Source organism: Syngnathoides biaculeatus, chromosome 4, assembly GCF_019802595.1.
Source record: "Syngnathoides biaculeatus isolate LvHL_M chromosome 4, ASM1980259v1, whole genome shotgun sequence".
Taxonomy (NCBI): Eukaryota; Metazoa; Chordata; class Actinopteri; order Syngnathiformes; family Syngnathidae; genus Syngnathoides; species Syngnathoides biaculeatus.
Genome location: NC_084643.1, coordinates 22,033,738 through 22,149,090, shown reverse-complemented (window position 1 = coordinate 22,149,090; position 115,353 = coordinate 22,033,738). Strand labels below are relative to the sequence as shown.

The 115,353-nt window shown below is 42.3% G+C and overlaps 1 protein-coding gene across 2 annotated transcripts; it reads right to left on the bottom strand.

Annotated features, from left to right (window-relative positions):
* Positions 1-19,580: 19,580 nt before the first annotated feature.
* tacr1a (tachykinin receptor 1a) lies at positions 19,581-90,969 on the bottom strand. Of its 2 annotated transcripts, XM_061818136.1 has the most exons (5): positions 90,265-90,969; positions 56,413-56,607; positions 34,312-34,462; positions 32,045-32,241; positions 19,581-23,220 (listed from the first exon to the last, which is right to left on the bottom strand). In XM_061818136.1, exons 1-5 carry the CDS (start codon positions 90,666-90,668, stop codon positions 22,839-22,841), a joined length of 1,329 nt encoding a protein of 442 aa, XP_061674120.1. In that variant the 5' UTR covers positions 90,669-90,969; the 3' UTR covers positions 19,581-22,838. The 2 variants fall into 2 exon arrangements, with proteins under 2 accessions (XP_061674120.1, XP_061674121.1); XM_061818137.1 differs by lacking the exon at positions 56,413-56,607.
* Between the last annotated feature and the right edge of the window lie 24,384 nt (positions 90,970-115,353).

Here is a 115,353-nt window from a genome sequence, read left to right as displayed (position 1 = left end):
TCTTCTTGGTTTTTGTGGTCTAGTCTTTGGAACCCCCTCCTGTTCACAGAGAACCTGTCTTACCTCTACTTGAGAAGATGCAAAACACTCATCCTATCTGAGCTTCCACCCATGAATCTCTGCTCTTTCTTTGTCTTCTTGATTTTCCTCCCCACCACCAGTTGCAGAATTGACATTCTTAACACACTTATTTGTAGAGATTTTACATCTTGCAAATATTATAAGGAATAGTCCCTATAAGCAGAAATGTCTCTTGTTCTTTGTTATCGTTGATATGTTGTTCCTTGTTCTGTATGTCGTACCAGGGCAGCACTGACTGCTGGAGAAAAAATTTCTTCTGTCTTTTTACACACTTGGCCATTAAATCTGATTCTGATTATACACTATGAGCCACACTCTGCCCGAACACTAATTTAAAGTCAGGAGCCTCCTTTATGATGACAACATCTGCACAAAATGTATTCTAAGTGCGTTGCTTGCTTCTGCCTCCACTCTTCTATGCCAACTTATGTTCCGACCTCATCTGGAAGAAAGTGTTCACTACAGGCATTTAAATTATTTTTGAGAAGTCTACCACAATCTGTCCCATCCCTTCTTCATCACCCCTGTTTCTTTCACCAACATGTCCACTACACCAATCACGACTCTCTTTGTCTGGGATGGTCAGAACTACTTTGCCTTGGTCCTTTCAGACTTTTTCACCTCTTGGTTACGTTCAACCTGCAGGGCACAGCCACTAATTAAATTATACATAACAGCCTCAATTTCAAGTTTCAGCCTCATCATTCAATTTGACACTTCTTTCACCTCCAGGACTTTCTTGGCTAACTCTTCCTTTAAAATAACTCTTATTCAATTTCTCTTCCCATCTACACCACGGTAAAATAATTTGAACCCTGTCCTTAAACTTATGGCCTTACTGTCTTTCCAGCTTCTCTCTCTCATATATATATATAGACATGCGTGTGTGTGTGCACACACAGTATATCTTTGTATCTATATATCGATATATGGGCGTTTTCTAAACAGTTTCATCACCCATCACTGAATCTTAGTGAGAAATGATTCCTGTACAAAATAGGGAAGAGCTCACTGAAATGGAAGGTTTCAGCATTGTTGGCCGGATCATTTTCGTACAACAGGTGGTCCAACAAATTTTGTTAAGCACAATATATTGGAAATAGTAATAATCAGCCATGGTGTACTGTCACCATAAAACAGTAACCGTAAAATCTATTTTGTTAGTAAAAATGAACCATTCTTAACAGTCACCCAAGTCTAAAAATAATGTATACATTCATTTTGTGTAACATTTATACACACCGGAGTAATAGCAGGGCTCCAAAAATAATGTAACTTCAGCTATTTGTAAAATAGAAACACATTTAAACATTCAAGTCATAATGTTAATGACAAATGATGAAGGCAGCTGGAAAGCACATAAGTGAATTTTACTGGATAGAATAAGTGTCAAACAAGTGTGAAATTCATCACATTTAAACCCCAGATCCTACCCTGGTAACACATTATGCCAAAAATGCACTGCAGAATTCCAGAGATGTTAGTGGTGATGGGGAAAAGGTGCATATGGTATGGAAAAAAAATCCCCAAAACATTCCATCCAATCAACCAGCCTCAAACCCTTGCAAAGTTCTGTATAGGGCTGTCCAATATTTCGTTTGAGCATTGTCAGTGCAATGTACGTCTGGTATGGTCACGTTGCGGGATCCTGCACAATGTTGATCTGTTGCTATCAGTCAATAATATGTAATATTATTAAGTGATGAGCAGAGGCTTACGGCTATGCTGCCCCGAGAAAGCCGATCTCATCAGATCTCAAAAGCTAAGCAGGTTTGGCCCTGGTTAGTACTTGGATAGGAGACCGCCTAGGAATACCGGGGAAGCATCTTTCCCCGGCTAAAATGCAGAGGGGTTGTGTCAGGAAGGGCATCCGCTGTAAAAACTGTGCCAAACAAATGTGCGTTTATCTGAGATGACACGCTGTAGCCCTAATGGGACAAGCCAAAAGGAAAAGAAGATGATTAAATGATGAGCAGTGGGACCTGGCTGGACATGTTGATAAGATTATCACCAATGTTACAGTAAATTATAACACATTATACAACCCACACGGAGCTGTCTGGAGTTGTATTTATTTATTTGTTTGTTTGTTTATTTAGTTATTTTTTTATAACTATTCATGAGGACACAGGAAAAAATTACACGCCTGCATTTACTGTATTTCTCTTCAGAATGGGATTAAGGAATGCACGTTCCAACAAGTTCCACTTAGTGGGACGGGCAAAGCCGCAGCATTATTGAAAGGACAAAGTTCAGGTGTATCCGGTACAATGTGTTTTGCGCAAAGTGTTACACAAAATAAAGAAAAAAAAAAGAAATTAAACTTAAAAACTATCATCAAATATTTGAAACAAAAAACTAACTAACTAACGAAACTAAAATGATAAAAAACTGTGTTGGAAAAAACATTTAAAATGAGAATGTTTTAAAAATTATGGGAAGAAAGAAGAAAGAAAGAAGTCCTAATGAATACATAATAACTGGATAGAAAAATAAATAATTTTAACTTGATGTCTGGCTGGTCTATTTTACAATACCATAGGACATTTAAATATAGCTAGACTTTATCCAAATAACTACACTTTTCAGCTCAAAGAAGCAGTTTTTCTAGGGGGAAACGAGATATATATGCGAGTATTGTAGTCATTTTATGTGTATATTAGCCTGCATTTTTTAACTCGGCAATATATATATATGTATAGAGCTTGCATTTTTTAACTTGGCAATATACACACACACACACACACACATGCATACATACACACAAACAGTATATATACCAGGGTTAAAGGCAATCATGGTTTTATTTTTTTCCAATATTGTGCAGTCCTAGTTCTGTACGTGTACTGTATTTTGTTGCTTGAATTCTGATAATCTAACACATTTTGTAGACACAGTGCATTGAATTTGTAATAAGTCCCCCCAAAAAAGCCAGAAAAAGCAAAAGCTGGCTGAACTGAGGTCTCTTGTGGTCTTGTGTGTTACAGTATGCTGATGTTTAATGTGAGGTCATACATAATTGTTTGAATTCTGACACGAGTGAGCCTTTTCAGAGGCATCGAATCAGAAAAATTTCCAATAGTCTCACTTCATGTTGTTCAAATTTAGAGGTTCACTGGTTTAGTCATTTAATAAGTAATTTAAGTCATTATCAACTTTGCTGATGACACCACCATGATCGGGCTCATCTCAGAACGAGATGAGTCTGCCTACAGAGACGAGATTGGTGAATTGTCAAAGTGGTGTTCTGCAAACAACCTTACACTGAACACCACAAAGACGAAGGAAATCATCCTGGACTTCCGGAAGTGCGGCATCGACCTGGTCCCACTATTCATCAATGGTGAGTGCGTGGATAGGGTCCACTCCTTCAAATTTCTGAAAGTCTACATCAAGGACAAACTCACTTGGACTGTAAATACCACTCCGGTGGTGAAAAAGGCCCAGCAGCGACTCCACTTCCTGAGAGTGCTCAGGAAGAACAATCTGGAAGCTAAGATGCTGCAGGCCTTCCACAGAACCACCGTGGAGAGCACCCTCACTTACTGCATCACAGTGTGGAATGCTGGATGCACAGTAGTGGACAGGAAAGCTCTGTAATGAGTGATCAACAGCGCCCAGGAACTCCTTGGCTGCTCTCCGCCCTCCCTAGAGGACATTGCCAACTCCTGCTATCACTGCAGAGCAACTAATATTGTAAAGGACTCTTCACATCATGGTCATCACCTGTTTAACGTGTTGCCCTCTGGCAGGCGGTACAGGTCCCACAAAACACGGACAACTAGATTCAAGGACAGCTTTTTCCCCAGAGCCATCAACTTTTTGAACTCAAAGCACTGAACATAACAACAATGTAATGTAATATTTTGCAACTGCACCTTTTTGCATTTATTTATTTATTTTAACAACAACTGTGCCTTGATGTTTTATATATTGTTATTTTTTTAACCAAAGATGTTCTTTGATTTTTATTCTATTTGATTGCACCTTGTGGAGTAGCGCTCATCATTTCATTGTATGCACAGCATATAAATATATAAAGGCTTTTGATTGATTTGAACCCCTTCCTACCGAGTAGTTTAATGATGCTTTAATAATCATGATAAAATCCCACTTACCCATAAATACATTTCTGCCCATTGAGAATAATGAAGTGAGAATACAAGTTTCTTCTAATTGCTATGTTTGGCATCTCGTAATAGACTATGTAGAGTAACTCATTCAACCCCCCCCCCCCAACCCACTTCCAGGTGCAATGTCAATATTGTTTGTGACTCTTAATGTGACGAGGAATCAAGGGGAGGCTACTGCCTAGTATGTAATTATACCCTGCCTACACAACGTCTGATCATAGTGCAGTGAAATAATAGCCATTAAGCTTGTGTGAGACAACATGAAGGATTCAGAGACCTTCCCCCCTCTCCTATTACCATCATTATTCTTTTTCCTTTCTCACTTATGCAAGTCACTTCTCTCCAGCTCCCAAATTCAGTTCCCCTTTAGTTCCTTTTCAATGGCCATTCCTCACTTATTTTCCAGGCAATTTGACCACCTACTATGGTCCCCAACAACAACAAAAAAGCAGAAGACAGAAAAGATCCACTAAGAACGTAAATAGGGAATGGTTGCTGGGTAGATGTCTGTTTGGATTTTGAAACCTTTTGTGTAGCCCCAAACCGCTGACATCTCTAGCCTTCTAAATACTTGGGTACCTTTAAGAATCACAATTTAGAGTTCAACCAACATTTTTGCAATGAAAATTCCTTCAATGCTGTACAAATTTTGGATGTACAGGTGTCATACAATGCATCATGTCTGCACCTCATTACAGGCCGCCAAAACTCACTATAATAGAATGGTATTGTGGAGGAGCAAGAGGATCTATGTATCCCAGCATGCATCGCAGCATCAGTAAAAGGGGACAACATGAGAATATTACATAACATATCCCCCCCCCTTTTTTTTAGGAGACCTGTAATAAAGCAAACATTTTGATTACACATTGTTGAAATGTAATGTCTTTGCCAACCTACAAAAACAATAAATTTTGGTTGTCATGTCAGCCAAATTTTGAGAGACGGTAGACTACCTCAATCTGGACTGAATCCAGGGAATTATTCTGACCCAAATGGTATGGGTTAGTCACTAGACCACAAGGTCAGTCTGTCAGGAGGCCCCCGGATTCTCCTGCGATAAGTGCGACTTACAGCCAAGTCAGTCAACAACTCTTTTGAGGGGGATTTACTGAATCCTGAGTTGGGAGTGGTGTCTGTGATTGGCCCCTGAGTAGGTTTAGGTGTGCCTTGGGCACTTTTCATTCACAGAGGTCTCTCCTAGTGTTCCTTAAGGAATGAACATTACTCCCGATGGACCTCCAGCACCGAAATGATGGCTGATACATGAGGAGTGTCCCCTGATGGTTCTGAAATGGGGTGTAATTAATCAGTGCTTCCTCAAAATTAACTGATCACCAGTTTCTCCAGTGTATTGTTTTTGTGTGGCCACCACTTAACACCCCTAGTGTAGTTTCTGGGAGGGACCTTATCGCCAGCTGGGAATGATCATAGCTTTGCCCTGGCATGGTTTTCAACTTGAGCTTTTTGTTGAAGATGCACAATGTCTTTGTTTTTTTTTTTTTTTTTGTTTGTTTGTTTTTTTGGGGGTCCGAGCAGATCACGTTGAGTGCGGAGTGTTTTCTTGAACACAGACAAAGCAGGAGAAACCTTTGTGGTAGTATGTTGGGTGTTCCTGTAAGAAAACAGGAAAGCATTGAGCCGTGGGTTGAGGGACTGTGAGCTTGGTGAAGATTTGAGTCCTTGCTCGATTGTACAAATCTTTCTGCAAGCTCATTTGTAGCAGGATGATAAGGCACAGATTTCATGTGCTGAATGCCATTTTCTTCCATGAATGTTCTGAACTCCTCTGACACTAGGATCGGGCCATTATCACTAACAACTTCCTGAGGTAGACCAAATCGGCTGCAGATAGACTTGAGCTTTTCAATGGTCCTCTCTGCAGAGGTACTCTTCGATACTACTACTTCTGGCCATTTTCTATGAGCATCAACTAGGACTAAGAACAATCTGGTTTTCCAATGGTCCAACAAATTTGATGTAAACTCTTTGCCACGGTTCCTCAAGCTAGGTCCATGGTTGTAAGGGAGCCAGCTCTGGAAGTTTTCTCATTTTTAGGCAGTCAGTGCTATTCTGACTTTCTGTAATTGATGACATACTGATGGGCAGCAGAGCCCATCGCTGCATCCGGCTGACTGCCAAAGATGGAATGCCCCTATAAAACCTAAAAATAGAGGTAAGTGGTTGATGGTCTGCCAGTCCTGTGATTCCCCCTTACTCAGTGTTCTCGATGCAAGGTGATTGGTCTCCCTTCTCCACATGGCGTGGTGTGTGACACAACTACTCCCACTCCATAAGGTGAGGGATCCCATGCTTGCTATTGTGGGAGTTTTGGGTAAAGTGGGCCAGGGCCACCGAGTTGACGAGAGCTGTCTTACGTCTTTGAATGCAGCATCACATTTCCATATATTTTTTTTTGAGCAGTATATGTAACGTTTTTAACCTGTCAGCCAGGTTTGGCATAAATCTTGCATAATATGTCAACAATCCAAGGAAGGACCTCATCTGACTCACAAATTTGGATCTGGGACCTTCACCTGAGACGGTGCCTTGTGGAGACCTTTGCTGTCCATCACATATCAACAGTATTCAACAGCAGGCTGGAAAAACTCACATTTGTCTCGTTGGGCCTTCCACCCATTTTCTCCCAGTGTCAGGGGCCTGGTCATGCCACTGCCTCGTGCGCGTCTGCCCCTGGGAAGAGCTTCCTCACCTGCGCCTCGTTTGTCCTAATTATGTCGTGTGTCGTGTGGTTTGTTGCCAGTTCATTGCGTGGGTAAATGGGCTTCTTGTGAGTGTATATGCCTTGTTTGCATGTTCCAGTTATCTGTGGCCCATGGTCTTGTCTTGTTTTTTCCATATTCTATGTTTTTATGTTTTGCCTTGACATTTTCCAATCTTGATTCATGTCTTTTGGATCTTGTTTTTTTGGCCTTTTTTGGACTGCTTACCTGTGTACCGACCTCTGCCTGGATTAAACCTTTCGTCTCAACCACATCCTTATCTGCGAGGCTTGCATTTGGGATCTACCCGTTGTCCTTGCTCGTGACACCCGAGTTGTTGTAGTGTCGTCCTAAATGGGACTGCTAAAGTGGCCGTGTAACGAGCAAGTCATCCAGGTAACACTGAACTCCAGAAAGCCCACTTAGGATCTGGTGCATTACCCAATGCAATAGTGCTGGAGCAGAGGTAATCCCCAAAAGGAGTCGCTTGTTTTTATAGTCCTTTGTAAGTCACAATAGGAAGCAATTCCTGTGAATCCTGTTCTACATGTACTTAAAGGTCAAGTGTCATCCCTATAAACATTCTAAAATAGATAGTGAAATGAAAAATACATATAACATTATTGACTTCAATGTCAATGTCTATGGCTATGAACAACCCTGCCTGCAATGGCGCACTCAGCTGCGTGCGATGCCAACACCGTAAAATGGCCCGGCTCGGCACCGTGATAAGGTACCTCGGCGCTGCAGATGAGCCACCCCAGCCGAAGCCGTGAACGGCAGACATGGCGCCGAAGCCATGACCGGCGGACGCGGTGCCGAAGCCATGACCGGTAGACGCGGTGCCGAAGCCGTGACTGGCGGACGCAGCCCCAAAGCCGGCGAAGGCAGCGGCGTCGTGCCTTGTGGACGAGCACAGCTTCGGCCAGGCAGGCTCATCCGCTATCCATGATGCGGCAGCCTTCGCAGGCGAGCCGACACGGCAGCCTTTGCGGGCGAGCCCGACGCAGAAGCCGTTTGACATGCACATCAACACATTTAGCACCCCTGTCATACATACGCGGTTCTTTTGTTACATTATGAGAGAGGGATTACGTGGTCCGCCCCAAACTATTATTTTTTTTAGTAGCTGTATACACACCTACCTATCATTTGGAACCCACAAAGCTCTCGTCCTTTGCACCCGTGCAATCAATTTTTCACGACGAACCGGGTCTCTTGCAAACTTACGAAGGGTAAATCCATCCACCCGAGTGTTCAATCAATGTCCAGCAATGCAACGAGCCAGCATTTTGGCTAACACGAAGGAACAAAGAGTTACTCTCCCGTGGGTAAAACTAATAGAAACAAACAAGTCCACTTGAGGGCAGTCCTGGCATGTACGTCACTTCCTGCTTCTTCTCGAAAACACATCCATCGAGAGGATTTCATGGCAGGAGTTACAAAAAGCTGTAGACGTCAAAATCCTGTTTTGTGGTGAAAAAACGCATGGGTCCATGTCAGCTGCCGTTTTTTCATGAATAACATACTAAAAATCATGCATTTCATTACAATGGCACTTTAAAGATATGCTTGCGATAAATCTATCTTGCTCAGCTTTCACCGCCAGCCAAGGTTGAGAAAATGTGAAAGATGAGGAGTAATGGTTACTTCTCATCTTTCAGGATTGTATTCAGAGTAACTTTAACATTACCACAAATTCTTTATGTTGCATTTTTCATTACAGAAACAATGTGTCTGGCCCATTTACTAGTCCTTGCAGGCTTAAAACCCACTTTTCACTAATTTGTCCAATTGTGCCTCAAAGTTTGGTTTGGTGCCATATGGAACAGGTGTCGCCTTTAAACACTTTGATGTGCTCCCTTGTTTTACATTCAGCTCGAGAGTAATGTCTTTCATGCGGCCATTGAAAACTTTGGAATACTTCTTCAACATCTCCTGCAAGGGCCTTCCATAACCCTCTCTAATCATAAACACTTCAGGCTTGATCTTCAGCCACCGATGACCCGTCAGAGTGGGATAATTCCCCAAAACAATGTCTTTTTCTGTTTGCTATTGTCCACTGCCACATACACAACCCCCAACACTGGAATGGATTCACCAGTGTTTGTCTTCAACTTCAAATTAGTCCTTCAGAGAGCAAGGTGCTGTAGTTTATTATTATTATACACAACCTTGGATAGCATGGATACACGTGTACCAGTGTCCACTTGCATCAGGACTGGATGGTTCTCTGGTAATGGTGTGACCCAGTATCCCTCCTCATTGTCATTGATAATCGATCAGATATGAATAAGATATCTTCCTCTGACTCACAATCACTCTTGTCATCATCCTCATGTTTCTTCTTATTCACATTTTTTTTCATTTTCTCCACTTCCGTCTCCTGTAATATGGTTTGTCTGAGTTTTCTTACTTCCACAAACACATTCAATGTGGTCCTTAACACATTTTTTACTGTCAAAGTCTTGATACCAACATTCTAATGCCTCATGTCCTGCTTTTCCACAACGGTAACATCATTTGCCAGTACTTATTTTCTTTGTGGACTCCATAAACAACTTTTGCACGTGAATTGACACACTTAGCTGCTACGTATCTTCCCATCCTGCAACAGCGACGGCCTCCTTCAAATGCAACACAACGCCTCGATAGCCATGATGTTGCATAATCCACCCATCGACGGAACACACTGAAGATGGACTTTTAATTAGAAGGACAAAACAACAAACATGAGGTCCAACCTCATCGACAGTTTATTATATAGAGGGTCAGGCAAAATGATCTGACGTATTTGTAGGTTAAATAAAAGGCAAATAAAGTAAGGAAACAAAAAGGGGGTTTTATTTTTGAAAAGTACATATAATGCCATTTTTTTCATATAATGACATTGTTTTTGGGTTCTTTCTCAGTTGCTGCCATGAATTGGACTGGTGAGCATCGCGCTTTCATTGTGGAAACGTTTATCAAAACACACGGATCTGTAACTGCAACACAACGAGCGTTCCGTTTGCACGTCAATCTTGGTAGACATGATCTTGTTATGGGTTACCAACAATGAAAGTGTGATGCTCACCAGTCCAATTCATGGCTCAGCTAAAAAAAAAAAAAAAAAAAGCAATGGCATTATAAAAAAACAAAGCAAAATGGCATTACATGAAAACAAAAATGGCATTATATGTACTTTTCAAAAATAAAAACACTTTTTTCTTTCTTTACTTTATTTGCCCATTATTTAACCTACAAATGTGTCAGGTCATTTTGCATGACCCTGCACTTGTCTGTGAGAGTATATAAATCAATGAAGACACCACAGACTGCAACCCATAGCACTAGAGAATGTATTCTCTCTTTTTACTCAACGTGTTACCGCATAATGATGTCACCATTTACATATCCCAGCGGGAATTGGATCATCCGTAAAACGGGACAACACGAGAATAATACATAACATTTTCACTGAAGAGTCAGTCGTTAAGAGTGTCACGCTTCATTCAAATGAAATCGGTTCTGTGTGGGTTGTGTTGTCACTCGTGGATGGTGTCTATGTTTTGTTTTTTGTGTCTAATGGTCCGGTCCAGCTGGGTTATACCATGCTGTGCAGTGCACGGTGGACTCAAAGCAGCTTTTGTTCTGTGGTCGACTGAGGAAGCATTTTTGTCCATATTGGCAGAAGATGAAACACAGCGATAAGAAGCAAGCGGCTCACTTTCTTCTTGATCCCGCTTTAATCCCTCCCCACTTTAAATTGGTGCCTGTTGAAATGGAAAAGCAACAGAGAATCTGCTTCCATATATTCCAAATTTCACAACAACATTTTCTCCCTTATTTTGTGTGTAAACAGTATTTGGTTTTGTCAGACTTGGAAGCACCAATTAAGTATCAAATAAGCATCCATTCACTTTTCCAAATATTTCCCAACACCCTGCCAATCTTTATCTACCTTTTGATCTGCACTAAAGGGAACACCAGTGATATAACCTATACCCCTTTGAGTTGAAAGCAATTTTCACATTCATACTGATGTTGTGAAAACAACCTCAAAATGTGGACAGCTCTTTGGATGGCAAGAGGTTTTGTCTAATAAAAGACAGGCTAATAATCCTGACTAAAATGCTACTGTTTTGTCTCTGATTCACCACAGGAAGCAATAGGGAGTTTGTTTTGTTAATACCTTCATTGTATCAACTGAAGGAGATGGAAACATAATAGCACCCACACGTGTCACACAGCAAGGCATTTTTTTTAAATTTCAGGTTGACACGCAACTTGTTTGTAGTAAAATATGTGATGTGGGCTCCACCTGTGAAATGACAACACACACATTCAGTCTCCCGGTTAGTTTCCACCATGTTATATTCTCTCTCTCTCTCTCTCTCTCTCTCTCTCTCTCTCTCACACACACACACACACACACACACACACACACACACACCACACACACACACACACAATAGCTCTTAGCGCTGTGCACCTGTGGAGGTCAGGATTGAAAAGACCAAGTTTGAACCACTGTGAAGTGCAACAAGAAAGTAACATCTTTTTTACTCTGGTCTGAACGCAATAGAAGCTTTTCAGCTTTAGAACCTTCTTATAACTGATGTTGTCGAGTCAGACACACACACATTGTAAAATAAAACAATGCAAACACAATTCAGAGTTGTGAATGAAAATTGTAGTCACTTATTCGTAATAGTTGATATTTTGGGACACAGCACGTAAAAACGCCACTGTACAGTCAACAGCAGATAACACTGAAAGCAGTAATAGATACAGAGCACATTTCAAAACATTGATAATCATACAGAAGATATACTGTACATAGTATTTCAATTTCAAACAACAACAAAAGATGGTCAGCCACTACAGTACAAGTACAAAAGAATCATAACAGTTACTTGCTAGATTGCATTGATGACAAAAAGCATGACAGTAACTAGTAATACAAACACACAATGCATACTTACAGAGTCTGAGTGAGTAACTCAACATGCTTGGCTGCGTCTGATCAGTATGTGACGCCTCACAATCTCTTCTCAGCCAAGTTTCAGATTTACTGCACAGACACACGTACAGTACGGTACATTCTATTTAATGTGGTCACCGCAAAAGGCATGGTTTGGTCAAAATGTGTGAACTTGCATCTTTAAGGATATGTCAAAGTTTTCAAAACAATACAGGACAGCTTGTAAGCCTTGTGCGGAACACATTAATTCCCAAATGCACCCTACATGCTGGCTCACTTTTGAGGGTAACACCTACTCATAAACACACATGCACACCTAAAATGAATGCAGTGTTTACCACAAAAAAGGCTCTGCCAGCAATCAAGACCTGTCTCCCATTGAAAATGTGTGGCACATTTTGAAGCACATAATACTACAATGGAGACTGGGAGTGTTGAGCAAATGTAGTTGTACATCAAGCAAGAATGGGAAAGAATTCCACATACAAAGCTTTAACAATGATGTCATCACTACCCAAACACTTATTGAGTTTTGCTAAAAGGCAAGGTGATGGACCACAGTGGTAAACATGCCACTGTCCCAACTTTTTTGAGAGAGTGTTGCACGCATCAAATTTAAAATAAGTGAATATGTCCAAACAACGTACCGTATATATTTTGATTTGATTTCACACATCTCAACTACATTGAAAATGGGATTTGGTGTCAATTAATTGCACTTGTAATTTTGGATAGATCGAGGATGGAAAATATGTATTCCCAAATCATTATATAGAAACAATATGAAGAATTTTTGCTTTTCCTGTCAGGAATCATTTAATCATTTATTTGTCCCACACGCCATAGATTAACTGTCAATATGCAATAGAAATATTTCTATTTCAAAAATCAAACTTACTTCTCTTTTGTGAACATGAGCAACTTTTCACATTCAAAGTAGCTTGAGAATGCTGGAACGGTTTAATTTCGACAAACTGGAGCAATAAGTGAAGCGTTTTCACATGACATTTTAGTATTACCCAGTTGTATTATTGCAATTATTATACTTATTTACAATTGCATACTATTATATATGCAATTAATCTTATTTCCAATCAATAAAATTAGAAATGAGGTCATCAGAGAGATTGGCAAGGTTCGATGTTTTGGAGGCAAAGTTAGAGAGAGCAGACATGGCCCTGTGACTGACAGGCGACCAGTTCAGGGTGTAGTCTGCTTTTCGCCTGAAGCTAGCTGGGATTGGCTTCAGCTCTCCTGTGACCCTTGTGAGGATAAGCAGCTTGGATACTGGATTGATGTATGAATCATATGATAATTACTTATTAATGTTCACTCCTCATTCGACTTTCATTCTGTGTTGTTTCAGCTGTTGTAACACTGTAATGGTTGGACTTTCAGTACAGTACTGTACATCAAATTATGCTAAATGTGCCCCTGAAATTGAATTTCTTTGGCCATATTAGGATTCAAATGCAGCTTTATTTAACCTTGTACTGAATGAAATCGGATTAAGATCGTTGTATAACAATCCTTACTGAGACAGTGATGAGAAACACTAAGCCTTTTTGCTCTGTATAAAATGAGGATGGGGAGTTTAGGAACGGAATATGAGAATAGGCACGGTCAGTACTAATCAAAGAGTGGGTGTCATGAACATGAAGAGAATCTGTTGACGGCGAGGAAACAATTCCCACTTTGAACAATGGCCCTCAATTTAGTCAGTGAGAAGCCACTTGGTCCCACCATCTGCATCACACTCAAGAAGCTAATCAACTCATATTCAAGAGCTCATTAAAATGCAGAAAGACACGCAGGGAGAACAGGGCCTAACTAACTCCAAATCTTCACCAAAAAAAAAGGCATCAAAGAGCAGGTTGCATCCAGAGTCTAATCAGATAGCTCTAATTAAATCAACCACTGCTCTCTTTTCTCCCAGATTCTTCTGTTTGGACTTGGTGCTGCCAATCCAGTCATGCAAATGATGGCTAAATATTGTCCTGCAGCCTGATGGGCTTCTTCCAACTCCATTAAATCTGGACTTAATAAATTCATGGGTAGAGTCATGCTTAAACAGGTTCGAGGGGCACAATTATGCTCGAGTGAGTAAAGACATGTTTAAAAGTATGCAGTGCCAAAATTCAAAGGTCTGTAAATATGGTCTGTGCATTTTTATATTTTTATTTCAATTTCTGCTTGGCATACACAAGTGGAAACTGTGACTGTATTAAATTTGAACATGACGGAGCAGGAGAAAGACACATTTGGCAGTTTTAAGGCTCTCACAAATGCAAGTACACTATACATGATGGCTAAGGGATATTTGTTTCTTGGGTGAAATTTCTTGATGAAACTACAATGCAAAATGAACCTTACTGCTAAACTTAATTTAACTTTCTCTAAAATTCATAACTCACAATTACAGTCTTTCAAAGATGATGTTCTCAGAGGGAAGTGGATTCTGAGCTGAGAGAGTCAGAGTGTATCAGCAGGTTGCAACAGAGATAAAGAGAATGGAAGAGTCACAGAAAAGTCACAGACGTGAACATACTGGGAAATGTTTTAGTTGATTCATGGATCACACATCTGTCTAGATTCTGGCTTCTTGCACAGTTGGATGTGTGCATCCATGAATAAAAGTGTTTAACATGCCATATCCCATAATATGCTCACACATGTTCAAGCACATGTAGACTTATAATTGATGGGAACTATAGGGCGATAGCATGCTCTGCAGTACAAAGGTGTACTTTATGCTGCAAAGTCCTTTTTAATGATAACCTTTTGGTCTGTGGGTAGAAATTTATGGACAATCCATCACATGGGAACTGGTACAGTATTTCCAACCTAAGAGTGCTGTCACATTGCCAGCTCACAATTATCCACCTGTGAACGAGGCCTGATTTTGATCAGAGGATATGCAATGACAGGCATATCTAATCACAATGCTGAGATTATACTGAGCTGCTGCCAACTGCAGACAAAATTATGTTGTTGGTAGCAAGAGCTATTTAATGGTAAAGCCCAAAAAATAATTTCTTGGCAAAAGGACAGTTTACCCGTACAACAACACGCAACTAACTAATCCTATTCTTTTAAATGGTATACAGTGGTATACAGTAAAGGCCTTTAGAGCCTTCTGTGTTGGCCTAAACACTATTCAAACTACAGACCTGGATTTAAAACGTAATTACATTATTAATGAATTTAATCAGTCACTAATGGTGTAGTGGCGCGGCCAGCGTGGGATCGATTCCCGCTCAGTGATGGTGTTGATATCCTACGACTGCCTGGAGTCCATTTCAGGGTGTAGTCCGCTTTTTGTCTAGCTGGAATAAGCCCCATATTTTCCGTGACCCTAGTGAGGATTGGGTAATGGATGGATGGATTTATTTAATTCGTATTTATTATAATGGTGGCACGGTGGGGCAACTGATTAGAGGGTTGGCCTCACAGTTCTGAGGACTGAGGTTCAAATCCCCCACCTGTGTGTTGTCCCCGTGCCTATGTAGGTTTTCTCCAGGTCCTCCGTTTTCCTCCCACATCCCAAAGACAGGCAACATTAATTGGGCACTCTAAATTGCCCTTAGTTGTGATTGTGAGTGCGACTGTTGTCTGTCTCCATGTGACCAGGCAACCAGTTCAGGGTGTATCCTGCCTCCTGCCCAATGACAGTTGGGATTGACTCCAGCCCTCCCCCGACCCTTGTGAGGATAAGTGGCTCAGAAAATGGATGGATTAATGCATGTTTTTGGGATCTGCCTAAAAAAAAAAACCCAAACAGGCACAGGGAAAGCATGCACACACAGGCAGGGCTGGCATTTGAACCCTGGTGAATGGGTGGGGATGTCACAGTGACCGGAGGAGTCAAACTTGCATTGCAATTGGTGGAAGGGTTAGGTTGTAGTTATTATTTCATTTGACATTAAGCAGTGAAAGATGCCATGCAGCAATTGGTGAGTTAACTTGCCAAACAACGAATGTTCATTCATCCATCCTTTCATACATTTTCTGAGCCACTTATCCACACAAGGGTCGCTGGAATGGTGCAGCCCATCCCAGCTAACCCAACAATAAGATCAAATATCCCTTTTTCTCTCTGTCTTTCTGTAATGCCAGACATTGTTATATCTGTATCGTGTTTTTTATATTTTGTCAAGTTGGGATGTGATAGTGGTGGTATTTTGGGATGGATTGGGAATCGCAGACAATAATCATTAGTTGTACTACTCACTCAAACTGAGTGTCTTTGCAAAATATTCAGAACAAAAAAAAAGGTTATGACTATATAAATACCAACATAAATATAATTGATGAATTGTAAAGGATTGGAAAGTGACCAGAAGCATGTGGAGCACGTCTGTATTAAGTGCTAATTATAATCATTCTAATATACTTAATTTCCTGTAAATTACTGGAAGCATGACTAAATTCATATTTTAAAACAATTTAAGTTTGTAATTAAAGTTTTCTGTAAATGTCCAGCTGAAGCTACATTCACATTAACTTTAGAGCGTCCAAAGACAATGTGAGAAAGCTAAGATGTTTATGTCCACAACAGTGCATTATTAGAGGACAGCACCACGATTGTTATATAACACTGATGAAAAAAATGGTCTCCTAACAAGAGGTTTAGAAAAACAACATGTTTAACATATTGAAATGTATCTTTGCACTGAATGTGAATGCCTATTGTTATTGTCCCATTACACGCCACCAACACAAGCTTACTCAATAAAGCAACACCACAACGATTGTCATTCAAGAGTTGTCCTGATTCCAATCTGCTCCTCGGTTTCACATCAGTTGACAATGGAATTTAAAATAGCAGCTTTTGTCTGCTGAGAATAGATCAGGCGCTAGGAGATGGACTCGAGGCAGAGTGGGGGTATGATGCATTTAGACAGGTGATAGTTGTGCGTGTGTCTAATGTCAAACATGTGAGCAAGCAACATGTTGCAAACCCGACCATGCTGCAACTTTCGTGAGATAAATAGAACAAGGTTTATCCAGTGACAATTGGTGTTCACAGCTGGTGGATGTGTGGAAACATCAGATTTGTAAAACTGAAATCCAATCCAATCTGCTGACTTCCATGAATCCTCCTTTGTATAAATCATCAAGAAATCTTCCATTGATTAACTTGACTTCTTCTTAGAAAACAAATGTAACAATATTTTAGTCCCACTTCTGGCAATCAATTAGCACAATAATTTTGCATGACAAACCTACATCGCTCATCACTTCACACGTGTTTTACTGTTTAATGTAGTGTGTATGCATGAGTGAATCCAAGCCTGCAGGATGCTGAATTAGCCTGGTGGGCTTCTGTAGTTCACGTTGGCTGGCTGTCTTTTTTCCTGAACGTGGCGCATTGCTATACATTAGCGCCTCAATTAGAGAAGGATGCAAGTGCAAATGTTCATAATGATGTGTCAACAAAGCCAGGCCTAGCCCGTTACTTTCGACAGTGGATTACATCTTGACTCAGCAGAAGAACGCTAGATGCAAATACAATAGAGAAGCAAACATCAATAAGGACCTAATAGTACTTCTTAAGACAGGTAACAAAATGTATATTTAAATCTACAATATTATGAAATTTCTTCACAAATGAAAACTGTTCCCGAATATCTTGATCAATAACATCTCTGATATACTTTTGTCAAAACTCCCAAGAATAAAAGATACTGAACTGGTTGACTTGAAGTAAATACATACGCGATCTTCAGTGCTGCTACCATCATCTGTGTCACCTTTAATGAAGATTTTTGCGCCCTGCCAAGAAGAAGTCAGGCAAGCCCAAACCATGTCATGATCTCCACAGAGTTCTAAAGGTGAGCTTTTGGGTTCGGGAACATGTGCAGATCCAGTCTCTCTCCAAACCTTTGGTGTCTCACCTTGTCGTACAACTTCACTTTCAGTCTTTCTTTATAGTTCTCAGAATGTTTTTGTTTTCAACTGCTGTTGTTTTTTTCATTTGAATTCTGTTGCACCAAGTGTTTCTTTTTTTCTTCTGGACATTGCAAATGTTCGTAATGGTCATGAGCAATGGTTTTGAAATGACTCTCATACATCGATATACAGTATCGTCTCCAGATATGCTTGTTTTCCACTTATATAAAGCTCCCTTGTTTATGTTGGTTATACCACTCATGAGAAATGTAGTGTATACCAGCAAAATCCAAATTTGAAACTGAGCCCTTCAGTGCTAATTGTTGTTTGAAATATCTATGTATTCCAACACAAAACAATGAAAAATATTCCAAATTGTTTGCTTGCATGAAAAATTTCCTCCCACATCCCAAAGACAGGCAACATTAATTGGGCACTCTAAATTGCCCCTAGTTGTGATTGTGAGTGCGACTGTTGTCTGTCTCCATGTGACCAGGCAACCAGTTCAGGGTGTATCCTGCCTCCTGCCCAATGACAGCTGGGATTGGCTCCAGCCCTCCCCCGACCCTTGTGAGGATAAGTGGCTCAGAAAATGGATGGATTGATGCATGTTTTTGGGATCTGCCTAGAAAAAAACCCAAACAGGCACAGGGAAAGCACGCACACACTGGCAGGGCTGGCATTTGAACCCTGGTGAATGGGTGGGGATGTCACAGTGAATGGAGGAGTCAAACTTGCATTGCAATTGGTGGAAGGGTTAGGTTGTAGTTATTATTTCATTCGACATTAAGCAGTGAAAGATGCCGTGGAGCAATTGCTGAGTTAACGGCCAAACAAAGAATGTTCATTCATCCATCCATTCATGCATTTTCCGAGCCACTTATCCACATAAGGGTCGCTGGAATGGCGGAGCCCATCCCAGCTAACTCAACAATAAGATCAAATATCCCTTTTTCTCTCTGTCTTTCTGTAATGCTAGGCATTGCTATACCTGTATCGTGTTTTTTATATTTCGTCAAATTATGATGTGATAGTGGTGGTATATTGGGATGGATTGGGAATCGCAGACAATAATCATTAGTTGTACTACGCACTCAAACTGAGTGTCTTTGCAAAATATTCAGAGCAAAGAAACGGTTATGACCATATAAATACCAACATAAATATAATTGATAAATTGTAAAGTAATAAGTGGTAATTATAATCATTCTAATATAGTTAATTTCCTGTAAATTACTAGAAGCATGACTAAATTCATATATTAAAACAATTTAAGTTTGTTATTAAAGTTTTCTGTAAATGTCCATATTCTAACACAAAACAACAAAAAATATTCCAAATTGTTTGCTTGCATGAAAAATGGGGGACTCAAAAAGTTATCTTCCAAGTGGTGTAGTACCTGGAAATAAAGGCTGATTTCTGTTTAATTCCTATATAATTGTAATTTTCAGTCAAAAACTTTAAAACAAAAAAAAAAAATCTCAGTCTATAACAAAAATAGAGGCATTGGGCTTTGGGTCCGAGGCTACAAAATTTTTCTGAAAAAGTTGAAAAGTTTGGGCAACATTGCCTCAACTAGGGGTGTCCAAACATTCGTGTGCATTTAGTTATTGTTTGTCATTGATAGTAGAGATAAACAAAAACAAGTTGAAATGTATATGTACAACACAGAATATAAAGGATTTTATTTTGATAAGAGTAACATTTTTATAGTATTATTTCAAATTATTTTATTCGCAGGTAAATAATTATTTTAATGACCAAGTTTTTAAACTAATGCAACATTTATCTCAGGATTTGTGATAATGAGGGCCAGATCAACGAATGTCATGGCCTGCATCCGGTCCGTGCGTCACAGTTTGCGCACCCGTGGTTTAGACTGACTTTGATAAGCACCATGGACATATCTTTTTACAATTACTAAACAAGACTCAACAAACAACCCTGAGGAATACAGTTGGCCCTCATACCTTAAACACTCGTGTGGTTCACTTCTGCACATGTATGAAAACTGCACAGTCCATAGTAGCCTTTAAATGTATATCATTGCTAGAATTTTGTTACATCATTCATTCAATTTCCGTACACCTTATTCTCAGTAAGGTTGGAGGTGCGCGAGAGCCTGTCCCAGCCATCTTCGGGCGAGAGGTTGAGTACACGCTTAACTCGTCGCCATCCAATTGCAGGCACATAGAAACAAACAACCATTTGCACTCACATTCACACGTACGGGCAATTTCAAATCCCCACTTAACCTACTATGCATGTTTTGGTGATATGCGAAGAACCCATGACAGGCAGGGTGAGAACGTACAAACTCTACACAGGCGAGGCTAGATTTGGACCCAGGTCCTCCGAACTGTGAAGTAGATGTGCTAACCAGTCAACCAGCGTGCCGACTTATTACATCATATCCATCCATATTTCTACAGGGCTGTCCCTCATCAGTTGAGTTGAGTGAGCTGGAGCCCATCACGGGTAACTTGGGGTGAGAGGTGGCCTATACCATAGAATGTTTGCCAGTCAATTGCAACCAACAACCAACAACCAACCAACCATTACAGCCTCACTCATGTTCACACTTAGGGCATTTTAAAGTTTTCAATTGACCTAACAGGGTTGCTTTTCAAATGTGTGAGGAGGCATCAATAATGAAGAACTGCTTGAAACGGGGCTGAACGATTCATTTCTCCCAGAATTGAAAAAAATGTGTTCCCAGTTTTGATATCTACAATCCAATGACCTTAAAGAAGAGTGTTGAAAACCAATGGAGAAAAACGTGCACAAAGATAAGCTCGAGCCCGACGGCCGAGGCCAACAAAAGTGCCCCTTAATTTAGTTAACATAAATGACTAGTCGTCTTACCCCAACACTTGGAATAAGAAAAGGACGCTTGCACAATGTATCAAGGTCTGACATGGTCCCGCCCTCTATGAACTTCAGCTTACATTGTGCAGCACTTCAGCGAAGTCAATACAATAAAATATGTCTATGCCAACATTGAGGCTGCTAACAAGTTATACCATGAGTTGCACTTTTGCATGGTTTTTAGCATTAATTTTAGTCTTCAAACGAACATAAGAACTGATGACAGAAAATAAGATTAGCATTGAGCTAAACCTCTAATGTCAAACTAGCAACCTTACATCACAAGAAATGGGGACAAAATTTACATAAACATCTCATAGTAACACAAACATTAACCTTGTGCCTTATCGGTCGCTATGCTTTATAAAACTTTATAGCATTGGTTCCATTCATTCCTCCCTTTCTTGCCATCTAGGTTTACTCTGTTTTGAAATTCACCACTGTTGTGTGACGTTACTTTTTGTCCCAAAACACTGACTTCCTGTGTGTACCCTTTAAAATAAAAGGTTACAAGCTGAAAACAGGAAGTCAAGCTAAAACTTGCATATCTAAAACATTTCACATGCTAAAAGAATTACAAATAACTATTTCAACATTGCTATATTTAAAATGTATGTGAAACAAAAATTAATGAATATCAAGTCAATTTCATTAGTTCCACACACTGACTTTTTTTTAATAGGTTTTTATATTGATATTACTTATAAAGAACCCCGAGTAAAATGTTAATTTTAGTCTATGCTGGGGGCTGCTTATAAAAATGGATGTTCATAACTTGGACACCCCTTATTTAAACCATGCAAACTATTTTGACCCAGCCCACCTCAAAGGATTGGAATCGAGAATCGTTTGGAACAAGAATCGGGACCGGAATCGCTCAAATTCAAACGATGCCCAACTTAGATTACGCAAAGAAAACCCACACAAGCCACTCCACACTATAGCCAGAGACGGTGTCTAACAGTCATCAAGGCGCAGTAAGCATCTCTTTGATTTTTGGTCTAATGATAAAACTGATTACAAAATCAAAACTGTGAACACAGGATTTTCATCTTTTATCATTACTGATACTCTAAGGAAAAGTGTACAAGTGTATACAAATATGAAAAAGTCAGTTTGATCCTTTGTCGCCCCATTTTCTTCAACTTTGAGATTCTTGCTTTTTAGAATTTTAGATCATATTTTTCTCAAGATTAGAATTCTATTCCTGAGCTCTACAACAGGCACACTGTTATAGTTCCAAGGGTCGACTGTAATAATAGGTGAGAAATGGGATGCGGTACACCCAGCATGCTACAGCAAAGAGGAAAAGATTGCGTGTATCAAGGTGGTGTTGAGTACACAGAAGATCAGTCAGAAAATTGTGGGGAAATACACAATTTCTGTTACTTTAGTCAGAAACATAAATCAATGTGGAGCTTCCCTTCAGTGTCTGGGCTGCACTGCACAGTTTCAAAACAGAAATTCATCTTTTGTGTTTGTTTTTACCATTCAAGGTTTGCCTCGGCCCATAAATAGTCTCGGGAGCATCTCAATGATGCAAAGAAGAAGGAAGCAACTAGTCCAAGTCAGGGTTTTGCCTGGTAAAAGATGAGTCATGACTGTGCAGAACATTCAGCAGCACCTGTTGGTGCTTCCATGATCTTAAGACATGTGCTCATTCTTGACATGTGAGCGTTGAGAAAATCCTGCTTGGGCAGATTTTGGCCATCTGATGAGAAAGTTCAAATGAGAACAATGCACTTTCCTCTCCAAAGAACCTGAGTTCTTCCAGCTTTGTTGCTTTGCAGACAACGGTGTGTATTTTCGGCGTGCTGATTTCTAACTCAATTCCAAAATAGACTGTGTGAAGTCGTAAAGCTTGTGGGATTGAAAATGTGGGAACTTTCCATGTGCAATCAGAGAAGGCTGTTGTTACAAGCAGAACCTGTGAAAGACCGAAGCACCGTGTCTGCTCCAGTGCTCAACTTTCAAAGTGGATTCCAGTCATGTCGTTCGGTCCTGCCAAGTAGCCCAACTCCTCTGTACCAGAGAATTCTGGGTTAAGAAGGACCATGCGCAGTGGATAAGATTTCTCACATGCAAATGATGTTCCAGTGTAAATCAAATCGTTCACAGTCGCTCGTACATTCGTGCTATCTTTTTTTACGTGTACAAGTTTCATCAGTTAGTGACTCAAATTATCTCCTGACTGTCTGACAGAAAGCTCCCAGTGTTTAACATCTGCTCTTGGAGGTTGCTGTGCGAGAAAAAAATAGATGTTTCCGACATGGTTTTGGAGAGGCGCCGGGACGAAGAACCATTCGATGTGAGATCCACTGAAAAGGTTTGTTGGCCCTCCCCAACAGGTTCTGGATCGACCGTAGCTTTGGTCTTCGACTGCTCCATTTCATCCCCTGTCTGGACTACACTTGACACGGTGGTCTCCAGCCGGCTTGTCTTGTAAACGCTCGTCTGAGTTTGAACGTAGCGAGTAGACTTGAGTTCGAGGCCTTCGTATGAGTTTTGAGGGACACAAGGGCAGCAGCGGAAAGCTCGTTTAAAACCTGCACGGAACCTGTAGAGGTAGAACACATTTTATTTGGTTATGCACACACACACAGCCACAACCGTAATAGACGATAGCTGGAGTGACAGACCAAAGGTACGACTGTTGATGTTTAACAAAACATAACATTTGTTTTTTTTCTTCCCTTTTCATTTCCTTTTTACAGCCCTGACAAACTGTGAATAACTTCCCTCTCTGCTTATTGCTGACTGACAGTTACTGGAATCCCTTTTTTCTCTTTTAAAATTTTCAAGCAACGATATACAAGACATCTCTAACACAAGTGTTTGCCTTTATCTGAGGAAAAACATACGAAAGAAACTGGCTATGTTATAAGAAAAAAGTTGCAAAATGATTCTCTTTTTTATAGACCCACTTTGGAGTAATCAGGTAATATGACTTAGTGTTTATTCTATACTTGGAATTACTGGAGATGATTGAATATTTTAAAAAAAGGCGCTTTAAGTGTGAAAGAGCCACAACACACTTATATTGATTATACTATTTTTGTGATTATTTTAATGTTGGTGAAAATTACACTATGTTGAACTATTTCTTTGTACAACTCTCAAATGATCTAAAGCTTTAAAGATCCAATATGGACAACCACCCTCTCCCATATCCCTTCAGTATTATTATTTGTATTTTTACATTTTTGTCATTGGGATCTCATAATGAACGACAAAATCAGATGAGGAGTCAGACAGGCTTCATTTTTAGACAGCATTGAACTGTGGGCTTTGCCTTTTCTTTCTTTCTTTCTTTCTTTCTTTCTTTCATTTTAGAGAATATTCGGGTTTCCCACTCCCACAAATCCTAAAAAAGATTTTCAGACATGCGAGATAAATATGCAAGATCAGTTGTATATGCTACGCATGCATAACATTGTTTAAGATTTCTAAGTGTATTTAGCTAATTATTGAAACTTTGTCGTATGTCTCCGATTCTCTTTCAGGAACATATTATCTGCATATACTGTGTTCCAGAATTAGAATACACACAATCATATGCCATAGGTCAGTCATACAAAAATGGCAGTATTTTCCACACTAGCAACCATTTTAATATGTCCACTTCCTCAACAGAATTGTACTGCGATAGCTTGAGCGACAGATGCCTTGGTTTAACTAAACTGTATCTGAAGTAAACATTTGTGGAAGTGAACTTCATTGAGATTGTATTTTTGGAACACTTAATGAGGATAACAGGTGTTAATTTACATGCCATTTAAATTGATTGGAGAGTGAAAATGAGAGTGGTGATGACGGAAAGGACTGTGCACTGAAGTTGAATATATTTAGTGCGGCGGTGTGAAATCACAAGTGGAGGAGAGAGAAGTGAATGTAGAGAAAAGGAAAATGTTCATTGATTACAAATGAGAGAAGAGTACAGATGGAAGATGGAAGTAGCAAATCACCATTGGTCACATTTGTTTTAATTATCAGAGCCCGCAGAGACAAAAGTCAGCCAGTGCCTTACAAAAATGACTAAACCACTGGTGACAAACTCACGGCCCGGGGGCCTGATCTAGCCCACCACATGATTTTTCTGTGGCCTGCGAAGGCAAAGCTAGTGTGTCAACTTCCATGATTCGTGTGATAATCTGGACCAAAATTTAAAATTGTCATCTATCATGAATGATAAGGTTGCTATATTACAAGTATTTTTGTGTTACAAAATGAAGTTTTAAAAGTCAGTCCCTCGATTTCTGATTCTAAAGCTGGCTCATCCATCCATCCATTTTTTAGGAGGGTTGTGGAAGTGGGCAGGGTACACCCTAAACTGGTTGCCAGCCAATCAATCGCCGGGCCCACCGACACAAAGAGCCTCACTCAGAATCACACTTAGGGGCAATTTAGAGTGTCCAATTAATGTTGCATGTTTTTGAGATGTGGGAAGAAACTGGAGTGCCCCGAGAAAACCCACGAAGGCATGGGGAGAACATGCCAACTCCACAAAGGCGGGTCCGGGATTGAACCCAGGACCTCAGAACTGTGAGGCCAACGCTTTCCAGCTGGCTCATAAATGTTGTGTCTAATATGATGAGGCGATGAAACGGTTTTATGGTTTCACAGTCATAACGGCCCCCTGAGGGAAGCCAGAAGTACAATGTGGCTCGTGGCAAAGACCAGTTTGACATACCTGGACTAAACCTTTGCTTACACATATAGACGCACATGTTTTCAAATGATTTCATATTAATTTTCGATGCAAAAACAACGAAGTGTGAAATAACATTTTCTCACAACACAGACACGATTAACAGGTGGAAGACAATGTTAGAAAATTGATTTAATCCAGCATGCACCATCCGTCTCTTTTTGTCACAAAATCCCAGTGACAGGCATCAAGCTATAACCACGCTTAACTATAATCATTCTTCAAAGTAGTAGGGAAGTTGTTTAGAACGAATGATGAACGCATTATTATTATTATTCTTTAACTGCAATGCAGTTCGCGCGGGCTTTGCAGTTAACCGATTAAGGTCTACATTGCCAGGTCCAAGTGCACAATCCCTATTCAATTTCAATATTTGTTCCTTTCCAGTGTTTACATCTGAAGTGGCACAAATCTGGTATAACTCCTGAACACATGAAACAGGAAGCTTGATGTGGACACGCGCAAACTACAACACTTAGAAATATATTACATAAATATGAAAGTCAGTTGCATCGCAATATACTTTCTCTTTATCTGAACAGCTTTCAGTCAATCAATGTCAACAGAAAACCGAGCAAGGAAGGACTATGTCAACCGAAAAGGCGTAGGGTGAAAACACATATTAAGCCTACGCACAATAGGCCCATTTTGTTTGTTCATGCCTGAGACAAATATTTTTTAAGTTTTAAACCTACTTTTAAAAAGTACAAGTGAACCACAGTTTTTCAAGTCACTGTCATAGTCACTACACACAGGCATATCTTTTTTTATATTGGTTTTTGTTGTATTTTTTTTTTTTTTTATATTGGTCTTTGAAACCCCCTCCTCCCCCCGCCCCCAGATCATAACAACTTGCTCTTTCAAACAGCTTTTGTATACCAATACTAGGTAAATTATTGTGTAAAGCGTAGAAGTCAAGAGTATTTAAATGGAAAAAAATGCATGTTGTTTCTACAGTATATACTTAGATCAATTCACGATTCTTCTAGTTTTTTCTGTAACTTAAAAATAGTGTGTAAGTATTGGTTTCATATGTATTGCCCCATATCTAACACTGTAAATCATGTATGGATGTAATAATGAGTAGTAAAGTGTATTCTGTATACTATATTGTCCAAAGTATTTATTCAATTGTCTTGACTCATACGAATTTAAGTGAGAACCCATTCTTAATCCAGAAAGTTGAATATGACATTAGTGTATTCTGTAATTATAAAATCTTAAACTCTCCTAGAAAGGCTTTCCACAAAGATTGGGAGTGTGTTCATGGGAATTTTTGACCATTTTTCCAGAAGCGCATTCGTTAGGTTAGAGAGTTAGTCTCTTTCTCTCTCTCTCTCTCTCTCTCTCTCTCTCTCTCTCTCTCTCTCTCTCTACTCTAATACATCCCAAAGCGTTCTACAGGGTTGAAGTAAAGATTGTGCAGGCCATTCAAATTCATCCACATCAAATATCTTTTCTGAGTGTTTATGAAGGTTGATTGTACTGATGCACAGTTAGGTTGGAACAGGAAGGAGGCATCTCCAATTTGTTCCCAGAATGTTGGAAATGTCCAAAATATTCGCCCCTGAGCTCCAGTGAAAGGAACTCTGACTGCTTCAGCATACTAAGTGATTTTAGACAGTCAAAATGTTTTGGGGATTACCCAATCCTATTCCAACATGTCTGTGAAGTAGTCCACAAGGCAAGGTCCATAAAGACATGGATGAGAGAATTTGGGGTGGACGAACTTATTTGGCCTGCACAGAATCCTACTCACAACCCGATAGAACACGTTTGGGTTGATTTCGAGTGGACATCGAGCCAGACTTCTCGTCCAATATCAGTGTCTGACCTCACATATATGCTCCTGGAAGAATGGGCAAAAATTCCCCACAAACTCACTTCAAAAGTTTGTTGAAAGTCTTCCCATAAGAGTTCAAGCTATTACTGCCTGAATACTTTTGGAAATATAGTGTAAAATGATTTCATATACAGAACACCTTTGATTTATTGACGTCGTGATGGCTTTTGATGTTTTATTTTACATGATCTATATGAGCGGCATTTTCACTACCATCTCAGGCATCGGCGGTCCACAGTAGGGGTGCTGCCCTAACCCAACGTGATGCATCTGGTCTAGATGCTCTTTACAATGCAGTCATAGAATTTGCGTCAATGTATAGGATGAACTCCCCCTGCAAACATGAACATGAACATCCTCTTCCTCAAATCCACCGTCGTCACATTTTTCTTGTCTGTATTAAGGGTGACGTTATAAGAACATGAGACCAGACTGGCCACCTCCATCCAGTAGGCCACTTCATCCCCATCAGTAATGAATCCCATTACTGTGGAGCCATCCAAAAACTCCAGGTTGATGTTGTCCTTGTGGGAGGAGGTTAGGGTGCTCATATTTCTCATGATGTTGGCTCAAGTCCTGTTACCAATTATGACAGACTCCGGCTGGACAAAGACGAAGTCGAGGAGCCACCCACAGACAATTTATGAGTGACTGTGGTTTTTCGTTAACGGGTGACTTTGTAGGAGATGACAGTACGTAAAGCAGAGCTGTAGTAAACGAAGAACATCCTGATGTATGAGAATGTGTTTTCCAGGTGGGAGAGGACATACTGGAGTGCGACAGTAATGATGAATGATCAAGGTGTACTGCAGAGTGTTCAGTGTATCTGGTGCAGAGGTGGGTGCTACATGCAACTCTGTTACATTTACTCAAGTAGTAATCCATCCATTTCCAACACCGCTTATCCTGGTTAGGGTCGCGGGGCGCTGGAACCTATCCCAGCTGACTTTGGGTGAAAGGACAACTACACCCTGAACTGGTCACCAATCTACTTTTATTTATCAATTACTGTGTGCGTGATCTATTTTAAGACTGTCTGACATTCCGCATTCGGTTGCGCCAATCCAACATAACAACAAGGCACATTTGACTCCAGTTCAGCAATTAAACAGCACAATACAGTCACATGACCACACATAAAGCTTTGTATTGCACTTTGTCTGTCACTGTCTCTCTCTCTCCCTCTCTCTCTCTCTCTCTCTCACTCTCACTCTCTCATGTTACCATCTGGTCAGATAACATCTTCATTCAGTTATATCAGCGAATAAATCAAATTCTGTAAGGCCCCCTGTGTTATAGATTTCTGGCCAATGAAAAATTTAACTGGTGCCAGCCAGGTGTGTGTGTGTGGAGTCCCATTTTAACATGAGTTTCAATGTGATTCCTGAACAAAACCCCATAACAGATATAAGATGGAGTGCGTCCTTGTGCAATGAGATTTGAGAAAGAATATCTTTTTTCCAAAGGAGACATGGCTGAGAAGGCAGGATGTTAAACAAGTCCAATTCAGTCACGTGCAATGTTCTCTAAAAGATTGTAATAAATAAATCCATAAAAAGATGTGCATATTTTAGGTCACATTAATGCTGGAAAAAGTATGAAAGATTATTTATCTTTGTGTATATTCTCCTACATTACAAAAATCCACTCCAGCTTTGTTCCCTTTTTGTAATTTGCCTGGTGAGCCTATTGTGCTGTATTGTGCAGAATAGAAAGACCATTTCTTGGAGCTGAATTTACATTCAATTGTTATTTTATTTAAAAAAAAAAATTATCATTTGTTATTTTGTAGATGAAATGATATTGTTCAGCAGTACCTCAATTTGCAAATTCATCTTCAATGTGGTTGTTTTTATATTGTATTGTTTTGTTTAAAAAAAAAATCTGAAGTTACTCAGAGTAGCAACACTTTTTTTCTTACTTGAAAAATTAGTTGGAGGACTACTTTTTCGGGAGTCATAGTATTCGGTGGAATGGTGATGAGGCTGGTTAATACATCTGGCTCACAGTTCTGAGGACCCCCGTTGAAAATGCGGCCTTGTTTGTTTTTGAGTTTGGAGCTTGTGTGGAGTTTCATCTTCTACCTATGCCTGCATGGGTTTTTGCTGGTTTTATGCCACATCCCAAAAACATGCACGGTAGGTTAATTGTAGACTAAATTTGCCTTACATGTGAATGTAAGTTGTTTGAATGGTTGTTTATTTATATGTGGCCTGCAATGGGGTGGCGACCAGTTCAGGGTACCCCACCTCTCGCCCAGAGTCAGATGGAGTATCCATCAGCACATTCGCGACCCGAGTGAGGATGAGTGGTATGGAAAACGGACTAATATTTTTCTAAAGTAGCAGTACTCCTACTTGAGTACAGTATGTGGCTACTCTACCCACCTCTAGTCTTGCATGCTGCTCCAGATGTTGGTGAACAACACTTTCCCAAACCCCTTCATTATGATTTTAGTAGTAGTAGTCTGTTGCTCGGCGTGGAGGCTCTTCATGGTAAGATGTTGGATGGTGTTTGAACTCGGGGAAGATTGGTTTGATGCAGGGAGAAGGTTAAGATGGATGTGTAAACATCAGCTAGTTCACTAGAACATGCTCTTAGGACCCCTCCAAGTAAGCTGTTTGGGGTTGATTTTCCTCACTGCTTTGTGTTCCTACGCTGAAGAGATTGTTACAGGGATTTTGGGTCATCTGCATGAGTGTTTGTCCTCTCCACGCTCCAACTGGAGGTCTCAAAGCAGGTGTAGATTTCATTTTTGAGTTCATATGGCAGATTGTCCTTGGAGCTGATGGTGATGGTGTTGGTCTTGCAGTCTGGGATGTGTGGCAGACATTGCCAATTCTGCAATCCACAATAGAGTAGATGTTATTCAGATTCTCTGTGTACTAAAGTCCAAGTCTGTGGTTACCAGCGTTATTCTCCAACTCTTTTCCTGATGCAAATGATGTATGCTTTGTCCAGGATCCACAACCTTAGCACAGAGAAGGTAATGCCTTTGACCATTGTAACAGAGGACAGAATTGTTGGGGCTCTCCAGTAGGAGGTGGACAGCAGAGTGGCTGGGATGGGAGAGTCAGAGGATGTGGACAGACTCTGTCTAGACCCTGTGGATAGACTGTTTGTTCCTGTTCCCACACAACCTAAAGTTCTCCGGTGTTCAAATTGGCTTGCCACCCAGGCATCCACACGACTCTCTTTCTCAATGTCCAAAGGTTCTGGTTCCAGTGTGGACCAATTTTCCAAGATGGTCCACTTTGTGGCAGTCCCTAAATTGGCTTATGCCTTTGGGACAGCTAATTTACTGGTCAGAGAAGACGTAGCGTGCGAGAGGGGTCTTTTTTCCCAGGTGTGGAAATCATTCTACAAGGCAATGGGTGCCATGGAGTCTTTCACTTCTGGACTCCATCCGAAGTCCAATGGCCAGACAGAGGAGGCAGACTAGGCCTTGAAAGCATCACTTTTGCTGAGTGTGCCTACACCCTTCTGGCTACCCTCAGTGGAGTATGCTGACAACTCCCTCATCAGCTAAGCTACTGAGATGTCACCATTTAATATTGTGTAAAACCCTGTGTTTTAGGGTTAGGGTTATGAGGAGTCCATTCCCTCTGTCTAATTTCATCTTTGGAGGGCCTGTCCATCTGGAGGGATGCACATGCTGCCTTGTTCCGTACTGTTGTCAATCCTATGACTGTCACACTCTTACTATCACTATACCTCAGGTTCCATCCAGTGTTCCACATATCGCTTCTCAAACCTGTCAGCTGCAGTCCGCTCTGACCTCCATCGGTGCCTCCTCCTCTTCCATGCATGGTCGATGGTCAGCCAGTTTGCACAGTGAGGTGGGTGCAGTGCTTGGTCTACTGGGGGATGGTGGGGAGGTTATGGTCGTCAGGAGGGTTCCTGGATCACTTGCTCAGGCATCCATCCCTTGTCCATGACTTCCAGTCCCTCCATCCTTTGAATCCAGGTTACCCATGTGTTCTGTTAATCCCATTATGATTTACCAGGGTCTGGGTCTGCTGACTCTCAGCATTTTTCCATTGCCTGGTCATGGGAGATGGGCGGAGCCTTTGTTGCAGAGCTACCAAGATTAGTTAGGTTCTTATGCACTAGTAAGATGGAATATTGTTGCTCGTAGTTATTACCTGTTCAATCGTGTGTATGGTGTCCACATTTCATCTCACAATTGTTTTCCCTTGTATATGTGGTTTTCAGTAGTCCTGTTTTTTTTTTGTAATTTAATTTCCTATCAGCCATTTGCCATGTCGTTTTCATTTTTTAATTATCCTTGCTCACGTCCATCATACACGCTTGGTTGGAGAAAAATATTGGTTATTGGCTCCTGTTACTGTCTTTGCTCTGCTTTGGGGTTAAAAATTCTGTCCACGCAATCGTGACAGGCTTACTTCGGCTGAAACATTTTAACCATCGAAATGTCAGTGCCTCACTAGTCAGTCCGACTGTGTTTTCTTACTCAGCCTTGTGTTGGCTTTTGAGCTTGTTTTTCCTCTCATACTGCAGCTTCTTCATGTGGCACTTCGTTCACCACCTCTTTTAGTTTGTTCAGGTTAAGTTAGTTTTCTGACATCAACATTTTTTCACAGCACTTTTTGTTGTTTATGTTATGACAATGGTGTTTGGTAACTCAAGCAATATATCCTTTTTGATTTGCCCAAAAGTAGTGATTTTGGAAATGCAACAAAATGTGGTAATCCATATACTGTACTGTACATGTAGTACATCTTGCTTACTAATCCACCTATCTGAGCTCTTCCAACAATTTACAAACCCTCTAAATGTGGTATATCACTTTAGAATGGACATGCTTACCTGTCATTGAGGCAGCAGTAGATGAACGGGTTGTACATGGTGGAACTCATGGCCAACCACATGATGCCCAAATACACTTGCTGGATAAAAGTTTCCTCAAACATATCAGGAAAAAACTGATGCAGGAGGAAGTATACATGGTAGGGTAGCCAGCAGATAGCAAAAGTACACACCACCACAATCATCATCTTCACCACCTGCAACACAGATCAGGGCTCACATAGTCTCCACACCAAAATTCACCAAAAATGACTTAAATAGACCTCGCAATGATTTATGTTCCTGGGAACAGTCATACCGGACCAGAAAAGGATTTTCCCCAGATGGCTGCATCAAAATGGGAAGCAAAATATCGAAGTGTATCTGTGAATAAAGTGGTGCCATGCTCGTAACTCAAAATACTTGAATCTCAAATCATCATTCCCTATATCACAATAGTCATGCAGACGCAAAAAAAGAATCGTAATTCTAAGACTATTGTAAGTGCCTCAGTGAGGTGCTGTTATATTGGTATTTTTGCAGAGGATAAAGCATATGTGTGTGTATATCTGTGAATCTTGTTACAGAAGATTAGCCGAAGTAAAACAGAATATAAGTGCGTGAATGAGAGGGGTGGAGGAGGAAGATTGAAGCTACAGGCAGAAGAGATAGCGAAGGTGGACGACTTCAAATACTTGGGGTCAACAATAGAGAGCAATGGAGAGTGTGGTAAGGAAGTAAGAAGCGGGTCCAAGCGGGGTGGAACAGTTGGCGGAAGGTGTCTGGTGTTCTATGTGACAGAAGAGTATTTCCTAGGATGAAAGGCAAAGTTTATAAAACAGTGGTGAGGCCATGATATACGGATTAGAGACGGTGGCACTGAAGAAATAACAGGAAGCAGAACGTGAGGGAGCAGAAATGAAAATGTTGAGGTTCTCGCTTGGTGTGAAAAGGTTGGATAGGATTAGAAATGAGCTCATTAGAGGGACAGCCCAAGTTGGATGTTTTGGAGACGAGGTTAGAGAGAGCAGACTTCGACGGTTTGGACACATTCAGGGGCGAGAGAGTGAGTATGTTGGTAGAAGAGTGCTGAAGATGGAGCTGCCAGGCAAAAGAGCGAGAGGAAGACCAAAGAAAAGGTTGATGGATGTTTTAAGGGAGGACATGAGGACAGTTGGTGTTAGGGAGGAGGATGCATGAGATAGGCTGAAATGGAAAAAGATGACACTCTGTGGCGAGTCCTAACAGGACAAGCTGAAACAAAAAGAAGAATCCGCTTTCCTGTGTTGTTCCACCTATTTGTGTTCAAACAGCCATTGGTTAAAAGTTTCTAAAACTGCAACTACTGATACTGTTTGTATCACGTATTTTACATTACAGTATATGCTAACATTAAGCTAGTTTTAAACACACAATGTGTAATTCCCTTTAGGTTTAGTTTGACAATAAACTTCAACTTTGAGTGGCATTAAACAGCTTGAAGCCTCCTTTCTGATTAATTGTTCAGTATTATTCAACTGTTGCTGATTGTGAAGTGAGTGTAATTAAAGTGTAGTGTAACTGCCACCGAATAGTGCTCGTATCGTAAAGGAAAAAAAAATCAGGTGAATGTTGCCTTTATCTTGTAAGTTGAGTCACTCGTACCTCAAGGTATCACTGCACACATACACTCTGTTTATTTGTGTGCATATTTGGGTTTTTGAAATACAACCAAATGTTTTGGTAGCTAATTCATCCAACTGGTTGGTTACATCAACCGACTTATTGACTGCATATTTATTGTTTATCGTGGAAAATATGTAACAGCGGCTGTACGTTATCTATAGATTGTGCTTCCACACTATTGCTTGATTTGACATTATTGACATGAATTTAAAAGCACAATCGATGTACACAGCTCTCATGTACCTCAATTTTACATGGAGAGTTTAACTCCCCATATATGAATAAATTCACAGATACAATTAATTAAATATGTCAGCCCTTTAGATTTCACAGAGCTGCAGAAAGAAAATAATCATCAACTTAATTTAAACATCACATGAACAATAAGTATTGATAGGCAACAAAAATAGAAATGAATAGTTCATTATATGGTGTTGTGTACTGTTCTGCACATTACGTGAAGTGTTTCACTTGAACATTGAATGTCCTATTCTTGGCTCCGCCTATGTCTATCAGTATAGTTTATTGTTGGATGAAGCCATTATTTATGACGTGAAATGAAGACATGAGAATCTTTAATTGGAGATTGTCACATAAAATAGAATAAACGGTTGAGAACGTACCTTGCGTTTGGCAGTCAGTTGCTCCTTATAGCGATCAGAAGAGTCTCCTGGGATTTCACTGGCCCAGAGAGTGAGTCCCACCACGAGATAAGCACAGCCCATCACCAACAAAGGGAGGAAGTAGATCAGGAAGGCAACACACACATAATACCTATGAAACACAGTAAGTCCTCATCAATCAAGGATCCCTCAAATAGAAAATTCATCATCATTGCAGCACAGTGTCCCAATGAATGACATTAAATGCTGCAGAGGGGAAGATCATCCTTTGAACATCAAAGGACACCAGTTTGCAGCAGCTTTAAGGGGAAGTAGTAAAAAGGGTAAATCAATAAGCTTGGCCTTTAGTGACAGGCAAAACTTACATCATAAAACCCATTGAGTGACAATGGATATAATTGAAGGATGCACGCGGAGCTGTAGAAGCTCAAGAATTTTTTCAAGACTTGCAGGCTTGAGACCCACCTCAGAAGGATCTACTGTGGAAAATAAATTGGACCACTTTTTGGGGTGATACAAACTTTATTTTTTTGCATCAGTGTTTGTAGTGGGAAGCACTGTGAAGCAACTGGTCAAAGCGTTAACATCACAGTTCTGAGGACCGGGGTTAAAATCCCGCCCCCACCTGTGTGGAGTTTGCATGTTCTCCCCGTGCCTGCGACAATTTTCCCTGGGCACTCTAATTTCCTCCCACGTCCCAAAATCAGACAACATTGATTGGACACTCTAAATTGCCTCCAAGTGTGATTATGAGTTGGACTGTTTGTCTCCATGTGCCCTGTGATTGGCTGGCAACGAGTTCAGGGTGTCCCCTGCCTCCATCCTGTTGACAACTGAGATAGGCTCTCGCACTCCCCGAAACCCTTGTGAGGATAAGCGGCAAAGAAAATGAATGGATGGATACTAATACTGCATATTGTTTGTGTCAAGGCTGGCTAAAATCCAACATGTATTATTTGTCTTACTGCATACAACATTTGTTACTGTGCATGTGTATGACGACCTATGTAACATAGCTTTTCTATTTCTTTATTATTGGATGGATCGGGATGATTCACCATATGTTATGTGAAGTAAGTGTGACAAAGACAGGCAGAAACATAAGGGAGAGAATTTGAGGATTCAACAGATTTGTACAACAAATCCATCCATCCATCCATCCATCCATCCATCCATCCATCCATTTTCTGGGCCACTCATCCTCACAAGAAATCGATTTTTTTATATTGTGGCCCTTCCTCAAAATGCCTTGGGAGACTTGTTCTCAGAGAGAACAAATGAGCCCTGGCCCTGCAAAAACATTTCGGTGAATGGAAACTAAACTTCACGGACCGGTATACCACCAGACTGTGTCATGGTCACGATATCAAATTACACCAGAATTCGAATAACATCATTTCTTCCATTAACTAGGAATTAACCTCCAAACTTACAAATACAACAACAACACAAATATTTTTTTGTGTGACATTTTTGTCATGATCTTTATACAATTGAAAAACACTGAAATTTTCATCGAAGGTGCATGTCCACTGTGAGAGAGATCATCTCAAAAGAAAAATCCAGAAATCGCAATGTATGATTTTTTTTAACGATTTATTTGTGTGATACAGCTGCAAATAAGTATTTGAACACCTGTCTATCAGCTATAATTCTGACCCTCGAAGACCTGTTAGTCCACCTTTAAATATCCACTTCCACTCCGTGTATTATCCTGAATCAGAGGTACCTGTGTGAGGTTGTTAACTGCATAAAGACATCTCTCCACCCCATACAATCAGTAAGACTCAAACTTGTGACATGGCCAAGACCAAAGAACTGTCCAAAGACACCAGAGACAAAATTGTACAACTCCACACGGCTGGAAAGGGCTACGGAGAAATTGCCAAGCAGCTTGGTGAAAAAAGGTCCACTGTTGGCGCAATCATTAGAAAATGGAAGAAGCTAAACACGACGGTCAGTCTCAATCGGAGTGGAGCCCCATGCAAGAGATCACCTCGTGGGGTCTCAATGATCCTTAGAAAGATGAGGAATCCACCTAGAACTACACGACAGGACTGCCAATGACTGAGCATTGAAGATGGGTCGTGGTTGGGTTTTTCAACATGACAAAGACTTGAAACACAGCCAGGAAAACCAAGGAGTGGCTCCCTAAGAAGCATATCAAGGTTCTGGCGTGGCCTAGCCAGTCTCCAGACTTAAACCCAATAGAAAATCTTTGGAGGGAGCTGAAACTCCGTGTTTCTCAGGGACAGCCCAGAAACCTGTCTGACCTAGAGAAGATCTGTGTGGAGGAGTGGACCAAAATCCCCCCTGCAGTGTGTGCAAACCGGGTGAACATCTACAGGAAACATTTGACCTTTGTAATTGCAAACAAATATTACATTGGTTTTCTCAGGTGTCCAAATACTTATTTACAGCTTTATCACACTAATAAATTGTTTAAAAAAAATCATACATTGTCATTTCTGGATTTTTCTATTTAGATTATCTCTCTCAGCAGGGTGTTCAAATACTTATTTTCTTCACTGTAAAGTTACAATGCAAGCGGTAATTTTACCAAATCAAGGGAGAACAATTAGTGAGAACATCAAATATGGAGCTCAGTGGACGTACTCTGAGTGCACAACCCACCAAAATGTTTACGGCAACAGCATACAAGGCAGTAGCTATTTGCATTAGTATTTCATGTTTATGGAATAAATACTGTTTGATAAATCCAAAGTGGGGCGGGGGTCAACATTTTTTAAAAAGACACAACAGATCAGTCATAAATTTTCTTCTAGGAAAATGATACAGGCTTTTTATTGATTCTCTGAGGTGCGGGATATAATTCTTGTGATACTTGTTTGACGTGTCTAGACTTCTATTATGCATACCTTTTTCATCAAAATTATTTAGTTGAATGACTACAAAAACAACCCACCCCTCAATTTTTAATACTGATTGTTCTCATGCAGGTCAGGAGTGAGTTTGAGCCTCATCCCAGCTAACTTTGGGCAAGAGGGTTCAACAGTTCAATCTCAGGGCACATACAAACTGTTTTCATCTCCACCTCTGACTGAAAAGACAGACCTAGTTTTATTTTTTTCATTTCATTAAGGTCAAAAAGGCTTGCAAAGCAGATTTGCTCCCTGTTATAAAACATCTCCAACAACACCGAGTGACGTCAGGTACAAGTGGGGGGGACTTTGAATCAAACATCGCCAACGCATCTGAGCCAAAATCTAAATTGACGCTGTTTGGTTCAATTTTCCTTCCAAGATTTCACTCAGTGGATGGTGTCACTGTAATCAATGCAGAAATGCTGAAGATGACTCACTTAGAAGCTTGGCATGTAATTTTGGAATCGATTTATACGTACATGACTTTCTGAAGAGCACAATCCTTCTAACTCCTCCGCTAAACTGTGAAATTCAAATCCCTGGATGATTTGCATATTTGCAAATATTCACAACTGCAAACAAGTATTTCATTTTGAGAGAGAGTGAGAAAGAGAGCGGGAGAGAGAGAGAGAGAGAGAGAGAGAGAGAGAGAGATAGTAACCCCCAAAATGGGTATTTCAATCTCGGTTCTGGCAGAACAAGTACAATAATACTGTTTTACACAACACTTTTTCATCTGTGGTGGCACAGTGGAGAAACTGGTTAGAACGTTGACCTCACAGTTCTGAGGTAGGTAGGTTCATGGTTATACGTTCAAATAGGGTGCTGTCTGTATATGGGGTATTATCAAGAGGAAAACGAGGAGCATCAGGCCCCAAAATAAAGAAGAACTGACAGCAAGAATTAAGGAAATCTTGTGGTCTAAATGCTGTGGCGCATCCAACCAGTGATTAAAGAAAAGGGATACCCTGTCACGACCCATCGAGACGGAGTGAGTACCCAAATGCAGGAATCTGGAGACGCAAAGGTAGTTCGGGAAAAGTGTTTATTCGTTACAAGGTCAGGGATCAGGCAGACAGTCAAGTGCAGCAGCAGTAGTCAGGACACCGGGTGTAGAGAGCAGGTCCGCGGGCAGGCAGGGGTCGGTACACGGGAGATCGATTAGAAATAGCAGGAGTGTCAAAGACGTCAGGCTTACGGGGTCGGTGGGAGAACAGGCGGAGGTCGGTACACAAGGGTTTACGATCAGAGATACGGGAGTGCAGGAATGGGGCATGAGTTGCGACTATCTGGCAAAGCCGGACCGTCCACTGGGTTCTATATATACACCGGGGTAATCACTGCCAATGAGGCGCAGGTGTGCGCCTCCTAATCAGAGCAGCTGTATGGGGAACCGTACAGTCAGGGCTGGACCGACCGGACCATAACCTTCCCAACCAATTACTGAAGATTAGTATATCACTTTGAAAGCGCCATATTTTATTTTAGATATTTATTTTCTCAACAAAACAAAGATTTAAGCAGGGATTTCTTCACTGCATTCTTTTATTTAAATCTTGACTTTGAGGGTTTCATGAGCTGGAAAAATGTGAACATGCCTTGAAATGACGATTGACAGCACTTTGATGTACTTATGTTGCCGTCTCCATAGCAATTTGGTCAAACATTTTACATTTCTAAATAACAACCTTCAATTGAATGTTGCTAATACAAAAAAAAGAATAATATGAACAGTGGCCGTTAGAAAACATTTGATAGATTTCTGTGTGTCCCTTTCACATAGTATGCCATACATACTGTACACTCTACGATAAATTTGAGGGTTTCTCCACTCAGTGTGCATAACTGGTGGAAAGGTGGACAAATGATTGAATTAAGTGGATGGAAAAATGAGAATGAATTCGTACACTCACAAATATTAGCAGCTGTTCACATTTTATTACATTAGAGGTTAATCCATCCATCCATCTATCCATCCATTTTCTACCGCTTTTCTGAGTCAGGTCGCGGGGGAAGTGGCTTCAGCAGGGATACCCAGACTTCCCTTTCCCCAACCACTCCTTCCAACTCTTCCAGAGGGATCCCGAGCCGTTCCCAAGCCAGCCGAGAGATATAGTCTCTCAAGCGTGTCCTGGGACGTCCCCAGGGTCTCTTTCTGGTGCAACATACCCAGAACAAGACCCCAAAATACTTGAACTCCTCCACTTGGGGAAGGATCTCATCCCCGACCCGGAGAGGGCATGCCACCCTTTTCCGACTGATGATGATGGTCTCTGATTTGGAGGTGCTGATTCTCTTCCCAGCCACTTCACACTCTGTGAACCGCTCCAGTGAGAGTTGGAGATCACAGCTTAATGAATCCAACAGAACCACATCATCTGGAAAGAACAGAAATACGATGCTGAGGCTCCCAAACACGACACACTCTACGCCCCGGCTGCACCTAGAGATTCTGTCCATAAAAGTTATAAACAAAATTGGTGACAAGGGGCGGCCTTGGCGGAGTCCAACTCTCACTGGAAATGAATCCGCATTGGTCCGCATTATTCCCAGTAATGCGGACCAAACTCTGACAAGGATCGTACAGGGTTCGAACAGCTTGTATCAGGAGGTTCGGTACCCCATACTCCCTATGAACCCCCTACAGGACTACCTGAGGGACACGGTTGAACGCCTTCTCCAAGTCCACCAAACACATGTAGACTGGTTGGGTGAACTACCATGCACCCTCGAGGATCCTGGCAAGGGTGTAAATCGCCACGGCCAGGACAAAAACCACATTACTCCTCCTGAATCCGAGATTCAACTTCCAGACATACCCTCCTCTCCAGTACTCCTGAATAGACCTTACCAGGGAGGCTGAGAAGTGTGATCCCGCTATAGTTAGAACACACCCTCCGGTCACCCTCCTTAAAGAGGGGGACCACCACCCCAGTCTGCCAATCCAGAGGCACTGTCCCTTATGTCCATGTGGTGTTGCAGAGGCGTGTCAACCAGGACAGCTCCACAACATTCAGAGCCTTTAGGAACTCCTCATCCCACCTGGGGCCCTGCCACCAAGGAGGTTTTTAACCACCTTGGTGACCTCAACCTCAAAGATAAAAGAGCCTGCCTCAGAGCACCCAGATTCAGCTTCCTCATGGGAAGGCATGTTTGTGGAATAGAGGAGGTCTTATAAGTATGCTCCCCACTGACTCACAACATCCCGAGTTCAGGTCAGCAGTGCCCCATCCCGGCTATACACAGTGTTGATGATGTACTGCTTCCCCCTCCTGAGACGCCGGACAGTTGACCAGAATTTCCTTGAAGTCGCCTTGAATTCGTTCTCCATAGCCTCACCGAACTCCTCCCATGCCCGGATTTTTGCGTCAGCGACCACCGAAGCTGCATTCCACTTGGCTAGCCAGTATCTATCAGCTGCCCCAGGAGTCCCACAGGGTAAAAATGCCCGATAGGACTCCTTCTTCACCTTGACAGCATCCCTCACTGTTGGTGTCCACCAACGTGTTCGCAGGTTGCTACCACGACAGGCACCAACCACCTTACGGTCACAGCTCCGATCGGCTGCCTCATCAATGGAGGTGCGGAACATCGTCCACAGAGGTTAATATGCCCCTAAATTACCTTATGTGATGTTCGTCTCAGATCCCATACTCCAGAACAGAAAAGCACAATTTCTTTGGAACCAACATTGGTTGAAGTATGACCCCAACAAAGAAAATGACAGAGTCATCTCCTTCGGGTGGGACAGGGAACGAGGGGGGCACATTCCCTACTTTGAGTGATGGATGAGGCTTTATGGCAGAAAAGATGCACTCTGTTGCTGTACTGTCACACAACCTCAAAATCAATAAAAGCTTGGTCAGCGCATACAGCCACTGAAACATTAAACACAGTGGGGGGGGGGGGGGGCTCCTGCTTTGTCTCTCGTCCCAACAGGAAAGGATTCTTTAAATGTTGGCAACAAGTGCACTGTATTTTGGAATATGGACAAATATGCTCAGGGAATTATTTTGCGGTCAACTTTACATTGTTTCTTGTCGACTTACTAGTCCAGGTCTTGCATGGACCATAAATGAAAATTGATCTGCATGGATGTCTACTTAAACATACATGTGAGTGTATCTGTTGGCATAATTAATGAGCATGTGAATTGGAAGGAGAGGCAGCAGCTCAAAAATAGAAGGGACAAAGAAAACAGGACACCCCCCTTCTGCTGAATTCCTGATGTTGCACAAAGCCCAATTTAATGGGGATAAATTACAGAGAATGAGGTGCTGAAGCTAGGATTGCATCGGCGTGTCTATTTACTGCACGGTATACAGTTTACACATTTGCTGCTCACACGCAACGTGACGCTGATTCATTTTGTTAGGTGTTTTTTCGTTTTTCTGTTGACATTATGGAGATTCCCAGCAGGTATAATGGCGATCAGTCGCCAGTAAGGACATGACCATTTTGGAGCAAGTCAAGGCAACAAGTCAACAAGGGACCATGATGTGTTGTGCTAAAGTGCACAAGCATGCTCTTTGGTCCCTCCAGACTTGTGTCTGAGTTCATTCAAAGGGGTCATTCACTACCTGAATATTGGAAGAAAGTAAAAAGACATCCCACACTGGTAATGGCCACACATATGCCGAAGGAGCTAATTTCCCATGATAAACTCATTTTCGAATGAGATGCACATTTAAATTCAGTATGGTAATCCCTTTTTTACATTCCATAGTAAAATTGTCGGAGAACCAAAATAAGTTGACGTTGAGGTGCCAATCTGTGCATAAAAATCCATAAATTGATTATTTCAGAAAAAAATAAGGTGAAATTTTGTAGATATAGCAAATTGTTGTGTTTTAATGAGTAAATTACTCAGCTAAAACCATTGCTCTTAAATCAATTGTACCACATTTACCAGCTAAAGAAGTCATTTTTGCAATTACAATTAAAGTTTGTTGCACCCAGCTACCAATAACAATGTTGTTAAATGTTGTGTCGGCTTTACTTCTCAAGAAGGATTATTAAATATTACATTGGCATCAAAGCCTGGGTCAGCCCTACCCTGTGTGGCTGTGTGGTTCTGAGGACCACGGATCGGGTCTGGTCTCGCGTGTGTGGAACTTGCATGTACTCCGTGTGTCTGTGTGGGTTTTCTCTGGGTATTCCAGTTTGCTCCCCTGTCCCCCAAAAAATGCATGGCAGGTTGATTGAAGACTCTAAATTGTCATTGAATGTCAGTGCAAATGGTTGGTTTTTTTTATATGTGCTCTGCGATTTGCCGCCCTCCACTTCAGGGTGTAACCCTGTTCTTCGTCCTTGTGAAATTTGTCCCCACAGTTATGGAATAGTTGGGGTGGAATTACAGAAGGTCTCGTTGACAAACACATTTTCAGAAATCGGCAGATTACAAGAGAATTCCATTGTTGTTTAATTTCACACTTGGATGAGCGTTACAGAGAACCAAATATTTGTCTACAAGCAAATAAAACCTTTTTTTTCCCGTCTATGTCCCCTTGAGTTTAGACTAACTGATAGCACAATCAACACAGGGTACTTACTTTCAAGGCGCCATAAGGTGTATCCTCTAAAAAGGACCATGTGAAACCACCACTGTTGTCAGTCCTAATCAGCTACACAGCTACAGCAGATGATCTACACAGCTGTTGTATTCTCACTTATATTCTATGCAGCATTAAAGGAATTTCATGAAAAACACATGGGAGAAATACGATCATGATTAATACAACTCCTGTCACACAATCTATTACAAACTATATTTCTGAGGGGAAATGTCACAGTCTGTGGAAAAGGCAGGCAATGGCTGGCTGGCTGCAGAGCAAGTGAAACGCCAAGATGAGAAGTTGCTATGAGCACAGCTATGATGAGATTAACGCTGCTTTGCTCATCACTGCATGAAAGTGTGTGTTCTCTAATTTTGCTATTTGTGTGAAAGTGCCCATACTGATACAACTTCCTGTGTATATTGGCTGGTGAGACCAGCGGGATTCGAGAAATACAAAACAAAGAAATGGAAAGGTTACAGAGGTGGCACAACCTGTGAAGGAAAATCTCTTCCAAGTTTGCTGCATTTATCCCATTTTTCCATAACAACCGACAGATGTTCGTCAATCACACCTTGATTAGAGTGGGTGCAGCCATGATTAGCACCAACATTTGGACATTTCCCCAAACTTCCCTTTGAACGCTGATTATGGTGACAAGGGAAGATGGAATTAATGCAGTTCTGGTTGTTAGTTTACATGTCCCCTACGATTGACTGGCAACCAGTTCAGGGTGTACCCCATCTCCTTCCCGAAGAAAGCTGGGATAGGTTTCGCCACTCTCCTGAACCTTGTGAGGATAAGTGGCTCAGCACTTATGACTTGCTGAATATAAGCCTGCCTGACCTTGGGGTCCGGTGTCAGAGTATTCACACTCATTTGTCATACACCAGCCGACTCCCTTGATGTCTACTACTCATTTAAATTTATTACCTAGCTTCTTGTATTTGTACTCATCCTCGTGTGTTCTCCTTCGCTTCCAGTGTTCCTCCCGTGTATCTTGCAATGTTCAAAAGTAAAAAGTACTGGGTGTGTAACGATTTTTTGCATCAATTCAATTTGTATCTCAACTCATGGTTGCCTATTCAATTCAAGGATGATATTGGTTCATTTAGAACAATATGATCTGAAATGATTCAGTGGAATGAAATAGATTCAGTATCTTTTTGGGCAAGAATTGGTTCAGTGTGAATGTGGAATAAATATCCACATACTGGACAGTGCAGATGAAATTTCTTAGATTGTTTGTTTTTTTGTAAGTTAGTTGGCTTCACACTTCTGAGTTCCCGGGTTCGATCCCGGACCTGCCTGTGTGGACTTTGCATGTTCTCCCCGTGTTTGCGTGGGTTTCCTCCGGGCACTCCGGTTTCCTTCCACATCCCAAAAACATGCAACATTAATTGGACACTCTAAATTGCCTCTAGTAGTGATTGTGAGTGCGGCTGTTTGTCTCGATGTGCTTTGCGATTGGCTGGCAACCAGTTTAGGGTGTACCCTGCCTCCTGCACGTTGACATCTGGGATAGGCTCCAGCATTCCCGCAACCCTTTTGAGGATAAGCGGCTAAGAAAATGGATGGATGGATGGATGGATGGATGGAGTTGGGTAAAAACTAATTATGCTGATTAAATATAAAAATCTTTCTGATATACTTTCCTTTTGTCTCTTCATGTGTACTGCCCTATAAGTGTTTTCTACTGGACTATGAGTCTACTTAATGAAAATTGACTATTTTGCTTTGCATAAAGCTAAGAGGAAAATAAAATTTATTAGTTATTATTTACTTTAACTTTGATTTCATTTGTTGGACCAGTTTTTAAGAAAAGAGGATGTTTAATTATTGTTGGAATTATGAGGTGCCCTTGAGGAAATGCCTCCACTTTAAAGTGTCTCTAGCTGGACCCAAAATTTGAGAATCCTTGTTTGTTCTCACCAGTTAAATAGTAATAGCTACAAAAGAAGCACTGTGAGGTTTTTCAGAAGGAAAACATTTCAGGAATAGTATTAATAAGACATGGAGCTAACTAACTTGAACAAACCTGCTCTTTGGACCACAAACATTCTCCTCTTGTTTGCCCGAATTCCCCCTCGAGGGTACTCTGCTGTTGTTAGAGGCAAGCGAATTAAGCTGAGCTAACTAGTTTGAAATATTTCAAAGGGTTCAGTGATTTGCCACAAGACACGGATGCATCCTTAAAGAAAAGTAAGGCAAATTTATTTATATCGTGCCATTTTGACACAAAATGAGTCGTTAATGGTCTAGTGTTAGATACGCCTGCATTTGAGAGTATATGAGATTCATGAGATCAAATGAAGTGCCTGAAGAGCTCAGAGACAGAATTGTGGTAAGGAACAGATCTGGCAAAGGTTCCAAAAATGAAAATCTCCTCTAAGTAAGGTTCCTTAATCCTTAAATGGAAGACTGTGGCGGAGCTCCTGAGATGCAGTTGGGAGATGCAGAATGTTTTAGAAAGTCAACCATCACTCCAGCCCTCCAACAGTCGGCTTTATGGCAGAGTGGCCTGAAGGAAGCCTCTACTCAGTTCAAGACACATGAAAGCCTACATGGAATTTGCAAAAAAAAAAAAAAAAAAACTCATAGAGGACTCCAAGATAGTAAGAAATAAAATTACTCAGGTCTATGGGTTCAATTCTAAATGTATGTGTGAAGAAAACCCAGCGCTGATAATCACATGTTCAATATAGTCCCAACAGTGAAGCATGGTGGTGGACCTAGACTTAAATCCAATTAAGCATCTCTGGAAAGACTTGAAACGGCTGTCCATTAACAGTCACCATTCAACCTGACAGAATTGGAGTGGATCTGCAAGCAGTAATGGCAGCTGATCCCCAAATCCATGTGTGAAAATCTTGTTGCATCATTCCCAAAAAGACTCTGAAAAGGCTGTATTAGCTCAAAAGGGTCCTTCTACTAAAAAGTGAAACTAGGGTCTGTATACTTATGGCTGTGTGATATTCTTCTCCTGGTCTGCTTGACACATCCAAGCCTTCACTCTAGATATGCTCTTCAGATGGTGGGAGGCAGTTTTTGTGACTGATTTGATGTGACTCTTGAAAGTCACATCGGAATCTATCAGAACATAAAGGTTTCGGACTCGGTCTTTGGTTTTTATAGAGTGATTTCAGGTATTTACTAACAGCAATACTCTTTTCTTTATTGGCAAAACAATTATCTCATATTTTGTTGTGGTTTAATTGAAGAAAATGTTATCTCGTCCAGTAATGTATTTATTTTAGACAGTGACACTAAACCTCAGTTGAACTCAAGTCATCATACAACTGTCAAATGCATACCAAAAGTAAAGTTTTGATGAATTTAACCCAAGGGTAGCATATACCTGTGGAGGCTAAACAGGAGAGGGCCAAGAAGTGACCTCATAAGTCATTTCTATTGAATGAGACTGAACACTTCTAATAGTTACAAAATAACTCCTTTCCTCCCAGTAGGCCTTCGACCATTTAAGGACTGTTCCATTTAGTCATATCCATGTTTCTAAGATGTTAAGCAGTTTATGATCGTCTACCATATAAAATGCCTAACTTAGAGCCAACAAGACCAGAATTGACGCATTTCCCAGGTCATTAATCAACTTTATATCTTTTAGCATTTTGATAGGAGCAGATTCTGAACTGTGATGAGTTTGGAAAATTGATTGAAACTTGTCAAAAATTCTATCCATGGTCAACAAATTGCTGTGATGGTTAAAAATTAATTAATTGTCTTGGCTATGAATTGGAGATTTGAGATGGGTCTATAGTTTGCTAACATGGAAGCATCCAGTGTTCTATATTTGTTTTTAGAAGACGCTTAATAGCTACTAATTTAAGAGCCTTAAGCTAGTTGCTAAACTGAAGTGAGCAATTGATAATTTGCTGTAAATCAGCAAGCACAGACTTTGCAATAGCTTTGAAAAAGTCAGATAGTATTGAGTCAAGACAGCTCCTTGATGGTTGGAGCTGCTGAATTGATTCTTTTTTTTTTCGTCAACTGTATCAAATTCTGACGTACAATAGATTTTTTCCTGTGTGGCTTCAGATGTAGTATCATTTTAATTTAATTTCAATTTGCTGATTTGTGTTGATACTTAGCCTTATGGGTTGTATTTTTTTCACTAAAATAAGCAAATTCCTTTCCCTGTGTTGTTATTGGTTATTTATCTAGTGTTGGGTGTTGTGGAGCTATCTGATTCAGGGGGTTTGCAGGATTGTCGACCACGGCAGAGTGGGAGTATTGTTGCACAGCAAACAGAGTACGAGTATTCCATCCATCCATTTTCTTAGCTGCTTATCGTCACAAGGGTCACGGGAGTGCTGGAGCCTATCCCAGCTGCCAACGGGCAGGACACCGGACACTGGTTGCCAGCCAATCGCAGGGCACATGGAGACAGACAACAGTTTCACTCACAATCACATCCTTGGGACAATTTAGAGTGTCCAATTTATTTTAATATTAATCTTGCATGTTTTTGGGATGTGGGAGGAAACCAGAGTGCCTGGAGAAAACCCATACATGCACGGGGAGAATATGCAAACTCCACACAGGCAGGGCTGGGATTGAACCCTAGACCTTAGAGATGTGTGGCCAACGGTTTACAGCTGTCTCACCGTGCCAGCAGTACGAGTATTGTTGAAGTTATTAGTGATGATTTCAGAAAGTGTTGCTGTCTAGCCCTGATGAACTCTTGGTTAAAATTACAAAGACTTTGTCGCGGCTATAGTCAACTTGTAGTTTAGTTCCCCCCACTTACCATCATGATGCTCCTCCATGATGTTCAAGGTCAGAATTAACGTCACTTGATAGAATTTCAATATACTTATTCTATGTACCCACCGGACGCGTTTTGGGCATTTCATGCAGCATGATCATATAGAAAGTCAATGCAGTTCGCGTGGTTATATGCAAATCTATGCGGGGCAGAGCGAATGGTGTGGGCAGTTGGAAATTTGCCTCTTTTGCCCGAACGCCTGATGAGAGGCAAAGCGATCTTTCGCATCTGCTGAGTACATAGTATCACAGATGACCAGGTCTAAGATGTCACCTTGAGTGTCACCTGGACTCTTAATAAGAGAGGTCAAATATGTTTTGTATAGCGGAGAGTTCTTTTGATTTTTTTTCCATGTTATTGTCAATTTGAATGTTAAAGTCTTTCAATAGTCTTTCAAGTCCTTAATGATCAGTTCTCACTAGCCTGTATCTCATCTGCCAGCTGCCAGATAGCTGGACATCTGAGCTGTCAATGAAAGTGCTTTAAAAAAACTAAACACAAACATACTGTGGTGTCTTCTCCAACCTCAAGGGGTACGGTGGAAAGGAGTGAGAAGATGAACAAATCAAGCCAATTAGAAGTAATTACAAGCGTTTTTCTTAGAAGTACAACACAAGAAAACCTCGATATAAAGCCTGTCATGCTTAAAGGAGAAATCCAGTGCTTTGCAAAAACAGTGTATCCAATAGTTCATGTACTATGTACCCTATTTTGACAATGTGATGCTAAATTGTCTCTCATTTAATAGTGTTTTGAGAAGAGTTTTGTCGACGATTACGAATTTTCAGGGGTGCTGCCATTTTCGCAAGTCACCTGATGTACGTGGGCGTATGTGCCGTGTACTGTGTCGTTCCAAACGCTCCATTACACTCAGTGCTGATTTCTTGGATTTAACCTCATCTGATGAAGAAATGGCAGTATCGGTTGATCGGGAAGACGGAGGAATACTTTCATACAGCTTTGAACCTAATGTTGAATATTCAGATGGTTCTTTGAGTGTGACTATTCAGAGGCCTATAAACAACATAAGTGCGTAAACAAAAGCCCCCTGAAGGATGTTTTCTTCGGAGCGGAATGACGCGGAGTCTGTCGAGTGAGCTCCGGCGGTGGGCCTTTAGCCGGGCTTCGGTGGCGTAGGAGGCCTTTAGCCAAGCTTCGGTGGTGGCGGAGGCCTTTCGCCTAGCTTTGGCGTCCGGGGCTAACAGCCTCCACCGCCGCCCACTTCCTTAGCCCCGGACGCCGAAGCTAGACTAAAGGCCTCCTACGCCACCGAAGCTCGGCTAAAGGCCTCGCCGGACGTTGAAGCTCTGCTTGCGGCCTGCCGCCGGAGCTCGTGGCCTGCCTTCAGTGGCGGCAGAGGCCTTTAGCCTAGCTTCGGCGTCCAGGGCTAACTGTTAATGCAAGCACTTTATTATTCTTTATTTCCTAGTGTTATTATTATCATTGTTATATAGTATTCAATTTATCACATTTTAAATTACTTAAATTGATATGTCAGGGAGGCTAACTCGGATCATAGAAACAAAAAATGATAGCATGAATGAATCATTATAACACTAAAATAAACCAATCACATATTATACAGTAAATTATTATCAATGTAACCAGACAATAGTTACATTAATCAAATGATGCATGTATTCCATGCTTAAGCAATTGATTTAATATATCTGATTATGTTTGCTGTGTTTAACTACTAGCGTTATTAATATACAACAACAAATACAACCAATCCTCTATAACAGACAGCATTAGGCCTCTCTGTTGCGTTTTTTTGGGGGTGGGGTGCATTAAACATTTCATGTGTCAGCTTGTGTTTTGCTGTTAACACAGGCAGATCATAACTGTCCGTTTGCAGTCAGACCTTGAGGCTTCTTTTAACAGCTTTCTGAGAGCGAGATTTGAAGAAAGGCTCACATGATGAGTAACATTGGTGTGAAAAGCAGAACTTGTTGCCGGAGGAGAATTGATTGATGAAAAGCCAGACTGACGGACAAAACAAATGAGAATAGCAATTTTTTTTCTTAATTCAGTTTTCCATGTTTCTCCTTTCAAGATAGTGCAGGTGGGCAGCATTAGGCAGAAAATGGGCAGAAACCTCGGCTTTCCTGTGCAGCGTTAGCACATTTTTTCTTTACATGTGTAGGTTTTGTGCTGATACTCCAGCTGCCTTTCACATCCAAAAACATGGACATTAGACTAGTTGAAGACTAAAGCGTAATTGTGAATTTGAGCATGAAAGGATGTTTGTCTACGCTGTTTGTAAATTAAGCATATGATGTTTTTGATCAATTTACTAATAGTTAATGTATTTTACAGTGATTTTTATTTTATTTCATCATGAACTATTTTCCATCTATCCATTTTCTGAGCCGCTTATTTTCACAATGGTCACTGGAGTGCTGGAGCCTAGACGAGCTGTCTTCAAGTAGGAGGCGGGGTAAACCCTGAACTGGTTACCATCCAATAGTAGTCAATCATTAAGTCATGTCATTATGTCAAGATACTTATCCTCACAAGGGTTACAGGAACGCTGGAGCATATCCCAGCCAGCTTCGGTCGGAAGGCAGACTACACCCTGAACTGGTCGCCAGTTAGTCACAGGGCAGACATCAACACCATCATTGAGCGGGAATCGATCCCCCGCTGCCCACACCCTTGGCAGGCATGTGTACCACTACACCATCAGTGACTCCTGTCAATCATTATATCAGTCTGTAATAGTTGGGATAATAAGAGCCTAAACTCCCACCTTTGGCAGAACTGTGCCCACATCTGGGAAGCAAGAGATATTGAGCCCCAGTGGCCCATGTTCCACACCTCCATTGTTGTGGCCATAAATTGGTCAATCCCCGAGTGTTGGTGGACACCAACAGTTGGGAAGGCTATCAAGAAAAGGGGGAGTCCTATTGAGCCTCTTTGGTCCGTGAGACTCACAGAGACATCTGATGGATACCAACAGGCCAAGCGGAATGCAGCTTTGGTTGTTGCTGATGCAAAAACTATGGAGTGGAAAGAGTTTGGAGAGTTTGGTGAGATTTACAGACTGTCTTGAGGAAATTCTGGTTCACCATGCAGCGTCTAAGGAGGGGAAAACAGTGGACCATCACCACTGTGTATAATGGCGCCGGGGTGCTGCTGACCTTGAAAAAGAGTCAGTGGGTGGAACACTTAAAAGACCTCCTCACTTCGACTGACATAACTTCTCAAGAGAACGTGGAGTCTGGAGACTCTGAGGCAGATGCTCCTAAATCTGGGGTTGAGGTAACTGAGGTGATTAATAAGATCTTCGGTGGCAGGCTTCCAGGGATGAATGAGATCCACCCAGAGTATCTAAAGGCTCTGGATGTTGTGGAGCTGACCAAGTTGACCCATCTCTGCAACATCACATGGAATTTGGAGACAGAATTTAGGACAGTGCTTGTGGATCGGCTGACCGGGATGGTGGTCCCTTTTTTACAGAAGTGGGTGCAGAAGGTGTATTCCCACAACAAGGGATCACATGTATCAGCTTCCGGAGTAAAGTCTATTCAGGGTTTCTGAAGGGGAAAATTGGGAAAATGAATATCAGTTTCAGAGGTAGCATTGTGATTTTTGTCTTTCCTGTGGAAGACTGGACCAGCTCCATAACCTCAGCAAGGTCCTTGAGGGTGGTTGGGAGTTTGTCCAACAAGTGTATATGCATTTTGTAGATTTGGGGAAGACATTCAACTGTGTTGCTCAGGTGTTCTTGTGGAGGGGGTGTGCAAATATTTGGTACCGATATGAACAGTGTCAGCAATTGGTCTGCTTTGCCAGCATTACATTGGTCCCAGTTTCAGGTGTGGGTTGGACTCTGTCAAAGCTTTGTCCCCGATTATGTTTTACTTTAATGGAAAGAACTTCTAAGTGGAGCTGGGGTGTTGAGAGGGTCCGCTTCGGTGACATCAGTATTACATCAGATCATGTACCCTTTCCGGGTGGATAAAGAGAACCTGTCCCAAGTGGAGAAGTTTAATTAGTGTATCTCGGGGTCTTGTTCATGAATGAGGAAAGAATGGAGTGGGAGATTGACAGGCGGATCATTCTAGAAACATTCAGTGACTGAACTGCATTGGTATGTCATGATAAAGAAGAGTTCAGCCAAATGGTAAACCTGTTGATTTACTGGTCGATTATGTTTCTACCTCACCTATGGTCATGAGTTGTGAGTCGTGACCAAAAGAACAAGATGGCAGATAAGAGGTAGCTGAAATGGATTTTTGCCAGAGGGTATTTCGGCTCTTAGAGAAGGGGTGAGAAGGTTGGTTATATTTGAAGGGCTCAGAGTCGAGCCACTGCTCCTTCGCATTGAGAGGAACCAGATGAGGGTACATCTGGTTAGGATGCCCTTGGATGACCTAGGACATGCTGGAGAGACGATGTCCCCCCTGCTGGCCTGGGAACATCTTGGAATCATCCGGAAGAGCTGGGGAGAAGGAAGTGTGGGCTTACCAGTTTAAGAAGCTGGTCCCACAAGCCGACCTTCGGTAAGTGGATGATAATGGATGGTTCGTGAGTGGGATTGTGTGTTTCTTTTGTTTGAACAAAACTTCTTCACCAACAATATTTTGTTCTAAATTACTCAAAACACCGTTTTTTAAACTATTCACAAAATCTTGAAAAAAAACTAAAACGTAACAACTGAAAAACACTGAAAAACGTGTTGTATTAATAGCATAAAGCAGAAAACAGATCAAATTACACGTTAACCCAGGAGCCACCGACAACTGTCATTCATTGAAGAATTTCTGCCTTTATCTTATTTAAGTATGTAAGAATTGCCTCCCAGAACAGTTTTTTTTTTTTTTGGTACCACAGTATACGATGGGTGGACAGTTCCCTTTATGGATGGTCAGTGGATTTTGATCAGCTTCTCAGTTAATACGATGCAATTGCCTGACAGAAACTCCTCGATACATTTTTATCTCTCCTCTCTTTGAGTCACACTAATTATTTAATCCTGCAATGACATTCTGAGAAATGGTTTTCATTCCTTTTGCAAAGGCATTGGACTTTTCAATGCTTTTCATCATCAAAATGAGCCTTATTTTTCCACATTATGCATAAAAACTGGAAATTGCCTCAGGCTAGCAAATTATCAAAACTTTTTGAGATTTATATGAGTGATCATATAGATGTGAAAAAACAGTAGCGTTTACACAATGAGGATTTCTGGGGCCATTCATTTATCAGCAAGTTTAAAAATGTGTCGCATACAGTTTCCAAGGTTAGTGTGCGTAATACACTAAGACCTCGTGGTTTAAAATCATGCAGTGCACGAAAAGTTCCGCTGCTTGAATCAGCACACATCCAGGACCGTTTTAAAGGAATCCACCGGTCATTGCTTACCTCGACAAAATGCAGATTATTTTGTTAATCCATTATAAATATAAGCATATCCAGAAAAAATTGACAAAAAAAATTGCAAATAATAACGTTAATGCGCTCTTTTATCCAAGTAATCACATTTTTTGTATGGTTGGCCCCATTTTGAGATTTTTACAAGTTCACATTACTTACAAAACAGGAAGTGACGTATCATGTGCATAAACAAATGCTTGGTTACAGATCAATTCCTACACAATCACAGCGCTGATTTCTCGGATTTATCCTCATCTGATAAAGAAATAGCAGTATCGGTTGATCGGGAAAACGGAGGAATACGGCTGGGCTCCAAGCGATAATGAAGTGAACTTTGGCTTGGTGGAAATCGGGAGTGTTGACATGATGATGGTGAAGGCATAAAAAAATTCTGTATTGAGCAACTTATTTACGTGTGACATGTTGAACCACTTCTAGCTGGATATCTTGCCCTGCGTTGCTTTGTACTTGAACTACTACTATTACATGCACAACTGGCATCGCTGACTGGTGTGCTTCCCGGCAGTAGTGGCTGTTGTGTCCCTTTGTCCTGCTCAGCAAATCGATCACTACTTTTAAGTTGTTATGACGTGGTTCCTTTGTGATGTGGAATTCTATAATGTTCCGAGGAGTGCCTATGTAAGGATGAGAAAGACTGTCAATGGGGCTTATTCACACCGCACCGCTGCTATGGGACAAAGTACAATGGTTGGGACAAACTATACAGACGCCTGCTGTCTTTCGTCTTTGAACATTTGGACATTTCTGGAACATTTGCTAACTTGGAATATTCGCTGGAAAAAACATTTGCTTGTGTGGGAACATTCGTTCAACATTGGTGACTATTCCCCGTTTTGGCTCGACTACTCTGTCTTTGAACTTCTATTTTGTGTTCGTTATTTTATCGTGTTTGTGCTGTATGGTTGTGTGTGTGATTAAATTGTCTTAAACACAATACAACTGCCTTGTTGCATTTTGCTGGTTTGAGCAAAGGAGACGTTAGTCTAAATTCACACGTAACAGTGCACAAAATTTTTACTGCATCCCCGGGCCTGTTTGTCGTACGGCTCAGGGCGACCACACTTCGCTAGCCACTGGGTTCTTAAATTTTTCTTTTTTTTACTGGGCAGAATATGCCACCGAGCCTTCCTGCCATGGCTGATGTGTGGAAGGACATATCAGATTTTGAGTTTCTCACTGCAGTTTGACGAATCCACTGACGTGAGTGACACAGCCCAGGTGTGCATTTTCATTCGTATGGTGTTTAGTCATCATCAACATGAACTCAGATAGTTACAAAGAGAGATAGTAAAAAGTTAATTATGTTGTGAAATATTGGCTCATGAGGCTATGCAAGGCACACAAACATACATTTACACATAAAGAATCCTCAATATACTTTAAAATAAATATGTTTTGCATTTTTGTAGTGGCTATATCTTTTTGGTCATTCTACTTCATTATTGGTCGTTCAAAAAAAAAAAAAAAGACGTCAGCTTCCCCCCCAGCCCATCAATCGCAAGAGGCTGGATGCTTGAGAAGTAAATCTTGGGGTAAAAAAGTCTGGGCACCCCTGCATTAGGGCATTTTCACGTGTCACGTGTAAATGGTGGTGGTAATGCAAGTGATGACCCTACAAATCGCCCATGATTTCTTTGTTTACGCATAGAATACGTCACATCTGCGCAAGTAGGTCGTGTGACTTGCCGAAATGGCAGTGCCCACTAAAATTCATAATTGCCGATAAAAATCTTCTTGAAACACCATTAAATGATATCAGATTAACCTCAAAGTACAATACATTTTTTCAAAGTACAATACATATGAAATGACATCGGATTAAGGTTTTTCATTTTTCAGTGAATGACCATGACCATTTGGATGATCCAGAGGAGTCATGGGAGAAAGTTATGTGGTCATATGAGACTAAAATAGAACTTTTTGGTCTTAAGTCCACTCGCTGTGTTTGGAGGAGGAACAATGAGGAATACCATCCCAAAAACATCATCCCTACTGTGAAGCATGGGAGTGGAAACATCATGCTTTGGGGGTGTTTTTCTGCACATGGGACAGGACACTTACACTGTATTAAGGAGAAGATGACCATGTATTGCAAGATTTTGGGGAACCAGCTCCTTCCCTCAGTTACAGGATTGAAGATGGGTTGTGGCTGTGTCTTCCAATATGACACTGACCCGAAGCATACAGTCAGGATAACGTTTGAGCCCTGTGACGCAAGAGTCTGGGCAATGCTGGTTTAGTGGTAATGCCATTTATTGTCATCATACAAATTGGGTAATGAAACTGGAGAGCCTCTGTGGCTTCTGTACATACATAAAAGCAAAATAAATGAAAATCGATAAAAATAATAATACAAATAAAAATACATATGTAAGATGGAATGCATAAAAAGTATTGCTCAAGATCGTTTGCATCCAAAAACCAAAACTAAATTCTGTGTCGGCAATGAGGTTTCAGTTCGTTCACACTCAGTGATGATGTAAATACGAGTGTGAATGGTTGTCTGTCTCTAAATTTACCTTGTCATTGACAGGGGATCAGTTCGTTTTTTTTTTTTTTTTGCTGATCTGAAAAATGATTCAATCTGTTAATCATTTTACCAAACCAACTTTTTGTAGTATTTGGGATGTAATATTGGCTCGATGGTGGCTCAGCAAATATGAAATATAAATCCAAATCCTCCATGCAATTCTGAGTCCCAGACGTTCTTCTACCGAAAAGCGTGAAATAAGGCCATTCAAATTTATCAAGGTTATCTATGTCACCAGCGAAGACTCCCCGCCTACCTTTCCACTCCCAACCCAACGCTGTCAACATAAATACGTACTTTCAAGTATGTCTTCTACACAGGGGGCAGTGTAATTTTTTGTTTTTAATGAAATCAACACTTATACTAAGCTCATTATGTAGAGTCACTCTTTTGGGGTCTAAAACAAAAAAAAAAACCTAACAATTTTAACTATATAAATTTGTGCACCTTTCCACCAAATGCCTTTGTTTTGTTTTGTCAGCTTTTAAGTGGGGTTTGGTGACTTGTCCAGGCTTGACCAGTAACTAGGATAGGCACATCCCATTTGTGTAACAGTTGAAAAATGAGATGTTTGCGACACGACTTAATTTTGAAACTTTGTTGATCTTTGTGGCTTATTCTGGTGGATGGTTCCCCCCCCCCCCCTGTTGTTAGGTTTAATAATGGCAGACAAAATATTTTTGTCTGTCGGTTTGATTTAGTTCTTTGGCACTGGAAATTACATTTGGATCAGAGAATTTGATGCTCCACCATGCATCCAATAAAAAAGCACCACGGGTTGCACTGACAAATGGAAACTGAATGTTGAAAGCTTTATCATATCTAATCGTTGCTCTCTGGCAAACTATTTTGTTCCCGTGCACACCACACCTGTGCTTTTACTCCCATGTCACTTTATCTGTGCATGTTAACTATTTTAATAGTTGTTTCATTTGTACTCACATTTTTCTGAAGTCACATATTGTGTATTCAGGCCAGTCAATGTAGCACACCACCCGGCCAGGGAGCTGGTCAATGTTGGAGTAATAATACTGAGGAAAGGCCAACAGCAGAGCCAGGACCCAGATCACACCCACAACTATCTTGGTCTCTGTGGATGACATGCGCTGCTGGAGAGGGTGGATGATAGCCATGTACCTGCAATGGGAACATAAAGTAAACACATTTTAGATTCCATTAAGTTCCATAGTCTTTCTACATTTGGGTTTAAAGTTCATGATGCCAACTTTTCTTGAGTTTACCTGACCTAATTGTTTGATATCTTGCACTGCTCTCTTCTTCTTCTTTTCCTTTCGGCTTGTCCTGTTAGGGGTCGCCACAGTGTGTCATCTTTTGCCATCTTAGCCTATCTCCTGCATCTTCCTCTCTAACCCCAACTGCCCTTATGTCTTCCCTCACCCCATCCATAAACCTTCTTTTTGGTCTTCCTCTCGCTCTTTTGCCTGGCAGCTCCATCCTCAGCACCCTTCCACCAATATACTCACTCTCTCGCCTCTGAACATGTCCAAACCATTGAAGTCTGCTCTCTCGAACCTTGTCTCCAAAACATCCAACTTTGGCTGTCCCTCGAATGAGCTCATTTCTAATTTTATCCAACCTGGTCACTCCGAGCGAGAACCTCAACATCTTCATTTCTGCCACCTCCATTTCTCTAATCCGTACATCATGGCCGGCCTCACCACTGTTTTGTAAACTTTGCCCTTCATCCTAGCAGAGACACTTCTGTCACATAACACACCAGACACCTTTCGCCAGCTGTTCCAACCTGCTTGGACCCGTTTCTTCACTTCCTTACCACACTCACCATTGCTCTGGATTGTTGACCCTAAATATGTGAAGTCCTCCACTCTCGCTATCTTTTCTCCCTGTAGCCTCATTCTTCCCCCTCCACCTTTCTCATTCACCCACATATATTCTGTTTTACTTCGGCTAATCTTCATTCCTCTCCTTTCCAGTGCATGTCTCCATCTTTCTAATTGTTCCTCTGCATGCTCCCTACTTTCACTGCACATCACAAAAACATCTGAAAACATCATGGTCCAAGGGGATTCCAGTCTAACCTCATCTGTCAGCCTATCCATTACTACTGCAAACAGGAAGGGGCTCAGAGCTGATCCCTGATGCAGTCCCACCTCCACCTTAAATTCCTCTGTCACACCTAAGGCACACCTCACCATTGTTCTGGTGCCATAATACATGTCCTGTACTATTTTAACATACTTCTCTGCCACACCAGACCTACGCATGCAGTACCACAGTTCCTCTCTTGGTACTCTGTCATAGGCTTTCTCTAGATCCACAAAGACACAATGTAGCTCCTTCTGACCTTCTCTGTACTTTTCCACAAGCATCCTCAAGGTAAATAATGCATCTGTGGTACTCTTTCTAGGCATGAAACCATACTGTTGCTCGCAGATACTTACTTCTGTCCTGAGTCGAGCCTCCACTACTTTTTCCCATAACTTCATTGTGTGGCTCATCAACTTTATTCCGCTATAATTCCCACAGCTCTGAACATCGCCTTTGTTCTTAAAAATGGGAACTAGAACACTTTTCCTCCATTCTTCAGGCATCTTTTCGCCCGCGAGTATTCTGTTGAATAAGTTGGTCAAAAACTCCACAGCCATCTCTCCAAATTGCTTCCATACCTCTACCGGTATGTCATCAGGACCAACTGCCTTTCCATTTTTCATCCTTTGCAGTGCCTTTCTGACTTCCCCTTTAGTAATCATTGCCACTTCCTGGTCCTTTAGACTTCACTCTACAACCTCTCCCTTCTCTCTCATTTTCTTCATTCATCAACTTCTCAAAGTATTCTTTCCATCTATTGAGCACACTACTGGCACCAGTCAACACATTTCCATCTCTATCCTTAATCACCCTTACCTGCTGCACATCCTTCCCATCTCTAGCCTTCTGTCTGGCCAACCTGTAGAGATACTTTTCTCCTTCTTTCGTGTCCAACCTGGTGTACATGTCTTCATATGCCTCTTGTTTAGCCTTTGCCACCTCTACCCTACGTCGCATGTCGATGTACTCCTTTCGCCTCTCCTCAGTCCTCTCAGTATCCCACTTCTTCGCTAATCTCTTTCCTTGTATCTACTCTGTGGTAGAATAATTTAAACCGTGCTCCTAAACTTCTTGCCTTACTATCTTTCCACCTGCTCTCTTGGATGCACAGAATATCAACCTTTCTCCTAATCATCATGTCAACCAACTCCTGGGCTTTTCCTGTCATAGTCCCAACATTCAAAGTCCCTACACTCAGTTGTAGGCTCTGTGCATTTCTCTTTTTCTTCTGACGATGGATTCGGTTTCCTCCTCTTCTTTGTCTTCGACCCACAGTAGCTGAATTTCCACCGACGCCCTGCAGGTTAGCGTTGTTAACCCGGGCCACGACCGATCCGGTATTGGATTCTTTAGATGAACACTTATATTTGTTTGGCACAGTTTTTACGCCGGATGCCCTTCCTGACGCAACCCTCTGCATTTATCCGGGCTTGGGACCGGCCTACAGATTGCACTGGTTTGTGCCCCCATAGGGCTGCATTTCTTGCACTGCTCTCTAACATATTTTTTCCCTTCCCTGGAAAAGGACAAGTAAAAATATTTAGTTGAGCCCCACAATTCCCAGAACTGTAAATTTAATGTTTTTTTTTTTTTTTTTTGTAAAAAAGGTTGCACTTGAATAAAAATCTATGGTTGAAAAATTTCCTTTCCAAATATTTTGAAGTGCACAACATTCTGTACAAAGTTCCTTTGCATTTTTGTCTTGATTTTTTTTTTGTACGATAAAAAATAGGATGCAAAGAGAGCAAGTAAAGAGCAAACCTAATTGTTGCGAGATGAGCTGAAAGTTTCAGCTACACTACAAACTATATAATTAGTTATAATAATGAATAATAAAAGAGCAGTGTCATGAATAAGTTACAGCTAGGTGAGGCAGAAATACACAACAATGATTGTGAGTGATGAGTTTTTACATTTAAGTGTTAATGGATAGTCTTACAGATATGCTGCTTATTACAGGTATTACATTACATAGTAATAGTAACTACCACAGCAGTTGTAACCAGTGACGCAACCAGAAAATAATCATTGGGGTGGTCAATATTTTGGTGATACCCCTTAACAAAAATCGCACTGATCACAACTACGAGAAATGCTAAATTTAGTACAATGTCCTCTCCATGCAGCGTGGCCACATGTGTTTCAGAAAAACTCTTGAGAAAGACAGCGTGCATAGGATGCTTGTTTGAGTCAATGAAGCTAGCAAATCTACCAAAATATTGCCTCAACAGAAGTATTATGGTAATGACAAAATACTGCTCCTTTGGCATCTGACTCAAGTGACTTGATCATCTGAACATTTTTTCTTTCATTCTCTATCGTTAACCTGGAAGGAAGCCCAAGAAATGTGAATGTTGGATACAAGCTAGGTATGCTTCTTTGCTCATTTCAGAATGGAATGAAAAATAAAAATCAACAACACAACATAAATCGCAAACACACCTGACACTACAACACAATTCATCCAGACCATGAGTTAATCCCATCATTATGAGTTAACCTGATTTAAGGGCCTCACTGGCCCCTAAATAAGTGTCAAAAGAGTCAACCGATACTTTGTGCAAATCTTACTTGAGTACTGTGAGTGTTGAGTATCTGTTAGAACATAAAAGTCTGAATTATGTGATGGTATTAACAAAAGGAGGGGTGGGATTTTTTTTCCTGTTCTTCCTTGGTGCCTTGTGCGAAAGTCTTGTACATAGAGCTGTCTTTCATGCAGATGGTGCGCTTTGGAATCGCGGTCACTGCTGCAAAACCCAGCCACTGCTGCTCCCAAGCCCGGCTAAAGATGAGTGGCTAATGTCAAGAAGGGCGTCCGGCGTAAAAAAAAATGGGCCAAAGAAGTCATGCGATTGACTCGCTGTAGCAAAACCTGACAGTGAAAAGCTGAAAGCCACACCACCACCTTCATGCTGTTTTGTGGGAAAAATAAATAAATAAAAAAATCACATTCATGATGACAAAAACACACGTGGGGAGGCTGGCCATCAGGTGGCTGAGTTTCTGTTTACAGTGGCAGGGGCCAGCCATGAATTCGCCTTTGGCTCAACTCAGTGACATAGCTTCATAAATAGCATTACAAAGCAATTACAACTAAGAGAAAGAAAATCATGTTTTCCGTTTTTTGTCCGTGCATCATCAGGAATGACATTGAGCACGTGTTTCAGAATGCTCACCTCCACCACGTTCAGGCTAATTAGACCGTGTATTTCAGCTTTGTGTGCGTGTGTGCCTAAGTTTGCAAGATTGTTGTACTTTGATGTCACGTTCCCGCAGTTCCTCGTTCATGTCTATGATTGCTTGTGTACTGAACCCTGCCTTATTGACGACCTTTCCTCTTCACCTTGTGATTCTGACACTGTTGCCTGTTTGGAATGCCCTCATGTGAGACCACCTTTTTTAAAGTTATTAGATACAATATTTGGAGTCAATATATGTCTACTTCTTGAGCTGATAAACCATTATTGAATGATACAGACAGCATTTGGACAACGTTCTTATTTCGAAGTGCCTGCCCTTATCCAAACACTTTTAATAGTCTCTTTACCAGAACAGATTTATGAAGGAAACATTTATCTTTCTCATAAAAACAATCCATATGGTGTGTCTGGTTAGTGATTCAAGAACTCAAAGATCACACTGAAGAATTAATCACTTTCTCCTCATAAATATGTCTTTGATGTACCTCTCAAATTGGACAACCTGAACAGAGAACATAAGAGTTATGAAATAGAACATAGCCTTCTTTTTAGAAAGTATCAAACAATGTCACGTAAAGCCTGACTTAATTACATGTGGCTACATACTGTATCCTAGAATAATTGCAACAACAAAAAAAGTCAGCATTGACTTTGATAATGCCTAAAAATTAACATGTGTAACATGTTGAATTAACATTGACGCAAAAGTGCCTATTGATTTTTATGTCAAGTTCATTGTTATCATTCACTGGCACTCTTTATGTTATCACTTTCTATTATTATTTTTCTATAACAAGTCACCTTTCCTTAGCTGCAAGCACACATTAGCTCCTGTGTAGGGTAGATGTCACGGACGAGACTCGGGGGTGGACCCAAATGCACGACTCAGGTGAGAGGTAAGCAGTGCGGAATAAGCCTTTATTCGTTCCATTGTCGGTTACCAGGGAGTCAGTCCAAACAAGCAGCAAGATCAGTAATGGCAGGCTTACAGGGTAGGTTGGGAGACAGGCGTTGGTCGGTACACGGGAGGTAGACGTCAGGAGTACGGTAGTGCGGGAACGAGGCATGAGAGGCAACGATCTAGCAGAGTATAGTCGTCCCCCGGGTCCTATATGTACTGGGTCTTAATCAAAGGTCATGAGGCGCAGGTGTGCACCTTCAGACTAGCTGGCCACGCCCAGCCCTGGCTGGAATCCAGGAGCATGACAGAACCCCCCCTCAACGGCCGGCTCTGGACGGCCCAGGAGCATCAGGGTGAGCCGCGTGAAAGTCCCTGATGAGGGAGCGGTCCACGACGAAGCGGGAGGGGATCCAAGAGCGCTCCTCCGGGCCATATCCCTCCCAGTCCACCAGGTACTGGACCCCCCTTCCTCTGCGACGGGAAGACAGCAACCGGCGCACAGTGTACACCAACCCACCGTCGACCATGCGGGGGGGGCGGGGGGGATTTGAGCGGAGGAGCCAGCGACGATGTGCGATCCGGGCGAAGTCTGCTGACGTGGAACGTAGGGTGCACCCTCATCGACCTGGGCAGTTTCAACGAGACGGCGACCGGGTTAATAACTTTGGAAACCGGGAACGGGCCAACGAACCTGGGAGCAAGTTTGCGGGATTCCATCCGCAGCGGGAGATCTTTGGTGGAGAGCCACACTCGCTGTCCCACTCTGAGCTCTGGTGCGGCCCTCCTCTTGCGGTCTGCTGCGGCCTTGTAGGCGCTGCTCATGCGCAGCAGTGTCCTCCGAGCTGCTTCCCAGGTCCGTTTGCAGCGTCGCACCACGGCCAGGGCCGACGGAACTGTGGATTCTGTGACCAGTGGAGGAAACAGGGACGGAGGATACCCATGCACGACATGGAGTGGAGCCATACCTGTTGAAGCGGAGGGTAGAGAATTGTGGGCATACTCCACCCACTTGATGTGCTGGCTCCACGTGCTCTGGTCCCTGGATGCCAGACATCGAAGACCGGTCTCTAATTCCTGGTTAATCCTCTCAGTCTGGCCGTTAGACTCTGGGTGATGACCCGATGTCCGACTTGCTGAAGCGCCGATGAGGTTGCAGAACTCCTTCCAGAAACGGGCGCAGAATTGCGGACCCCTGTCCAAAATGATGTCCTGGGGTAGGCCGTGGTAACGGACGACCTCGTCTAATACCAACTGGGCTGTCTGCTTGGCCGACGGGATCTTCGGAAGCGGCACGAAGTGGACCATTTTGGAAAAACGGTCCACTATGGACAGCACCACTGTGTTCCCTTGAGAAGGCGGCAGGCCGGTGACGAAGTCCAGCGCGATGTGTGACCACGGACGAAAGGGGATGGACAGGGGTTGCAACTCACCCACAGGCCGTAGGCGGGAAGTCTTATTGGCAGCACACACCGGGCAGGCGTTGACGAACTCCCTTACGTCCTTGCTGAGGTTAGGCCACCAGAACCTTTGTTCGACCACTGAACGTGTCTTCGCCATACCCGGGTGGCAGACCGTCTTGTTGGTATGGGCCCAGTTGATGACGTCTCCCCGCAGAGATGGGATGACGAACAGGCGGCCCGACGGACACTCCGCGGGTGACGGTGTCTCTCCCAGAGCCTCCTTCACCCGCGACTCGATCGCCCAGGTGAAACCGGCCACGAAGCACCCCGCTGGCAGGATAGTAGCGGCGTCTGAATCCGTGCGCCCTCCCTCGTGGATCCGCGAGAGTGCATCCGGCTTGCCGTTTTTGGAGCCTGGGCGGAAACACACCTTAAAGTGGAAGCGGGTGAAAAATAGGGCCCGCCTGGCCTGACGGGCGTTCAACCTCTTCGCCGACTTCAGGTATTCAAGGTTCTTATGGTCCGTGAAGACAACAAACGGTACTTGCGAGCCCTCCAGCCAGTGCCGCCACTCCTCCAACGCGCTCTTGACCGCCAGCAGTTCCCTATCTCCCACGTCGTAGTTCCTCTCTGCCGGGGTCAACTTTCTAGACAGGAACGCGCACGGGTGGATCCTTCCATCCCTGGGACTCCTCTGCGACAAGACTGCCCCGATTCCTGAATTCGATGCATCCACCTCCACCACAAACTGGTTATCTGGATCCGGAATAATGAGAACGGGCGCAATAGTGAAACTTGCCTTGAGCCTGCTGAAGGCCTCCTGGCAGGTCCCGGACCAGTCGAAGAGGGTATGTGGCGAGGTGAGCGAATGCAGAGGAGCGGCCACGGAGCTGAAGTTCCTTATGAATTTCCTATAGAAATTGGCAAATCCCAGAAACCTCTGTATGTCCCTCCTGTTGGTGGGGGTAGGCCACCGCAGCACCGCGTCGACCTTCCCGGGATCCATCCGTATCTCTCCCTCAGCCAGGACGAAGCCCAGGAAGGACACGGATGCCCGATGGAACTCACACTTCTCCATATTCACGTATAATTGGTGCTGCTGCAGACGCCGGAGCACCTCTCTGACTTGTTGAATGTGAGAGGTTAGGTCTGCTGAAAAGATGAGAATATCATCCAGATAAACAAAGACAGATCTGTTCAGGAACTCCCGAAGCACGTCGTTAATGAAGTTCTGAAAGACGGCCGGAGCGTTAGTCAGTCCGAAGGGCATCACCAGATACTCATAGTGCCCTGTGGGGGTGTTGAACGCTGTCTTCCACTCATCCCCTTCGCGAATCCGCACCAGGTGGTAAGCGCTGCGCAAGTCGAGCTTGGTGAAGATCCGGGCTCCCTGGAGGAGTTCGAATGCTGTAGAGATAAGCGGCAAAGGGTACCTGTTCTTGACTGTGATGTCGTTCAGGCCTCAGTAGTCGATGCAGGGTCGCAGCGTGGAGTCCTTCTTCTTGAAAAAAAAAAAACCCCGCACCGGCTGGTGAGGATGAGGGGCGAATGAGTCCGGCTGCCAGCGAGTCCTCGATGTAGTCCCTCATGGCTTGATGCTCTGGTCCGGTTAAAGAGAACAGTTTCCCTCTGGGAGGAGAGGTGCCTGGCAAGAGTTCAATCGCGCAGTCGTATGACCGATGTGGCGGCAGAGACTTTGCTTTAGATTCAGAGAAGACCTCCCGTAGGTCATGGTAGCAGGAGGGCACTGCGGTCAGGTCCAGGGCGGTACTCGGTTCTGTTAGCCGAACCGGCGCAACTTGAATACCCCTGTCTCTCCGGACAGCGACACAGCGACTGAGACAGTCCTCTCCCCAAGTCTTGATCTGACCCGTGGCCCAATCTAAGTGCGGATTATGTTCTTTGAGCCACGGGCTGCCCAAGATGATGTCGCTACTACGTGCGTCGAAGACATGAAAGCTAATACGCTCCGAGTGAGTGTTCGGAAAGCTCATACGTAGCGTCTGAGTGCGATGTGTAACCCGACAAAGGAACTTGCCGTTGGCGGCATAGGCGTGACGAAAACGTTGCGTGGGAAAGGTTGCTGCCCCCAGCTCCTCGACCACGCGGGGATTTATCAGATTTGCTTCCGACCCAGAATCAATGAAAGCCGTCACAGAGCATGAACGGGAGTCCGTTCCCAAGGTGAGGTGAAGAAGGGACCTCCCTGACCCCGTCGCGGTGTACCGCACACTCACCGGAGTAGCGATCCTGATGTCAGAATGCCCTGGTCGAGTCGGGCAACGGGCGATCAAGTGTCCCAAACGCCCGCAGTAAAAACAGCGTCCCTCTTGTCGCCGACGTAAGCGCTCCTCCGCTGAGCTGCCAAGCCCCTCCACTTGCATGGCTTCCGGTGAAGCTGACAACACGGGTGGCCGGGAAGCGGAAACAACCGGACTGCGACTCTCCCTCTCCTCCTCCCTCAAGACCTCCATCTGTCTCTGCACAGTGAGGCGCTGGTCCACCTTGAGGGCCAATGCGATGAGGGAGTTAAGCGAAGGCGGAAGATCCATGGCCACGAGGTGGCCACGGATCTGTGGGGACAGTCCCTCGTAAAACGCGTCATGGAGGGCTTCCTCATTCCAGCGGCTCTCGGCAGCCCGAATCCGGAACTCAATGGCGTAGTCGGACACGCGGCGACGCCCCTGGCGAATTGTCATGAGTGACGACGCCGCCTGGCGTTCCGGAGCCGCATACTGGAACACCTGGGTGAGCGCGCAGACGAAGCTCGCCCATGAGCGGCAGGTCTCCGAGTTACGGCCCCACTCGGCGGTGGCCCATGCCTCCGCCCTCCCTGTCATGTGGGAAATGACGAAGGCGATCCGGGAGCGGTCCGTGGGAAAAGCGGAAGCTTGCAGCTCAAAGTGGAGCTCGCACTGCACCAGGAAGGGCTTGACGTTACCGGAGTCGCCTGAGAACCGCTCTGGTCGAGAGAGCGGAGTGATGGTGGCACGGGGAGGCACAGGAGCGGCCGCGCTAGCTTGGGAGGCTAGCCACAGTTGCAGCTGGGTGCAGAGCTCCTGGATCTGGTGAGTCATACCCTGGAGAGCAGCCTCTTGCTCACCCAGGCGTTTGCCCTGCACTTGCACTGCACGGCGAATGGCTTCAGAGTCGGCTGGGTCCATGTTCTTGGCTAGATCGTTCTGTCACGGACGAGACTCGGGGGTGGACCCAAATGCACGACTCAGGTGAGAGGTAAGCAGTGCGGAATAAGCCTTTATTCGTTCCAATGTCGGTTACCAGGGAGTCAGTCCAAACAAGCAGCAAGATCAGTAACGGCAGGCTTACGGGGTAGGTCAGGAGACAGGCGTTGGTCGGTACACGGGAGGTAGACGTCAGGAGTACGGTAGTGCGGGAACGAGGCATGAGAGGCAACGATCTAGCAGAGTAATAGTCGTCCCCTGGGTCCTATATGTACTGGGTCTTAATCAAAGGTCATGAGGCGCAGGTGTGCACCTTCAGACTAGCTGGCCACGCCCAGCCCTGGCTGGAATCCAGGAGCATGACAGTAGAAATATAATTGCGCACCTATCATGCTGACAAATTACAGGATAGAACTGAATGAATTGTGTGTTTAATCACTATGCAAAAACAGTCATACATTTAAAATGCATGTCTATGTGGAAACAATTTTAAGATAAGATATGGAGGTACTGATTCTCATCCCAGCTGCTTCACACTCGGCTCTGAAGCACTCGAGTGAGAGTTGGAGATCATGGCTTGATGACATCAGCAGAACCACATCATCTGCAAAAAGCAAAGATGCAATACTGAGGCCACTAAACTGGACCCCTTTTACGACTTGGCTGCATCTAGAAATTCTGTCCATAAAAGTTATGAACAGAATAGTTGACAAAGGGCAGCCTTGGCAGAGTCTAACCCTCACTGGAAAAAAGTCCCACATACTGTTGGCAAAGCAGACCAAACTCTGAGACTGGTCATACAGGGACCGAACAGCCTGTATCAGGTAATAATTAGTTAATAATGTCACGTCCCATCGAAACGGGAGTAGGACCCAAATGCAGGAACTCGGAAGACGCAAGGTAGTTCAAGAAAAGACAGGTTTATTGTATGCAGAGGTAGGGGATCGAGCAGGCAGTCCGGTGCAGCAGCGGTAGTTGTGACGTCGGGCGAAGAGAACAGATGAGCGGACAGGCAGGAGTCGGTACACGGGGAAACAATCAACGCAGGCAGAAGTATCAAGGAGTCAGGCTTACAAGGTTGGTCAGAGAACGGAAGGAGGTCGGTACACACAGGTTCAGTCAGGAATACGAGAGTGCTAGAACGGGACATAAAGCGCAACGAACTGGCGGAGGACCAGTCGTCACCGGGTCCCATCTATACAGGGGATGATCAGCCCGCATGAGGCGCAGGTGTGTGCCTCCCAATTAGCGCAGCTGCGTGGACACCCGCACAGCTCGTGCTGAAGCGGCAGGATCATGACAAATAAATTCTTGAGACCTCTTCAAATCCCACAATTTGATTTTCTGGATTTTTATTCTCATTGGAGAGGTATACATATGATGAAAATGATCAGTCTCTCATCTCATGGGAAAACTTACATTCATTCGTGGCTTACTCTATATTTACTCTACATTTTTTTGCACCACTGTATTAAAAATGACAAGACATTACGAAGAGAATATAACTCCAGAGAAGCAATATAATTATGGTGACTATAGGAATCAGGTGAGAAAATTTGAAGGCAGATAATTTACCTGATCAATTGACAATTGTGCGGCTTAATGCTTCCTGGTTAGATGACAACTGCTTCAAAAGAGCTTGTACATTATTAGCGCCTCATCAGTATAATAAATAAGTTTGAAATGCTTTTGTTGACACAATCAGTTGCCCTTTGGTGTAACCAAAATAAACGAGGCTGTCTGGAGCATATGATTCACAGCATCTCACAAGGCTATTTTTATTTAATAACAGATTTACTATCCCCACTGACAGCATTGCTGTTGTGTTAAAATTAGGTATAACTCGAGAAACATGATCATTTGGAAAATGTGTGCAAAAAGTTTATCTGAATATTATGAATTGCATTTATATGCATCAATGTGTTTTTTTTGAGGCATTTTGGATAACTGAACGGGTCTAATTAAAGGCTTACTCCCAATAATAACTCAAATGAATTTGCAAATAGACTTTTCACGCTAATTAGTTCAAACACAGTAGGACTTTGAAATCTCTCACTTTGTCCTGGCTTCAAATTGCTCTGGAAGACCTGTGGCTTTTGTTTGTATCACAGTTAGGGTTACGGATGTCAGAATCAAACACACCTCGCAGAGGACAGACCTCTGCTTGCAGCAACCATTTTCAATATCTTTCAGCTACCATCTCAGTCGGGCATATCCAAGTGCAGCCCAGCTCCATTTTGACTGGTTTTAAAACTGATGAGCATTAAACTTGTGCTCGCTTGGGTTGTAGTTATGACTCACGACTCATCAAACATGGTGGTACTGCTCGAACAAGACTGTAGCAATCATTGGAGGAAGAGTAGTGGGTATGTGAAAGATAATAAGCCGGGATTAAATGGTTTGGTCTTCCAGGCACAGTCAAGAGAGGTCAGGACTAATGCTGCAGAAATTATAGACAATACTGTAATTAATGTTCAAAAACACAAAGCGAAAAGTGAAATGGGAGGGGATGTCCTTTAGACAGCAAAAGGTTTACCAAAAAAAAAAAAAAAGACTGCTACCTTGCCTCTATTTTTGCTGTGCCAAAAACAACAACCATAAACTTAAAACCTCTTAATTATGTTGTCTGACTTATAGGTTGTGGGCCTACCTGTCCATTCCTCTGATGATGTCCCATCATCGAAGTCACTGGAATATGCATTGCAAAGTCATCACGAAAGCGCAGATGACAGACGCGACATGCCGATGATATATTTTGTAACAAGAAAAAGTTGCTTAACTATTAAGCAAGATTGCAAACAATTAAGAGACATACAAGTACCGTGAAAATGATCTAGAAGACAGCTGGACAGGGTTAGTTATCTTGTAATGAAAAGACATCTGTCGACCAAAGATAATACCAAGGTTCTAAGCAGTGTTATGTTTATGTGAAAGCAACCACCAGACTGAACAAGCAAAGCTCTTTCATTTTTGAACCGCTGAGCATGTGCAGAGTCAGAGAAGCAGCTAAACAATCAGGGAGTGATTTGAATTGCTCATTCAGGTGATTGGTTTCTGGAAAATGTAACTGAATAACGTCAATGGCAAGAGTGATATGACAAGTCAGGAAATTCACTAAACAAGTGATCAAAGGGGGTAGGAAGAGCATTGTTCTGAGATCCAACCCTTGAGTGTCAGTGTACAATCTCGAAGACAAAGTCTCTGTGAATGTTATCAGTCTACAGTAGCGCTGAACCAGAAAGGTTATGTGGTCTGCCTTAAAGAGCAGCTTCCATGTCAACTTAAAATGAAAATTAAGGGCCTGATAAACTAAAGGTTTACATGTACAAAAACAAGTGCAAACGTGACGAACGAGGATGAAGTTGATCTACGAACTGGGCACACTCAGGATTTTGTCTCCTAAATGCTTTAATTTGAAGCACATTACATGATGTGCACTCTGGGTGGAGTGTATTCAAAAAGACTCATTTGGCACACACAATGTGATTGCTCAAACCTGAGTTGAATTGCGTTGGCTGATTTTGCATCTTTAAATACCACTACTGAATGGCAGGTGCAAACCGGCACACTCTCCACTGCCAGAGTAGCATAGGCAAATGAAATAAGAGAAAGGGTGCTGGCCTCTCTCAGAGCAGTTTCCAGGTTGTATTGTTCCAAGTTTATATCCACTTTCCATGCACTTGGGGAGATTTAAATCAAACAAAATCTGGCCTCTGTGCGATTATTAGCTTCTCTAAAATTGTTAGAGCTCTAAATTTGTACAACTGTAATAGCATATATTTGTCTGCCGCTGCCACAAGGATTTCAAACTTCAAATTTCATTAAGTGCTTGCAGTGCTGTTGCAAATTTTCCATAGTGAAAATGATCGCAGCTACCTGAAATGCAAAAGCCTCTTTTAAATACTTCAATCTCCACCACTTTTACACCGGTTGCCAACAAGAGGAGCAATCAGAGTGAATGAAAAAGATATTTAGCGCCTGCTTTTTGGTATCTTGGTAAACAACATGCACACAATCTTCTGTGAACATGCCAATTAGTGGCCAATATTTAGGATCTTGGGAAATCAGTCCCTAAGTCTTTTTATTCTCTGCATTGATAAAAAGTTACTTAAAGTTACATTTTCCCATACAGTACATCATGGAGAAGTAATGGAAACTACATTCATTGTCGGTTTTTACCATACATCTATAGAAATTGTGACCTTTCAGTAAAATTCAAACATGCTCATTATGACTGGAGGTGTTACAGGCCAAGGTATTTTTCATTTGTATTGCCTCCATGCTTCTCTATGTATGCAAATATCTGCTTGCTTGTTTGTTTGAGGTGACACCCAATCCGAATCCAATCCATCCCGTCTCTGACTGGCAGTTCTCGTCCCCAAATCAACCCACCATTCAGTGATAGGTAAGATGGCCTGGAACTCAATTAGATGATTGGGAACTTTCTTCATCAATCAGGTGGATCCGTTTTTTTTTATTATTCAACCTTGTGCAATTATTTAGAAATGATTGTTCCATCTTTCACTCAGTCATCGTTTATTATGAGCAGTCGCTGCACTCAAATTGTCTGAGCCAATCGCACACAATTTGCAAGATTTTGCTTTCTTGAATATTTAAATTGTTTGTGTTGTTGATGATGGCAGATTGTAGTGGTATGTGTATGCTTATTCCATTGAGGTTCGAATAGTTTTGTAGTTGTCGACACACACCTACCTAAGACACAAACACACATCTATGCTTTTTACTTCCAACTCTTCATCGTCTACATCAATTTCCCATGTTGCTCTTGCACCTGTGTTGAAAGAAGCTGAACTATATTGTCAGGTTTAAACAGCCTAGGACATTTAAAGTAAAATTATCAAGGAAGGAAGACAAGAAGAACTACTGGCTCGCAAGGAGAACGTGGGATGTGTCTCTTTCACAATCTCCAACCCGTTCTAATCACTTCTCCACGTCTCCACTTTTTTATTCCTTAGCGTGGTCCACATCACACAAAGCAAATTGTGACAAACAAAGCAATCGTGACAAAAATAGTCCATGTGAGTTTCTGTGATGTCTTCACCATCCTCTGGATATCGTCAGTCTTTGTTGTCTTCTGCATCACTGTCTGGTGTTTCCACGGCACCCAATGTAAATTGATTGCATCACATTGTTAAAGTACATCACAGCAAAGTTTCCATGGCACCTAATGTGGCTCGCGATTGCATTGCATCACGTAAGCATTAAAAACCCAAGAAAGCAAATATGAGATAATTCTTTTGTTTACTCATAAAGCAGCTCAGGGAAGTATTTGTGTAGAATGGCTGGTAAAAAAAGAAAAACCTTTTGTGTTCCTTTCGTTCAAATCTCAGAAACAACACCTGTGAGACTTTGGATTTAAAATAATGGGTAATATGTGGTTCTTTCTCACAAGGTGGTAAATATGGTCAAGTGTGGTCATCTTATGTTAGATGTTGAGGGTGATATATACATTCAATTATCAACGGATTGCGCTTAAACAGCAATGGCAAGCCAGTAGTTCAATACAAACATCATGAGGCTGTTGTGTTGCTTTCTGCCAAAGTGATGTGTGATGCGTTCAGAGATTAAAAAGCAATCCTGCAAAGAAAGCAACTGCTGAAATTGGCTTCATGCCTCACCGTATTTGTTTCTATTTACTTTTTTCCAAATTATGCTTGAACATACCGTTGCAGTAATCTGATCAAGGATTTCTTTCCACTGGTTTATTGGCCTTTTAGGCATGTTTTGTGTGTTTTCCAGAACCAGAAGAAAGGCGGGGATTGAGCCTAAAGTGTGTGAGTGTCATAGCACATGTTACGCATACAGTATAGTGTTCCCTCGTAGGGGTTACCTTCCAAAAAAAGATCAGCATTAAATTAAATCCATGTAGAAGTTGATTTTTTTCTCGTTTTTTTGTTCATTTCATGTATTTTTTTCATTTGTTTTTCGATTGACGTTTTTCCATTAACTGTTATTTTTTGTTTACATTTTTTTTTTTTTACGATTTCTTATGTTTTCAGGCTGTTAAACCCCCAACCAAATAATTTATAAACATTTCACAGACAGGTATTAACATTTTCTCTCATTTCTTTCGTTTAACCGCTCTCAAAGTTCAAACATTTGTAGATTATAAAACTAGTACACTAGTGTATTCTAGAATGAAAACAAAGATCAAAAACTGTTTGATGCCAAAGCAATTATTTTAGAAATATGTCCCTTCATCCATTTTCTTCCGCTTTATCCAGGACCGGGTATTAGCGTTTTCGTATAAAAAGAAAATATTATACTTTTTAGAAAAAAATCATTTAATTTTAATGATCAATCTTTGAGGTACAACACATAAGAAATGATTAAGAGCGACTCAGGCGTATTTTACAGTGCCTCTGGCCGGGTGGTGCAGTTCTGCTGTAACGTCAATTTCCACTGGTGCAGGTGTGTTTTTGCAATTGAAAAACATAGCTATGGGTCTTTGTCGGTGCTCTTTTTTTTCTTCTGGATGAGAATATTCTTATGAATAGACATGCCACCTTCAATTATGTTTGGGAACTGAAGCCTCGATGTGTTGTCCGGGTGCGCCAAAATGCCACAGGGCCTATCGATCGCACCTGCAGCGGGGGTTAGGGTCCTTAGGGCAGTTTATAATTGTCTGTAGTACCTCAGCCGATCGGGACGAAGAACACGATGCTTGTTTTCCCTGAGCAAATCAGGATACAGAAAACAATGCGCATTCAAAACTAAAAAACAAAACAAAACTGCTCAACTGTTTAAAATTATCCAAATAGCGAAACCGCCTTAAGTGAACTGCGTTGTAGTGAGGGAACACCCTACTTATGTATATGACCCTTTCATGCACTCAGCTCATCAATCTCTCCTCTCCTTCTATAACTATAATAATAATTAATATGACTAGAAATCAATGGTGCAGACAATGATCATGCATAAAAACAGGCATCCTCCACTTGTTCAGCAATGTGAATCCCCACCGAGTTGAGGTTTGCCATCCATCCATCCATCCATCCATCCATCCATCCATCATCCATCCATCCATCCATCCATCCATCCATCCGTCCGTCCGTCCATCCATCCATCATCCATCCATCCATCCATCCATCCATCCATTTTCTTAGCCAATTTAGAGTGTCCATTAATGATGCATGTTTTTGGATGTGGGAGGAAACCGGAGTGCCCGGAGAAAACCGACGCAGGCACGGGGAGAACATGCAAACTCCACACAGAGAGGGCTGGGATTGAACAGAACTGTGAGGCCAACGCTTTCCATCTGCGGCACCGTGCCACCTTCACGTATTCATGTTTTTTAAAAAAAAACTTTTAGTGCTCTTTCTGAAATGTCCTACGACACGACATTGGCTCTTTTATCCTTCTGTGGCTGTCTAGTGAAATACATATTGTGATATTAACTCGCACAAGTAAACAGTGAGTGTTTTGACTCCCAGAAGTAGAATGGGTGACCGTGCTTTTACAGAATTTGTCCCCTGTCCCTGTGTTATTTAAGTCAATTGCAAAGGAGGTTCAAAATATTTGACCACCCAAGGGTAACCGTCAAGGGTAGAGAAGCCAGTTTGCACCTCCTCGACTTCACCTCAGGTTCAGGTTCAGGGGATCATACGTGCTAAAGGTAGAGTTTTGGGGGGCTTTAGATGAATCAGTGAAGGATGAATTGGCATCTGGGGATGAGCAAAGGTCCCTAGATCAGCTGATTGATCATCAGACTAGATTGTCGTCTCTGTGAGCACCAAAGGAAAAAAGGGCATAAACTCTGCCTACCCCACTTCTTTCTCTGCAGCACCCCATTCCCAAATCCTCCTTTGAGTCGCAGACTTTGCCAGCAGCCCCCGTGCCTTTGGTCAGTGAACCCGTGCAACTTGGCCAAACCAAACTCAGATTTGGAAACACACATTGCCAGCTGCCCCACAGGCCCTTCAAACTGGTAGACTTACCTAAAAAGGAGGAGTTTTTGAATAAAAATGCAAGTTTGTCCTCTCCTATCCTGTTTATAGGTCTCTGCTACCATCTGCTCGTAAATTCCGGAGTTGATGAGAATCTTATTGACAAACCGCCTAGTCAAACAAATGGGGATGCATCTACAACCTCCGAGCACTCTCAAAAATGCCAGTGCCTTTGATGTGTCTCTGATCACGCGCATCCAGCAAGAGAGACTGCTCTCATTTCCCTCAAACTCCAAAATCCATTATGTACTTCTCCAATTAGCTGGCAACCAGTTCAGGTTGTACCCCGTCACTTACCCAGAGTCAGCTGGGATAGGTGCCATCCTAGTGAGGATAAGCGGAATGGAAAATGGAAAATGGATTGATGAATTAATCAATTGATGAATGGACAACATCTGAACGTCATAGTAATTGAGGTTTACAATGCCCTTACGCACTACCCACTACTTCCACCTATAATTCAAATAAAACTCAATTTTTCACTGCATAAAATCATTTTATAACTTCATGTTGAGATCTAAGTTGTGTTTCAAACTTAAATCAATTCTTAAACAATTAAGAATTGGCCAACTTTGCCTGGCATGATTAAGCTCACTTAAAGGTCCACTGTCAGGAAATGCCTGATTTTTAGTATGTTATTAATGAAAAAATGGCAGCCAGTATGGACCCATCCGTTTTTTCACCACAAAACATGATTTTAACAAATATGGCTTTTTGTAACGCCTGCCATGAAAATCCTCTCGATGGATTTTTTTTTTTTTTTAAGAAGAAGCAGGAAGTGACGTACAGGGCAGTAGCGCACTCAAGCGGTCTTGTATGTTCATACTAGTTTTACCTGCATTATCTAAATATATCTCAAAACGATAGGGTAATATTGCCCCGGTAACTTCACCCGGTTGTGAGCTGTTCTCTTCTTCGAAAAGAGTTTCCGTCTCAGAAGGGGTGCGTTCGTCTCCCGTAGTACGTGGAACAGCGTGTTTTCAATGGCAAATGTCCCAGTATGACGTCACGGACAGAAGATGCAGACAATATGGTAACCACTTGAATGTCGAATGAGACTTCCCCAAGTTTGCACATGGATGACGCACTCTCCGCTCATATTTATTTTTTCGTATAGACATTGAAATGAATAATTTTATATGTATTTTTCATTACAATATCTATTTTAGAATGTTTATAGGCATGACACTTGGGCTTTAATTTTCTAATAATAATTATGCATTGTGCAATTGAGGGATGGGACTCTAATTGTGAAACTTTCCTGTTGCATGTCATTGTCATATGTATCACCAGACTATAAATTACAATACATAATTTTGAACAGACTTGACTCCACAGAATCAATAGTGCCACTTAAAGTTGCAGCCACATTGTGCATCCTTCAGTTTCAGTTAATCAAAAATTATAATCTCAATCATCAATGTTCAATGAATCAACTACTGGAAATGATTACTGTGCTCTGATTGAGAGAAAAGGCGGTAATTTACAAATAAAAAAAAAGCTTCCTACAGGACAACAAAATTTTTTTTGTGAAGGTAAATATGTTGTTTATTAAAAAAAATTATTTTCGATTATAGAGTTGAATTTGTTTAGAAGGATCTGCCTTACAAGCTGACCTTCAGCAAACCATGACCGGCCTCAATGCTATTTATCAACATCCAATCCGGTGTAATTTTTCCAATGATTAAAGTGGGCTGGTGTTGATTGGTCTGTTGCTCATTCATTTGGAGGTGACATGGCTCCAAGGCAGCTGTTTAAACGTATCAATGTGTGTGACTGACTCTCATTTGGACTCATACACCAAGGCTCTTTTTTTAAACAAGGGAAAGACTGAGAGTGAAGGGAACTAAAATTACTTCTCTCAGCCAGACAAAGTAGGGCTGCATGATTTTGGCCAAAATGACAATCATGACTATTTTGATCAATTTTGTAATCATAATTATTAATCACACGTATTCCTTGTTTGGACAAAAATCTTTATTTAACTACTTAAGTTTTTTTTAAAAAAACTTTTAACTACAGTACTTCTTGACAAAACATGTAACAGTTTGCCGTTCAAAATAAATTGTAGATAATCATTTAAAAATAAATAGACCACCAAAATTTCTACTAAAGCAATGTCCAGCCAACCATTCCCAATACCGCTTATCCTTTACAGGGTGATGGGGCTGAATAAATGGAGTATTACAATGTACAATCACAAACTGCAAATGGGATAAATGCGCACAAGACAATAACATGAATATAAAAGCACAGACTTTAATTTGAAAATATAGTAAAATGTCAAGGACAGTATGTCTCCGATGTATTCTTTGGTTATTGGTCAGTCGTGCAAGTCACAAACTGCAAAGAATTCTATAGTTGTAATTTCCCTCTCTATTCACTCACGGTCAGGGCAGCCCAAACGTTGAAGTCACGGCAGCCACTACGATCGTTAATAGTGCGTTACCGGGAGACATCGAGAGGTCAGACTTCAAAATAAAAGATTCATATTTTACTACATTGGAGATCAATCCCATTAAAAGCTTCTATTTGGAAGTTGGCACCAGGCCACAACACCAGCAATTTATCATACGTTCTGCCCCTGGTGGCTGGCCGATTAGGTTGCAGGTACCGCTCCAAATACGTAATGTGCTTTTCCTTAAACAGCTGTGCTCACTTTTTAAATGTTAAAAAAAAAATTAAAAATTGCTGACGGTCAGGCTCGTTTCATTTTGGCAGGCAAAATCACAATCATGATCAAAATTCAAATAACTGTGTAGCCCAAAGTCAAAACTACAGAATTTGTCCAGAGTCCAGTATACAACTAGAAGAGACTAAATAATATCGTATCAAATGTCCTGTTCAATCCTGTCATCCTAGGAAATAAACATATCCTCTCTGACACTATAAGAAATGCTGGGATTGATTATTTGGCGAATAGTATAAGCATAGTAACATAAAACTGCCTCCGTTGCATTCAGCCTGTTGTAATGTTACCTCCTGCAAAGTATCTATCTAATGTTCCTATTAATGCCTTTTCGGTTATTCCTGTGGAATAATTTCCACTACTGATATACCAGCCCACAAATCCTGGAACTATGATGTGAAGGGATGTCGGGCGCCAGCATATCATTTCATGATAATGCATCATGATCCCTCAGGAAAAAACACAGGATAAAGACCAAGAATGTATGGAAAATAAAGAAAGAAAGCCTGGGAGGCGAAAACGGTATGGTTTTCATTGATATACTCCACAGGTGGTTATCTGTTCCTATGCTATTCTCAAAAAAAAAAAATATTAAAAAAAGAGCCTTCTCATTTAGGTACAGCAGGTGGAGAAATGCTCCAACAAGTTCCAATTTTTCTGTCTATTTAAAGTGTGCATTCACATAGAAGTGAGAGAAACAGCGACAAATTTTCACCAATGATTTTATTACCTCTGGCAAATAAGTGAAGTTCTTTATCTTCCACAGCCAATGTCGCACTCTCAGAGGTAGAATTTAACCCTGAGTTATTGTACCTATATAGAGAATACACGGTATACAGTCAGTGCTCCGGACACAGATAACAGTATAATGTAACACTGCAGAGATTGTGAAAGCTGCTGGGAATAGATTTGATGACTTCTTTGCAATGACCATAAAGAATTACACCGCAACCCTCATCTCTAGTTATGGAAATGCTGTATACAATGGATAAAATGAGCATTTGTTTGAAAGAGCAACTTGGCGATTATTTCACTATACATTAAAAGATGGTGCAGCTGGAGAGGAACAATAAGTGGAGAAACACAGGCTGTGTATACTATTTAAATTTACCGCAAGACCAGAAATGGTAAATCATTTGAAGTTGGTTGGTAAAAAGCCTTGTATTTTAACAGTTTGGTTAATTTTTGGGGCAACCTTTTGTCAGAGATGTCAAAAGTACTAGTAGTCAGTACTGTCTTAATACTTAGTAATTTCTAATTTACGTAATTTTTCGTCTATTATGTGCAATTCTTCTCCCCAAAATTGTCAAAAGTGCGCATTATACATAACTATAGGGAAAATGAAGGAAAAAAACAAATCACATTACAAATGTATGCTGCCAACCAGAGGTTATGAAAAAGCTGTGAGCATTAATTCCAACATGCCAATGTCACCTCGAGGTTATGAAAAATGTGTAGCCTACACTTTCATTCTAATATCCCTTGGGTACGTATGACTGCATATCAGAATCAGAAACATCTTTATTCTCTAGTATGACATACATGACGACAAACAGTCAATTGAGACATAAAGACATTGTGGTAACAGTCACGGAGCAACGAGCTGTTATTAATCTGGCAATTATGAAACTCTTATTTCTTTTTTGACAAATGTGCAAAGAATACAAAGTCCTCTCGCATTTAGAGCAGTTAGAGTGCCAAATATACAGTACAGTTGTGCTAACAAGGTTACATATTCTGGCAGAATTTGTGTAATAGTGTTTTTTATGACTGATGACTGAACAACAAACATAATTACTTTCTTTATGCTTTGTTTAATAATGATAATTTTCTGAAACTCATGACAGTTTAAATTGAATATTGTTTTAAGAAAATGTAATTATTCTAAAAGTAAAGTAAGAAAAATTAGCGCAACTGTGTGTTTAGTCATTTACTATATATAGTATAATATAATAGTCGGGTTGTAAATATCAAAATAAGAGCAGTTAAATAACAAGAAAGCATTACATGCGCAAATAAAGTTCTTACAAAATACAAATAATATTTCAGGTTTTCCTCGTATGGGTAGAAGCAAAACCACGCAATGTAAAAATCGGAAGGAAGCACGGTTTTCCAGAATTTCGCGGTCAATTTTGGTGGTGCGTATTATACATGGGTGCACATTATACATAATCAATTATGGTAGGTAAAAGTTCACATAATTGGGTGAAAAAAACAATAGTTAAAGTAAAACTATAGTTAAGTAAAAGTAGAAAGTACACAATTATAAATGTACTTTAAAAAAAGAAAAGGGTAAAATATTCTTTAAAGCCAATAATAAAATACTTATACTTATACACAACTGAGATCCGTTTAACACAATAGCAACTTTACTCAAATTTCGACTTAAATCGGATTTCAACATTAAAGTCAAAATTTACGATGACCCCTTGGATTGGCTTCAGCATTCCCGTGACCCTAGTGAGGATAAGTGGCTCAGAAAATGGATGGGTGTTTGTACTTCATATAAAAAAAACTAAACTACATTAAAATAAAAAAATATAAGAGGCTTCACTTATCATTGGGGAAGGGAGGCTGGGATGGCGAAGAATGATGGGAGGCTGCGCTGAGCTATTGCTAAGGCATCATTGCGTTTCTGCTCTTTCAAAGTTCGGAAAATATGCTGCGCCGTTTCCCTTAATAAACATGAAGCTGATATTACGCTTACGTTGATTCTGATCATCGATCCATAACGTAAGTAATGTTTCTATCTTGGCAACGATCGTTTTTTTTTTCTTTACAAAAAAAGTTGCTTTGTGATCACTGTATCCCTCATAGGGGCGAAACTCTTCACGTCCGCTAAAATACGGGCTTTTCCCTTAATAATAATTGCCACAGTCGTCCGACTGAAGTCCAAGTCTTTATGTCGATCATGTTCGTCTGTGTTAATCCTTTCTCTGATTTTTTTTAAGGATATCAAGCCTCGTTTCCATGGTAATTGCTTTTTTTTTCGGCTGGACCAGCATTGCTTAAAAAAAAAAAAACAGCTTTCTTCTTTTGGGCCATAATGTGTAAAAAGCTGGGCGAAAATGGCAAATAAACTCCCAGCCCACAAACGCAGATAAGCAATATGCATGAGCTAAGCAGAAACACTATGGTGCTGGGGACAAAATGATGGACAAGACTCAGGCGTCATAAAGTTGAAATGTTTTAGGTAGAGACCATTTTAACCCAAGAACTCCCTGTAGTAATATTTTTGTATATCTTAGATGAGTGGAATCCTTTCTCTGAAGCAACAATGGACAAAACATCTATCCAATCACTTTCTGTACCGCTTATCCTCACTAGGGTCACAGGTGTGTTGAAGCTGATCCCAGCTATCTTTGGCCCAGATGGGTGTGGTACACCCTGAAGTGATGGTCAGCCAATCGTAGGGATTATAAAAAAACAAACAACAGTTCAAACTCACATTCACACCTTCAGGTAATGTAGAGTCTTCAGTCAACGTAACATCCAGGTTTTTGTGATGTGGAAGGAACCCAGAGTGCCCAGAGAAAACCCACAGAGGGATGGGAAGAACACACAAACACCACGCTGGCGGGGCCGGGATTTGAATCCGGGACCTCAGAACTGTGAGGCAGACGCGCTAACCAGTCATACACGGACACAGCATTTGATCATATGCACAATGTGTGGCTCTCCTTCAGTCCCTCCGTCTCTATTGACATGGAAGTAAAATAACTTGCATTGGTGGGTGTGCGATAAATTGGTAGTTGGCTTCAGCTTGTGACACATGAATGGGAATTAGGGAGTATATAAATGATTAATTAAATTTTTATATTGGGACTTTCAAGGAACCCAAGGATGCTTAACAGTACCTCATGAGGTAATTAAAATGGATTCGACTTCATAAAATAATTATGTCATGAAATGTGATTTGATCTTCATTGAAGTTACAACCATAAACCAACAGTATGCTTAAACATCTACCAAGCATTTATTTTTTGCTAAATTTCAGAATCTGAAACCCGAGGATAATGGTTTGGAGGTACTGGTTGAAGCTCCGCTGCCCTATGAAACGGCGCACTCGGGCAAATGCACGCACACACACGCACATGCACACACTGACTGGCCTGGCTGTGGTCCTCCCCCTGCCTCATGTACACACCTCTTGTCTCATTTTGTCTGTTCCCAGTTATTTGCACCATGCTGTTCCCTTTTTGGACTGCCTACCCGTGTTCTGACCTCTGTTTGGAATTAAAATTCTGTTCTTGAACTGCCCCATTTCTGGAGTCGCGTATTTGGGTTCTATCCCCTGTTCTGCCCTTTACACCGACCAGTTAAATTTTTTAATTAACTCAACAAAAACATTTCTAAAAGCCTTGATATTCATCAGTCTTCGATAAAACTGACTGAATCAAGATGTAATAATACATTGTTTTCCATAACATTTTTATTATATCCATTTAGATGTAGCACTTGCGTCATAGTGGCACATGCTGCTGCTGGTTGGATTACTGGACAAAACCACACCACCACCACCGGAGCTCTGCAATGTCGTTCGCAAGCACGGGTAAATGGGAAGGTTGCAACAGGAAGGGCATCTGACATATAAAATGTGACAAACAAGTCATGTGACTGACTCGCTGTGGCAGCCTGTGATTTTTGAGTGCCGAATGTCAGCATAAACTAACTTTTATTGAATAAAAAAAACCTGGCTTACAATTTTGTGACGAACCTTGGTATTGTTTTTTTTTTAATTAGAACCACAAGGAACTTTCTTCTCAATTTGTTTATTGGCATCATGTCTTTCGTTCAATAATGTGTGATCTTGATGGCGCGCCGAGTAACAAGCGACACGTGTTAGGTAGTATCAGTTGAACACTCGTTTTAAAGATTAGGTACGGTTCCTCTAATAGTTGAAACTTGAGTTTCACATGCCTTTCGGAGAATTATTAATATTTTGATGTTAGCATCCATCCGGAATCCAAAATACTGTGTCTCTAAATAAGAGTCATCCATCTATTGACCCATTTTCTAAGCCACTTATCCTCATAAGGGTCAAGGGGAGTGCTGGAGCCTATTCCAGCTATCTATGGGCAGGAGGTGGGGTGCACCCTGAACTGGTTGCCAGCCAATCGCAGGGCACACAGCCGTAGTCACAATCAGACATAGGGCGCTCTAAACAGTCATCCACCATGACTATGACATAGTTCTATTTTTTTCAAATCGTCTCCTATTAAGAAGAAGACTTTAAAAAGCTTACAATAAAATCATTGGAATCATCTCTCAACAGTTGCACAATAATACTTCATCATACGTATTTAAATTAAAAATGCTTTGCTTCTTTTAATTGCCACACATTAGAAAACATCTGTATCCTTACAGTTAAGATGTACCAGTCAGCCAGCAAGCATTTAGCACAGCCGTCCCCAATTAGCGGCCCACAGGCCAAATATCGCCTGCATGAGGAAAGTGTCTGGTCCATGCCCACTCTGATGTTATAACCTTACATAGGATGAATAAAGGATTCCTTGGTTCATTTTAACATTATTCCACCCCATAGTCTTAAGCAGTGATGTCCTTTCGCAAGCGTAGGGTTATTCCGGGATAGAACACCCAGTCATAGTGCAGCAGTGACATGGATCCAATAATATTAGAATAAAGCGTACATGAAGGGTATGCCCTAACCTTCTATAAATGCCTTAGAAAAGTGAAATATGACCTGTGAGTAATATTAACAATCAACTGAGAACAATACGGCCTTTGCAAAGAAGCGCAAGGTGGACCAGGAGAACCGTTAGATCGAGTGTCAGTGGACAGATCAGTTTAGATTAATATTACCGGAATGCACCAATGCAAATCTGGCATGCACACAGACTATTCCTGTCTGCAAAGCTAAAAATTCAACGTGGTACAATAACAACCCGCATGCTACCACGTTGAATGCCAATCACTCAACAAAATCGGATCACTGTAAATAGAAAATAGTAAGCATGTTCATGGCATACAAGCAGTTGGCTTCTACTTTCAACATCATCTACATCAGCACAAGAGCGTGCAAAAGCAAGTTTCATGGACCCAGAAAAGAGCTGAAAATCCATTCGCAGATGCCGAGTCAATTAAAAAGTGTACAACTGAAATGGTAGGGAAAGTTTTAAGTCCTGATTAGAAAATAAGAAAGAAGCTTTGGAGCTGTAAAAGCAGGTGCCACTGTCAGCTAACAGAGTAACAAGAAGAGAAGTTTGGGCATAGCAATTGTTTTTCCCATCTACTCTCCGATTTGAAGAAAGCAGAAGCCATTTCACTTGCCAATACGGAACAACAGCAGACTGCAAGATTTTTTTTGAGAGGAAGGCTTATTTTCTGCACTGGGGCCCAAAGCGGGGAAATGTCTTTAATGAGCTGACATTTCTTTGAGAAGAATGGGTTGGATTTGACCCATGACCCTTGTGAGGATAAGCATCTCAGATTGATGGTAGGATGGGTTGGATTTGACAGAAATTGTGTCAATTGTGACAGACGGAGTGAAAAGCACCACATGCAGGAAGATCCAGGGGTGAAGGATATTGTCTTAAGTCTTACAGAAAACGTCAACGAATGATTTGAGAGGTCCGCTAAACTCTTATGTGACATCCTCCTCTTCCTGAAAAATCTGTTCTTTTTACCAGCTGATGGCCATTGGACTGACTGCTCAAGCCAAAATACTGATACCTTCTATTGATGAGGAAGCTCTTCAGATAGAGATTTTGGACATGTCAAAATCTGATTAGATCTTGGACAGTGCCTCAGGATTGTAACAACAGAGTCCAGACCCAACCTCAGAAAGACTGCTTCATCTCGCTCTCACTTCCCTCATTGATTGGTGGATAAACATTCATTTTCTCAAAATTTATCAATCAAAAAGACTCAATTACGGAAATGAGTCAACACTAAACTGGCAAAATGTTATACAATAATTAAAAAAAAAACATAAATTTTATAACATTTAAATTAAACCAAATTATACAAGCGGAGGAACACTGAGAAAGATGGAGGTACGCACTGGAAAGGAGAGGAATGAAGATTAGCTGAAGTAAAACAGAATATATGTGCGTGAATGAGAGGGGCAGAGGACGAAGAGTGGAGCTCCAGGAAGAAGAGATAGCGAAGGTGGACGACTTCAAATACTTGGGGTCACCAATACAGAGCAATGGAGAGGGTGGTAAGGAAGTGAAGAAACGGGTCCAAGCAGGTTGGAACAGCTGGCGAAAGGTGTCTGGTGTGTTATGTGACAGAAGAGTCTCTGCTAGGATGAAGGGCAAAGTTTACAAAACAGTGGTGAGGCTGGCCATGATGGATGGATTAGAGACGCTGGCATTGAAGAAACAACAGGAAGCAGAACTTGAGGTAGCAGAAATGAAGATGCTGAGGTTCTCGCTTGGTGTGAAAAAGTTTGATAGGATTAGAAATGTGCTGAGGATGGAGCTGCCAGGCAAAAGAACAAGAGGTAGACCAAAGAAAAGGTTGATGGATGTTGTGAGGGAGGACATGGGGACAGTGGGTGTTAGTGAGGAGGATGCACAAGATAGGCATAGATGGAAAAAGATGACACGCTGTGGCGACCCCTAACGGGGTCACTTAACTTCTATTGAGGTGACTGGTTATAGAAATGCTGCTGACAACTGTGTGGAAAGTCTAGTCTAGGGACCCTTCATCTGTTTTTTGTCAGGTCTAGGGATGTTTTTTGTGTATTATATATTCACCCCTTCCTGTTAGCCGTCACCTTAATGTGGTGGAGAGGTTTGCTGTGAGAGGGAGTGCTGGAGAGAGAACTCCATTATTTTGCTGGGGGACTTCAATGCTCACGTGGGCAATGAGACCTGAAAGGCCGTGAATGGGACGAACGCCCCCCGCACGATCACAATCTGACGGTGCACTGTTACTGCATTTCTGTGCTCATCACGGGTTGTCCATCACGAACACCATGTTCAACCATAAGAGTGGCCATACGCGCACTTGGGACCAGGACACACTAGCTTGCAGTTCAATGATTGACTTTTGTGATCATGTAATCAGACTTGTGGGTGCATGTCTTGATGCAGATGATGTGGTTCTGTTGGCTTCATCAACCTGTGATCCCTAACTCTCACTCTCATAAGGCAAATAATGGAACTGTGGTACTCTACCTCATCATGGAATCATACAGATGCTCGCAAATACTCACTTCTAACCTGAGTCTAGCCTCTACTACTCTTTCCCATAACTTCATTGTGTGGCACGTCAACTTTATTCCTCTATAGTTCCCACAACTCTGCATATTGCCCATGTTCTTAAAAATGGCAACTAGCACATCTTTCCTCTAATCTTCAGGCATCTTCTCACCCGCTAGTATTCTGTTGAATAAGTTGGTCAAAAACTCCACAGCTACCTCTCCAAATTGTTTCCATACCTCCAAAGGTATGTCATCAGGACCATTGCATTTCCATTTTTCATCCTCTTTCGGTCCTTTCTAACTTCCCCTTACTAATCATTGCCACTTCCTGGCCCTTCACACTTGCCTCTTCCACTCTTCCTTCTCTCTCATTTTCTTCATTCATTAACTTCTCAAAGCAATGCAGCCCTATGGGGTGCACAAACCAGTGCAATCTGTAGGCCGGTCCCAATCCCGGATAAATGCAGAGGGCTGCGTCAGGAAGGGCATCCGGCGTAAAAACTGTGCCAAACAAATATGAGTGTTCATCTAAAGAATCCCATACCGGATCGGTCGTGGCCCGGGTTAACAACGCCCGCCCCCGGCACTGCTAACCTGCAGGGCGTCGGTGGAAATTCAGCTACTGTGGGTCGAAGACAAAGAAGAGGAGGAAACCGGATCCAGCGTCAGAAGAAAAAGAGGAATGCACAGAGCCTACAACTGAGTGTAGGGACTTTGAATGTTGGGACTACGACAGGAAAAGCTCAGGAGTTGATTGACATGATGATTAGGAGAAAGGTTGATATTCTGTGCATCCAAGAGATCAGGTGGAAAGGTAGTAAGGCTAGAAGTTTGGGAGCAGGGTTTAAATTATTCTACCACGGAGTAGATGGGAAGACAAATGGAGTAGGGGTTATTTTGAAGGATGAGCTGGCTAAGAATGTCTTGGAGGTGAAAAGAGTATCAGATCGAGTAATGAGACTAAAATTTGAAATTGAGGGTGTTATGTATAATGTGGTTAGCGGCTATGCCCCACAGGTAGGATGCGACCTAGAGTTGAAAGAGAAATTCTGTAAGGAACTAGATGAAGTACTTCTGAGCATCCCAGACAGCGAGAGAGTTGTGATTGGTGCAGATTGTAATGGACATATTGGTAAAGGAAACAGGGGCGATGAAGAAGTGATGGGTAAGTACGGCATCCAGGAAAGGAACTTTGAAGGGCAGATGGTGGTGGACTTTGCAAAAAGGATGGAGATGGCTGTAGTGAACACTTATTTCCAGAAGAGGGAGGAACATATAGTGACCTACAAGAGCGGAGGTAGAACCACGCAGGTAGATTATATTTTGTGCAGACGATGTAATCTGAAGGAGGTTACTGACTGTGAGAGAGTGTGGCTCGACAGCATAGGATGGTAGTATGTAGGATGACTCTGGTGGTGGGTAGGAAGATTAAGAAGACAAAGGTAGAAGAAGTGGGATACTGAGAGGACTGAGGAGAGGCGAAAGGAGTACATCGAGATGCGACGTAGGGCAAAGGTAGAGGTGGCAAAGGCTAAACAAGAGGCATATGAAGACATGTACACCAGGTTGGACACGAAAGAAGGAGAAAAGGATCTCTACAGGTTGGCCAGACAGAGGGCTAGAGATGGGAAGGATGTGCAGCAGGTAAGGGTGATTAAGGATAGAGATGGAAATGTGTTGACTGGTGCCAGTAGTGTGCTCAATAGATGGAAAGAATGCTTTGAGAAGTTGATGAATGAAGAAAATGAGAGAGAAGAGTTGAAGAGGCAAGAGTGAAGGACCAGGAAGTGGAAATGATTACTCAGGGGGAAGTCAGAAAGGCACTACAAAGGATGAAAAATGGAAAGGCAGTTGGTCCTGATGACATACCGGTAGAGGTATGGAAGCAATTTGGAGAGATGGCTGTGGAGTTTTTGAACAACTTATTCAACAGAATACTAGCGGGCGAATAGATGACTGAAGAATGGAGGAAAAGTGTTCTAGTTCCCATTTTTAAGAACAAAGGGGATGTTCAGAGCTGTGGGAACTATAGAGGTATAAAGTTGATGAGCCACACAATGAAGTTATGGGAAAGAGTAGTGGAGCCTAGTCTCAGGACAGAAGTAAGTATCTGCGAGCAACAGTATGGTTTCATGCCTAGAAAGAGTACCACAGATGCATTATTTGCCTTGAGGATGCTCGTGGAAAATACAGAGAAGGTCAGAAGGAGCTACATTGTGTCTTTGTGGATCTAGAGAAAGCCTATGACAGAGTACCAAGAGAGGAACTGTGGTACTGCATGCGTGAGTCTGGTGTGGCAGAGAAGTATGTTGAAATAGTACAGGACATGTATGATGGCACCAGAACAATGGTGAGGTGTGCCTTAGGTGTGACAGAGGAATTTAAGGTGGAGGTGGGACTGCATCAGGGATCAGCTCTGAGCCCCTTCCTGTTTGCAGTGGTAATGGATAGGCTGACAGATGAGGTTAGACTGGAATCCCCTTGGACCATGATGTTTTCAGATGTTTTTGTGATGTGCAGTGAAAGTAGGGAGCATGCAGAGGAACAATTAGAAAGATGGAGACATGCACTGGAAAGGAGAGGAATGAAGATTAGCCGAAGTAAAACAGAATATATGTGCGTGAATGAGAAAGGTGGAGGGGGAAGAGTGAGGCTACAGGGAAAAGAGATAGCGAGGGTGGACGACTTCAAATATTTAGGGTCAACAATCCAGAGCAATGGTGAGTGTGGTAAGGAAGTGAAGAAACAGGTCCAAGCAGGTTGGAACAGCTGGCGAAAGGTGTCTGGTGTGTTATGTGACAGAAGTGTCTCTGCTAGGATGAAGGGCAAAGTTTACAAAACAGTGGTGATGTACAGATTAAAGAAATGGAGGTGGCAGAAATGAAGATGTTGAGGTTCTCGCTCGGAGTGACCAGGTTGGATAGGATTAGAAATGAGCTCATTCGAGGGACAGCCAAAGTTGGATGTTTTGGAGACAAGATTCGAGAGAGCAGACTTCGATGGTTTGGACAAGAGAATGAGTATATTGGTAGAAGGATGCTGAGGATGGAGCTGCCAGGCAAAAGAGCGAGAGGAAGACCAAAGAGAAGGTTTATGGATGTGGTGAGGGAAGACATGAGGGCAGTTGGGGTTAGAGAGGAAGATGCAGAAGATAGGCTGAGATGGCAAAAGATGACACGCTGTGGCGACCCCTAACGGGACAAGCCGAAAGGAAAAGAAGAAGAAGATTAACTTCTCAAAGCATTCTTTCCATCTGTTTAGCACACTACCAGTACTAGTGAATACATTTCCATCTCTATTCTTACTCACCATAATGTGCTGCACATGCTTCCCATCTCTATCCCTCTGTGTGGCCAACTTGTAGAGATCCTTTTCTCCTTCTTTCGTGTCCATCCTGGTATACATGTACTCATATGCCTCTTGGTTACACGTCGCCATCTCTACCCTTGACCTACATCGTATTTCGAAATATTCCTTTCTACTCTTCTAGGTTCTTTCAGTCTCCCACTTTTACTTTGCTAACCTCTTTCCTCTTGTGACTTCCTTTACTTTGAGGTTCCGCCACCAAGTCATCTCCTCCCTTTTCCTACCAGAAGATACCCCAACTACCCTCCTGATTGTCTGTCTGATCACCTTGGCTGTAGTAATCCAGTCTTCCGGGAACTCCTCCTGTCCACCGAGAGACTGTCTCTCCTCTCGCACAACACTCCTCCTTTCTCAGCTTTCACCACATGGTTCTCTGCTCTACCTTTGTCTTCTTAATCTTCCTTCCCACCACCAGAGTCATCCTACACACCACCATCCTATGCTGTCGAGCTACACCCTCCCCTTGTTCAGATGACAAGATCTGGACAAAATGTTATCTAACTGCGTGCTTCTACCTCTGCTCTTGTAGGTTACCCTATGTTCCTGCCTCACCTGGAAAAAAAAGTGTTCATTACTGCCATTTCCATCGTTTTTGCAGTCTACCACCATCTGGCCCTCAAAGTTCCTTTCCTGGATGTCGTACCTCTTCATCAACCCTTGTTTTTTCCTTCACCAACGTGTACATTACAATCTGTACCAATCACGGGTCTCTCTGTGTCTGGGATGCTCAGAACTACTTCATCGAGTTCCTTCCAGAATTTCTCTTTCAACTCCAGGTCCCATAAGTCCTACCTGTGGGGGATATTACTGCCTTTCCATCGGCTTTCGTGAAATGCACAATATATCAATGTTTCTTCTAATCATCACGTCAACCAACTCCAGAGCTTTTCCTGTCATAGTCCCAACATGCAAAGTAAAGGCATTCTTTAGATGAAACCTCATATTTGTTCAGCAATGTTTTTAGCCTTCCTGACAGCTTGTTTTCCTTAACTATTCATTTTAAAACAGCCTCTCCAATGTCCCTGTTTTCTATAATTCAAATAAATTGCAGATGTAGGATTTACTTCTTTTTTTGCAAAATTGAAATGGGAGAGATGTGTAAATTTGAATTTAACACTTGCCGACAAATATTTCTCATTGCAAGAAGCCCAACAGTGCTGGCAAAATGAAAAGATCAAATCTAGCAAGAAAAATGAAATAGCCACTTTATTTGCTTTAGTGGGCCCCATAAACATTATGAGGCGGGTTGGATCTGGCCCTCAGGCCTTGAGTTTGGCACCCATGCACTTCATTAGACTGAAGCTTTCAGTATGTGTGCCACACACTGTTTGGCATGTGCTGCACTTCAAAAGGTTTTGTTTTTCTTTTTTCGTTACGGCAGCATCATGTTATTTAATAATAGATTCGAAAAAAAATATTAATACCATCTTGTTAAAATCTGCACCACAAGTCTCACACCACACCGTCATTTGCAAAATATATCTTCTCCCAGGCGCCTAAAATTAGATGCAGCATAACATCAGCAGCTTTTTTTTTTTTTTATTCCATCCTTGTTCACGGGGTCAGAAGAGCAGCATGCACTACTGTTGTTCTACCAAGGAGTGGTGTGCTGATCTCAAATTAATGGGAAAAGAGTGGCAGAAGTGATTAAGATCACAGTGGGTTTTCTAATACAAATTCTAATTTTTTTTTTTTTTTTTAAAAAGATACACATCTTTTACGCATCTCATTTCGCATCAACTCCACTGGCAGAAAGAACATCCCCTTTCATGAATGAGCTTCACACGACATATGAAAAACATGTGGCAAGTACCAATCAAATCCAAGGTGGCGAGGTGCAGTGTACCTGTCCAGGGCGATGGCGGTCATGGAGTAGATGCTGGCAAACACAGCCGCGATGGGAAAGAAGTTGTGGAAGCGGCAGTAGACCAGTCCGAAATACCACTCGTTGTGCACGGCGTAGATGAAGTTGATGACCGTGTTGAAGGCTGACATGGAGGCTTCGGCAAACGCCAGGTTGAGCAGGAAATAGTTGGTGACAGTCCTCATGCGTTTGTGCGCCATAATAATCCAAATAACCGTCACGTTGCCAACAACCGACACGAGGACTATGCAGCAGTAGGCCAAGGCCCACAGGAATATTCTCCACGCCGGTTGCACAAATTGGTTCCAGTACACGGTCCCGTTGTTAGTGTCGTTGGAGCTCGTGGTCCAGTTGACTTCGTCCGCGCCATCAAATAGAGGGTCCATTTTCCCCACTCGTGGATCTTCTCGCTCAGTCACTCAGCAGTCTTTTTCACTTCGATATAAAAAGTTTCACATGCACTCGAAGAAGTATCCAAGATTGCCACTTGCGCTATTTTGACAACTAGATTGTGCGCGTCGCGTAAATAGCTGCGCGTCTTTTACGCACGCGTCATGGGAATGCAGAGCGCTCTGCTTGATGCGACTTCTGCTCACTGCTCACTCCTGCCGACACTGTCATGCTCCTTCCTCTCACTGCTCCGACACGCTGGGAAAAAAATCAGTTCACCTTCATTTCTAACCTGCCTCTTACTGCCCCCTGTGGTACCACGACAAGGACTTTTTTTTTAAAACCCGGTCCGAAGTGTTCATTGATGCGAGTGTATTTGTTGAATTCTTTCTTTTTAATTCAGTGTTATTCGTACATGGTATTCCTCACAACCAGATTGAGACAATCAAAAATACATTATTTTCATTTATTCTTTCTTTCATGGATTTTTACCTCTTTATCCTCTTCTTCGGGCTGACACAGATTACATTTTGTCCTGATCCATGCCAATCAGTTGCAGCGCCCGTCGACAAACAATCATTCACAGTCACATCTACTCTAATCATACTTGCAAAGAAAAAAAGAAAAAAGCAAAAAAAGAAAATCAAAGGTAAAACAATGGTGGGGCATTGAAGGCTCAGAGGTTTATCGGTGTGTATGCTCAGGCAAGACAAATTCCACAAATTTGTACTTTTTTTTTTTTTACACAGTTTCGTCGCCACATTTAGGAGAGAGAAGCTAACGCTGTGTGGGAAAGTCAGTGAATAACTGACAACGGTATTTTAGTGTTGAGACACAACAACAGAGGAATGGATTAGATTTATAAAACAAACATATTGTAACTCTAGTCATTTCTGGAGGAAGACGAGTCATTTTGATACAGCAGCACCTCTACATACACAGTGGACTTGTTTTGGGACGTTGATAGGAAAGGTGTTGCACGACGTTTAAAACTGTCCATCCATCCATCCATCCATCCATCAAGCCGCTTTTCTGCACGAGGGTCCGGGGGTCCCAGCTGTCACCGGGCAGGAGAGGGGAAAACCCTAAACTGGTTGCCGGCCAATCACAGAGTACATAGAAACAGACAAAAGTCACACTCACAATCACACTTAGGGGCAATTTAGTGTGTCCAATTAATGTTGCATGTTTTGGGGATGTGGGAGGACACTGGGGTGCACGGAGAACACCCATGCAGGCAAGTGGAGAACATGCAAACTCCACAAAGGCAGGGGCAGAATTTGTACTCCAGCCCTCAGAACTCTGAGGCCAACGCTCTACAGCTGTTCTACCGTGCGCCACATTTAAAACAACATTAAATTACTTTTGTGTATACTTTGAATACTAATATAGAAAATCCTCTCTTTGCTCCCCCCTCTTTGTGTTCTAATAGGAGTTATTCTGTTAATGATTTTGTTAATGAAAGGTTTTTTTTCTTCTTTTGTGTGTGTGTGTTCTGCTCGGCTGTTAGATTAAACAGAGAAGTGAATCTGCATCCCTTTTATGCCAGAATAGTTTTATTGTGTCACAGTGATGTTTTTTTAGCTTCCTCTGTGATTTCTTCGTGTTTTAATTAAAGTTTTATTGAGAGTTGATCAGTCGAACAGAACGGAATTTGAGAGAAAGAGAGAGAAAGAAAAAAAGACAAAGACAATGTGATAACTGTAAACAGAATGAGAAAAGTAAACTATTCTATAGCTACAACAAAGAAACATTAAATATGGATGTTGCGTGAGACTGTAGCGCTACACCCTGTGAAGGAAGAACAGGACAAGATAGGACTGGACAAGGAAAGAAGTAAAATCATGAAAGACAAGGATCGCGATTCCTATATGACTGGAATGTGGTTGGACCGACTAAGAGAATTACAGAAGTCAATAGAACGAGAATATAAGTGGGGGTGATACATAAGCACTTCGTGTATACATAAGTTATTTGTAGCAATAAATGAGTAGTCCCACACCTGGAAGAATCCAAAGGGTGTATGCCTACAGACACTTGCAAGTGAATTCACACCACTCTGCATGCAAAAAGACTGACAGAAATGTCCTATAATTGCTGTGTCCGCAACAGTCTTAAAGTCAGCTTGTAAGTAGCACCTTGCCTTTAATATTAACACATGCACAGATGAGAGAAGAGCTGCTGTAACTTCTCTCATTCCATTTCCAATAGAGGCCAAGGGTGCACATTTCTAGCCACACGAAATGTGTAGCAGCCAGAAAAATGTCAGATAAATCCTACATAGTAACATAAACAGGGCCTAAGGTGGACGACAAGAATATGCCTCACAGTCCTGAGCTTCAAGCTTCAAATCTTGGCAAGGACCTTCCTGTGGAGTTGACATGTTCTCACTCTGCTTACATACATTTTCACCAAAAGTAGGTTAATTAAAGACACTAAATTATCCATAGTTGTCAATGTGAGTGGTTGTTTACAGTATAAATTCCCTGCAATTGGCAGGCAGCCTGTCCAGGATGTGGGAAACCTCTTGCCCAAAGTCATCATTAGGCTCCAGAAAATGGATGGTTGGGTTGAAAGCTATAACTCATCTGCCCATTTTTCACACCACTTAACCTTTTAGAGTTGCAGGTGACCTGAATCCTACCCTTGCTGACTTTGGCTGACAGACTGCATACACACTGAATGAGTTGCCAGCCAATCACAGGCAGAGAGGGGTCATAATCAGGAAAATTGACTCTTTAATTTTTTAGTTGGGTCTTTGGAGTGCCTACCCAGTGCCAAGCTATCAAGTGTGAAATTAAACAGCGATGATAGTACCATATTGTGTGAGCTACCTATTTCCGGAAATGTGTCTGTGACTACGCGATTTTAAATTTAGCGACTGTCAGACATCTCTCAGAAACATAGTTACAGTATGTTCATGTTTCAACCAAAGTCCAAGTAGAGCTAAATTGAGTTCTGTGTGGATATACACATTAGCACTAGCTGACAACGTTAGCTTCTGATAATTGGCACATGGATTGCTGGTTCAGGGATTTAAAAAGTGTGTTTGGTGACGTGTCTGCTGTATGCATCACATACTCTACAGGGAAGAAAATAAGCAGTCACTTACATTTGAAAAATGTATGGGTGTGGTCAGTCATGCTTGCAGATAAGTTGCAGGTGTGATTAGCGATGGAATCTCAAGACCTTAAAATAATTTACTGAATTTTTATACCCGAGTATGTAGTTGTTACCTAATACCATCATCATAATTTATTGACATTGCACTGAGACAGACAATTTTAAAGAGGTCAGGGCAGGAGGCGAGGTACAGCCTGAACTAGTTGCCAGCCAATCGCAGGGCACATGGAGACAAACAGCTGCACTCACAATCACACCTAGGAGCAATTTAGAGTGTCCAATTAATGTCGCATGTTTTTGGAATGTGGGAGGAAACCGGAGTGCCCAGAGGAAAACGCACGGGGAGAACATGCAAACTCCACACAGGCGGTGTCACGTCCCATCGGCACCCGCACAGCTCGTGCTGGAGCGGCAGGATCATGACAGTACCCCCCCTCAAAGGGACGGCTCCCAGACGTGCCTAAACGAAAAAACACAGACAATAATTAACACAGGCAGGGGTGGGCGGAAGGGGGGTCCAGAGGAGGGCACCCCCCCCCCCCCCGAACCCCAGTCTGGTGGCCATCCAGGCGTCCGGGTGGACAGGTCAGGAGGACGACCCGGACACCACGCACCGACCTCTTTGAGAAACCAAACGACGAAGCAGGAACCAGGCCGAGGCAGGCAACTGCTCTGGACGAGAACCTCCCAGGCCGTGGTTGCGAGACGACCAGGGACTGGTCGCCACCGAGGCTTGGTCAGAAGGCAACCGTGGATTGTTCACCAACGAGGCCAGGTCCTGAAGCGGCTGGGCGCCCTGAGGAGCGAAGAGGATGATGGAGCGCAGGACCAGAGCCATGACCGCCACCATCCCGAAGTCTCTCCAGCTCCAGGGTGGCTCCACAGAACTCCCCAGCTCCTCCTGGACATGAACGTGAGAAGGCGGAGACACCATCGCCATCGCCACCTCCTGGACAGCAACGTGAGAAGGCGGCGACACCATCACCATCGCCACCTCCTGGACAGCAACGTGAGAAGGCGGCGACACCATCGCCACCTCCTGGACAGCAACGTGAGAAGGCGGCTGGGGAACCGTCGCCACCTCCTGGACGGGAACGTATAGGCGTGCCCGTCGCCGACAGAGCAGGAACGGATAGCGACGGAGAGCCGGTCGCCAATGAAGCAGGAGTGTGGAGTGTCCGCGGGCCGGTCGCCACTGGTACTCCAGAGCACGGACGAGAAGCGGCTGTGGAGACGTCGCCACCTCCTGGACAGCAACGTGAGGCGGCATCGGGTCGGTCCCCACTGCCACGTGAGCTTGCAGTGCATCCGTTGAAACAGCAACGTGGGAGTGGCGCGGTGGCGAATCCGTTTCCAGAGCAACGTGAACGAGAGTCGGCAGAGAGTCGGTTGAACTGACATGTGGGCGTGTCTCGGGAGTGGGTCAGTTCCAACTGCCGCGTGAACTCTGCTCGGAACAGCCAAAACCTCGACGTGGGAATGGCGAGGAGGCGGGTCAGTTTCCACAGCTACGTGCACTTGGCGAGGTGGCGAGTCCGTTCCCAGTGCGACGTGCACTAGGCGAGGTGGCGAGTCCGTTCCCACTGCAGCGTGCGCTTGGCGAGGGGGCGGGTCGGTTTCCACGGCAACGTGAACGAGTAGGCAGAGAGTCAGTCGAAACTGACACGTGGGCGTGTCTCGGGAGCGGGTCAGTTCCAACTGCCACGTGAACTTCTGTCAGCAGCGAGTCCGTCGCCGTTGCGACGTCAGCGTAGCTCGACTGGTTCGCCAATCCTTGGCGGCTCCTCCTCCCTCTGGGCTGGAAGCTTCGCCACCAGCTGCGGGTCTGCCGGTTTCGCCGTTGCCGGCGAGGAGTGGGAGGACAGTGTCTTAGTTGTCGCGCAGCGGAATGCACAAGGGAGCGCCCAGCCGGGACGTCTCCTCTGGCCGCCATGCGGAGGTCCCGAGTAGATGGCCAAGCGGGTTCCCTCATACGGATTGGTGTACTTGGACCTACCGGGCGAAGACGCTCGGGTACTGGAAACGCGGGGAGGTGAAACAAATTGACTGGGATGAAAGATCGGACGAGCAGATAATCAGAATAATCGGAGTCGTACTCTGGTAGCCGGTCATACAAATCACGGTCCTCCTCATACTCCGAAAAGTCAGAGTCCAGAACAATATGAGGAGCCGGACGGGTCGTGTTCGGGACGTATTCATACCTCGCTGGCGGAGCGTAAGACACAGAAGCGGAGGATGGCCGGGAGCCTACCCGGATTGGACAGGCTTGGTCCTCCGGCAGACGGTCTACCTTCCGTCGGTCCTGGCGACCGGGTCTTTCTTGCTGGGTCCGGTTGTCTCCAGTTCGTTATGTCACGTCCCATCGGAACGAGAGTAGGACCCAAATGCAGGACGATGCAAGGTAGTTCAGGGAGAAATGTTCATTATATACCGAGGTCGGGGATCGGGCAGGCAGTCCGGTGCAGGAGCGGTAGTTGGGACGTCGGGCGAAGAGAGCAGGTGAGCGGGCAGGCAGGAGTTGGTACACAGGGGAACAATCAAAGCAGGCAGAAGTATCAAAGGAGTCAGGCTTACAAGGGTGGTCGGAGAACGGACGAAGGTCGGTACACACAGGTTCGATCAGGGATACCGGAGCACACGAACGGGACATGAAGATCAACGAACTGCCCGGGACCAATCGTCATCGGGGTGATATAAATACACAGACTAATCAGCCCGCATGAGACGCAGGTGTGCGCCCCAATCAGCGCACCCGCGCAGGCACCCGCACAGCTCGTGCTGGAGCGGCAGGATCATGACAGGCGGGACCAGGATCGTACCTCGGTCCTCAGAACTGTGAGGCCAACGCTTTAACAGCTGAGCCACCGTGCCACCGTATTCATATCATCAACTCATTTTATTTCATAATGATGTATTGTTATAATCTAGCGTAATGTACGGCACTATCTATTGTCATTCCATTGATGAAAGGTAGCAGGAGATTATCTAAATCTTCCTAAAGCATGTAGAGGGGAAAGGTTTTATACTTCGAGACATTACCTGTCTTATATCCCAGAAATGTTTTCAGTGTAACTGAATTTCCTTTGACATGGCTTATGATGTTGATGACTTTCAACATAAATGAGCTTGCAGTCTGTGAAGCAGCTCTGAACATGTGCTTTTGGCATCACTTCGGAACATGCTCAGTACGGTTGACTTGCATTTCCTTTTTTCTGGGTGAATACTGATTGTTTAGGAACAGGCTTCTTTCCAATGTTCCCTGTAATTTTTTACGTGTCTAAGCAAACACACTGAGCCCGTGAGGGCCTCCTTTTACCACCGTCAGCAATATCAGACATATGCACTGTGGTCATGTCAGTGTCATCCATTGAAGTTTGCATGGCTGATTCAAAGATTCAGATTACACCATTTACATTCCCATCAGAATATTTTTAAGAATTTTTTTTTTGTTTTTGCAAATTTACAATGAAAATGCCAACAAAGAAAAAAATAAATTGCTAACTAAACCAAGCCAACTATGAAATATGAATTAGAAAGGTCGGTTGCAACTTTGTTTCATTTTTTTTTAACCCACAATGATATGCCTGTCTGTTTTTCGTGGTGTAAAATTGAATTATTGCTTGCAGAATTACTTTAGCAATGCATGTTGAAAGCTGAATGATGCACCCAGTTTTAATCAAGGTTAATGTTATGTTGTCTACTATATTTAAAGTACAGAATTAGCTTTTTGTGCACTGTATTGTCTGTGCTTTCACAATACGCTTCCGTACTTTCATCCACGATCAGGCTGTGCCAAGGTGGAATTTTAACATTATACACCATCTCGTCCTGTACTTTCTACTTTGGCTTCAAACCAGACCTTTTAACTCAAAAAAGAAAAAATCTCGTCCTTTTTCATCACTTTTTCTTCTGTTATTCACATACCCCGACATTCATGAAAGCAACACCACTTCTTTTTTTTATTTTTACCATTATTATCGAGAGTAAACACAAGCAGCATGTCTAACTCTCTTTGCTCAACATAGCCCAAACTGTCTGGGTGGACGGTTTGTAATTATGAGTGTACCTCTTTAACAGCCGAAGGGGGGCAGAGTCAGGTAAAATAGCAGGAGACCATGTGCTTCCGTGTTAAAAAAAAAAAAAATGTCAGGCTGTGGTTCACTGCGCTGGATTGGTTTTCATGTGCGCTGAGAATGTCTATGTATTTCTACTCGTAACAAATTTTACGATCTCATGCTCGACTGTGCAGATTTGGGAGTGCGATCGGACCTGTCAAATCACAGTGACTGAAATAAGTATTTGAACACCCTGCTATATTGCAAGTTCTCCCAATTAGAAATCACGGAGGGGTCTGAAATTTTTATCGTAGGTGCATGTCCACTGTGAGAGAGATCATCTAAAAACAAAAATCCAGAAATCACAATGTATGATTTTTTTAACGATTAATTTGTGTAATACAGCTGCCAATAAGTATTTCAACACCTGTCTATCAGCTAGAATTCTGACCCTCAAAGACCTGTTAGTCCGCCTTAAAAAGTCCACCTCCACTCCATGTATTATCCTGAATCAAAAGCACGTGTGTGAGGTTGTTAGCTGCATAAAGACACCTGTCCACCCATACAATCAGTAAGACTCAAACTTGTAACATGGCCAAGACCAACAAGCTATCCAAAGACACCAGAGACAAAATTGTACAACTCCACATGGCTGGAAAGGGCTATGGAGAAATTGTCAAGCAGCTTGGTGAAAAAAGGTCCACTGTTGGAGCAATCATTACAAAATGGAAGAAGCTGAACATGACGGTCAACCTCAATCGTAGTGGAGCCTCAAGCAAGATATCACTTCATGGGGTCTCAATGATGCTTAGAATGGTGAGGAATCAGTCCAGGACTACACGATAGGACTTGGTCAATGACCTGAAAAGAGCTGGGACCACCCTTTCCAAGGTGACTCTTGGTAATACACTAAGACGTCATGGTTTGAAATCATACATGGCATGGAAGGTTCCCCTGCTTAAACCAGCACATGTGAAGGCCCATCTTAGGTTTGCCAATGACCATTTGGATGACACAGAGGAGTCATGGGAGAAAGTTTTGTGGTCAGATGAGACCAAAATGGAACTTTTTGGTCATAATTCCAGTAACCGTGTTTGGAGGAAAACGACTGATGAGTTCCATCTCGCTGTGTTTGGAGGAGGAACAATGAGGAATACCATCCCAAAAACACCCTCCCTACTGTGAAGCATGGGGGTGGTCGCATCATGCTTTGGGGGTGTTTTTCTGCACATGGGACAGGACGACTGCACTGTATTAAGGAGAGGATGACCCTGGCCATGTATTGTGAGATTTTGGGGAACAACCTCTTTCCCTCAGTCAGAGCATTGAAGATGGGTCGTGGCTGGGTCTTTTAACATGACAATGACCCGAAGCACATAGCCAGGAAAACCAAGGAGTGGGTCCGTAAGAAGCATATCAAGGTTCTGGTGTGGCCTAGCCAATCCCCAGACCTAAACCCAATAGAAAATCTTTAGAAGGAGCTGAAACTCTGTGTTTCTCAGCGACAGCCCAGATACCTGTCTGATCTAGAGAAGATGTGTGTGGAGGAGTGGGCCAAAATCCCTCCTGCAGTGTGTGCAAACCTGGTGAACAACTACAGGAAACGTTTGACCTCTGTAATTCCAAACAAAGGCTAATGTACCAAACATTAACATTGGTTTTCTCAGTTGTTCAAATACTTACGATGAAAATTTCAGACCCCTCCATGATTTCTAAGTGGGAGAACTTGTCATATTGCTGGGTGTTCAAATCCTTATTTTCTTCACTGAGCATGGATCTGGGTTCTTATGTGTACTTTTTTTTAAACTCTAGAATAAAACAGTTAGTATCTACCCCCAGTTCTGTCTTAGTTCTCAAGATAACGAAAGCTTACATTCCTCCATATGGGCCACCATGGTATACGTTTAATGGCAGAGTTTGCAGTCATGGCTCATTTACATGACACAGGACAACAGGACTACTTTGTCGCACAGTAAAAATCCAGGGTGCGAAGACTGATATTATTTTTAAATGTTTGGTTATTTTGACAAAAGCATGTCACTGACATGATGAAGGAACCTGGAACCGGTTTAGATTAAGATACAGTCCACATACTGTAAATACGACTTTAAGGATTTTTGGACTATAGTTTTTACATACGCAGTACTATTAAATACAAATATATTGGCCTACTTTGGATGATGTATGGGATTGGGTCTTCTGTAATAAATGGATTATATGTCATTTTTGCTAAAAAAAAAATAAATAAACTGCCAGTCAAGACTTTAGAACACCCCCTTTTCATCGCCAAAAGTGACATGTCCCCAACATCACTGCATATCTGCTGTGAACGGAATCTACCAGTGGTGTCATTAGGCCTATTTCAGTGGAGTTACAATTACTATAAATTAAATAATGAAGTAAGATTAATGGAGTCTTTAAAATATATGGGTCAGTGTAATTTGTCGTATATTTGTCCCTTGACTCTCCACTTTTTTATCGTTAGTCTCCTAAATAAAATTTCATGTTCAATAAGTCTTATATGTGGCACCTTGACTGGGATTTTTCAAATTTCTTATCCGTATTGTGTTCCATATGATTCCGAGAGTGAGAACAGTGGATGAACAGTTAGCACATCTGCCTCACAGTTCTGAGGATGTGGTTTCAAATCCGGCCTCCCTGAGTAGAGTTTCTATTTTCTGCCCTTGTGCTTTTCTCCAGGTACTTGGGTTTGCTACCACATTTCAAAAAGATGTATGGTAGGTTGATCGACAACTCTTAATTGTCAATAGGTGTGCATGTAAGTGTGAATGATTGTTTTCCCATACATGCCCTGAGATTGACTGCCGACGAAGTCAGCGTGTACAACCGCCTCTCACCCAAAGTCACCACTGGTAGGCTCCAGCACACCCACTACCGCAATGAGGAGAAGCAGAAGGGAAACGGATGGATGGCCAGATGATTGCTAGACTGCATCACAAATGGCGTTATTCTGTGAAATCCTTTTGAGTCACATTTTCAGTAGCTGTCGCTCCCATGTTACTCTCTCTACTCTTCCGTCCTACAGTTCAATGTGGGTGGATGAGTGATTATTTTGTCCATCCATCCATCCATGCATTTTCTACAACACTTACCTTCAGTAGGGTCACAGGATTGTTGGCAGGGGGCTGGGTACACCTTGAAATGGTTACCAGCCAGTCAATGGTGGAGTTTGCATCTTCTCCCCATGCTTGTGTGGGTTTCCTCCAGGTTTCATTTCACATATAAAATCCATGCATGTTTGGTTATTTGTGTCACGACCTATCAAGACGGAGGAGGACCCAAATGCAGGACTCCAGAGACGCAGAGACATTTTGGGAAAAGTGTTTATTCGTTCCAAGGTCGGGGATCAGGTAGACAGTCAAGTGCAGCAGCGCTAGTCACGACGTTGGGCGTAGAGAGCAGGTCCGCGGGCACGCAGGAGTCGGTACACGGGAGATCAATCAAAGAAGGCAGGAGTGTCAAAGGAGTCAGGCATACGGGGTCGGCCGGAGAACAGGCGGAGGTCGGTACACACGGGTTTATGATCAGAAATACGGGAGTGCTGGAACGGGGCATGAGTTGCAACGATCTAGCGAAGACCAGTCGTCCCCTGGGTCCTATATATACCGGAGTCAATCAGCCAGCATGAGGCGCAGGTGCGGGCCTCCTAATCAGTGCGACTGTGCGGGAACCTGCACAGCCCGGGCTGGACCGGCAGAACCATGACAATTTGAGGAACTTTGAAGAGGAACTTATCCACTGGAGTTAATATGAATGTGAAAGCCCATTTGTCTATATGTGCCATGTAACTGGCTGGCCACCTTCTAGGATTTAGGCCGACTCTCACCCTAAGTCCCCTGGGAACCAGCTCCAGCTCATCCTTGAGAAGAGTTATTGCAAATGGACGGTTAGTTGTATTCTTTAAAGAGAGAGAAAATTAAGCATAGTGCCAACATTTTTTGGATTGTTTTTATTTCAATGTACAAAAAACCCCAAAAACAACGACTACTTAGACAGCAAAGGGGGGGGGGGGTCATGAGATAGATTGAAACGTTATACAGAAGTAACAAACAAACAAAAAATGAGCTAATGATAGTAAATGTATTACACCTATTTATGTTCCAAAATAGACAAACTAAATATTACCATGAGTGGAAAGCTAAATTCACTTGATATAACAACTGTTGAGAGGTTGCATTGGTTTATGCAGTGCAACAAGTATTTTATCTCCATGAATGTAAAAATGTATGAATGTATGTCGTCGTTCATGCTTGTCACCAGAGATCAGAAGTGGCTTCATTCTTGAGAGTGCCCTATCCATTTCATTAGCACTTAACTTCTGATTCTATTTTCTCGGGGATCAATGCAGTAGGAAAATGTGAGGTAGTGAATAGGCTCATTTGATTTTATTAATTGGAATACTGATGACACTGTCTGTCTTCAAAATTAGTTATGTGCAATGCTAAAAGGTTTTGATGGAATGAATCTCAGCTGTTTCATTATTCAAGTTAGTTAACTGTCATATTTACTCTCATGAATAATAATACAGCTCTTAAATAGATGTGTTGATCTCCCATCATGTAAAGAGTGATTACTTAGTGCTAGCTCATCTCTCATTGCGTATGCCAAGATGCAAATAGCCTTCATAATAGACATCATTAGCAATTATGTTTACTTGTTTTCTTTTCTGAAACAAAACCACATGTCCGCAAATTAAATAGCTCCATGACAAAAGATGGTAAGCTTCATCATAAGTTAAAACAACAATGCAAAGAAGCGCAATAATGCCAGATGCGAACTAAACATTTTTCATGACAACTGCGTGGTACTTGATCGAAAATGTGAAGATGGAAGACCTCACTACTGGTAGATAAACCATAGCATGTGTGATGTGTTATGGTAGTGCATGCAGGGGTGGCCCACTATCTAACAGCGTAGATTATGGACGACCTTGCCAATCAGTCACAGCACGTGAAGACGTGGAACTGCAAGTCTGACATGCTTCTCTGATGCCTTGGGGGTACCACAGGGAACTGCCCTGGCTCCTTTCTAGTTATCCACATACACACCTACCTGTCAAAAGTTCACTAACGACTCCCCAATTGTCGACCTGAATATGAACAGATAGTGTTAGCGGCATGGCCAAGCCACTGCTCTGGGCAGTACCACCTCTGACAGCTGTCACGCAGCTCCTTTTCATTGGACAGTAGTTAGACATTTAAGTTTTGAATGTGGCATCAGCATTTGCCAATTCGTTGCATTGCATTACTCCATGTTGGAATCCCTCCGATTGTGCTTAAGTTGCAAGCATCCATTTGTCACAGTGTATCTGCACATCCTTAGTCTTGTCACGTTTTTGTTCATGTTTTCAAGTTTTGCCTCAGAGTCATCGGACCTTCGTTTCATGTTTCTGGACCTTGCCTCTAGCCTCACGTTTTTGTGCCTGTCTGTTTTTGACTGCTTACGTGTGGAAGACCTTAGCCTGGAATAAAACCACGCCCAACACCATGCCTTTGCCTGGGAGTGTCATTGCCAGAACGCAGTTTGGGAAGCGTCTTTATTAAGTCTTAGGTCAAAGGCAGCAGGTCAAAGGCAGTCCACGGAGGCAGCAGTAGCAGAATCGCCAGGTGTAAGAGACAGGTCAGGAACGAGGCGGGGTTCAGTACACGGGGTAGCAAGAGCATGCACAAGAAGTTGCGGGAACGTGACATAAGTACAACGATCTGGCAAAGGCCAGATCGCAGCCGTGGCCATATATCTGTGAGCCGTAATAACTGGGACGAGGCACTGGTGTGCGCATCTGCTGATTGAGGCAGGTACATGCCACATCAGGGCTCGACACACGGCCATGACAGGGAGTCCTGCATCTGGGTCCAGCCCCGTGCCTCATGCCCTGGACACATAGTAAGTACAGAGAACTTCCACAGATATTTGTGGAAAGGTGCTAGAAAAATTGTCTCGATATGAATACTGGAAAAAACAATGACTTAGTGGTGGATTTTAGTAGGTGCTGTCGCTCTCCACTTGCACCATTAGACTTCTAGGCAATGAATATTTCGAGAGGCTCACCTTAGAAGTATTTGGGTGTTCACTGCAGCAATAACTGGTCTGGAGTGAGAAAAACTAGAGAAGACTCTCCCTGCCAAGGAGGCTGAGGGTTTTCAGTGTTCAGGGGACACTCTTGAAGAAGCTTTATGACACTGTGGCTACAACAGTCTTTTTTATGGACTGTTCTGGTGGGCAGCTGGCATATTTGCAAGGGACAAAATGAGGATGGACAAAAAAGTGTAGAGGGTCAGCTCTGTCCTGGGCTGCTCCCTGGACTCAACTAACAGAGGGAGACTCGAGGATGGATGTTAAGATGCTATCCATGCTAGACAATCTTATCCACGACAATGACAACACTGGAGAGCGCCTTCGGGAACAGAGTTGTACAATCCCTGCTCCTTCCTGCCTATAAATGTCAGAGTTTACAACCAAAACATTGGAGAGTTGGATTCATTGGATAGTTTAGGAATGAGCAATTAGTCTCGTTTTTTTATTTTGTGCAATGTGCTTTGTGTATTAGTGTCTTCTTTGATGAAAATTGAACTTAAGAAGCATTGTGTGGACTCTTTGCTTTCTGTCCTGTTTACTGTACATGCAAATGTATGCTATGTTAATGTGCTTGAGCTTATACTGTAAAATTGGGGGTGACCATCAAGAATTGAGAACCGATTGGAACCGGGATGAACAATCCGGTTCTCCTAGAACTGTTAAAATAAAAAATGAAAAAATTGGTTGCAAATTTTGATGCCGACAGTCCACTGACCCCTAAGAGGAAGACTCCGTATGATATTATAAATGACCAGTCACATCAGTTCAACACATGGAAAAAGATCATATTGTGCAAAGGAGGCATCAAACAGACATCAAATGTGACGTGCTCCCTACCGCTCCGAGCCTCAACCTACACTGTGTGGAACTTCTGTTGAGTCAGTTGGCTGAGTGACCCAATATAATGTGGCAATGCCAACACTGAGGCAGCTAACAAGTCAAACCAAGTGTTGTACTTTTTCACTGATGGTTTTTAGCGTGTATTTTAAGTCTTCAAACCTACGTAAAAGGTGATGATAAAATTAAATGAGAAATAAAAATAAAATGTCAATTATAAGTTACTTCACTGGACTGTAAAGAAAGTCAAAATAGTCACATTATAATTTTAACAATGTGCTAAAACTTCACCAAAGGTCAAACAAGCAATTTCACATCACAATGACTTGGGACAAAATTCAGATGTTGTCTCATCAGTGGCAAGGTAAAACAATAAACATTTTAAAGAGCGTTAACTTCCTTTCACTACTTTTTTCCATTTGACTTTTGTTTGTACTCATGTCTTGTGAATTTTTTTTAAGCCAAAATGCTGAGTTCCGCTGTAAACCCTTCAAAATAAAACTTAACATCCTTAAAACAGGAAGCCAAGGGAAAAAAACTATTTGACTTGGGAAAAAAGTCATAAATATATATTTTAATTATCTTGTATTCAACCTTTAGCTGATACTATATGTAATAATCATTAAGTCAATTGAGTTAGGTCCACAAACATTTCCTTTTATTTCATAGGTTTGATCTTGATACTGGCTATAAAGACCCCATCGTCAAATGTCCATTTTACTTCATGTTGCAGATCTTCATAATTTGGACACCCTTTATTCCAACCAGAGAAACTTATTTGACCCCCCCCCCCAAAAAAAAAAAAAGATTCTGAATCATGAATCATTTGGAACCAGAATCGAAATGAGAATCCTGAAATGCTCATATTCAATAAAATTCCAACTCTATATACGATGAGTACAATCCTTGTCCTTGGGTGCTTTTTTCTTTTTTTAAATTACCTCTCTCCATTGTTGCTGCTGAAACAATTCTAATTTCACCATTGTAGCACTAATAAAGGTTATCTTATCTTATCTTAATAAATGACAAAATATTTTATGTTGTTCAATTCCACATCTACAAAAAAACAACACAAACTGACAGTCACGGACTGTAGGTCTTACAAACTTTGATCAATCACACATCATTTTTTTTTGTAGCTGACTACTCATTAAATGTATCTAAGGAGACATGTCAAGAGGATAAATGTCGTGCATACTATGGATAGTATTTTGCCACGCACCACCCCCAAAAAAAAAAAATCTAACATTTTTTTTTCTCCATGTTACAGAAAAAGAATTGGAAACGAGGCAAATGTTGAACCAAGAAAATGCAAGCTTCTACATTACTGTGGAGCTCTATATTGTGGTAGTATCTCGTACTGTAATGACTGCTTGGGGGTCAAAGATCAGGACATAGAGTAACATACAGTGTACAGAAATATGAATTTGGTACTGGTTGTCAGAACAGCCTTCTCCACATGCTGGAATTGCAAGAGGCCTGTGGGAAATTGAGATCCTTTGATTACTCCTGCATTGATTTAGAGTTTGAAATGTGAGTGATGACTCAGAGATTTTGTTTTTAAAGAAGCCACAGGAGCTCTTGCCTTATTTCACTGACTCACTTGATAAATTTTGGCATCCTGACCATGTAAAGAGAAGAGTAACATGAAACATATACCTGATTTAGATACACTTAACTTAAAATGTCAAGGTGACAATTTTTTTTTTCTTAAAGTAAAAATCCCATTCAGTAATACAGTAGATAGTGTCCAACCATACTCTTCCACACATGAAGAGTGTTTTTCTCTCGGGAGAAGTTTTGATCCTCTGTCAAGTGCCATCAAAAATCTGTTTGGGTGTGGAGACTGAACGGCTTGTCGGGAGATCCTAACATGAGTGAACGACACCAGCGCACTCGCAATTTGCTGCTCCATCACAGCTGCATTGGAACCTGAGACCAAAAACACTCTCAGTCATAAATAATGTGCCATAGTGTTTTTGGTCGCATGTAATTTTTCGTAGAATTAGTGAAATGTCTCACTCACTTCTTTTTTTTTTCCATCAAAATAACTGATAATCAGGATTTGCAACAGGTAAATCCAAATAACCATTAAATAGCCCACAATGCAATTCAGCGTCTGCCTAAAGGAAGCATCTGTTTTCAGAAGCATTTGCATGTGGGGTTAAGCCAGGAAATGTTTACTCATTTGCCTGCAGAATATTGCGATACAGTTAGAGGTCTTTGGAGAGTGTGACGGGTCGTTTTTGTGTTTGAGTTTTTTCAAATGTGAGATTCTTTTTGTGTGTTTGTGTATAAGAGGTAAGGGCTCTTTTTGGCCTATACTGCCCATGATATATCTGTGGAAGGGCTCAACTCCAGCACATTACTCTTGTTCCCTCAATATATTGGATCAGACAGGTTTGTGCTCCACCTGAGTAATTTAACTAACAGGTAATGCAGTCTAATATAATTCATTTTCTTCTGTCCACAGAGGACCACAATAGTGCGAGGAAAGTACTTTTTAGACTTAATTTATGACTGATTTATGACTGTGAGGAGAAAGAAGAAGCACGTGTTTTCAAGAGATTTTGGATGTGATGCCGGTAGTTTATATATTTTTTTAGATGTGGGTGGAATATTGCAGTTGCTGTGCAATGGTATGTTAAACCTTTCATACTGTATTGCCTCAGATGTAGCAATAGCCCCTGAAAATGGATGTCAACACTAACCTTCGATAATAAGACAAACCTTATGACACCTAATGTCATACGGACTCCACTTATCTTCATAATAGACTTCTTCTCCTTCTTCTTTTCCTTTCGGCTTGTCCCGTTAGGGGTCGCAACAGCGTGTCATCTTTTCCATCTCAGCCTATCTTCTGCATCTTCCTCTCAAACCCCAACTGCCCTCATGTCTTCCCTCACCCCATCCATAAACCTTCTTTTTGGTCTTCCTCTCGCTCTTTTGCCTGGCAGCTCCATCTTCACTTCTCCTACCTCCAGTCTGCTTCCTGTTGTTTCTTCAGTGCCACCGTCTCTAAATCCGTACATCATGGCCGGCGTCACCACTGTTTTGTAAACTTTGCCCTTCGTCCTAGCAGAGACTCTTCTGTCACATTACACACCAGACACCTTCCGCCAGCCGTTCCAACCTGCTTGGACCCGTTTCTTTACTTTCTTACCGCACTCACCATTGCTCTTAGATTGTTGACCCTAAATATTTGAAGTCCTCCACTCTCGCTATCTTTTCTCCCTGTAACCTCACTCTTCCCCCTCCACCTTTCTCATTCACGCACATATATTCTCTTTTACTTCGGCTAATCTTCATTCCTCTCCTTTCCAGTGTATGTCTCCATCTTTCTAATTGTTCATCTGCATGCTCCCTGCTTTCACTGCATATCACAATATCATCTGCGAACATCATGGTCCAAGGGGATTCCAGTCTAACCTCATCTGTCAGCCTATCCATTACCATTGAAAACAGGAAGGGGCTCAGAGCTGATCCCTGGTGCAGTCCCACCTCCACCTTAAATTCTTCTGTCACACCTAAGGCACACCTCACCATTGTTCTGCTGCCATCATACATGTCCTATACTATTTTAACATACTTCTCTGCAACACCAGACCTCCGCATGCAGTACCACAGTTCCTCTCTTGGTACTCTGTCATAGGCTTTCTCTAGATCCACAAAGACACAATGTAGCTCCTTCTGACCTTCTCTGTACTTTTTCACTAGCATCCTCAAGGCAAATAATGCATCTGTGGTACTCTTTCTCGGCATGAAACCATACTGTTGCTCGCAGATATTTAGTTCTGTCCTGAGTCTAGCCTCCACTACTCTTTCCCATAACTTCATTGTGTGGCTCATCAACTTTATTCCTCTATAATTCCCACAGCTCTGAACATCGCTTTTGTTCTTAAAAATGGCAACTAGAACACTTTTCCTCCATTCTTCAGGCATCTATTCGCCCGCTAGTATTCAGTTGAATAAGTTGTTCAAAAACTCCACATCCATCTCTCCAAATTGCTTCAATACCTCTACCGGTATGTCATCAGGACCAACTGCCTTTCCATTTGTGATCCTTTGTAGTGGCTTTCTGACTTCCCCTTTACTAATCATTGGCACTTCCTGGTCCTTCACACTTGCCTCTTCAACTCTTCCTTCTCTCTCATTTTCTTCATTCATCAACTTCTCAAAGTATTCTTTCCATCTATTTAATACACAACTGGCAGTAGTCAACACATTTCCGTCTCTATCCTTAATCACCCTTACCTGTTGCATATCCTTCCCATCTCTATCCCTCTGTCTGGCCAGCCTGTAGAGATCCTTTTCTCCTTCTTTCGTGTCCAACCTGGTGTACATGTCTTCATATGCCTCTCGTTTAGCCTTTGCCACCTCTAACTTTGGTCTACGTCGCATCTCTTTCCTTGTATGACTCCCTGTATTATGGGGTTCCACCACCAAGTCTCCTTCTCCCCTTTCCTACCAGAAGACACACCAAGTACTCTCCTGCCTGTCTCTCTGATTACCTTGGCTGTCGTAGTCCAGTCTTCCGGGGGCTTCTGCTGTCCATCGAGAGCCTGTCTCACCTCTTTCCGAAAGGCCGCATAACATTCTTCCTTTCTCAACTTCCACCACATGGTTCTCTGCTCTACCTTTGTCTTCTTAATCTTCCTACCCACCACCACAGTCATCCTACACACCACCATCCTATGCTGTCGAGTTACACTCTCCCCTACCACTACTTTACAGTCAGTAATCTCCTTCAGATTACATCGTCTGCACAAAATATATTCCACCTGCGTGCTTCAACCTCCGCTCTTGTAGGTCACTATATGTTCCTCCCTCTTCTGGAAATAAGTGTTCACTACAGCCATCTCCATCCTTTTTGCAAAGTCCACCACCATCTGTCCCTCAAAGTTCCTTTCCTGGATGCCGTACCTACCCATCATTCTTCGTCGCCCCTGTTTCCTTTACCAATATGTCCATTACAATCTGCACCAATCACAACTCTCTCGCTGTCTGGGATGGTCAGAACTACTTCATCTAGTTCCTTCCAGAATTTCTCTTTCAACTCTAGGTCACATCCTACCTGTGGGGCATAGCCGCTAACCACATTATACATAACACCCTCAATTTCAAATTATAGTCTCATCACTCGATCTGATACTCTTTTCACCTCCAAGACATTCTTAGCCAGCTCTTAAAATTGTCACGGACGAGACTCGGGGGTGGACCCAAATGCACGACTCAGGTGAGAGGTAAGCAGTGCGAAATAAGCCTTTATTCGTTCCAATGTCGGTTACCAGGGAGTCAGTCCAAACAAGCAGCAAGATCAGTAACGGCAGGCTTACGGGGTAGGTCGGAAGACAGGCGTTGGTCGGTACATGGGAGGTAGACGTCAGGAGTACGGTAGTGCGGGAACGAGGCATGAGAGGCAACGATCTAGCAGAGTCTCTGTCGTCCCCCGGGTCCTATATGTACTGGGTCTAATCGGAGGTCATGAGGCGCAGGTGTGACCCTTCCAATTAGACGGCCACGCCCAGCCCTGGCTGGAATCCAGGATCATGACAAAAATAACCCCTACTCCATTTCTCTTACCATCTACTCCGTGGTAGAATAATTTAAACCCTGCTCCTAAACTTCTGGCCATACTACCTTTCCACCTGCTTTCTTGGATACACAGTACATCAACCTTTCTCCTAATCATCATGTCAAACAACTCCTGGGCTTTTCCTGTCATAGTCCCAACATTCAAAGTCCCTACACTCAGTCGTAGGATCTGTGCATTCCTCTTTTTCTTCTGACGACGGATCTGGTTTCCTCCTCTTCTTTGTCTTCGACCCACAGTAGCTGAATTTCCACCGACGCCCTGCAGGTTAGCAGTGCCGGGGGCGGACGTTGTTAACCTGTGCCATGACCGATCCGGTATGGGATTCTTTAGATGAACGCTCATATTTGTTTGGCACAGTTTTTACACCGGATGCCCTTCCTGACGCAACCCTCTGCATTTATCCGGGCTTGGGACCGGTCTGCAGATTGCACTGGTTTGTGCCCCCATAGGGCTGCATTCTTCATAATAGACTGCTTCAGGGAAGTTTATACTTTGTGCGTGTTGCAACAAAATGTTAATTACATACCAAGGAAGTTTGACTGCATTGTGAAATGGACTTTATGAAGGTGCATAATGTCTGACTCAATGTGAAATGGTCTCCCCCCCTGAATAGTGTGCCCTGGGGTTTGCCATGGTTGTCTGCACAGCACTTGATGTACATACAGTATGTGAACCCATATAGTCTGTGTGACTGTGCTATGCTGGGTAGAATGCAAAAAACCCAAGGAAGGAATTCGGTTTGAGTTATAATTTGTGTTGGGAAGAACAGTATTTACAATTCTATTGGTTCATCAAAATAATCAAATATAACAATCGCAAGTCAAACTCTACAAGTCCTAGAACTTTCTTCCAACTCCACAGTGAATCGCTTGATAAGCTATTGATCAACCATCTAGCTCAGCTCTTCCAAAAGCATTGACTTTCAAGAATTTGCCAAAGTGTTCATACGTTTTGTAGCCTGAAAATATAAACCAGTCATGGAGTTGCATTATTGACATACAGTACATTAAATCTATTTTACACATACTAGGCTGATAAAGGGCATTCACAAGGCACCTTGTCAATTCCAACAACTTATCCTGAATCATGTCTTATGAACACTCATCTTCTCTGACTGTCCGACGTCCAGGGCATGACTCTCGCTCTCTCCAAATAAGATGAGACAAGCACCACCAGACTGGTCGAAAGACATATTGCTGACATGTAATACAGTCAAATATAATTCACTTTTATCTGTCCTCAGCAGAACACAATAATATATTCATCATTGTGAGGAAACTATTAAAAATAACAGATGAGAGATTTTGAGGAGACCCTTTACAATGGAAGTGAAGTGAAATTGTATGTGAATGATATTAATTTAATGTTTTTTAAATTCATTCTGAATGCCAACGTAAAGGGGGAAAGGTTTATTTTTCTTGATACACTTCAATGAAACAGTAAATACGTTTTTGTCATCATTTATCTTCATGTATGTTTATGATTGTTGTCACTATCTTTGTTTAAATGAAACAAACATGTTAATGAATGATAATGACATATGCAAGATGACAGGCATCAGATTTATCAGGGAACTCCAAAGAAAAAGTCTCAAAATGAGCTAAACACAGTTGCAGGTTCTATTGTCATGGTTTAAGCACAAACAAAACAATAACAAAACAAAAAAAGAGAAAGTGTAATTTAATGTAATCAATATTATCATCTAATGTAATATAAGTTACAGAGCAGCTGGCGCAGCTATAAAGCGTTGGCATCACAGTTCAGAGGACTGGGGTTCAAATCCCAGCCCCATCTGTGTGGAGTTTGCATGTTCTCTCCGTGTCTGCATGGGTTTTCTCTTGGCATTCCGCTTTCTTTCCACATCCTGAAAAACATGGAACATTAATTGGATTCTCTAAATTGCCCCCAAGTGTGACTGTGAATGTGGCTCCGTGTGCCCTGCGATTGGCTGGCAACCAGTTCAGGGTGTACCTCGCCTCCTGCCCATTGACAGCATTCCTGCGACCCTTGTGAGGATAAGCAGCTAAGAAAATGGATGGATGGATCGATATAAGTTTAATTTATAATACTATGATGAATATATGCTGAAACAATTCAAACGTTACATCGTCGCAATGGTGATATTCAGTATATGTTATGATTAGATCATTTCGATTTCTGTCATTTTTCATTTTGACACAGACAACATCCATTACAGCCTCTGTGAGTCATTACAGTCTTATAACTTTCACCTCATTGCTAAAATGTAATTTATTTAAACCATCTTATTGGTGACAATTTATTAGCTGTTTTGTGTACTCTTCTCATGCTCTTCACCTCAATTTACACTTTTGCTGCTTTTTAGAAGTACTTTTGTTTATGGTCCTTTTGAAGTTGTTAAAAGTGGTGCCAAACATCATACTTCTACTACTTCTTCAACTACGTACTACTACTATGACTCCCTCTAATGATAACAACAATGCATTATTGTAATGTATTATCATTATTTGATGCAAATAATAATAAGCACTAAAAGATCAATGCAATCACACATTGCTCCATATTTTTTTTTTCATTTATTATTATATTGATTTGAAGTGACATACTGAAGGGCACCTCGACAGGAGTCAGGAAGCCGACTGCAGCTTTCATCATCTATCTGGTTGCCAAGCTATGCCTGAATGCTCAAAGACTGGCTACTGCCGCCCAGTTGATTTGTACGTCTGCACTATGTCTGTGAAATTTATGAACAACGCACAGCAGTCATTTCAAGGTCAGAGAGCGTTACGGCTAACTGACAGTTACAATTGTATGAGTTAAGATGTGTTCCGCTCAATATTTCCTCCTCTAATGACAATTGACAATTTGTGAAACCCCGTAATGAAATCAATTTGTATCAATTCATGAATTGGATATACAGTATTTCTGTAAACTTTGTCCAATTTTTGAATTCTTTTCATGTTTTAAGCTCCAAATCACCTTTTGAAATATTCATAAAATGGAATAAATGAGACAAATAAAAATTTTGGATGAGATTTTACCTTAAATGAGGTAAAGGACGGGATTTCTTTCTCACTGTGATTCACTAGAGTCATAAAGCATAACAAATGGCTTGGTTTATTTACTTATGCATTTACTCCGATGTCTCCCCCTATGTTTTGTAAGCTCATGGCATTTTGTTGCAGCTTTTTAAGATCTTTTTTGGTGACTTTTTTTGTTCGACAGAGTCTTTTTAGGTGATTTCTTGATTGGACAAATCTGGAAATAACCAGGCTTGGGTGTAGTCAGTGAGAATGAACTCATCTTTTAAAAAGATGTGACGAGGCCCCAGTTAATGTCACGTCCCATCGGATCAGGGGTAGGACCAAAATGCAGGAACTCGGAAGACGCAAGGTAGTTCAAGAAGAGACACGTTTATTATATGCCGAGGTCAGGGATCGAGCAGGCAGTCCGGTGCAGCAGCGGTAGTTGGGACGTCGGGCGAAGAGAGCAGATGAGCGGACAGGGAGGAGTTGGTACACAGGGGAACAATCAACACAGGCAGAAGTATCAAAGGAGTCGGGCTTACAAGGTTGGACGGAGAACGGGCGAAGGTCGGTACACACAGGTTCGATCAGGGATACCGGAGCACACGAATGGGACATGAAGATCATACGAACTGGCGCCGGCCAGTTGTCATCGCGGTCATATAAATCCACAGCCTAATCAGGCTGCATGAGGCGCAGGTGTGCACCTTCCAATCAGCGCACCTGCACAGCTCGTGCTGGAGCGGCAGGATCATGACAGTTAAATTCTAATTTAACAAATTGGAATGATTTTTTTCAGACAGGGTCAGGGGCTGTATCTTTGAATACTTTTTGTTTTCCTCAATAAAAAAAAAGTCAATTTGATTATGACATTTGTTTTTCATTATTAGAGTCTGCAATTTGAGAAGTGGGGGAAATGGAGTTTTACAGCACTGTATACATTCTTTGTCCGTGTAGAGCCAATCCCAGCTGTCAACGGGCAGGAGGCTGGGTACACCCTGAACTGGTTCGCAGCCAATCGCAGGGCACATAGAGACAGACAGCCGCACTCACAATCACACCTACGGGCAATTTAGAGTGTCCAATAAATGCATGTTTTGGGGATGTGGGAGGAAACCACAGACAATTTGATTGGAAATTAAATTCCCTCTATTGATTGAATAACCATCCATCCATTTTCTTAGCCGCTTATCCTCACGAGGGTCACGGGGATTGCTGGAGCCAATCCCAGCTGTCAACGGGCAGGAGGCGGGGTACACCCAGAACTGGTTGCCAGCCAATCGCAGGGCACATAGAGACAGACAACAGTTGCACTCACAATCACACCTAGGAGCAATTTAGAGTGTCCAATTAATTTTGCATGTTTTTGGGATGTGGGAGGAAACCGGAGTGCCCGGAGGAAACCCATGCAGGCACGGTGAGAACATGCAAACTCCACACAGGCGGGTCCAGGATCAAACCCGGGACCTCAGTACTGTGAGGCCAACGCTTTACCAGCTGATCCACCGTGCTTCCTGATTGAATATCATTTTCAAATTTTGATCTTGGTCCAGCCTGAACACCACAATATTAAATTCACAAACAGGATTTGAAACAGCTCTTTCAAGCAAAACCGGGAGGCACAGACAATTCCTACCCTGTTTACTTGAAAATCTTCTTGGACCAGTTTACTCGTTTTTTGTTGTTTTTTTTTTACAAATATCTTCAATAGATATTTTCAACTTCAAGACTGAATCACTACAGACCTGTCACCCTAATATCTGTGATCATGAAATCCTTTGAACACCTCATGCTGGTCCACTTCAAGAGAATCACAGGATTCATGGTAGACACGCTGCAGTTTGCCTATCAAACAAACAGGTCTGTGAAGGATGCATTCAAAATGGGACTCCACTTGATCCTGGAACACCACAAAAGCACAGAGACCAATGCAAGGATGATGTTCGTGAACTTCAGCTCTACGCTAAAC

Coding starts and splice junctions, on each gene's coding strand:
- tacr1a (XM_061818136.1), bottom strand. CDS start 90,668: ATGGACCCTCTATTTGATGGCGCGGACGAAGTCAACTGGACCACGAGC. Junction 34,463..56,412: donor ATATGTGACTTCAGAAAAAT/GTGAGTACAAAT, acceptor TGTGTTTCATAG/GTATTATGTGTGTGTTGCCT. Junction 23,221..32,044: donor TACTGCTGCCTCAATGACAG/GTAAGCATGTCC, acceptor CTACCTCTACAG/GTTCCGTGCAGGTTTTAAAC.